The sequence below is a fragment of the Gossypium hirsutum genome, chromosome A10 (assembly GCF_007990345.1).
Source record: "Gossypium hirsutum isolate 1008001.06 chromosome A10, Gossypium_hirsutum_v2.1, whole genome shotgun sequence".
NCBI classification, from domain to species: Eukaryota; Viridiplantae; Streptophyta; class Magnoliopsida; order Malvales; family Malvaceae; genus Gossypium; species Gossypium hirsutum.
The window spans coordinates 43777513-43921691 of record NC_053433.1 but is presented as its reverse complement, the minus strand read 5'-3'; positions in this window follow the sequence as shown (position 1 = coordinate 43921691).

The following is a 144179-nucleotide window of genomic DNA, read 5'->3' as shown; positions in this document are numbered from 1 at the left end:
TCTGAGGTTTACTTCGCGATTTTGGAAGAAATTGCAAGAATATTTGGGTACGCGGTTGCACTTTAGTTTGCTTTTCATCCCTAAACATATGGTCAATCCTAGAGAATTATACAAATTCTCAAGGATATGCTTTGTTGCTGTATTGTAGAGTTTCAAGGCAACTGGAAAAATATTTACCATTGGTTGAATTCGCGTATAACAACAATTTCCAATCGAGCATAAAGATGCCACCGTATGAAGCATTGTATGGTCGCAAATGCTGAACTCCCCTGTACTGGACTGACCTTAGCAAGAAAAAGATTCACGGGGTTGAATTCATTAGAGGGTGTAACACTTCTCACCTGAATTCATTGTTGGAATAGGGTTACAGAGCATTATCAGACTTGTTACACAAAAAACATACATTTCTCATACAATTTTTATTTCCAAACAAACATCATTCAATAATCAATCACATTGTCCCTAATACGAGCCTACGAGGCACAAAACATGATTTCAAAGTGGCTCGGGACTAAACCGATAACTCAGGAAATTTTTGAAACACTTAGAAAATTTTACAAAATACAGGGGACACACGCCCGTGTGGCCCGGCCGTGTGTCTCACACTACCAAAGACACACCCGGGCCACAAGCCGTGTGGACATTCGAAATGGGATCACATGGCCGTGTCCCAGCATGTGTCCGACCCCATATAACTCTCTGACTTGGGTCACACGACCAACCACATGCCTGTGTGACCAGCCCATGTGACCAGCCCTGTGCCCTTCGAAATGGCCTCACAAGCCCGTGTGCCAGGCTGTGTGCTAGGCCATGCCAAACCTGTAGGGTATACTAACTTGTGCCACATAGCCAAGTTACATGCCCGTGTGCAAGGCCGTGTGAAGCATACTGACTTGATTTCTAATTAAATACCAGGGGAGATACCGCTGTGTCACTTGTCCGTGTGTCACACACGACTGAGACACATGCCCGTGTGGACAAAAATAGGCTATTTTCCTAGCCTTATTTCTCACTCAAACTTGCACCCACCTAAAAACATCAATTGACATATAATAAAGCATCAATAGACAATCGAACCAATCTCATTGAATCCTAATTCATACCATTTCAATACCAACAGCTACAAGGCACACAAATACCACAATATGCCATTCAATTTCATTCCAAGATTTTCAATTATGAACTAATTTGCCTAGAATTACAAGAATATCTATCTCAAATTTTAACCATTTGTTACCCATAATGCCAATTCACAAACAACCATTCACCACAAGCATTTACTGTAACATCTCGAAACAGGGCCTATATGGAATAGTGGTTGCGAAACCACAAATCTGAGATAGAAAAGTTTATTTCGATTAATTTTTATGATTTACCTAGTGATTAGATGCATGTGTTAGAGTATTGATAAGAAATTTTATAAATTTCATGTTTAATTTGCCTATTAGGGCTTATTTGCAGAAGTTGCTGTAACATCCCGATTTAGGGCCTAAACGGAACGATGGTTTAGAACCACGAATTCAAAGTCAAAAAATTTATTCCGATTAAGTTTTAAGGTTTATTTATTGATTAAAATATTGTGTAAAAATATCGTTAAGTAATTTTACTGATAAAGTGCTTAATTGGACTTTTAGGACTAAATTGTAAAAGTTGCAAAATATGTGTTCTAATTCATAAGTACTTGAATGAAATGGGGCTTTAAAGAGGAGGTCCTTAAATGGTAATTAGACCATTATATTTCGTTTGGACAAAAATGGGCATGAATAGGACAAAATTTTAAAGAAAGGCCTTAAGGGTATTTTAGTCATTTGGTAATTAAAAGAAATAAAAAAGAGAAAATAAAGCCAAAATTGACTCATCTTTTTCATGGAGGCCAAAATTAGCATGGGGGAAGCCATGGCTAGGGTTTTCAAGCTTTCCAAGCTCAATAATCCCAGAAAACGAGATTTGAATCTAGAATGGGAGAAAAATCAAAAATCGAGAAAGTTGGTAAAATGGCCGTTTTAGTATCGAGGTAAGTTCATATGTATAATAAGCATTAATTTATGCATGTTTCAATGTAAAATTGATATATTTACTATGATAGCTGAGGTGTTAAAAGTAAGTATAATTATGATGATTTAAATGTTCAACATTAATTCGACATGGAAATGAGAAAGTATGTAAGTTTGTATGTAAATAATACATTATCTTTATTATGTTTTTGTATTTCTGCATATTTTATGTATTGTAGCTGATTTTTGAATCATAATTTACTATTGGAAGTATGGAATCAAGTATTAGAAAGAGAGAGAAATCCCGATTGAACCTTCGGAAAGATTGGATGATACAGATGGTATGTAGCTAGGTCACATATATGGTGTTGAGTGCACATCATGTGTACAAGAGAGCTACGGGATATATGTAGCTAGATCGCATGCGTGGTTCTAGGTGAAGGACACCATGTAGACAAGAGAGCTACGAGATAAACTGGCTAGGTCACATGGGTGGTACTAAGTGTTCACCATGTGTACAAGAGAGGCAAAATTATGTGTACAATCGACCTAGGTCACATGAGTGGTGCTAAGTGAAGGCCACTATGTGTACAAGAGAGCTTCGATTTTAAAGGTGGGCTGTGTGCGATACCATCACGTATTTGTTATTATTCCGAAGCGTTCAACTGGGAAATTGATTAAATGAAATTATGTATGACTTTGTGATGATAAGTGTAAGTATATACGTGTGTAACTTATGAGCAATATGCTCGATATGTGATTGAAAATTTGAAAGATTGTTATGGGAAAGTGATGAATACAATTGAAGTGTGAAAAATCAAAATTGACAATAAAACTGTTCTAGATAGTTGCAGTGATGTGAATCTAAAAATTTACCAAAAATAGTAGAAATTGAATCAAAGACTGAATGAGATATCAAATTAGAGCTTAATGAGTCGATTTTCATATAAAAAAACAAAGCAAGCAAAGGAATTCTATATTACGAGATATTTAAGTTTTTAAGAGACTGGTTCAGAATGACTACGTGATCCCCTATTCCAAATTGGAAAAATCATTAAAAATTGTAAAGAAATAATTAGGTGATATAATTTATATTCTTGAAATCCTTAATGAGTCTAATTTCAAATTAAATAAATGATAACATCCTTTGAATTCTGTACGAGGAGAAAATTAATTCATAGTGAAGAGTGGTCAGAATAGTTAAGTAGTGAAACAGGGGTAAGTTCAATGAATAAACTGTATTAATTGGCTAGACCAAAAAATCTGAAACTTTTATGGTAAGAATATATGTGAATTTAGTTTCAAGAAAAATTAACGGTTTGTAAGTTTGAGTTCTGTAGCTCCAGAAATAAATAATTTAGTTGCTAGTACTCTGTTAGATAGCTTATTTTGAACCTGTTTATGATTGTAATAGTGAAAGTATGTGTGTTTGTGATAGTAATATTCCGGAAACATTTTAAAGAAAATATCACTTAAAGAAAATATCAATACCACTCCTTTAGTATCGATACATTTGGAAATTTTGGTGAGAAACAGATTGGAAGTTTGGTATCGATTTTTCATGTGGTATTGATACCACTTAAAGAAAATATCGATACCACTCATTTGGTATCGATACTTACATAACAATTTTGAGATGATTTGCTAAGTGGTTGCAATGCTCAATATATGTCCAATTTATGTTTGTTTGTTGTATGTTAGCATGGTTAAACGTTAATTAGATTTTGCATGTCTTAATATTCGCATGATTGCTATAATAACAAAAGAGAGTAAAGATTCTTGTTGTAACGCCTGTTTTTGAGTCAATTCAGAATAATGGTTTTGGGACCACAAATCTAAAGTCAAAATATTTATTTTAATATTTTAATAATGTAAGGGCCTAGTCAAAATAGTGGTTTCGGGACCACAAATCTGATATCAAAATATTTATTTTATGGTTATTATGAGGCCTAGAATATGAGTATATGCATGTGTAAAAGTTTCATGAAGAAATTCTTTGAGTAAGATGTTCAATTTGAAATTAGGGACTAAATTGAATAAATTGCAAAACTTGAATTCTAGAAGCAATTTGTATGAAATTGCTTTAGGTTATGAATTAGAAGGTCTTGGAGAGTAATTTTCCTAATTTCTAAATTTTTGGACAAAAATGGGCTTGCGTGGATGAAATTTTAAAGAAAGGGCATGAGGGCATTTTGGTCATTTGGCTTTTTAATGAAATAAAATGGGAAAAATCAAGCCAAAATTAGCCATTCTTCTTCTCCATGCTGCCGAAATTCTCTTGTCACCATAGCTAGGTTTTTCAAGCTTTCCAAACTCAATAGTAAGTGCTCCCAAGCCTCGTTCTTAATGTTCTTTGTATTTTTGAAATCCCGGTAGCTTGCTCTCTCCATTTCTACCCATATTTCATGCTAAGGTTCATGTTTAAAAATTTACCCATGCATGAGTCACTTGTATTTTGATGGATTATGGAGTAACATGAAAGATGAATATCTGTTAAACATATTTTCCTAGGTGATTTTCATAAAAAACCCTTGTAGGGACCATTTTGCAAAAGTTGTAAAATGTGTGGTACAAGTGTGAAAATAATGAACAATGAGGGCTACCATAAGAAGGAAAACTGTTCGGCTAGGCTTAGGTAAGGTAGAAATTGCATGTGTTTCATTATACGAGCTTAATGACTAAATCGTAAAAATATCAAAGGTTAGGGGCAAAACGGTCATTTGGACCGAGGGTGAGAATTAGACTTGTGATGTATAATGTGGGGTATTAATGATACATTTTTGTTGTTATAGACCCTGAGGAACAAATTCTAGAGGTCGATCGAGGTAAACGCAAGGTTTCGAAATAATTGAAACACACTCCGAAACAAATACTAGGTAAGTTCGGATAACTTAAAGTAAACTTATAGTATGCTTAATTGCATGATTTATGCATGTATGATAATTGTATTTAATGATGGCATGAAAATTCATGAAATGCATCTTTAATAACGACATGTAGAAAGATGTCTCGGTTGAGGTTGGAAAGGAAATCAATGGATGAACCATGTTTACATGTGAATTTGAGATCCTGCATGTGTTGTAGAAAGGATTTAGCCCGGATGGGTAATCCATAGATCTCAAATATACAAAGGATCTATCTCGGACGGGTGTTCCTTGAATGATCGAGCCTCCCGAAGAATATGTGTGCATTATGGATTTAGCGCAGACGGGTAATTCGATTAAAGTCTGAATTTAGCCTGGACTGGTAATTCATATCCGAGCTTAGTAAGGTTGTATGTCTATAAGGGATTTAGCCTGGACTGGTAATCCCGACATCACATTATGAGTTCATGATATGGGGAATTTAGCTTGGACTGGCAATCATGCCATAAGATGTGAGGTTCACGGGAGTGCATATATGTGAAATGATCATCCGTAAGAATTGACGGATAATGGGTATTCCATCGAGATTTCCTAGAAACTCAATGGGATTAATATGATGTATCTCAATAAGATGATGAATGATGAGCTCATCTACATAAATTACATGATGCTTTGTTATGTGACTAACTCATTGATTGAGTGCATGTGATAGGGAAACATTTCATTATTGATGATATCATGATTTAAATATGGACGTATGATAATTACTCGGTAAGTTTACTTTTTGGTTAATCGAGCTTACTAAGCTTATAAATGCTTACCCCTCTCTCTTTCCCTATCTCACAGAGCTCGAGGACTCATAAGGACTGGAAGACAATTGGAAAGTCGACACAATATAAATTAGTCGAGCTTTGGTATAAAGACATTTTTATTTTATTCAATGGCATGTATAGGATTTTTGAGTATTTTGTTACATGTGTCATTTGATTTTCCGAATGAAGGCATGTAAAAATATGTTTATCTTTTTGTATATGGCCATGAAAATTGGCTTAATTGGAGTAGGCTATGACCTACGAATTGTTATATAGTTTTATTTACAAGTGATGGGTTGTTACCAATTGGCAATGAGTTACATGAACGAGCCAATTTTGGAAGAATTAAAGTGACATGGAAACCCATAAACACTAAATGGGAAATAATCTTTCATGTATGAAACCAATGATATGAGGTTTCCATACAACTAGTTTTATCAAGATTATTTACAAGTGTATAATCTTGTTTTCCTTCGAACTTGGTAACCACTAGGTATAAGGAATAGAAAGGGGTGACTTAAGGCTTGGAAAATAGCCTATTAGAGTCCACATGGTCGGACACACGGGCGTGTGTCTAGGTCGTGTGTGACACACGGTTCCTTCCCATGGCTGTGGGCTATGGCCGTGTGTCCCCTGCACTTAAAATTTTGAATCAAAAACGCACACGAGTAGGCCACACGGGTGTGTGTCCTTGTCGTGTCTAAAAGATAGCGTTGTCCACGGGCAGGCAGCATAGGCGTGTGCCACAGACATGTTGATAAGTTAGTGTTGCACACGACCAAAGGGCATGGGCGTGTCCTATGTCATACGGGCATGTGAGTCCACACGGCCCATCTACACGGGCGTGTAACACTTTAAGATAAGGAAAATTTTCCTGAGGAGCCCAAGGTCTATCGAACGTGCCCGAATTTGTCCCGCACTGCCTCTAGGTACGTTATAGGCCTCGAATGCCTATATAAGGGATGAGATATTCATGGTTGAAAGGTTTTAAATTTGAGCAAAAATTTGCGACCCAAATAGTGTGTTATAGGTGTAAAGCCACGATAATGCCTCGAACCCTATCCCGGCATCGAATACGGGTGAGGGGTGTTACAAATAAGGTCTATAGCATGATAGAATTATTATATGAAAGTTTCATAAAGAAATTTTACCGTTTAAACGTTTAATTCGGTAAAAAGGATTAAATCGCGTAAAGTGTAAAACTTGTGTTCTATTAGCTAAAAGTGTCAAATAGTTATAGAACATTAAAGTAAAGGTCCTTATGTGATAAATAATTCATTTTTGGTTAGTGGATGATGATAGCATGGCAAATGGTGTAATTTTGAATTATTGTTAAGGTTAAATTGGTAAATGGTTAATAAATGTTATAATAATTAAAACAAAAACATATTTTTTCATTATCATCTTCACTTACCCATTTCTAAAGGAAGAAAAAGAATAAAATTTTGCTTCCTAGGGTTTGGTTAGTTGAACATCAAATTGGTATGTCATTTTGACTCAGTTTTTAATGATTTTTATGTTTTTTAGCTCGTTACAGCTTAATCTAGCTAGCCCGTACCTTCGTTTTTGAAATTGTTATAGATTTTGAATGATGCCATTGTTGAATACTTGAGTTCTTTGATGTTTAATTATAGATTATGGAACCTTGATGATAGTTTTACAAGTTTTATAAAGTGATTTTTGACAAAAATGTCAAATAGGGATTAAATTGTTAAAGTGTAAAATATGGTAGTTAAAACTGTGAAATAATGAAAGATATGGGCTGCTAGTAGTATATAGGAAATTCGACTATTATGGGTTATGGCCTAATTGTGTAAATTTGCATTTTTATGTAATAAGGAATAAATTGTAAAGTAGTCAAAAGTCTAGGGTAAATTTGTAATTTAGCCAAAATGAATGTTTTAGGATAAATCGAATTGAATGAAAGTTTGAATGAGTTAATTTGATATCATATAGATCAAGATAAGCAAATATCGAAACTATATCGGGGAAAACAAAAAGTGGACGAATAGCCGATAGTTTTATCCGAGGTTACAAGGTAAGTTTGTATAATTACAATCGAACTTTTCTATACTTGTAATTATTGAAATGAATATGTATAATTGAAATACTTAGAAGTATGAATGCTTTATGGATATAATGTGTATGTTACCGAGCCCTGTTTGAACCGTATGAATTCATTGGATACGAGTGACATGTTACTAGGATTATCGTTTTGGTCGAGCTCCTGTATTTTTTGCAGACTCACCATAGCTCGTATGAGCTTACCAATATATCTACTCGTAAGAGCTTACTATTTTCAGCTCATTAGAGTTTACTATTCATCTCGATAGAGCTTACCGTTTTAGCTCATTAAAGCTTACTATTCATCAGCTCAGGAGGAGCTTACCGACCATAACTCGAATGAATTGACAGATTACTGACGTTGTTTACTCGAGTATCCTTTGAAATTATAATAGATTCAATGGGCCTAAATACTGTTTATATGGATAAATTTCGGATTATAAATGTTACTAATGCTATATAAATGTTATGTAACTTAATATCATGGTTTTGGCATATTTTGATATGTGTTAAGCCATGTGATTTGGCTTATTTTGGTACCATGTTTTGGTTGAATTAAGTGTTCAATTATGGTATGTTTTGGTAAGGTAATGCTTGAATGAAAATATGCAAGTTAGGTATTGATATTTATTAGTTAGATGTATGGATTATGCATGATATTAAATAGGTAATTGAATAACAAGTTCAATTAGTAATAATATATATGGAATTTTTTATCTTGACTGCCTATTGAGTTGTAAAAATGTGGTTATCTATGCTTATGAATGCTTGTGTTTTTAGGGTGGAAAAATGACTTTACAAATAGCCTATTTTTGTTCACATGGATAGGGACACGAGCGTGTGTCTTAGCCGTGTGTGACACAATGTCATGCTGCATGGCCGTGTGTCCACTGGGGTACCCTTTCGGATTAAGTCAGTATACCGTACAGGTTTGGCATGGCCTAGACACATGGGCGTGTCTACTAGCCGTGTGTAACACACAGGCTGGCTCATGGGCATGTGGCCGGCTGTGTGACCCAAGTCAATAACCTCTCTAGTTTTCCCATGGCCATGGCACACAGGCGTGTCCTCGGCCATGTGACACAAGTCAGTATGTATGCCCTGTTTCCACACGATCTAAGACATGGGCGTGTCTATCAGTCGTGTGAAGCACACGACTTGTTCACACGAGCGTGTGACATTTGAAATGTTAAAATTTTTATATGTTATCAATTTAGTCCCCAATGCATGATTAAAGCTTTGTATACTTGATTTAAGTACATATTGAATGTGATTGAATGATAGTTACTGAAATGAGATGATAATTGATAAATGATTGTTCTGAATTGAGTTACAAGTTCAGTAATTCCTCTTAACCCATTCCGGTGATGGTTAAGGGTTAGGGGAGTTACATTTATTGGTATCAGAGCTACAATTTAGTCGATTGTATGACTAACGTAGCGTATGTGAGTCTAGCTATGCATGCCATATATATAAAAACTGTGATAGTGTGATGACTCTTGACATTTTTAAATGTGTTTTTATATAGCAATGGATCCCAAATGAGCTGTAGCGGATGATGTAGAAAGTAACGCACTAGCTCCCGCTCAAGGGACAGTGCCTACAAAATCTAGAACCGTGACAAGTACTCACAGGGGTGAGGCTAAAGAAGCCTTCTTTTAGATATGAAATGAGTCATACACATAGTACATTCGTACGAACCCAACTGTTCAGCAACCTCCACCCCTACCTGTTCCCCAACTGATCCTTGTAGTTCCTCAACGAATTGATCCTTTGCGATTGAATAAACCACCTGTTGACAAGATACGGAAACATGGAGCTGAGGAATTTAGAGCCACTGTTAATGATGACCCTGAGAGAGTCGAGTTTTGGATTGAGAATACAATTCAAGTATTCGACGAATTATCTTGAACCACTGAAGAATACTTAAAGTGTGTAGTATCACTATTGAGAGACACGCATATTAGTGGTGGAATACCTTGATATCCGTAGTTCCGTAAGAAAGAGTCACTTGGGATTTCTTTCAAGTTGAATTTAGAAAGAAATACATCAAACAAAGGTTCATTGATTAGAAAAGAAAAGAATTCCTTAAATTAAAGCAGGATCGTATGTCGGTCACAGAATATGAGAGACAGTTTGCACGACTCAGCAAATATGCCTGTGAATGTGTTTCTTTTGAAGCTATAATGTGTTAAATATTCGAGGACGGATTGAATGAAGAAATCAGAGTATTAGTCAGAATTCTTGAGCTGAAAGAGTTTGTTGTTTTGTTTGATCGAGCTTGTAAAGCCGAAGAACTTTACAAAGAGAAAAAAAAGCTGATTCTGTGGCTAAAGATTCTAGAAAGAGATTTGCGAGAAAATCGCATCAGTCAGCATCAAAGAAATTTAGAGACTATCATCCTCGTTCTACGACCTCTGCAGGAATTTCAATTAGAGATAAAGATGCAAGACAATTCAGTTCTAAACTCAGGCGACATTCGTTGCCAGTGTGGGAAGTGTTAGAAATGTTGGACCTCAATGTAAACACTATAATAAGAAGCATTATGGTGAATGTAGATTAGTGAGCGGAGCTTGCTTTAAATGTGGATCGTTTGATCATTATCTCTGGGATTGTCCAGAAAAGTTTACATTTGATAGAAATCAACTAGTGAAAGCGAGTAACAAAGTTTCTAGAGGGAGACCACCCAGAAATATTGAAAATATGAGTGGTAATCGAGGTGTTACGAGAGATTCGACGATGAGATCTAAGGCACGAGCACCTATCAGAGCTTATGCTATGCGTGCACGGGAAGAGGCATTATCACCAGACATTATTACTGGTACTTTTTCTATTTTTGATACTGATATAGTAATGTTGATAGATCCTGGATCAACCTAATTTTATATCTATATGAATTTAGTGTTTAAAAAAGAATTTATATGTCACTCTACAGAATTTGTAATTAAAGTATCGAACCCATTAGGCAAGTCTATTTTAGTTGTTAAAATTTGTAAGAATTATCCTCTGATAATCCGAGGTTACTATTTTCGGGCTGACTTGATGCTTCTACCGTTCGATGAGTTTGATGTGATTCTAGGTATGGACTAGCTGACTATGCATGATGTGGTTGTGAATTGTAGACAATAGACTGCTGAATTGAAATGTCAAAATGGTGAAATTCTTCGAATTAAGTCTGATGATTCAAATGAATTACCTATTGTGATATCATCTGTGTTAGCTTAGAAATTTTTGTAAAAGGGCTATGATGCATACCTTGCTTATGTGCTGGATACGAAAGTGTCAAAATCAAAGATTGAATCTGTACCTGTTGTTTGTAAGTTTTTGGATGTATTTCCAAAAGAATTACTAGGTTTACCGCCGATCAGAGAGGTTGAATTTGGTATTGAATTAGTACCGGGAACAACGCCGATATCAATAGCTCTGTATAAAATGGCTCCAACTGAATTAAAAGAATTGAAAGCTCAGTTTGAAGAATTGATAGACAGAGGTTTTGTTCAACCGAGTTATTTTCCCTGAGGTGTATGGTATTGTTCTTGAAAAAGAAAGATGGTACAATAAGAATGTGTATCGACTATAGAAAGTTGAATAAAGTGACTATAAAGAATAAATATCCTCTACCGCATATTTATGATTTATTTGACCAGTTGAAAGGGGCTCAGTACTTTCAAAGATTGATCTGAGATTGGGTTATTACCAGTTACGAGTCAAAGACTCAGATATGCCAAAAACCGCATTCAGAATAAGGCATGGACAGTATGAATTCCTTGTCATACCTTTCGGTTTAACTAATGCACCTACCATTTTTATGGACTTGATGAATCAAATATTCAGACTGTATTTAGATAGATTTGTTGTTGTATTCATTGAAGACATTATGATCTATTCGTGAGATAAATCTGAACATACTGAACATTTGAGAATTGTGTTACAAACTCTACGTGATAAGCAGTTATTTGCAAAATTCAGTAAATGTGAGTTTTGGCACAAAGAGGTTGGATTTCTAGGGCACATTGTTTCAGCTGACGGTATTAGAGTTGATCTGAGCAAGATTTCTGCTATTGTTGATTGGAAATCTCCAAGATATGTATCTGAAATTTGTAGTTTTCTGGGCTTAGCGGGCTATTAATGAAGATTCGTGAAAGGATTCTCAATGATTACGACACCGATGACACGACTGTTACAAAAAAATGTGAAGTTTGAATGGTCAAAAAAGTGTCAACAGAGTTTCGAATAGTTGAAAGCACTGTTAACAGAGGCACCAATTTTGGTTCAACCTAAATCAAGTAAAGAGTTTGTGATCTATAGTGATGCAACGTTAAATGGATTGGGTTGTGTTTTGATGCAAGATGGTAAAGTTATAGCTTCTTCCCGACAGTTGAAATCGCATGAAAAGAATTATTCGACACATGACTTAAAGTTGGCTACAATTGTGTTTGAGTTGAAGATTTGGCGACACTACTTATACGATGAAAAATGCCACATTTATACGGATCACAAGAGCTTGAAATACCTGATGACATAAAAAGATTTGAATTTATGACAACGAAGACGGCACGAGTTATTGAAAGATTATGACTTTGTGATTGATTATCACCCAGGAAAAGCTAATGTTGTTGCTGATTCCCTGAGTAAAAAATCTTTGTTTTCATTACGAGCAGTGAACACCCAGTTGATGATTTGTGATGATGGGTCTATATTAGCCGAATTAAAAGCTAAGCCGATATTTTTTCAACAAATTTGTGAAGCTCAGAAAGATGACCATGAATTACAAGCTAAACAAATTTAATATGAGTCTAATTCTGATTCAAAATTTCATATTGGAACTGATGATTGTTTAATGTTACGAAATAGAATTTGTGTACTGAAAAATACAGAGCCTATTCAAAAAATTCTGCATGAAGCACGCAGTAGTCACTTTTCTGTTCATCTGGGTAGTACCAAGATGTATAATGATTTGAAAAAGTTATACTGGTGGTCGGGTATGAAACGGGATATATTAGAGTTTGTATCGAAATGTCTGAGTTGTTAGCAAGTAAAAGTTGAACATCAACTACCATTTGGTTTACTATAGCCTGTAATGATTCCTGAGTGGAAATGGGATAGAGTTTCAAGGGATTTTGTGTCGGGATTTCCTCAAACTCTGAAAAAGAAAGATGCTAAATAGGTTTTCGTTGATCGACTAACAAAGTCTACTCATTTCATATTGGTTCATATAGATTACTCACTTGATAGATTAGCAGAATTATACATTTCTAAAATTGTTCGGTTAGACGAGGTTCTATTATCTATTATTTCTGATAGAGATCTGAGATTTACGTCGCGATTCTGGAAGAAACTACAAGAGGCTCTGGGGACAAAGTTGAATTTCAGTACTGCTTTTCATCCTCAGATTAACGGTCAGACCAAGAGAGTTATTTAGATTCTCGAAGACATGTTAAGATGTTGTATTTTAGAGTTTGAGGGCAGTTGGGAAAAATATTTACCGTTGATTGAATTTGCATATAATAACAGTTTCCAAACTAGTATAAAGATGGCACTGAACGAAGCTTTATATGGCCACAAATGTCGAACTCTGCTATACTGGGCTGAATTGAGTGAGAAAAAGATTCACGGGGTTGATTTGATTAGAGAAACTGAGGAAAAAGTGAAAATGACTTACGATAGTTTAAAAGCAGCTTCAAATTGACAGAAATCCTACACAGATTTGAAACGTAGAGAGATTTTCATGAGTTTATTCATTCAAAACTCGTATGATTTGAATACTTCTTATCAATTCATTCACATCTTCATATGCATAAGCAATCATATATATAACTTTATACAATTCAATTTCCATCACCTTTTCTTTAGTCAAGTGAATTATGTGAAATATCATCAAATAACGATATTTCGCACACTATATGCCATATGTATATTTAGTTAAAACAACTATAACTCATATCTCACATGTCATTCAATTCATACCTTATTATAGCCAAATAAACACATTTTGCCATGAAACATACTTATAAATAAATCTTTCTCATTTCATATACATGATACACTAAGAACTAGCCAAATTACCTTCATTTGATTCTCATATAGGTTCTGTACGTACATGTATCACATAATTATATTGTTACTTTCATTCCTGTATTGACTTTTCTTGTTGAACCGTTTGAAATCGTTAAGGATACTCAACAATCATATATAGCTCGTACAATGTCATATCCCAGATATGATCTTACATGTTATCACATATCGATGCCACTGTCCCAAACAGGGTCGTACATGAAATCGATGAACGATGCCAATGTCCCAGACATGGTCTTACACATAATCACAATACAATGCCAATGTCCCAGACATGGTCTTACATGTAATCTCATCTCGGTGATCCTAATGTCATGACATTAGTATCCTATACTATTCCTAAGGTTTGTACGAGACTTTTGGATGTCGTAACTCTGTCGATATCGACTCATAATCATGGCCATTCAGCATCCAATTCAATTCAATAATAAATAAACATTTATAACACAATTTAAATATGTTTGTTAGCATACGAACTTACCTCGTTCGCTGTAACGACAAATTGGATCGACTAGTCTGAAACATTTTATTCCCCATTCTAAATCCAAATCTTGATTTTCTCAATCTATATAATAACAAAATTTCCTTATTTAATCATTAATTCATTCAAATTAACACAATTTACACTTTTTGGCAAAATTACACTTTTGTACCTATTATTTCACATTTTTGCAATTTAGTCCTTACCACATAAAATTGCAAATTCATGCAACTAAGGACAAGCCCATGCTAGCTTACCCATACTACTAGCAGCCCATATTTTTAGTTTATTCACACATCTAACCATGAATTTTACATTTTTCTCAATTTAATCCTTAATTCGCATTTTTGTCAAAAATCACTTTATCAAACTTGTATATCTAGCTTCAAACGTTAATAAACTATCATAAAACATATAAATAACTAAGAATTCAACAATGGCATCATTCAAAATCTATAACCGTTTTGAAAACGGAGATACAGGCTAGCTAGATTACGAAGCAACAATCTCAAAAATATAGAAATTATTAAAAACCAAGCAAAAACCACTCACCAATTAATCTTCAAAGCTTGGTCGAATGCATATTCATTCATGGCTGTTTTATTTATGCATTTTTAGTGGAAAAATGGTGAAAAGATGATGACTTTATGTTTTATTTTATTAACTTATCATTTATTTACTTAATTACCTAACTAACCATTAAAAACATTAGTAATTACACCATAAACCACTCCACTATCATCCACTAACTCAAAAATGGGCTATTTGCCACATAATGACCTTTAATTTAATGTTCTATAGCTATTAGACACCTTTAGCTTATAGAACGCAACTTTTACGCTTTACACGATTTAGTCCTTTTTACCGAATTTACCACTCAAATGGTAAACTTTCTTCATGAAATTTTTCACACAACTCTAATATCATACTCTAAATACTAAAATAATAATAAAATAAATTTTTTGACGTCAGATTTGTGGTCTCGAAACCACTATTCTGATTAACCCTAAAAACGGGCTGTTACAAAATCGATGTGAGATGGTGGTGTGGCATCTTGATATCTGGGCTTGGTGACCAAGCTAGGTATAGGGAGTTATAATTTATGGTATTAGAGCTCTAGGTTTATTATGTGACATCCGAAACCCGACCAAAACGGACCGACCTAAATTCAAAGCGTTATATTAGCCACCGAAGTTACTCTCCATCTAACGACTACCCGAAAGACACCCTAACCTTATAACACCTTATTTGTGACTAATTTACTACCATTTATTAATGCAAAAGCAATTTGTAAACCATTTTAAAATATTTTCTAAGTATTTAAACTTAAGGGTATTTTGGTCATTTTACCACCTAAGGTTAAACTATCTCGATTTTATTCCTAAATAGTTACCAACCTTTTTTTAGTCAAATTATGCAAGCCCAAAAAGAAATTGTGCTTAAATCGAGTTCATTTACTATGTCTAATTAAAGTTTTATTATTAGGGATTAAAGCGTAACTTTTACAAACTTTTAGTACATTTTCGAAATTAAAAATTAAGAGTGTTTCTACCAAATATTAACAATTACAAGTCTAATCCTAAAATATTACCGAGTTTCCTTATCATTAAAGGCTTCTATTAATCTAATCAAGTTTTAGGACTAAATTATAAATTTAGCAAATTAGAATACTAGATTACAAAAACCAAAAATCAAACCCCCAAAAACCCACACGCCTATGCGCAAAGCATTGCACCTAATTTGTCAAAAGTTCATTTTAATTTCTAGATTTTACATATTTACTTACCCATTAAACTTTAAATAGCTACAATTAATTGTCATAAGCATCCACACATCTCCAATTTAATTTATTTACAACAAATATGCAACACAAATTAATTTACACAAACTACATGCCTTAGTCGCAAGCAATCCACTCCATGGTAAGCTTTAATTAAACATTTTTAGTATAAAATACATTCTTCATACACCGTGTTATCAACCACCGGACAAACACTCATCAACATACCATAAATCAAACATCAATTAGACATAAAATCATGTATTAAAGCAATTATAAAATCACCAAAATTAATGTCCAAAATTTAATGTCCAATGACCATTACAAGTAAAATAAAACTAGTCTTGAAAGCATCAAAATGCTCCCTATATAGTCTCTAAAGTAAATTTCTTAAGCCATTACAGAGCCTTACTCTTTGATCGCCCTTGTACTGGCTTCTTAACTCCTTACCCCCAGAAATTCTTTACACGAAATGTGAGGGTGTGAGCTTAAAAAGCTTAGTGATTGATAGTAAAACATCTAGTAATTTGCACTCAATCATGCATAAATCAAAGCAATTAAGCATTAAAATTTTAGTCACAACATGTTAACATTTTCCCATAACATGCTATTTCAAGAATTAAAAACCAATTTTTCCATGGCCATATGCTCACAATATCACAAATAATGGCGAGTACTCACAAATCCTATGGCATACCAACTATATCCAATGGATCCACCATGCAATGTTGTCAATATAATCATACATACAAGGCATAAAATCTATTGTTTAATCACTGCATTTAGGATGTTAAAATACAAGAAAAAGCATGTCGCTAAGCAATTTTAACATCAATAAAATTAAGCATAACAAATATCATTTTCCCAATATTCATAAACCAATTAGAACACCTTTATCAAATGCTCAATAAACTAGCAATTCATGCTCCAAATATCAATTTATTGCATACAATTTAATCATGCTAAAAGCATAATACACAACTTACCAAACCAATTGCCATTTTGCTCTTTTATAAAATAATACTTATTTTTGCAAATCCAACCATCAATATGCAATTAAGTTATTAATAACACCAATTAAATCTTTAATTTAACACACAATCAGGCCAATTTACCAAATTTCATGTAACACCCTCAACCCGAATCTGTAGTCAAAACAGGGTTACAGAGCATTACCAGAGTGAACAAATCAATCAGACAGAAATTTTAGACATTTTAGAACATATCAATATTCATACCAAAAACCAATCAATATCATTCATATTTTCCCATAGAAGAGCCCTCGAGGCCCAAAATACATATTAGAAACAAATCGGGCCTAAATTGGAAACTTAGAGAAAATTTCAGAAAACATTAAAATTTTTCAATACTGTAGGGGTCACACAGCCGTTTGGCAAGGCTGTATGACTCACATGGTCAAGAGACACGCTTGTGTCACTGGTCACGTGGGCATTCGAAGTAGGGACATATGACCGTGTCCCACCCCGTGTCCATGTCCATGCCTGTGTAACTCACTAACTTGGGTCACACGACCAAACCACGCGCCCGTGTGCCAGGCCATGTACCGTTCAAAATAAACCACACGTGCCTGTGTACCAGGCCATGTGATAGGCCTTGTAACAGCCTAACTTGCAACCCTTTTAAAGCTACAGCGGACACACATCTGTGTCTCTACTCGTGTGGACAAAAATTGACCATTTACAAGCCATTTTTCTCACCCAATTTGACATGTACCTACAACCACAAATGCACATATACACAAGCCATAATAAGGCACCAAGACCATGCATATTCCAGCCTTATATAAATTGTATAATCACATACAACTAATATGCCCTTAGCACCTCAATTAACAATATATAAATATGTATAACTATGTACTCATTTTGGCCAATTAATCAACTAAGTTATAGGCGTGTTGCATCAATACATACCATGCAAATTACTTACCAAAATACAACCATTTGGTATTAAAATTGTCATTCTATAATTAGCATCATTTGACCAAATAGTTCATACCTACTTAAGTATCAATCTACAACAAATTCATTCCAACACAAGACACATAAACCAAGTGCACATTTGGCTATCATATTACCTTTCATCATTCAATGACAAATCAAGCCACACATCAACAATATTATGACAACTTATACGCATACAAAACATGCCAAAACACAAGCCAAATCATATGTCCATTATCCTAACAAAACATATAGGCCAACACTAGCAAAAATAACCTATACATGCCATTATAACTGGAATTAAACATTTGAATGTACCAAAAGAGCCGATGGATAGTGTGATATAGCTCCGACAAGCTTCCAACCCGAACGAGCTTCCGATTAACTATAAAACACGAAAAATAACATTGAGTAAGCATTTAAGCCTTGTAAGTTCATATAACTTAGAATTTAACTTACCATTTAATCAAGTAATAAGTAAGTAACAAAGTATATCCCGACACATTTTCGTCGAATGCCTAAGCCATATACACCAAGAAATATTAGCCATGTAAATACATATATGATCCAATACTCATGTATGAACAATTAATCAAATTCCATATACATGTCATCCATTTCATATATATATCATGTAACATCATTTCCATGTATTTCATGTGTATACCTGTAATAGTTCGTATCAAACTGATACCATTTCGTATCGAAACATTGCCTGTTGAACCATTTCGAATACCGTTGGCTACCCAGGATATCTCACACATAGTTTGCTAGCTCTTATAACTGTAAGCTGTCAATTCTTGAACATGTATACTCATACGAGCTCTAAATCGATATGCTCATTTGAGCTAAAGATCTGTATGCTCTCACGAGCTATTAATTGGTATGTTCTCACGAGCTATAAATCGGTAACCCTAATGACATGTCATTTGTATCCTATGGATTCCTAAGGTTCAAATAGGACTTGGTATTTTGTCGAACTTCATTGGATATGAAATCATGTAAATTTATAAAAATTCACAGTTCATAAATAATTCAATATAAATCATATAAACACAATTTACTCACACGAACTTACCTCGACAAGTATATATAAATACGGAGACAATTAATCTAAGACTTTCTCTTTGCCCCAATCTAACTTCATATGAGGTCTAATTGGATCTATACAGATAAATTTAATTCAATCTAACATATAATTCATTCAAGTTAATATATAAATTGCCATTTTACCCATGTACTTTTAAATTCTTTGTAATTTAGTCCCTAGCTTATAAAATGAAAATTCATGCAATTCATACTTAACCCATTATAGCCAAATTTTGTATAGGTCCCTAGAAAACCCTATATTTCATTTATTTCACAAGTTTACCATGTATAATTTCTATTTTTCAATTTAATGCCTATTTGAAAATTTTATCAAAAATCACTTAACAAAAGTTGTTTATCTATTAACAACTAACCATTTTTTCCATAAATCATCAAAAATCATACACATTTGTTCATGGAAAAACTTTAATAGTTTAACATTATCACAAATCAGTCTCGGGCCTAGCAAGATTAAGCTACAACGATCCTGGAAAAGTAAAAATTATCAAAAACGGGACAAAAACACATACCTAATCAAGAATGCAAGATTGTCGAATGCCAAAACTCAAAAATGGCTTCCCAAGCTTTATCTTTCAGTTGAAAATGATGAATGGAAGATGATAACCTAATTTGTTTTATTTTAATTTAACTTTAATTACTTAATTACTAATTTACCTTTAAAAAAAATTAAAATTTACACAATTGCCAAGCCATGTACATCCACTAACACCATTACTGGTCTATTTACCATATAAAGACTTTTACTTTAAAGTTCTATAGCTATTAAAACTCAACTTTTGCACTTTACTCGATTTAGTCTTTTCATCAAATTGAACATGTAAACGGTAAAATTTTTTAACAAATTTTTTATACGGTATTACTATCATGCTGTAGACAATAAAATAATGATAAAATAAATTTTTTGACTTCAAATTTGTAGTCCCAAAACCACTGTTTTAATTTCACTAAAAATGGGTTGTTACAACTCTCCTTCCTAAAGGGATTTTCGTCCCCAAAAATCTTATAGAAAAGAGGTTCAGATATTGCTTTCTCATAGCTACCTCGATTTCCTAGGTGGCTTCTTCTATTATGTTTCATTGTCAGAGAACTTTTACTAAAGCTATGTTCTTGTTTCTCAATTCTTTCACCTCACGTCCCAGAATTCTAATCGGTTTGTCACTGTATAACATATCAGGCTAAATCTCGACATCCGTCAGAGAGAAAACATGTGAAGGGTCAGATTGGTACTACCGTAACATAGACACGTGAAAGAAATTACGAATCTTTTCTAGTTCTAATGGTAAAGCTAATCGATACGCAATAGGTCCGATTCTTTCAGTAATCTCATATGACCCGATAAATTATGGACTTAGCTTTCCTTTGTTATCGAACCGAAGGACTTTCTTCCAGGGCGATACTTTCAAGAATACTCTATTGGCAACTTGAGATTAAATGTCTTTATGCTTAAGATCTACGTATGATTTCTGATGATATAAGCTGCTTTCAAACTATCTTGAATCACTTTTACTTTTTCTTTGGTCTTGCAAATCAATTCAACCCCATGTATCTTTTTCTCACTGAGCTCAATCTAGTATAACGGAGTTAGACATTTACAGCCATATAGATCCTCATACGGTGCCATCTTTGTACTTGATTGAAAACTATTGTTGTACGTAATTTCAACCAATAGTAAATATTTCTCCCAGTTGCCTTCGAATTCTAGTATGCAATAATGAAGCATATCTTCAAGAATCTGAATCTCACGCTCAAATTGACCATCTGTAACACTCCTAACCCATATCCGTCGCCGAAATGGGGTTATGAGGTATTACCTGACAAAACACAACTTGAAATTTACATGCATTTCATTTCATATTTAATATATTATTCCAATCAAATCATTCAAGCCAATCAATTTTAAAACCTTATAGCTAACATAATCTCTTTACAATTCATTTCATATCATATAACGAACATATATGTAATCACATAATTCATAAGCAAAAATATATCAATTATCTCATTCTACCACATAAGCATGTGCCCATATCCAAGCTAATATAGTTATTTCATTCCATTATTTCATACATGAATCATACAAATCAAACAATCAAAACACATATCATTTTGACCATATCATAATCGGCACAATATCCATTTTCATTTCTATGATTGAGTTGGTTATCTTCCAATGCTTTAGCCAAATATAAACTTGTTAAATACATATGCTTATTCGATGTCCACTTATGAATGAACATTAATTTCTTAATTAATCTATTGTCGAATTACTAAGTTGTTTACATCTATGACCTATTCGTACACTACATAATCAATTACATGGCAAAACTAAATAAAACTTGTTTCACATATTTGTACATAGCATGGCCGAATCATCAATCAAATATATCCATTACCTAAATTCAACATTTAGCCGAATACACTCGTCAACCAAATTAAACCATTACTATCAAATCAAACATAACCGAATCAACCAAACACACATCCAAAATCACCAACCATTTTCAATGCATTCAACACATATAAACTTAACTAAAATTTCATATACTCACATAACATATTAGCCATTTTTGCATGGCTTAACATATACACAACTTCAAACTTAACCAAATATATTCTAGCCTATACATGCCATAGGTTCAAGTTCAAACTTATAAAGTACCGAAAATAGTCGGTAGTGTGATAAACTTCGTTAATGATCCCCGAGCTCGTAACTTGACTCCAAAATCTATAAAACAGAGGCAAACATACTCACACAATAAGCTATCCTAGCTTAGTAAGTCATAAGCAAATTAACAACTCAATAACATTTATAATTCAATACAACAAAATCTAATCATGCTATCATATTCATATACATTTTCAAACTTGCAAAAGTGCATTTATCAAACATATAACTATACATCAAATTTAAATAGATCGAATACACATGTAGTTAATAGCGTAATTATTTTTCACTTCTAAGATCACATATATAACCTTGGTAGAATATATTCATTCATATATGAATGCACATAAATTATAATTACAAGGTCACATATACTTAACATTTGGCCAATTATAGATTTTCATATACACATATACTTTCATTTGCATCATGAATACATCATTAGACCGAATGTATACTTTCACATATGCATACATATAGTTCACATTAACATGTAACATTTATATCATCAATTCAAACATCCAACTTACCATAATTTCATAACTTTGTATGAATACATACCTGAGCCTTTTAACTCAATTTTTCATTCAGTCTTAACTTATTATTGCCCATTGAACCATTCAAAATTGAATAGGATACTCGGATAATCACACATATCTTACAATGCCAACGTACCAAATGTGGTCTTACATGTAATAACATATCGATCCCACTGTCCTAGACAGGGTCTTACACGAGAACACATATTGATGCCAACGTCCCAGACGTGGTCTTACATGTGAACACATATCGAAAATCCTATGTCATGACATATATATCCTAGCTATTCCTACGTTTCATACGGGGCTTTCAGACATCGTAACTCAGTTGAATCGAATTCTTAAACATAGCTCTCAAGCATATACACATTCGGCTACCATATATATACTTTCACATAATTCATTTCAACATATATAACTCATATTTATTTAAAATTGACAACATCTATTTGCTTATAAACTTACCTCGGACAACGATAATCGGAACGAGACAACTATTCAGCAACTTTGGTTTTCCCCTGATCCAAATCTGATTTCTTGAATTCTTGATCTAAACATATTCAAATTAAACTCATTAAAACATAATTCCATTCAATTTAGTCCAAAAACACATAAATGGGAAAATTACCATTTTGCCCTTGACATTTTACACTTTTTACAATTTAGTCCAAATTGCACAAAACACAAAACATGCAAAATTTGCACACACCATGCTTAGGTTAGATCTTTCTTATGCTCATACAAGTCCATACATTTCATTTATTTCACATTTTAGTCCCTCAATTTATTATTTTTTCAATTTAGCCCTAATTACTCAAATTCATAAAAAATTCCAATGCAAAACATATTAATCCAAAACATGTCTTTCATAATTCATCAACTAACATCACAAAGCTCAATTATTCATCAATGGCATAACTCAAAATATTCATCAAAATTAGAAATTCAAGCATGGGCTTTGTACATTACACTGCAACGATCTCAAAAACGTAAAAATTATCAAAAACTGAGCTAGTTACATACCTTAATCAAGCTTTGACAATGGCCGAATTCGCTAAAGTTTTCTTTCTTTTGATATTTTAGTTATATGAAAAAGATGAATGAATGATATATTTTATTATATGTTTTATTATAATAACATATTTATCATTTTACAAATTTAACCTTTAAACTAAAATATAAAACCATTATAATTCGTGCCTTAAACCGTCCATCACTTTAACAATGGTAATATTGCATTATAAATACCTCAAATTAAAAAGATAACAACAATTCGGCCCATTCACATTTAACCATAAAATTTTCATTTTACGCGATTAAGCCCTTTTTATTAAATCGGCACTCAAACGACAAAATTAAAACACGAAAAATTCACCAATACAAATTCACACATAATAAACACAGAAAATAATTTTTAAATATTTTTTGACTTGGATTCATGGTCCCGAAACCACTGTTCTGAATAGGGTCTAAATCAGGTTGTTACACCATCGGTCTGAGGGTGAAATGAGTGCTAAAATGCAACCGTGTTCCAAGAGCTTCATGTAACTTTCTCTAAAATTATGATGTAAACCGCGGATCTCTATTCGAAATAACAGAGACTAGCACTCCGTGTAATCTGACAATCTCTAAAATGTATAACTCAGCTAATCTGTCTAGGGATGAATCTGTACGTACCAGAATAAAATGTACAAACTTTGAAAAACGATCAATGATAACCCAGATGACATCCTTCTTTCTCGGTGATGGGGGTAAACCTGATACAAAATCAATAGTAACTCTATCCCATTCCATTCCGGTATTATCACTGGCTGTAACAGTCCTAAAGGTACCTGATGTTCAGCTTTAGCCTGTTGACATATCAAATATCTCGATACAAAATTAGAAATCTCACGTTTCATTCCTGGCCACCAGTACATCTGTCTCAAATCACTATACATTTTATTACTTCCCGGATGAATAGACAGGCTACCATTATGAGCTTCGTGTAAGATTTTCTGAATGAGTTTCGAACTCTTCAGTATACAAATTCTACCTCTGAACAATAAGCAACCATCAAATCCTATCTAAAATTCTGAATCAGAAGTCGACTCACACTATGCCCGTTTAGCAAACAAATCCCCAACACATTTCTAAGCTTCACAGATCTGCCGTAAAAACATCGGTCTAGCTTTCAACTCAGCTAAAATCGAACCATCATCAGACAATGTCAGTCATGTATTCATCGCTCACAAAGCAAATAAAGATTTTCTACTTGGAGTATTAGCAACTACATTAGATTTTCCAGTGTGATAATTAATGATCAACTCATAATCTTTTAATAGTTCGAGCCACCTATGGTATATTAAATTCAAATCTTTATACGACGTCAGATATTTCAAACTTTTATGATCAGTAAATATATAACATTTTTCATCAAACAAATGGTGTCGCCAAATTTTTAACGCAAACACAATGGCTGGCAAGTCTAGGTCATGAGTCGGATAATTCTTTTCGTGCTGCTTTAACTATCTGGAAGCATAAGCTATTACTTTACCTTCTTGATCAAAACACAACCTAAACCATTTAAAGATACGTCACTAAAAATTATAAAATCTTTACTCGATTCAAGCTAAACTAGAACTGGTGCTTTGGTGAACAGTGCTTTCAACTGATTGCAACTTTGCTGACATTTCTTGGACCATTCAAATTTCACATCTTTCTGTAAAACTCATGTCATCGGTGTAGCTATAACGAACCTTCAGTAATAACCAGCTAATCTCTAAAAACTTTTGACTTCAGATACATTTCTTGGTGGTTTCCAATCAACAACTGCTGAAATTTTACTCGGGTCAAATCTCATGCCTTCAACTGATACTATATGTCCCAAAAAACAGACCTCTCAGAGCCAAAACTTAGATTTTCTAAATTTAGCAAACAATTGTTTATCTTGTAGAGTTTGCAACACAATCATCAAGTGTTCAACATGCTTAGACTCGTCTCGAGAATAGATCAGAATGTCGTTAATAAATACAACAACAAATTTGTCTGAGTATGTTTGCTATAATGTAGGTGCATTAGTTAAACCAAACGGCATCACAAGAAATTCGTAGTGTCCGTACCTGGTTCTAAATGCAGTTTTCGGAAAATCTGAATCTTTCACTCGTAACATGATTTTGTATGCTTAGACTTAATAAACGAAATTTGTAAGTTTAGTTTCCGTTATACGAACTTACTAAGCATGTAATGCTTACTCCGTTTTATTTTTCCCTATTTTATAGTGCTCGGAAGCTCACGAAGGTTGGAGATCATTGGAGCATCATCACACTATCAACTAACTTATTTTGGGTATACCTAGTAAAATCATTTTGGTATAATGGCATGTATAGGATAACTTAGCCAATAGTGGCTTGAAAATGATGTTTTGTAACCTGGCTATTGAAATGGCTAGTAATGACTTATTTTGGTATGATTAAGTAGGTTATTATGATATATTCATATGTGACATGTTAAGTATATGTGATCAAATGATGTTAATGCCTAACTTAAACCAAGGTAAGTTTATAAACACATATGCATGTAATGGTACGCCATGATGAATGATGGAATTGTTTAATATGAATGCTTGGAATGGTTGGTATTGGATGTGTGTTTCAAGTGCAGGTCTTGGGTGAAATTTTAGGTGAAAAGTGAAGCTAGAAATGGCTTCATTTTGTCCACACGGGCAAACATACGAGCGTGTGTCTAGACTAGGTGTGACACACGGCCTGGTAACATGGGCATGTGGTTAGATCGTGTGTCCCCTGCACCTTCACTTTAAGAAACAGAATACTCAAAATTGAGCACACGGACAGAGACATGGGCGTGTGTCTCGGCCGTGTGTGCTACATGGCCTAGGACATGGGCTTGAGTCTTGGCTGGGTGAAACCTGCACCTATTTTCAAATTGAATTAATTCACCACACGACCTAGCACACGGGCGTGTGGCATGCTCGTGTGCACAAGTTAGAGAGTTACACAGGGTCAAACACAGCCTTTAGCATGGGCGTGTCCCAGGGTCACATGGACGTGTCCCTTGCACCTCACGGGTGTGTGAGCCCTACACCTTGGAAAATTTTTGTAATTTAATGAAAAATTCTTAAAACTTTCGATTAAGTCCCAACTTGATTCCAATACTCGTATTGGGCCTCAAGGGCCTAATTAAGGGATGTTTTGTATGATCTCAGTTAATGAATAGTAATTTACATAAATTATTAGTAAAATGTTCTGAAAGTTCTGGTAATGCTCCAAAACCCTATTCTGAAAACAGATACGGGTTAGGGGTGTTACGCGTGTGCTGAGCCATGTGGAGCATACTGACTTTGTTTCTAATAAACATCAGGGGACACACGGCCGTGTCACCTGACCATGTGTCACACACAGCTGAGACACACGCCCTTGTCTCTGCCCGTATGGACAAAAATAAGCTATTTTCCAAGCCATCTTTCTCACCCAAAATTGCATCCACCTAAACATGTCAAATGGCATATAACATAGCATCAATAGGCATTCAAACCAATTTCAACCAAGCCTAAGCCATGCTATTCCAAATACCAACAACTATAATTCTCATAGCATCATAATTTTCCAATCTAAAACATACTAATATCACCTTCAAGAATTCACCTAATTGATCACTTTCAAACATGCATTATTTGCCTATTACTAGCATATTAATTCAATCTCAATTTCAACCATTTTCTACCTTCAATACCAATTCTCAAAAAGGCATTCAGTTAGCAATTAGAAACCAGTTAACAAAGGACCATTTACACACACACATACATATATATATACATCACCAAGTATACCAAAATAAGTCAATTCATATGGCTAAAGACATAACCAAAACATATATCATTTACAAGCCAAGTCTATTGACTATATACTATACAAACATATAGAACATATTAACCACAACTCCTATACATGCTATATAACCAAATACATAAGTTTAAAAGTACCAAAATGACAGTTGGATATTGTGATGAGATCTTCAACAACTCCCAATGCGAGCAAGCTTTGAAATCGCTATAAAACACAGAAAAGTAAACAAAGTAAGCTATAAATCTTAGTAAGCTCGTATGATTAATATATATACACTACAATTCAATTTAACCATAAGGATAACATATGTTCATCCACATAGTAAATAATGTAACTCACAAATTTCATAGATTCGATGCTTATACAATTTACGTACATAACTGAGCTGATACATATCAATCTCTTACCCTTTCTTATCTTCAATATACCCATTGAACCATTTGGAATAATATCGGATACTCAGGAGTTTCGCACCCTAAGTGCCAATACATGGCCATAGCCATCTCAATCTCATATCTCATATAATGCTCACTCTCGAGCTATTAATGGGTCTACTCACACAACCTAACAGTCAAGAAGTAGCTACACGATGCTGCTCACACAAGTTGACAAGAATCCGTAATACATGCCAGAAAACTCAGCCACTGGTAGAACATATGGACCAACACCCAAAACAAAATGACCCCTAATGACATGTCATTTTTATCCTATCTATTCCCAAGTTCAACTGGGATTTATACATTGTCGAGTCTTTGTCGAACATTTCCATAAGATTGTATTCATTAACAATACAATCATAAAACATTTAAAACACAATTACATTAATGCTTATTAAGATACGAACTTACTCGGATTTATACAGAGAGAAACGAGCTATCAATCCACTATTTTGTTTTTCCCCCGATCTAATTCTAAACTTCGTTGTTCTTGATCTATATATAATAAAGCTTAACTTATTTAATTATCAATCAATTCAATTTAATCCAAATTTCATATCATGGCAATTTTACACTTTTTCCCCTAAACTTTAGTCTTTTTTTTACAATTTAGTCCCTAGCTCATAAAAATGCAAATTCATGCAATTGAGTCCACACCCATGCTAGCTGAATTTTACCAATTCTCATAGCATTCCATATTTTTCATTATTTTACACATTTACCACAATTTATCATATTTCTAAATTTAATCCCTAATTGACAATTTTATCAAAAATCACTTAACAAATGTTGTTTATCTAACGACAAGCATTCATTTTCTATCATCAAACATCAAAATAAACACATATTCATCAATGGTAAAACCCTAGACCTTTAACAGTTTTGCAAATTAGTCCCTAGGCTAGCTAGATTAAGCTACAACGATCTCAAAAACATAAAAATCATTAAAAACCGAGCAAAATTGCACTTACATGCACAAAGAATGTTGGTCGAACCTTCATGCTTATCAATGGCTTCTTTCTACCCTAGTTTTCGGTGGTGAAATCTCCATTAAGAATATGATAACATCTTTTACATTATTTTATATGTTTATTTTATTAAATTACATTTTTAACCTTTGTTATAACTTAGAAATTCACCTATTTAATGTCCATCTTTGTCCACTCACTATAAAAATGGTCTAATTACCGTATAAGGACCTCTACTTTAAGGTTCCATAGCTATTAGACATCTTTAGCTAATGGAACTCAACATTTACACATTACGTAATTTAGTCCTTTTTATCAAATTAAACATTTAAACAATAAAATTTCTAAACGAAATTTTTACACAATCATACTATCTTGTTGTAGTCCTTAATTTAATAATTAACTAAATATTTTGACCTCAACTTTTGTGGTCTCGAAACCACTGTTTCGATTTGACTAAAAATAGAATATTGTATAACTTATATAATATGAAGAACACATAATATAAGTATTAAAGGATGCAAAAGTATTACTGCAAAACATTAAACATAGATGCATTTAATAAACAAGACACATAATGCAAGTTTAAAAGATGCAAATGTATTAATGCAAAACAGTAAAGAAAGATGCATTAAACCAATAGAACACATAATGTTGCAAAACATTAAATAAAGATGTATTTAACAAACACAAAACATAATTAAAAAAATGAAACATTAGTTCAAATTAAACAAACTGCCACATGTAAAACATTACATGGACTTGGAACGTTATCTTGAATCTAATAGGGATTGGACTTCTCTTGTTCGGACTAAACTTTTTGAATCTGACCCATCACCGCCTCTTTAAGCTTATTAGATCTAGCCCGAGTCATAGGCCCATGGGAACTTCAATTGGGTTTTCTCATGAATTCTCCACATCTTTTGACCCAAATGGTATAGCCATAGACAACTTGGAATTTAACCCATTCGATATCTCATCAGACACTCCCATGCATGTATCAATTCGTGTCCAAATGAAAGACTTCTAAATATTTTTACTTGGAAAAAGATCTACCTAAGACCAGTGTTGCCCCTACTTACGAAGATCACAACAACAAAGCTGACGAAGGAGGCATAAGAAAAAACGAAGCCTCAAACAATTCCAAAAAGGCTAGTAATATGCCATAATTTGTGTACTACTGTATTTACTTTTTCAAATATCAAATGAGAAGTTTATGTTTTGAAAAAAATTTAAGTTTATTTATTAATGTTATGTCATTATACCCTTTTACGAACGCAAGATATCTTGATGCACAGCGATATTGTTAATAATGAGAGATTGGACTTAGCCAAATTTTTGAACATGCTCTCATAAGATTTCAATTGACTTAGTGTAGGCCAATGACTCTATTGTATGTGATTCTTAACCAATTATGAGTCAAATAGTCTTAAATAATTTGGGTTGTACGCTTAACTAACCTTCAAATATTAGCTGGGAACGTAGGTTCACGACCTGTGTCAGAGTTGTGAGTTTAACTCAGCTAACTCGAATAAATGGAGGTTGTGAGCATGCAACTAACTTTTAAACACCAACTAGGAATGTAGGTCTGCAGCTGTGTCATAGTTCATCAGCTAGGAACGTAGGTCCACGAGCTGTCTCAGAGTTGCTAGCTTAACTCAGCTAACTCGAATAAATGGAGGTTGTAAGCATAACTCAGCTAACCTTTAAACATTAGCTGGGAAAGTAAGTTTACGACCTGTGTTGTAGTTCATCAGCTAGGAATGTAGGTCTGTGAGCTATGTCATAGTTCATCAGTTGGGAACGTATGTCGTCGCGTTCTATCGAACTAGCGAGCTTAACTCAGCTAACTCGAATAAATGGAGGTTGTGAGCATAACTCATCTAACCTTTAAACATCAGTTATGAACGTTGGTCCCCGAGCTATGTCGAAGTTCATTACCTGGGAACGTAGGTTTGCAAGCTGTGTTGGCAAACAAATAACTTAAGTACGGGTATTTGTAGATAATTTTTTTCATTAAAGAGTAAGAGAAAATACATAGTACTTTTTCAAGTGACAGACATTCCAGGTTCGTGGCAGGGTAGTGGCTTCCATTTTTGCCAACTTGAATGCTCCATATCCTATTTTCTATACGACCCTATAGGATCCCTCCCAATTGTGGTCCACCTTGCCTTTTTATGATATAAGGAAACTTGCTTTAGTATTCCTCAATACTAGGTCACCTACTTGAAACTATTTATTCCTGACCTTGGAATTATAATAGCAAGCTACCTCCTGAGCACGTGCTGAGTTTCTAACTTCTACTGCTTCTCTGGCTTCATCTATAAGGTTTAAATTAGCTCTCATCACCTATTGATTTGGATCTTCATCGAGGTGAGCTGTCCTATGTGACCAGGCCTATTTCGGCGGGAATAACTGCCTCCAAGCTATAGACAAGTGAGAATATAGTTTGCCTAGTTGCAGTGTGGGGTGAAGTTCATATAACCTATAGAATCCTTGTGTAACACTCTTTACCAAATCCGACGCCAGAATAGGGTACGAGCATTACTGGAGTTAAACGTAAGCAAACATACAAAACCGAGACATAAATTTCTATTCAAATTTAAAAACTTTTCACATACATTAGAACTGTCCCTATAATGAGCCTACAAGGCCCAAAACATGCTTTGGAAATGGTACGGGACTAAACCAAGAACTTTAGAAAATTTCACAACAATTAGAAAATTTTTCATCAAACAGGGGTCACACGCCCGTGTGGCTTGGGACAAGCCCGTGTGAGCATGTCGTGTGGTCGATTTAATTTTCCTAATTTTTCATAAAATAGGTGCAGACTTCACATGGCCAAGGCACACGCCTGTGTTCTATGCCCAGTCGTCCACACGGTTGAGACACACTCCTGTGTCTCCACCCGTGTGCTCGATACTGAGCATTCTGTTTTGCAACAATTAAGGTGCAGGGGACAAACGGCCAGATCACATGCCTATGGGGCAAGCTGTGTGTCACACACGGCCTAGACACATGACCGTGTGTCACACATGGCCTAGACATACAACCGCGTGTCTACCCATGTGGACAAAAATAAGGCTATTTACCAAGCCTTTTTGCCACCCTTCCATGCACAACCTACATAACAACATATAGTACCAATCCAAGCATATACATTTAACCTAATCAGCCACAAACAAGCCATCCACATATCATTCACATACTATCATCTATCACATACAACCATCACATGCTATTCAACTTAAACCATACAAATTTTCACATCCATGAAAGGCATCATCATATGCATATACTTAAACCAATATTAGCCAATTTCAATGGCCATTTATAAAATGAATGATCAACCAACATAAGCCAACACATTTGGCCAAATCAATTACGACACATAACAAAAAAACCAAGTCCCTATACATGAAATAACTTAAACATTATAATCATTGGTACCCAAAATAATAAGTTGATAATGTGAATGGATCTCTGACAGTATTCAATCCCGGAGTTAGTTTGGTGACACTATAAAACAAGGGAAAAGAAAAGAAGAAAGCTTTAAAGCTTAGTAAGTTCCTATTTAAATAATAAGCATCATAAACACACATTTATCATGCAATTAACATGAAGTGAATTAACATATAGGTCATTATAAATCTCATAGTCCAACTTGGCACGGATATTAGTAAATCCTTAATATCATAACTTGCACAATCATAACCTTACCGAGGGATTCATCACATATCGAGCTCATTAAGCATAAGTTTTACGTACGTACCTGTACCATCTTGCAACATACCATGGTCTTTCACAACATTAACATTTCCGTTATGATTCCTGTTGAACCACTTGGAATACTAAAAGATACTCGAGAAATCTCACACTCATAGTACCATACCAATGCCATATCCCAGATATGGTCTTACTTGGGATCTCATATCGATACCAATAGCCTAGCTATGGTCTTACATGAAGTCTCATATCGATGCCATATCCCATATATGGTCTTACACATAATCTTAAATGACCCTAATGTCATGACATTTGTATCCTATCTATTCCTAAGGTTCAACATGTATTTCTCTCTTGTCAAACTTTGTCGATTACATTCAAGAAGTCAATCATAATTCATACAATATTAACGCAATTAAAGCATAAATAATAATGCATTATATACATACGAACTTACCTTAGTACAAAAATAGTGGAAATGGACATAATCGTTAAAGACTTTGTTTTTCCCCCGATCTAGGTCCGAACCTCATTCCTCTTGATATATAATAGCAAATTTAACTCATTTATTAACCACATTACTCAACTCAGTCCAAAAATCACACTATGGAAAAAATTACATTTTTGCCTCTAAACTTTAACATATTTAAATTTTGGTCCCTAGGCTCATAAAATGAAATCTATTCAATTTCATCAAGATGCATGCTTATAACAGCCCAATTTTTCATTAACACTTTTACATGCATTTTGAAATCTTTTTTACAAAATAGGTCCTTTTGACATTTTAATCAAAAATTACCTAGTAAAAGTTGTTTATATAACATTAAACTTGCATAATCTACCATTAAACATCAAAATGCACAAATATCTAATATGGGTCAAACCCTAGACCTCAATCATAGCTTAAATTAATGGTTGAAATAGCTAGATCGGATGATAACGACTTCAAAAATGTAAAGAGCATTAAAAACGAGGCTAGGATGTACTTACAATCAAGCTTGGAAGTGGAACAAACCCTAGCTATGGTGACCTTCTAATTTTCGGCACATGGAGAAAAAGATGGACAAAACTTTTAGCTTTATTTTCCCTTTTTTATTCATTTATTTAGCAAATGACTAAAATGCCCTTAATGCATAACTTTGAAATTTCATCGGTTCATGTCCATTTTTGTCCAATAACTTATCCAATGGTCTAATTACCTCTAATTTAAAATCTCATAACAATTGGACACCTTTAACAAGTAGAACTCAACTTTTACGCTTTTTACAATTTAATCCTTTCTACGAATTGAGTGTCCAAACGTCAAAATTTTCAAACAAAATTTTCACAAAATCATTCCATAAAATGTAGACCAATAAAATATAATAAAAAGAAGTCCTACAACATATTTGTGGTCCCGAAACCACTGTTCTAACTAGCCCCAAAATCGAGCTGTTACAATTCTCCCCCCTTTAGGGATTTTCATCCCTGAAAGTCTTACTAGAAAATAGGTTCGGGTACTATTTTCTCATAGCCTCTTCAGGTTCCCACGTAGCCTCTTCAACACCGTGTCTTTGCCAGAAAACTTTCACTAGAGCTATACTTTTAGTTCTCAACTATTTATCCTCTTGAGCTAATATCTTAATTGGTTCTTCATGTACGTCATATCAGGTCGAATCTCGATCTCTGTTAGAGAAATCATATGTGAAAGATCAGAAAGATATCGTCGCAACTTTGACACATGAAACACATTATGAATCCTTTCCAACTCTGTTGGTAAAGGTAACCGATATGCCATTGGCCCTATTCTTTCAATAACTTCATACGACCCAATGAAACTTGGACTCAACTTGTCTTTACAGCCGAATTTGAGAACTTTCTTCCACGGAGATACTTTCAAAAACACTTTGTCACCGACCTAAAATTTTATCTCTTTTTTTTCAAATCTTTGTACAACTTTTGTCGATCTAAAGCTGCTTTCAAGCAATCACAGATTACCTTTACTTTTTCTTTTGTTTCTCTTACCTAATCAACCTTGTGAATCTATTTCTCACTAAGCTCAGTCCAATACAAAGGTCTTAGGCACTTACGGCCATACAATGCCTCATAAGGTGCCATTTTTATACTTGACTGAAAACTGTTGTTATAGGAAATCCAACCAATGGTAGATATTTTTTCCAACTACCCTCGAATTCTAGAACATAACATCAGAGAATATCTTCAAGCACTTGAATAGTTCTTTCAGACTGACCGTCAGTTTACGGATGAAATGCGGTATTAAAGTTCAACTTTGTACCAAAGCCTCTTGTAACTTCCTCCAAAATCTCAAAGTGAACCTCGGATCTCTATTCGAAATAATAGACATATGTACTCCATGCAGTCTTACAATCTCCGAAATGTACAATTCGGCTAGCTTATCAAGTGAATAATCAGTACATATTGGTATAAAATGAGCAAATTTTGTCAATCTGTCTACCACAATCCATACAACATCTTTCTTTTTCCGAGTCAAAGGCAACCCAATTACAAAATCCATCGTAATCCTATCCCATTTCCATTCGGGTGCCATCACAGGCTGAAAACCCGAAGGCACTTGGTGTTTGGCCTTCACTTGTTGACAAATCAAACATCTCGAAACAAACTCAGAAATATTTTGTTTCATACCTGACCAACAGTACAATTTCTTCAAATCGTTATACATTTTTGTGCTGTTGGGATGCACAGATAAACAACCATTATACGCTTCATGATTTCTGAATAAGTTCATCATTTTTTGGTACACAAACTCTACCATGGAACATCAAACAATCATTAGATCCGACATGAAAATCTAAATCACTAACCGATTCACAATGAACTCTCTGGGCTTGCAAATCACTGTCACATTTTTAAGCTTCACAAATTTGTTGAAGAAATAATGGTCTAACTCTCAACTCGGCTAGGATCGAACCATTATCAGACAAGGTCAACCATGTATTCATCACTCTCAAAGCAAACAAAGACTTTCTACTCAACACATCTGCGAATACATTGGCCTTACCCAGGTAATAGTCAATCACTAGATCATAATCCTTCAGTAAATCGAGCAATCTTCGTTGCCGGAAGTTTAAATCCTTCTAAGTCATCAAGTATTTCAAACTCTTATGATCGGAAAAGACATGACATTTCTCACCGTACAAAAGGTGTCTCCAAATTTTCAGAGCAAACACAATAGCAGCTAATTCCAAATCATGCATATAATAGTTTTTCTCGTATAGTTTCAACTGTCTCCAGGCATAGGCTATCACTTTTCCCTCTTGCATCAACACACATCCTAATCCATTCAGTGATGCGTTGCTATAAATCACAGACTCTTTTCCTGGTTCAGGTTGCACTAAAACCGGTGCCTCATTAATAGTGCCTTCAACTTCTTAAAACTTTGCTGACATTTTTCAGACCATTCAAACTTAACATCTTTTTGCAACAACTTGGTCATAGGAGTAGCAATCATAAAAAATCCTTTAACAAACTGTCGGTAATAACCAGCTAAGCCCAAAAAGCTTCTGACTTCAGATGCATTTCTTGGCGGCTTCCAATCAATAATTGCCAAAATTTTACTTGGATCAAACCGAATTCCATCACTTGAGATGATATGTCCTCAAAATTTGACCTTTCAGAGCCAAAACTCACATTTACTGAATTTAGCAAACAATTTCTTATCTCTTAAAGTTTGCAAAATAGTTTTCAAGTGCTCGGCATGGTCGAACTCATCTCAAGAATAAATCAAAATATCATCAATAAACACAACCACAAACTTGTCCAAATATGGTTGGGAGATTCTATTCATCAAATCCATAAAATCAGCAGGTGCATTAGTTAACCCGAAAGGCATAACAAGGAATCTTAGTGTCTGTACTTTTTTCTGAAAGCGGTTTTCAGGATATCCAACTCTTTAACTCTCAACTGATAGTAGCTAGATCTTAAATTAATCTTCGAGAATACTGTTGCTCTTTTCAACTGATCAAACAGGTCATCTATCCTCGGTAAAGGATACTTGTTCTTTATAGTCACCTTGTTGAGCTACCGATAATCGATACAAAGTCTCATAGATCCGTCTTTCTTCTTTACAAATAACACTGGAGCACCCTAGGGAGAATAACTCGATCTCGTAAAACCTTTATTCGTTAGCTCTTGCAACTGAGCTTTCAATTCTTTTAATTCAGTCGGAGCTATTCTATACGGAGCAATAGATATCGGGGAAGTACTAAGGACTAAATCAATACCAAACTCAACTTCTCTAATTGGGGGTAACCTAAGCAACTCTTCCGAGAACACATCAGAATATTCACAAACAATCGGTACTGACTCAATTTTCAATTCAAATTCTTTTGTATTCAACAAATAAGCAAGGTAAGCTTTACAACCTTTTCTTACATATCTTTGGGTACTCATCGAAGAGATTACAACAGGTAGCTCACCTGACTCATCTGAATCAATCTAAATAATTTCACCATTTTCACATTCAGTTCAATAATCTTTCTTTTACAGTTCACTATGGCATTATGTAGTGTCAACCAGTCCATACCCAAAATGACATCAAATTTATCAAATGGCAACAACATTAAATCAGCCGAAAAGTAGTGACCTTGAATCATCAAGGGATAATTCTTGCAAACTCTATCAACTAATACATGTTTGCCTAAAGGGTTTGACACTCTAATCACAAACTCGATAAACTCAACTGGCAAGCTCTTACTAGCTACAAATATCACACAAACATAAGAATGAGTTGATCCAGGATCGATCAATGCAACTATATTAGTATTATAAAGAGAAAAAAGTACCAGTGATAACATCGAGAGATGTTACTTCTTCACGAGCACGGATGGCATAAGCTTTAGCATGTGCTCGAGCTTCAGATCTCACAGCTATATCTTTCGTCACACCTTTACTGCAAGCTCCATTTCCGGTATTCCTTGGTGGCCCACCCCTATTAGTAGTATTACTCGATCTTGTGCTCTAAAATTTTTCTTTTTCAGCCATTTCGGGGCAATCTCAGATAAAATGCTCTTGAGAGCCACACTTGAAGCAAGCCCGATCATTTATCCTACACTCACCGGGATGTCTCCTCCAACAATGTTGACATTCGGGTCTGTTCGACTTTACATTACCCACACTTGCCATGGATGTGGCTTGAGATTTAAAACTCAAATGTTGCTTCTCATGATCTCTGCGTGAATACCCTACTGAAGCATTCGAACGGGAATACATTTCTTTAGATTTCTTAGACTAAGATGGAAATGACTTACTCATCGGTTTTTTCCTCGAATCTCTAGCTTTAATACTATCTTTCCTATTCTCTTTATTCAACTCTTCAACCTTACAAGCCCGTTCAACCAATACCACAAATTCTTTTAGCTCTAAGATCCCTACTAAGACACAAATATCCTCATTCCATCCATCCTCAAATCTCTTGCACATAATAGCTTCGGTGGAAACATACTCTTGAGTGTATTTACTAAGTCTGACGAATTCTCGGTCATACTCGGTCACTGTCATACGATCCTGTTTCAGCTCAAGGAATTCCTTACATTTCTAATCGATGAATCGTAGGCTAATATACTTCTTTCGAAACTCCTCTTGAAACAATTCCCATGTAACCCTTTCTCTTAGTACTACTGATACCAGTGTATTCCACCAGTGATATGCAGAATCTCTCAGAAGTGAGATGGCACACTTTAAACACTCATACGGTGTGCAAGATAACTCATCAAATATCTTGATACAGTTTTTGAGCCAAAACTCAGCTTTTTCGCAATCATCATCCATATTAGCTTTGTAATCTTCAGCCCCATGCTTTCGGATTTTATTAACCGGAGGCTTGTTCATTCTTACAAATTCCATACCTTGTGGGGCTACGGGAACCAATCAAGGAATAGGTAGGGGAGAAGGAGGTTGGGCATTCAGATTTGCTCGAACAAATTTCGTATACCACAAAATTATCATGTTGAGAAACGCTTCCCTGCCTCCTTCTCCCTGACTAACTATAGGAGGTCGGCTATCTGACAACACTGCCCCTTGAATGGGAGTCAGCGCATTACTTTGGACTTCATCAGCCTCAGCTCGATTGGGATCCATTACTATAGGAAAACACAATATGAAATTGTCAGGATTCATCACACTATCACAGTTCATTTATGGTATGTATAGCTAGACTCTTACTCACGCTATGTTAGTTATAGAATCGACTAAACCATAGCTCTGATACCACTAAATGTAACACTCCTTACCGTATCCGATGTCGAAATAGGGTATGAGGCATTACCAAAATTAAACGTAAGCAAACATACAAAATCGAGACTTAAATTTCTGTTCAAATTTAAGAACTTTTCACATACATTCAAATCATCACTATAACGAGCCTAAGAGGCCCAAAACATGTTTTGGAAGTTGTTCGAGACTAAACCGAAAATTATAGAAAATTTCACATGTAACACCCCTAACCCGAATCCAATCGCTGAATTAAAGCTAAGAGGTATTACCGAACTAAACATTTAATTATCTCATTCACATTGTCAATAAACATAAACAGAGATCGAACTGAAATACATACTGATATTTAAGTTATACGTCATTTTCGTATGGCCCAAAATATTTACACTTTCAAAACATCGTTATCATCAGCCTAACCTATACATGCCATATCGAGTCCAAAATATAACTGTACCAAAAAGATCGATAGTGTGATGAACTGCTGACAATCCCCGAGTCAGTGGCCAAAATCAGCAATCTATAAAACAGAGAAATAAAGAACAGAGTAAGCTTTCAAAGCTTAGTAAGTTTTAAGCATCACAAAAAATTAAAAACTTATCGAAAATCGAAACATTCATTTAAACATACTTATTCTCAATTCAAATTACTTCATGGTCGAATACACATAAACATATACATAGATTTCTCAGCACATATTTTTCTTCTACTTAAAGTTCATACGATGCATTTAAATCAAATAATCTCATATATTAACAACATTTGACCGAATAGGTCATTGTTTTACTCGTAGATATAACAATCATTCACACTTAAGTATCATTCTTTAATACTAATAATTCACAAAATCATTGACTGAATTTACATGAGTACATAAAGAAATTTTAACATATAATTCATATACAAATATACCATGACTGATTAAATCATTCTTATATTCGCAAATATAACCATCAATCATATTTATATATATATTCTTCTTTGATGCTAATGATTCACTTCGAAATCAATTCACCGATGAGTAAGTAATACGTACCTGAACATCTTAAATGTATAGTACTTATTCGATAATGGTTTACTGTGAACATTCAATATCGTAATCTTATTTAACTTACTGGCATTAAGCCTGTCAGGTATTAGGCTTGAAACTAATTACCAGCACAAGCCTGTGGGAATTTAAACTCGGTATAATACCAGCTCGAAGCCTGTAGGACCTTAACCCGGACATATTTCCAACACGTAACCTGCGGACCTTAAGTCCGGTTATAATTCCAGCACATAGCTTGCAGACCTTAAGTCCGGATATAATTCCAGCACATAGCCTGTGGACCCTAAGTCCGGATATAATTCCAGCACGTACCCTGCAGACCCTAAATCCAGATATACATCACTGAATGTCATGCATACTTATTCGCAAGAAAATTCAATTCACATAACATCTCACAATCATAGTTCATTTATTTCCTTCAAATAATAGCATAACATGGGCACCATTCATATAACTTTTGGCTCAATAACATACATAAGAATATATGTGCATTTTACTTTCCAAGTTTAACTTCTAACGTCTACTCGGCTTTAAGCCTTAAACATAAATTATTTGTCACTCAACTATATTCAAATAGATTCAATAGATCGCAGTACAATTATCATACACATATCAAGACATTATCAATTACGTACTAAATGTGACTATTCAAAACTTACCTCGGATATCCTTGAACGGTTGTGGAAAGGCTGCTCAATTACTTTCTCTTTTCCCCTATCCAACTTCGACCCACTTTGCTATTGAGCTTAAATTAAAAAATTTTAAACTAGTCATTATTCGACTATTCAAACATTACTTTAGAAATATAATATATATATTCGACTTTCACACATATAGATCATAGTAAGTTTATAAGAAAACATTAAGCAACTCATTAACAAATTTTTATCAATATTTACCACATAATCACAAATTCACAATAAGCTGTCTTCCTGAGCAAGAGTCACCAAATTATTTATAACTAGAGCTACGAAACTCCAAATCAATTGCCGTAAAATTTCCCTGAAAATAAACTCATATATATTTTATCCATAAAATTTTCAGAATTTTTAGTTTGGCCAATCAATACCAGATTTTTCTTAAACTTTCCACTGTTTCATTGTTTGACTAATCTGACCACCCTTTACTACGAATCAAATTTCTAACTGTACAGAAGTCAAAATATGTTCTCGTTGATTTCATTTGAAACTAGACTCATTAAGCTTTAATTACATAGTTTATTCAGCTTCTAACTCCACTCTCACAATTTATGGTGATTTTCCAAAATCACATTACAGCTGCTGTCCCAAGCAGATTTACTACAATTTACTATTTCACAACTGTTTGCATTCATATTATTTAAACATGCATATCACCAATCAATTTCATCACATATCTATAATTTCACTTAAGCACAATCTCAATCCAAATATATCCACTGTCCATATATCAAGCTTACTTAAAGCTATTTATAAATTATTCATATCATTAACCAAATATAGTTATGCAACCAAAACACAAATCATACATACCTTATAATATGCATATCAAAATAACTCCAACCATGATCTGATATAACCGAATTTAAACATGAAGATTAAGCCATTTTCGAACTCCTATACTCAATCAATACATACCAAAAGCTAATTTTGCATATCCGTCAACTTGAACCTAAAACCATAACCGAATACTCAAGTACATATTATCTATTCTATTATTACAATTTATGCACATGTGGCTAAAACAAATTGAACCATTTTGAACAAAAATATCAACTAAAAATACAACTATTTTGCATGTTTATTATTATGCTTATAATTAGATATTTTCAATATAAGCTAAATCAAGACCGAATTATCACTATACTTGACATCATTAACAAACCATTTCCAAAACATATAACACCTTCAAAGATACCGATACAACCTATAGCCGAATGCATCATTTCAAATCAATAACAAAAATTAAGTCATGGGCTATGAAAGGAGCTTAGCAATTAACTCAATTTCACATAAATTATCAAGAAATAAAATCAACATACCTCCAAATTAGAAACACCAAGGCCGAATATCCAAGAACCCTTTTGTTTTACTTCTTCTTTAAATTTTGGCAAAAAAAAATGAAAGAAGAATGGATGAAAACTTTGTTTTTCTCACCTATTTTCTTTTTTTAATTAATATATTTCCTCTTATAAAATCATTAAATATTATAATACTAATATGGAATGCATATAATATTCATTAGGTTATTATTTTACAATACAAAATACATATTTTTCTTGTCAACTTTCATCATTGCCGTCCACTAATTTATTAGTGGTCCATTTGACATGCAAGTCCTCCTTGTAATATACCATGCATTATTCAGCCCTCTAAATTCTTCCTATCACATTTTTAAGTTTTAACACACAAGTCCTTTTTAGCTATTTCCACATTCAAATGACAAAGTTACTTTCACATATAATAAGCATAGAACATAACATTTAATTATTATCGTGACTCAGTTTTGTAGTCCCGAAACCACTTCCCGACTAGGGTCAAATTAAGGCTGTCACATCACAACACTTAGAAAATTTTTCATCAAACAAGGGTCACACGCCCATGTGGCTTGGGACATGCCCTTGTGAGCAAGCCATGTGGTCACACACGCCCTTGTCCAGACCGCGTGTAACTCTGTGTTTGTCATCCATGAACAAAATGAATTCACACGGCCAAGGCACATGCCCGTGTGCTTAGGCTCTGTGGTCGATTTAATTTTCCTACTTTTTCATAAAATAGGTGCAGACTTTACACGGCTAGGGCACACGCTAGTGTTCGAGGTTGTGTCGTCCACACGGTTGAGACACACACCCATGTCACTGCATGTGTGCTCGATATTAAGCATTCTATTTTGTAACAATTAAGGTACAATGGACACACGACTGGATCACATGCCCGTAGGGCAAGCCGTGTGTCACACATGGCCAAGACACACGCCCGTATGTCTGCCCGTGTGGAAAAAAATAAGGCTATTTACCAAGCCTTTTTGCCACCCTTTCATGCACAACCTACACAACAACATATAATACCAATCCAAGCATATACATTCAACCCAATCAGCCACAAACAAGGCATCCACATATCATTCACATACTATCTTCAATCACATACAACCATCACATGTTATTCAACTTAACCCATACAAATTCCCATATCCATGAAAGGCATCATCATATACATATACTTAAACCAATATTAGCCAATTTCAATGGCCATTTACAAAATGAGTGATCAACCAACATAAGCCAACACATTTCGCCAAATCAATTATGACACATAACAAAAAGACCCTATACATGCCATAACTCAAACATTAAAATCATTGGTGCTCAAAATGTTAAGTTGATAGTGTGAATGGATCTCCGACAATCTTCGATCCCCGAGCTGGCTTGGTGACACTATAAAACAAGGGAAAAGAAAAGGAGTAAGCTTTAAAACTTAGTAAGTTCCTATGCAAATAATAAGCATCATTAACACACATTTATCATGAAATTAACATGAAGTGAATTAACATATAGGTCATTATAAATCTCATAGTCCAACATGGCATGGATATTATTAAAACCTTAATATCATAACTTGCACAATCATAACCTTACCGAGGGATTCATCACATATCAAGCTCATTCAGCATAAGTTTTACGTACATACTTGTACCATCTTATAACATAACATGGTCTTTCGCAACATTAACTGTAACACCCCTAACCCGTACCCGTCGCTGGAATAGGGTTACGAGGCATTATTGATCATAAAACAATTCAGAAAAGACTTTCATTTCAAAGTTAATTCTCTAGTAATAATTTTTTTTAAAAGCAACTAACATGCTTCCATTCTATAATTCATATAATTACCAAGATTTTATTTAATCAATACAACAAAGAATCATGAAAATCAGATGTTAAATTCATAACCAAGTATATGTCGTTCACATACCAATCATACATTTATACTATAACAATTATGGCACTCAGATAATTTAAATATAAAATATATATTATCTTTCTATTTTTTTTATACACATACTAATTAGTAAGCAAACATACACCATTCCATTTTATAAAAATGATATATTCCATTATAGCATTTGTTTACCTAAATACAACACTTGTATATCATAAATACATGTAAGTAATAATCCACTTAGCATACGCCAAAATATATCATCAACTTAACCAATTGAACCAGTCAAATAAAATTTTCAAAATATTCCATTAATGTGTCATTGAAAATGATACATAATCATATTTAGCTCATGTCTATTCGGCAACCAAAACTACTTATTCATATTAATCGATCTTCAGATAATTATCAAATCCATGTAATCAAATATATCATTATTTTATAACATAAGCATATCCCAATGTACTACAAATAAATGACATTCACTTTACTAATTAATGCATTACATATTATAACTCAAACACAAACATCATTTACTCCAAAACCAAAACACCTCCTTTTATCAGTATACATATATATCTTGAGTTAACAAATTATATATAATATATATATATATATGCAGGTGCCGAATCACCAAGTTGTCCATAACCCTTTCACTTGTTTTCACCATATAACCAAGAACGCAAGTACATTATACTAACTTCCAAATCAATTCATGTTACAATTTATACTTCACAACAATAAATCAATAACCAAATCTAAACATATATTTAAAGCATGAATTTTACATACCATGTAATAAACATGTCAAACAAACTTATATCATGTTCGGATATAATCAAACAACCTTTAATACCAAATCACATTTAACACATTCATTAAATAAAACAATGAAATTCACATATACCTTTACCTATGCATACCATAGCCGAATCAGCCAAATTTTCATCCATAATCATTAACCATTTCAAAGCATATAATACCTACCGCAAATACTATACATTCATAGCATGTAACATTATAACCATGATATACATAATCCATAAGAAACATAACCAAATTCAAACATACAAGTTAAGCCATTTTCGCATGGCTCAGATTACACATAACCATAATTCAACATTTCAAAACATAATCCAGCCTATACATGCCATAGATTCAGAAATTCACTTATAAAGATACCGAAGACAGTCGATAGTGTGATAAGCTTCTCTGACGATTCTCGAGCTCATAACTTGAATCCATAATCTATGAAAAAAAGGTAAACATGAACACACATAGAGTAAGCTTTCATAGCTTAGAAAGTCATAAGCAAGTAAACATCCAAATGACATAATCAAATTTTTTAAACTAAACCAAATTTTACTATCATAATTAGTTTAAATCTAAAGCTTACAATTTCATGTATTTTATATATACTTTCACATATAAACTATTCATGGTCGAATGTACATATACATATTTTGATAAACCATCATTCAATTTCCAAGCCAAAATATCTTTATCATAGCTAGTACATATACACTTATGTGTATATATTCATAAATCAAAGGATAACATTCACATACATATTTATGTTATATGGCCGAATACACACACATATATATAAGCAAAATATCTTTCAATTTCAAAGCTAAATATCATTATGTGAACACATATACATATATTCATGCATCAAAATATAACATCATATGCATATACGTAGCAAAGGCGAATATACTTCACAAGGCACACATGTTCACCTTAGTAACTTACTTACCTGATTTCAAGTAGGTAATAAACCAATTCATACCTGATCATTTTAGCTTATTTTGCACATTCAATCACAACCTATTGTTACCCGATGAGCCATTCGAAAGTGAATAGGACACTCGGATAATCACACATATTGTACACTTCTATCATCCCAGACGTGGTCTTACATGTAATTACATATCGATGCCACTGTCCCAGTAGGGTCTTACTCGCACACATATATCGGAATCACATATCGATGCCAACATATAAGACATGGTCTTACTCGCACACATATATCGATGCCATGGTCTTACTCGCACATCACATATTGGAATCTTATGTCATGACATATGTATCCTAGTTATTCATAAGATTCATATAGGGCTTTCGAACGTCGTAAGTTGGTCGAAACGAATTCATAATCATGGTTGCTAAACTTGAACACATTCAGCTATTAGGTATATATATTCACATATTTAATTTCAGCATGTATAATTTGCTTTTAATTAAAATTAACAATATCTACTCGCTTATAAACTTACCTCGGACGATGTAAAACAGAACGGGACGACTAGTCGACGACTTCAGTTTTCTCTCTATCCAAATCTGATTTCTTTGGCTCTTAATCTAAACATATTCAAATTAAACTTGTTCAAACATATTTTTATTCAATCTAGTCCAAAGACACATAAATGGGAAAATTACCATTTTAACCCTTACATATTACACTTTTTACAATTTAGTCCCTATTGCACAAAACACAAAATATGCAAAATTTCAATATACCCATGTTTGGCCAAATGTTTCTAGAGTCCATATAAGTCCATATATTTCATTTATTTTAGATTTTAGTCCCTCAATATATATATATTTTTTGCAATTTAGTCCTAATTACTCAAAATCATCAAAAACTCCAATACAAAATATGTTAACCCAAAATATATCTTTCATATTTCATCATCAAACAACAAAATCACAAGATTTAAAAAATGGCATAACTCAAAATAGTCACCAAAATAAAAAAATTCAAGCATGGGTCTTGTAGATAACTTAGCAACGATCTCAAAGACGTAAAAATTATCAAAAACCTGGCTAATTACATACCTTAATCAAGATCAACCATGGCCGAAACCTAAGCTTCCTTTTATTTTCTTTATGTTTTCATATTCGGGCACTAAGAAAGATAATGAACATGGTCTTTTAATTATGATATAATATATCATATATAAGTTATTAATTATTTTACAAATTTAACCTTTTAAAATTAATTAGAAAACTTATTTAACATGTCCAAAACCGTCCACTTATAAAACCAATGCTATAATTGCATTATAAATACCCCACCTTAAAAGAACAAAGCAATTAGACACTTCAACAATTAGCATTCAAATTTTTCATTTTACGCGATTAAGTCCTTTTATTTAATCGAACACTCAAACGACAAAATTAAATCATGAAAATTTCACACATGCTAATCCGCACATAATAAACAGAGAAAATAATTTTTAAATATTTTTTTGACTCAAATTTGTGGTCTCGAAACCACCGTTCTGACTAGGGTCTATATTGGGTTGTTATATTAACCTTTCCGTTACGATTCCTGTTGAACCACTTGGTGTGACATCCCGAATTAGGGCCTAGTCAGAACAGTGGTTTCAAGACCAAAAATCTAAGATAGAGATAATTATTTTGTGACTATTATGAAAACCATGATATGTATGTATGCTATTGTGAAAATTTCATGAAGAAATTCTATGCATAAAATACCCAATTGAACTTTAGGGACCAAATTGAAAAAGATGAAAAAATTGTGTTCTAGAAGCTTATAGCATGAATTTGCTTTAGATTATAAAATATAAGGTCCTAATTAGCAATTTGACCAATTTCTATAATTTTGGACAAAAATAAGCATGCATAAGAAAAATTTGAAAGAAAGGAAAAAAGGGTATTTTGGTCAATTGGTTAATACAAGAATAAAAAGGGAAAAATAAGTCAAAAATGTGCTCATCTTCTCCAAGTGCTAGCTGAAATTTCCAATAGCTATAGCTAAGGTTTTGTTCAACATTTCAAGCTTGATTGTAAGTTAATCCTAGCCCCGTTTTTAATGTTCTTTGCATTTTTTGAAGTCTTTGAATATTAATCTATCCATTTCTAGCTATATTTTGAGCTAGGGTTCATGTATGAAATTTGACCCATGTATAACTTGCATGTATTTTGATGGTTAATAAAGGAATATGAATGTTTGATTGTAATGCCCCGAATTCTAGGCCTAGAAGTATTAGGTCTTGAGCATGGGAACATTTAGGAGGCTGCACATAAATGTTTAGTTGTGCAAGAAAGTGACACAATTGTGTATCTATTTCAGTGGCTAACTGTTCTGGGAAGTGTCTGAGAAGTCTTTGGTTCAATCCTGGGTAGGTGCAAAAAGTTTTGTTTCTAAAGGAGTAAGCATATCTCTAGGCAGTAGGCTTTTAAATAAAGATGGGTAAAACATGACAGAAAAGGCCTGTTTGTCTAGGGGGCAAATGGCATGTTATCTATGCCATAGGATTCAGGTTCGAATCCTTGTGAGCGCAGTGAAGTGTTTTATTTCGTTGCTGCGCCATGGGAGTGTTGTGGTTTGACTGAAATACTAAAGTGGTTGAGGGGAATTTGAATTAAGTTATTAAGGGATCGATTTGATTGATTTGAGGAGAGATTTGAGGAGGAAAATAAGGGAGGTTGAAGGAGTGGTGGTGTTGTGCCGAAATGGGACTTTAGGTACTCAAAGAATTCAGCTTTGGAGGCCGACTACTGCATTTAGGGCTGATTTTTGTTTAGAGACCATTCGGTTTTTCTTATTTTGGTCTATTCCGAATTTACTTTTCCCTAAGTTCTTTGGGTGGCTGATTACTCCCTATTCCATTTTCTCTCTCAATTCTTCCCGTTTCTTTCACCTTGTTGATTGACCGATTGCTTCTTGTACTCTTTCCCCCTCTTCATCTTAGTTTGTTGTAGCCGAATAACCCTTTCTCTTCTCTCTCTATTCCTTCGGCTTTTATCTAGAGTCCTTTCTTGCATTCTTAAAACAGAATATCTTCTTCTTTTCCGCTCTCCTACTTTTGGTTTCTCTCTTAAAGGGGGGATTGGCTTTGGTTTTTCTCTATTTCCCTTGGCTGAATACTTGGTCTTTCCATGCTCCCTCTTCTTTCAACTTTTCTTCTCTTAACAGTTGGTTATGTCCAACGCGCGTTGCTTTTGGTTGGTAAGTAGTGCGGTAAGGGAAGAATTTATGTCTCAAGTGTTATAAGTACTGTTGTTACTTATTAAATGGATTAGGTTATTAAGTCTCGAATATATTGCAGGATATATCTAAAGGGGTTTGTGGTCTGTCGCTTGTATCGGATTAAGTGTACGATCTTCCGTCGATCGACCAAGGCAAGTGATTAGAATCTCTTTGATAAGTGTTATAACAAAAAGGATTATTGATCATGTTATTAAAAAGAGACTGATGGCGGGTTGTGTTTGAATCTAGGGTTGGAGCGCCTGTGGTTTATTTGCGTGTTTTCGCAATCATGTGTATAACAACACTGCTATAATCGTAAATCGGCAATAGCCGAAATAGGTGACCGTTGACGCTACATGAGCGTGCGCTCGCTCATGTGGTAGTCCGTATGCCTAAACTTGGGCATTAGATCGTAAAGGCCACCATGAATGATTTCATGCGCTTAGGTCATTTTGGGCCACGTCGGGCTAAAATGGACCATGTGGGCCCCATAGGTATGTGGGCCCCACACGAGTAAACTATTTTGACATGTGGAGAATATTGGGTCAGGCTGTGTATCCACACAGCTAAGGCCATTTCTAGGCTATGTGGGCCACACTGGTGTGTGGTCCACATGGGCCCACATTATGAGCCTTGGGCCCATTTGTACTATTTGACTGCTAAGGTTGTACGGGTCACCCGAGACGACTGTGGACCTACTATTGGGTCGAGAAGTATACCTAGACCCTAGATTGATAAATGACTTTTTTGTCCTCATGAGGTAAAATGACAATTTTGCCCTTATATGGTAAAATGACTATTTTGCCCTTATGAGGTAAAATGGTTATTTTCCCCTAATGAGGTAAAATGACTATCTTGCCCTCATGAGGCAAAATTGTTGTTTTTCCCTCTTGAGGTAAAATGTCTATTTTTCCCTCATGAGGAAAAATGACTATTTTGCCCTTATAAGGTAAAATGACTGTTTTGCCTTTATGTGGTAAAATGATTGTTTTGCCCTCATGAGGTAAAATGATTGTTTTGCCCTTATATGGTAAGATGATTGTTTTTCCCTATGTGATTTATATATATATGTGCATGTATGACCGTATTTTTTCATGTTATTTAAGCTGTAATGGATACATGTAAGATTCTATGATATGACATGACATGATCGTATGATGCATTGCATGTGGATGGGTTTATATTCATCGGAGGAAGTGTGCTGAAAGGCTTCGAGCCTAAATTACTAGCAGCCCAGCTGCATATTATGTTTAGTGCCGTAGCCAGTGCTAATTCTGGAGTATAGAGATGGGTGGGTTGATTATATCCCTACATGGAGTGTAGGGTTGGACAGAGATGGAGTGTAGAGGCAGGATGGGTAGGACTTGTATTCTGTTACTATACTGATGATTGTTACTGCACTATTTATTGTTACTGTATTGGGCCAAGGCCCAAACACGTGACTATTTCTGTATTGAGATGGGCTAAAGCCCAGACTGATATTGTCACTATTACTAAAAAGGGCTTAGGCCCAGACTGTGTTTGTCTTCTGACTGTTTGCTTATATGGGATTACACAGTGAGTTTTCGTAAACTCACCCATCTGTTTATTTTTATAGGTAATCCTCATGCTTAGGCGGATCAGTGCTGCGAGAGACTCAAAGACGGCCACACAATCATATTTACTATCATATTTGCTTTATCTTTATAAGTAATTTTAATTTGAGTATTTTTATTGTAATAAGGCCTCTGTGGATTTTAACTTTAATTTGGGTTTTTATTTGCTTGGGTTTAAATTGCCAGTAGTAGGAAAAGACGCGTGTTTTCAAAAAGATAAATGTTTTTCAAAACACCATGTTTACACAACATATTTTAAAAGCTTCCGGAACAAACAATGTTTTAAAAAGTAATAGCAATTTTAATGTGATTAACATTTTTCCAAACGACTTGTGTTTTAAATTAAACGAACATCTTTAAAGATCACACAAAGAGGATAAATTGAGAATGGGTTTTTACAATATCATACTTTACGAAAAATACTTCAATATGACATCGCTAGATTCGACCATAACATCTAGCCTGTGTTGGGGTGTTACATTTAGTGGTATCAGAGCCAAGTTGCAAAACTTGGCTGTTGATTTAGGTTTCTTCCAAAACTTGGGAATTTCTAAAAAAACTATTTTAAACGATTTGAGATGTTTGTATTGAATGTGTGGTGCACCGAGTCTTTGGAACGGATTCTGTAAGTTCTTTCTGAAAATTATATTTTGATTTTGACTGAAACTGCTATAGGTAGGATTACTAATACTGCTATAGGTAGTACACCGTACTGCAAACTCTTTAGTAGTGTATACTAAAACTATAGAGAAACCGATAGACACCAATAGACACTGTGTTGTGCGAAAATAAAACTCTATACTTTTGATACTGTCTCCATAAAATATATGTTAATAAACAACTGGAACTGTAAACTGATCTTCATAAAACTGTTAATTCAAGATAAAACGCAATTCGATAATGAGCACTAGAGGTACTGGGTCCCTTGATCGTGCAGCTAGGGACGACGCGCTGTTCCAAGCTATGTTGCAAATTTTAGGGAGGGTCGTTGGACCTAATACTGGATCTAAGGTTTGAGGGTCGGTTACGGAATGACTCCAGCCCAATGGAGTTGAGCTCTTCAGGGAAAGTGTCACTGGTGTCGCCACTAACATGGCCAAGTATTGGATTGACGTATTGTCCCAGTCTATCTATAGACTGTAATAAAGACACTCAAGTTAAAAGTGGTAGTGATTTGGTGTTAGAGTGTGCAGTGGGAGCGTAGTGGTGTAGTTTGTGTTATGTAACTATTCTGATGTTGGAAATTTCAAGGACGAAATTTCTTTAAGAATGGGTGAATTGTAACGCCCTGAATTTTGGGCCTAGAAGTATTAGGTATTGAGCATGGGAACAGTTAGGAGGCTATACATAAATGTTTAGTTATGTAAAAAATTGACACAACTATGTATCAATTTAAGTGGCTAAGTGTTCTAGGAAGTGTCTGAGAAGTCTTGGGTTCAAGCCTGGGAAGGTGCAAAAAGTTTTTTTTTTAAAGGAATAAGCACTGTCTCTAGGCAGTAGGCTTTTAAATAAAGATGGGTAAAACATGACAGAAAAGGCCTGCTAGTCTAGGGGGCAAGTGGTGTGTTATCTATGCTATAGGATTGAGGTTCGAATCCTGGTGAGTGCAGTGGAGTGTTTTATTTTGTTGTTGTGCCATGGGAGTGTTGTGGTTTGACCAAAATACTAAATGTAACACCCCTAATTCATATCCGTCACCGGACTAGGGTTATAAGGCATTACCGATTAAAAGCACAAATCCAAACATTAATAAATTTTCACCCAAGTCAAACTCATTTATAAATAAATGTAGGTAACTTACATTTCAGAACATATACCATTTTGCACATTGTAAACACAGGTTATATCAAATTTCAACTTAATACTTACTGCGTATAATGCAAAAAAAAAAGTATATATATAGCATTAATCATTAACAACATGGTTAAACATATTATTAGGTCACTTATGAAATTATACATAAATCACCAAATATCACATGCATATTCTTATAATTTAATAAGCCATAATACACATAAATAAAAATTTTCTTACATATATAACTAGGGTCAAGGTAATTTTGAATTTACATGCTTTGCATTTAAATATAAATTTTAAACATCCATACGGCACTAACCATATATTACCATATACTTCTTTTAAAAAAATATTAATCATAAAAGACTATACATATTTATTCTAGGTCATTAAATCATGCACATTTGACCGTAGTAAATTTAATCATTTTATGAGCACACTACACACCACCAAAAGTACACTAATTACCTATCTCAGTCAATATGTCTAATATTACATACTCAATAACCAATTAACTGTTAAGATTCGGTCAACTTAAGCTTTGGTTTACTATTTGACATTTAAAGCTCAACTTTAATAGCATATCCATGATAACCAAGTTTAAGCATGCAACCATGATCTAATAAGTTTGACCGAAAATACTTATCAACTAAAGGGGATTGTTTCTATCATTGCAAAATGCAACCCACACATAATCATACTCAAAACTTAAATCTTTCATATCATGTACAAAACAAATCAAGTCACATTATCATATGCACAAATATTTATAATGCATTATCATAAAATTTCTAAAACAACTCATATTACAATTTATACTTCTCAAGATTAAGCCTTTAACTACAAAAAGACATATAATCAAAACATGAATCTTACCTACCATGTAATAACCATATTAAAACAATTTAAGTTATGTTCGATCTTAGCAAGTCTATGATGTCGAATCACATATATTACATTGACCAAATACACCCACCACAATCACATATATTTTACTCTATATATACCTTAGCCGAATCAACCTTATATTCAACCAAAATCATTAACCAATATTAAAACATAAAACACCTATCATGAACATCATTCATTCATAGCACTTAACAATATTACTAAAACGAATTCAAGCCACAACCAAGCAAAAATTAAACATGGGAATTAAGCCATTTTCGCATGGCCTTTATACATGCACTTTCCAAAATAATTAACTCCAAAGATAGCCTATACATGCCATAATTTGAGTTTAGCTTATAAGGTACCAAAATAGTAGATAGTTTGATGATCTTGTTGGCGATCCCCAACTCGTAACTTGATCCAAAAATCTATAAAATAAAAACACACATAAACACAGAGTAAGCTTTATATAGCTTAGTAAGTCATAAGCAAATGTACAACCCAATGATGATATCAACTTAACTAAGCCAAGACAAATTATATTATCATAACACAATTAGATCCAAACATATAAAGTTCATATTATATATATACATTCATTCATAAATGCCAACTTGGCTGAATGCTATTATAATCTAAATAATTAATTATCATTCAACCTTCAAGCCAAAATGTCAACATATATATACCTACCGAATATACATACACTTATATACTTGAGCTCAAATCATAATATAACATCATGTATATATACATATCTATATGGCTGAATATACATGGTCCTGTATACACCTATTCAAAAACCAATTCCATAATATTCATATCATTCATTCATAAGACCAAACACATATATCATGATCACATAAATCCTTTATTTGCATCACACATGATTTACACAAATAACCAAATTACTTACTTACCTATTTTAGTTAGCTAGTCAACTATTGTCGTATCCATTCATTTTATACTTTTGATCACAACTTATCGATGCCCAATGAACCATTTAGAATTGGATAGGACACTCGAATAATCACACATATCGTACAATGCCAATGTCCCAGACGTTGTCTTACATGTAATCACATATCGATGGCACTGTCCTAGATAGGGTCTTACTCGCACACATATATCGGAAACACATATCGATGCCATGGTCTTACTCACACACATATATCGAAATCCTATGTCATGACATATGTATTCTAACTATTCCTAAGGTTCATACGGGGCTTTCAGACGTCGTAACTCGGTCGAAACGAATTCGAAAACATAGTAACCAAGCTTATTCACATTCAGCTATAGCATGTATAAAACCATATATTTCATTTCAGCATATATAGGTTACATTTAAATAAAATTAAGTACGTCTATTTGCTTATAAACTTACCTCGGACAAAGTAAAACTGAACGGGACAACTAGTCAACAACTTTCATTTCCCCCGATCCAAATCTGATTTCTTTGGTTCTTGATCTAAACATATTCAAATTAAACTCATTAAAACATATTTTAATTCAATTTAGTCCAAAAACACATAAATGGGAAAATTACCATTTTACCCCTGACATTTACATTTTTTACAATTTAGTCTGTATTACACAAAACACAAAATATGCAAAATTGCAATATACCCATGTTTGACTGAATATTCCTAGTATTCATACAAGTCCATATATTTCATTTATTTCATATTTTAGTCCCTCAAATTATTATTTTTGCAATTTAGTCCTAATTACTCAAAATCCTCAAAAACTCCAATACAAAACATATTAATCTAAAACCTATCTTTCATATTTCATCATCAAACAACAAAAATCACAAGCTCTCAAAAATGGAATAACTTAAAATATTCACCAAAATAAAAAATTCAAGCATGGGTCTTGAAGATAACATAGTAACGATCTCAAAAATGTAAAAATTATCAAAAACCGAGCTAAACACATACCTTGATTGAGCTTGAAAGTAATCGAAACCTAGTTTCTTTCCCTTTTATTTTGTTTCGGCAAGAACACAAATATAAACACTTATATTAGCTTTATTTTTATGTTTTATGATATATATTATTATAACTTAAAGTTTAATTTACATATATAACCTTAAAGAAATAATATAAAAACTATATAATATATGCCTAATACCGTCCAACTAATATGTCAATAGGCTATTTACAACTTAAAGGCTTCCATTAATAAAGCCAATAGCAATTCAGCTCCTTATACATTAAACTACCAAATTTTCAATTTACGTGATTAAGTCCTTTTATTTAATCGAGCACCTAAATGACAAAATTAAATCATGAAAATTTCACAGATATAAATTCACACAAAATAAACACAGAAAATAATTTTTAAATATTTTTCTGACTAAAATTTGTGGTCCCGAAACCACTGTTCCAATTAGGGTCTAAATCAAGCTGTTACACTAAAGTGGTTGAGGGGAATTTGAATTGAGTTGCTGAGGGATCGGTTTGAGTGATTTGAGGAGAGATTTCACAAAGGAAATAAGGGATGTTGAAGGAGTGGGAGTGTTGAGCTGAATTGGGACTTTAGGTACTCAAAGAATTCGACTTTAGGGAGGAAGAATTGAGTTGTGCAAATCACTATCATTTTCTGTCACTCTTTTGGCTCTTTTTCCTTTGGAGACCGACTATTGCATTGGGGACCGATTTTTGTTTAGATACCATTCAATTTTTCTTATTTTGGTGTATTCTGAATTTACTTTTCCCTAAGTTGTTTGGGTGGTTAATTACTCCCTATTCTATTTTCTCTCTCAATTCTTCTCGTTTCTTTCACCTTGCTGATTGACCGATTGCTTCTTGTGCTCTTTCCCACTCTTCATCTTAGTTTGTTGTAGCTAAATACCCCTTTCTCTTCTCTCTCTATTCCTTCAGCTTTTATCAAGAGTCTTTTCTTGCATTGTTAAAATCGAATACCTTATTCTTTTCCCCTCTCCTGCTTTTGGTTTCTCTCTTAAAGGGGGGATTGGCTTTGGTGTTTTTCTATTTCCCTTGGTCGAATACTTGGTCTTTCCATCCTCCCTCTTCTATCGACTTTTCTTCTCCTAGCAGTTGGTTTTGTCCAACACGAGTTACTTTTGGTTGGTAAGTAGTGTGGTAAGGGCAAAAGTTATGTCTCAACCGTTGTAAGTAGTGTTGTTACTTATTAAATGGATTAGGTTATTAAGACACGAATGTATTGCAGGATATCTCTGAAGGGGTGTGACAGCCCTAATGTGACCCTAGTCGAAAAGTGGTTTCGGGACCACAAGACCGAGTCGTAAAAAAATAATTAATTGCTATATTCTATGCTTATTATGTGTGAACATGAGTATGTGGAAGTTTCATTCCCTAATTTTACCAATTGCATGAGAAAATTGTTAATAGGGATCAATTTGAGACATGGAGAAAATATGATAGTCCAATTTAAAATGGTCTATTAGTGCATGTACCAAAAAGAGTGGACTTGCATGTCAAATAGACCATTTTTGAATGTGAATGGCCGGCCAACACAAGCATGCATTATGGTGTTCCCTTGTCTCCATTTTTTTATATTTGGTGGGAATTATGTATAATAAATTTATATTAGTAAGTGGTGATAAAAACAAAGTTCCTTCATCTTTTCTATCATCTTGCCGAAACCATAAGGAAAAGAAGAGAAAAAAAATGGAAGCTAGGACATTCGGCCAAGTGAGTTTATAGATTAAGGTATGATATCATGTGGTTCTTTTGGCATTTTTTTTGTGAAGTTGAGTTGTTTTGATGCTCATAACATGACCCATGTGTTGATTTTTGAGTTGTGTTGCAAGAAACCTTTGGTTATGTTCTTATATGCCAAAGTGATGATGTTTTGTAGTATGTGATTTGAAATGGTTATAGATGAATATGAACTAAGAAACATGTATTATTGAGTAAGTAGAAGATAGAAAGGGGTTTAAATGGGAGGTTCAATTGATTTATTTTGTCCTTGTATGAAAAATGGTTCTTGGTTATGGCCGAATGAGTCATCCTAGATTAGTTGAAAAGAATGTTCATGTTATGAGGTAATTTGAATAATTGACCGAAACATGAAAGGAATAATGAAAGTTGTATTAAGTTTAATGTGCATACTTTAGTCTAAGTATTGAGGAGTATTCGGCTAAGATAGTTGAATGTGGGTGTTGCCGATTTTTAAATGTAGATTATGGGAGTGGCTATAATGGGCATTAAGATGTGGAACTTAAGAAATGTAGTTATATGTGGACTTACATGATGTTACAAATAGATGTGAAATATGCTAGATTAGGAAAACTCGATTAAGTGTTCATGAGATGAAATTAGGTGTTTAAATGATGTTATAGTTGACATTGTACATGTATACATGCATTTCGGCCATGGTTTTTGTTTGAATTTGAGATTTGCAATGTGATTTTCCTAAATTGTCTATGAATTTTTAGTTGTTGATTTCATGGTAATGGTATATTGAATCCATGAAAATTTAGTAAGGTTGCATTCGGCAACTTGCTTGAAATTAAAAAATTGATGTCTAAGCTTAGGTGATTTCGATGATGATATATGTGTATATACATAAGTATATTTAGTTGATTCGGCTTTGGTAGTTGCATGAGGTTATTAGCCGAATATACTAACATACATATACATGTGAAATTGGATTGTAAATATTTAGTAAGGTGGTTAAACTAGTTAAATTATTGATTTAGCTCAAGGAGCTAAAGGAGGTGAATCGAGCAAAGGCAAAGAAAAGGTTATCGAGTAGCCGAGTTGGAACCGTCTTACCCAACACGAGGTAAGTCATTAAGCATGTAGTTGGTATTATTTCAAATGGTCATAATGTGTATGTATTGATGCTGAATGGAATGAATAAATATACATATATATATATATGCATGTACGTATGTGATGATGAAATTGTTGAATGAAAGAAAAGAGGTAAGATGTACTGAGTTGTTGATCTCGGCACTAAACGTGCGGGATAACCATTTATGACCATGAGATTGGCGCTAAGTGCGCGGGATTAAATTGTACAGCACTAAGTGTGTGATTCGACTATGTTGCACTAAGTGTGCGAAATGAATATGATGCACTAAGTGTGCGAATTGACCATGCGGCACTAAGTGTGCGAGTCTGACTATGTAGCACTAAGTGTGCGATTTTATTACGTGGCACTAAGTGTGCGAGTTTATTATATAGCACTGAGTGTGCGGGCTCAATATACATTCGTGAATCACTATGGACACTATGTGTGCGACACTATTGAGTCGATCGCGGACAGCGGATCGGGTAAGTGTCTTGAGTACATGGCTAATATGTGCTATGCTTATACTTGGTGTTGAGCTCGGTAAGTTGAACCTATGTGACAACTATACTTGAAGTCACGTACATAAAAATTTATCGTAGGATGGGTGAAAGGCCGTTTTGTTGTTTGATTGTAACGAAAATAAATTGATTTATGAAAATGCTTCAATGTCCTATTGATGAGTATATGGATTGTGAATGCATGAATTGATATGAAATTGAATCGATAGGTTGGAGGAACTATGGCATGGTTCGGTATGGATGGAGGAAATTATCTCATTCCATTTTGTTCCTCTTGTGATAATGTTATTGATGTATAGTAGAGCATTGCTTATGACTTACTGAGTTATAAACTCACCCGGTGTTTCCTTGTCACCCATTATAGGTTGCTTGGACTCATCTATTTTTGCGGGGTCGGGCCGTCATCGAAGTCATCACACCGGATAGCAAGTTTTGGTACTTTCTTCTTAGTGTGCTTAGAAGATCATTTTGGCATGTATAAGCTAGTACGTTGTGTTTGAATTATGGCATGTAAACTTTAAGCCATGCGAAAATGGCACGAATGTTCGATTGAGTTGGATCAAGGGTAGGCATGAAATGGACCTAGTTACTTTCGTAACAGATGCTGGCAGCAGCAGTGTCATGAGATTGAAAAATCACTAAAAATAGTAGGAGTGGAATTAATTGATGAATAAATTATGTAATCGAAGCTCGATGAGTCTGCTTTCATGAGGAAGTAACGAAAAGATCATATGGGCAGTATATTAAGAGATAATCAGATTTTTGTGGGACAGGGCCAGAACGGTTTCTGGATTCCCTGCTCCGATTTTGGAAATTCATTATAAATTAACCAGAGATAATTAGGGGTCGTACCATATATGTACAGATTCCTCTCTTAGTCTAGTTTTCATAGAAACAAACGGCATCAGTATTGAAGCCCCGTGCAGGGAGATATTCAAGTCGTAATGGGCAAAGGTCAGTGTAGTCGACCCCTGCAACTTGGGGGACTTTGACTAATAAACTGTACTAATTGGCCCAACCAAAAATTCTAGAAAAAAATACATAGATGGGCACATGAGTCTAGTTTCTGGGAAAATTTACGAAACTGATTTTCGAGTTACGAAACTCAAGATATGATTTTTAAAACGACTAGTGCACAGATTGGGCAGTGTCTGGAAAATAAATTTTGTAAGGGGTTAAAGCCAGTTAACACCTCGTGTTCGACTCCGGTGTCGGTTTCGGGTTCGGGGTGTTACAAGGGGTTTTTGGTCTATCGCTTATAATGGATTAAGTGTGCGATCTTTTGTCGATTGACCATGGAAAGTGATTAGAATCTCTTTGATAAGTGTTATAACAAAAAGGATTATTGATCTTGTTATTAAAAAGGGAATGATGGCGGGTTGTGTTTGAATTTAGGGTTGGAGTGCCTGTAGTTTATTTGCGCGTTTTCGCAATCAGGTGTTTAACAACACTGCCATAATTGCAAATCGGCAAAAGCTGAAATAAGTGACCGTTGACGCTACATGAGCATGCGCTTGCTCATGTGGTAGTTCGTATGCCTAAGAGTGGGCATTAGATCGTAGAGGCCACCATGAGCGATTTCATGGGCTTAGGCCTTTTGGGTCACATCGAGCTGAAATGGACCACATGGGCCCCACGGGCATGTGGGCTCCACACGGGTAAACCGCATGGACATGTGGAGAATATTGGGCCAGGCTGTGTATCCACATGGCTAAGGCCATTTCTAGGCTATGTGGGCCACACGAGTGTGTGGGTGCAATGGGCCCGCATTATGGGCATTGGCCCCATTTGTACTATTTGACTATTAAGGTTTCACGAGTCACCTGAGACGACTGTAGACCTACTGTTGGGTCAGTAAGTATACCTAGACCGCTAGTTGCTAAATGATTGTTTTGCCCTCATGAGGTAAAATGATTGTTTTGCCCTTCTATGGTAAAATAATTGTTTTGCCCTCATGAAGTAAAATGACTATTTTTCCCTCATGAGGTAAAATGGTTTTTTTGCCCTCTTGAGGTTAAATGACTATTTTTCCCTCATGAGGTAAAATGACAGTTTTGCCCTTATGTGGTAAAATGACTTCCCTCATGAGGTAAAATGATTGCCCTCATGAGGTAAAATGACTGTTTTTCCTTTATATGGTAAGATGACTATTTTGCCCTATTTGATGTATATATATGTACATGTATGACAGTACTTTTGCATGTTATTTAAACTGTAATGGATACATGTATGATTCTATGATATGACATGGCATGACCGTATGATGCATTACATGGCGATGGGTTTATACTGATCGAAGGAAGTGTTCTGAAAGGCTTTGAGCCTAAGGTATTGGCAGCCCAGCTGCATATTACTGTTTAATGATGCAAACTGTGACAGCCCAAAATTGACCCTAGTTGGGAAGTGGTTTCGGGACCGCTAAACCGAGTCACCGAAATGTTTGAATGTGATATTTATTGTCTAGAATATGTAATTATGAATGTGTGAAAATTTCAAGCTTCGATTTAGTCGATTGCATGTGAATTTAGTCAATAGGACTTATGTGCGACATTTTTGAAATGTGATAGGTCGAAGCATAAGGACCTATTAGAGCATGAAATAAAAAGGGGGGACTTGCATGTCAAATTCCCCCCTAACTAGTAGTGGCCGGCCATGACAAGCATGGTAGACCAAGTGTGATGGGCAAGACATGTCATAGACATGTTGAGTTGGTGCATCATGGGTGGAAAAAAATAAAATAAGGAGCATGGGCATAAAATAATGAAAGGGAATATGATGAAAACAAAAAAAAAGTGTGTAGTTGTTCCCCCCCCCATTGCCGTGAGTTAAAGAAAAGAAAAGAGAAAATTTTGTTCATCCTTTTTCATCTTCATTTGGCCGAAAATTCAAAGGAAGGAGGAAGGAGTTCTTGCTTCATGTTTGGTTTGGAAGAGGATTAGGAGGAGGTTTGGCCATACTTGTATCTAGATCAAGGTATGTTTGAGGTTGTGCCATGAGATTCATGCATGTTTTAGTTGCTAGCTTGAGTTCTAATTAGCCCATGGTTCAAATCTTTGCTATGTCATGGGGATGATATTCGGCCTAGGTAGATTTTGTGTTAATGCCATTGCATGCTAAATATGAAGCTTGTTAATGATGCATGTGATGGTGGATTGATGATTCTTGAATCTTCTTTTTAGCATTTTTGAGTGAGCACATATGTGCATTGGTTGCTAGATGGAGAAGAATCTGCTAGCAAGTTGTGTGCTAAGGCCGAATATAATTTTTGTATATTAATGAGTAATGCATGTGTTAAATTGATGGAAAGGGAGAGGATGCTTTACTAGTGTATATATGTGTGTATTAGCCAAGTTTTGAACTTGAAACAAAAGGGTGTTTAGTCAATACAAGTGACCATACTTGTAGAATGTATTAAGTGTTGAAATCGGCCCCAACATAGACATGCATATTCGGCCATAGGAAGGAGATTGGTGTTGCATGTATTCGGTTAGAGGCAAGCATATTGATGCTTTTGTCTTGGCTTAGAAAATTCGGCCAAGGGGGAAAAATTAGCTAAAATGTTGAGTTTGATTCATGATTCCGTACATATGTGACTTTAATGTCTAATGTATAAAAATGGGCTAAGTGCCTTGTGTTCCTCTTTCCGATGCTCAAATGATTAAATCAATTTATTTGTTTAATTAAGCTCAAGAGCAAAGGGGAACTAAATCCGATAAAGGGAAGGAAAAAGTGGTCGAATAGCTATCGGAATCGTTCGACAACACCCGAGGTAAGTTCTTGAGTAAAAGAGCTTAAATTATGATTTGATTAGATCATGTTTTAAGCAAATTAAAATCATGCTCTTTGTGTGTGGCTATTGAGCCGAAATTGCAAGAATGATAAGTGTCTTGTGTTTGAGTTTTGCTAACGAAAATGAAATACGAATGTGCCATGATTTACTGTTAAATGTGCATGGTTATTTGAATGATGTCCGGGCTAAGTCCCGAAGGCTTTGTGCTAAGTGACCATATCCGGACTAAGATCCGAAGGCATTTGTGCGAGATACTAATTCCGGGCTAAGCCCGAAGGCATTTGTGCGAGATACTAATTCCGGGCTAAGCCCGAAGGCATTTGTGCGAGATACTAATTCCGGGCTAAGCCCGAAGGCATTTGTGCGAGTTACTAAATCCGGGTTGTCCCGAAGGCAATTGTGCGAGTTACTATAACCGGGCTATGTCCCGAAGGCGTTTGAACGAGTAGCTATATCCGGTTAAATTCCGAAGGTACGTGATTTGGGAATGAATGATCTTGCTGTAAAAATTTCAGTAAATACTCTAGAAACATCCCAACATTGAGGTATGTTTCGTATGTGCTTGAATTTAGTTGAGCCCTTACAAATAAGTATTCGCTCAGTTGATAAACGAGCTACCGGCCTTTGGCTAAGTTGATCTTTTGTGTATGTACATAAGGGTTGGTAATGTGAAGCAAGTATGATATCGAAAATTTGTGCATATGAAATTATTCGTTTAGCTATATGAATGCTATACTTTTGCTGTGCTGGAATTCCTTGCTCAAAACTTACTAAGCATAAATTGCTTACTCCGTTTCTTTGATCCTCTATTTTATAGATTTTGGTTCTCCAGCTATCAGACTCGGGATTTTGAAGTCGAAGTCGCCCACACTATCAAAGCCCCCCTTTTGGTACAATTTTGGTTGAACTTCGAAATGGCATGTATAGGACTACCCGTTTGTTGTGGGTCATGGACCCTTTGGACTTGTATAATTTTGGATAGCCATGCGAAAATGGCTTATATATGTTTGAGTGTAATGTTATAATCATTTGGTATGGATATGGTTATTGAGAGGTGTGGATAGGCTTGACAAGGATTGGCCATGGGAATGGTTAATCACTATCATAAATTGTGCTACTTATGCAAAAAGGGCTAGTTGAATCATGGAAACTATGAAATAGGTAAAGTCTACCTTAAAGGCAGATGCTGACAGCAGCAGTGATGTAGATTTGGAAATTCACTAAAAATATTAGGAATGGAATTAAATAGTGAATAAATTATGTAAACGAACCTTGATGAATCTATTTTCATAGGAAAGTAACGAAACAATCATACGGACAGTATGTTAAGAGATATTCAGGTTCTCTTGAGACAGGGCCAGAACGGTTTCTGGATTTCCGGTTCCGACTTTGGAAATTCATTATAAATTAACCAGAGACAATTACGAGTCAAGCCATATATGTATAGATTCCTATCTGAGTCTATTTTCTATAGAGACAAACGGCATCAGTATTGAAGCCCTGTACAGGGAGATATCCAAGTCGTAATGCGCAAAGGTCAGGGTAGTCGATCCCTGTAACATGGGAGACTTTGACTAATAAACTGTACTAATTGGCCCGACCAAAAATTCTAGAAAAAAATATGTAGATGGGCATATGAGTCTAGTTTCAGGGAAAATTTACAGAACTGGATTCCGAGTTTCTGAACTCAAGATATTATTTTTAAAGCGACTATTACGCAGATTGGCAGTGTCTGGAAAATTTTTAAAGTTGTTAACACCTCGTGTTCGACTACAGTGACGGTCTCGGGTTCGGGGTGTTACATTTGATTGGTATCAGAGCTACGGTTTAGTCGATTCTAGGACTACCGTAATGCGTTGGGTCTAGCTATACATGCCATTTTATGTGATTATTTGATAGTGTGGTGATTTCTGACATTTGCAAATGTGTTTATTTATAGTAATGGATCCCGATCCCGACCGAGCGGTAGCTGATGATCTTGAGAGTGTAGCGCCTGCTCCCGCACAAGGGACAGCGCCGGTGGACTCTCAACCTAATGCTAGTAACCTGAATGATGAAGCTAGACAAGCTTTCTATAGCGTGATGAATGATTGGTTCAACCAATACATTCGAACTAATACGGCTGTTCCACAACCTCCCTTCTCGACTAATACAACCCCCGCACCTACAATACCTCCGGTAACTGACCAAATAAGGTCAAATAAGCCCCCAGTTGACAGAATCCGAAGACATGGGGCTACTGAATTTAAAGCTACGGATAGCGACGATGCCGAGCAAGCTGAATTTTGGTTGGACAACACTATCCGGGTACTCGATGAGCTATCTTGTACACCGGATGAATGCTTAAAGTGTACTATCTCCTTGCTACGTGATTCTGCCTACTATTGGTGGAGTACTCTAACTTCTGTTGTGCCCCGAGAGCAAGTAACTTGGGAGTTTTTCCAAACTGAGTTTCGAAAAAAGTATATCAGTCAGAGATTTGTTGATAAAAAATGGAAGGAATTTCTTGAGCTTAAGCAAGGTTCCATGTCGGTTACTGATTACGAGCGAAAATTTGTTAGACTTAGCAAATACGCTCGGGAATGTGTTTCGTCCGAGGCTATCATGTGTAAACGCTTCGAGGATGGGCTGAATGAAGATATAAAAATGTTCGTTGGCGTTCTTGAAAACGAGAGTTCGTAGTACTTGTCGAGCGAGCTTGTAAAGCCGAAGAGCTTAGAAAAGAAAAACAAAAAGTTGATGTGGGAACTGGAGAGTTTCGTAAAAGATCTTCGGGAAAATCTCTTCAACAGGCATCGAAGAAATTTCGAGATGATGTGGGCTGGTCGAGAGGCACTTCGGGCCTTTTTAGACGAGATCGTGATCGACCCCCTGTGGGTACACGAGGCACTTCGGTCGTCAGTGTTGGGAATGAACGTCGAGACAGAACGAAATGTCGATATTGCGGTAAGTGGCATTCGGGGAGTTGTAGATTCCCTGACCGCTCCTGTTACAAGTGCGGATCAGTTGACCACTTCATTAAAGATTGCCCGAGGTTGTCTGAACAGAATGTAAATTAGAGTGGGAAACCGGGTGCTACCACTGCTTGAGGTAGACCATCTGGAAATACGGGCAATGCTAGTGGTGGTCAGAGAGGATCTAGAGATGCTACGACCAGATCCGAGGCTCGTGCACCTGCTAGAGCTTATGCTATACGTGCCTGCGAGGATGCTTTTTCGCCTGATGTTATTACCGGTACTTTTACTCTCTTTGATACTAATGTAATTGCTTTGATTGACCCCGGTTCTACTCATTCTTACATATGTGAAACCTTAGCATCCAGTAAGACTTTACCTATTGAGTCTACTGAGTTCGTAATTCGGGTGTCAAATCCCTTGGGTCGTTACGTGCTTGTCGACAAAGTGTGTAAGAAATGTCCCCTAGTAATTCGAGGTTCCTGTTTTCCGGCGGACTTGATGCTTTTGCCGTTTAATGACTTTGATGTTATTCTCGGGTTGGATTGGTTGACCGTGCATGATGCGGTTGTAAATTGCAAAAGCAAGACGATTGAATTGAGGTGTGCAAATAACGAAGTAATCCGAGTTGAGTCTACGGACTTGGATGGGTTGCCAGCTGTAATATCCTCAATGTTGGCCCAGAAATATGTAAGAAAAGGGTGCGAAGCATACCTTGTGTATGTACTGGATGACAAAGAATTAGAAAAGAAACCCGAATCTCTGCCGGTGGTTTGTGAATACCCGGATGTTTTTCCTGAAGAATTACCGGGTTTACCACCTGTTCAGGAGATAGAGTTTGGTATTGAGCTTGTACCTGGGACTACGCCAATTTTGATGGCCCCGTATCGTATGGCACCAACCGAGTTAAAAGAGTTGAAAGCTCAGTTGCAAGAATTGACGGATAGAGGTTTTGCTCGACCAAGTTTCTCACCATGGGGTGCACCAGTATTGTTCGTGAAAAAGAAGGACGGAACCATGAGGTTGTGCATTGACTATCGTCAACTGAATAAAGTGACGATAAAGAACAAATATCCGTTACCGTGTATCGATGATTTGTTTGACCAACTGAAGGGAGCCTCAGTGTTCTCAAAAATAGATTTGAGATCGGGCTATTATCAGTTGCGAATTCGAGATTCGGACATACCCAAAACTGCCTTCAGAACGAGATATGGTCACTACGAGTTCTTAGTGATGCCGTTTGGGCTCGCTAATGCCCCTGCGGTATTTATGGATTTGATGAATCGGATCTTCAGACCATATTTGGATCGGTTCGTAGTTGTGTTCATTGATGACATCTTGGTCTATTCAAGAGATGAGACCGAACATGCTGAGCACCTGAGACTAGTGTTGCAAATTTTGCGGGATAAGCAGTTATATGCTAAGTTCAGTAAGTGTGAGTTCTGGTTAAGAGAGGTTAGCTTCTTGGGTCATGTGGTATCCGCATCGGGTATTCGAGTTGACCCGAGCAAAATTTCATCCATACTTAACTGGAAGCCTCCAAGAAATATTACCGAAGTTCAGAGCTTCCTGGGGCTCACCGGTTATTACTGACGATTTGTCAAAGGTTTCTCGATGATAGCCACACCAATGACGAAGCTACTTCAAAAGGATGTTAAGTTCGAATGGACGGAGAAATGTCAGAAAAGTTTTGATCAACTAAAAACTTATTTGACTGAAGCTCCAATTTTAGTGCAACCCGAATCAGGCAAAGAGTTTGTCATTTATAGTGACGCATCCCTACTTGGGTTGGGTTGCGTATTGATGCAAGAAGGTCGAGTGGTGGCCTATGCGTCGAGACAATTAAAGCCACATGAGAAAAATTATCCGACCCATGATCTTGAACTAGCTGCCATCGTATTTGCTTTAAAAATATGGCGACATTACTTATTTGGTGAAAAGTTCCATGTATTTTCGGATCACAAAAGTCTCAAATATTTGATGACTCAAAGAGACTTAAATCTGCGACAAAGACGTTGGCTTGAGTTGTTGAAAGATTACGAGCTTGTCATTGATTACCACCCGGGAAAGGCTAATGTGGTTGCGGACTCCTTAAGCCGGAAATCATTGTTTGCTTTACGAGCGATGAATGTGCACTTGTCTGTTCTACCCGACAATGTGTTAGTAGCTGAATTAAAAGCCAAACCATTATTGATTCATCAAATTCGTGAAGCCCAGAAGGTTGATGATGAATTGGTTGCAAAATGGGCTGAGTGTGTTCCGAACAAGGAATCGGAGTTTCAAATTGATGATGATCATTGTTTGAGGTTCAGAAGTCGTTTGTGCGTTCCAAGGAATTCGGGACTCATTTCGATGATTCTGAACGAAGCCCATTGTAGCCGAATGTCAATTCACCCGGGGAGTAAGAAAATGTACAACGATTTGAAACGTTGGTTTTGGTCGCATGGTATGAAACGAGACATCTCCGACTTTGTTTCGAGATGTTTAATATGTCAACAAGTGAAAGCGGAACATCAAGTGCCTTCAGGATTACTTCAGCCGATCATGATACCCGAGTGGAAATGGGATCGAGTCACAATGGACTTTGTGTCCGGACTGCCATTGTCAGCAAGTAAGAAGGATGCGATTTGGGTTGTTGTTGATAGACTGACTAAGTCGGCTCACTTTATCCCCGTGCGTACGGATTTTTCATTGGATAAACTAGCCGAATTGTATGTTTCTCAGATTGTGAGATTACACGGGGTACCTATTTCTATCGTGTCGGATAGAGATTCGAGATTCACCTCGCAATTTTGGAGGAAATTGCAAGAAGCTTTGGGTACCAAGCTGCATTTTAGCACTACTTTTCACCCCCAAACCGATGGTCAATCTGAGTGGATAATTCAGATACTTGAGGATATGTTGAGATGTTGCATCCTCGAGTTCAGTAGTTCATGGGAACGGTATTTACCTTTGATTGAATTCGCTTACAACAATAGTTTTCAATCAAGTATTAAGATGGCACCTTACGAGGCTTTGTACGGTCGTAAATGCCGTACACCATTGTTTTGGACCGAGCTCGGTGAAAGTAAAATTTTCGGGGTTGATTTGATTAAGGATGCCGAACAGAAAGTAAAGGTAATCCGTGAAAGTCTGAAAGCAGCCTCAGATCGTCAAAAATCGTATGCGGATTTGAAACGAAAAGACATTGAATATCAGGTGGGAGATAAAGTGTTTCTTAAAGTTTCGCCTTGGAAAAAGGTACTCAGATTTGGCCGTAAGGGCAAGTTGAGCCCGAGATTCATTGGGCCGTACGAAATCTTCGAACGAGTTGGTCCGGTTGCGTATAGATTGATTTTGCCCCTGAACTTGAAAAGATTCACGATGTCTTTCATGTTTCGATGCTTCAACGCTATAGATCTGATCCGTCACATGTGATTAATCCATCAGAGGTTGAAATTCAAGCCGATATGAGTTATGAAGAAGAACCGATGCGTATCCTAGCTCGTGAAGTGAAGGAGTTGCGAAACAAAAGGGTTCCGCTAGTAAAGGTGTTATGGCTCAAACACGGGATCGAGGAAGCTACTTGGGAAACCGAGAGCTCGATGAAAGAACGATACCCAAAACTATTTACCGGTAAGATTTTCGGGGACGAAAATTTCTTAAGTGGGGGAGAGTTGTGACAGCCCAAAATTGACCCTAGTCGGGAAGTGGTTTCGGGACCGCTAAACCGAGTCACCGAAATGTTTGAATGTGATATTTATTGTCTAGAATATGTAATTATGAATGTGTGAAAATTTCAAGCTTCGATTTAGTCGATTGCATGTGAATTTAGTCAATAGGACTTATGTGCGACATTTTTGAAATGTGATAGGTCGAAGTATAAGGACCTATTAGAGCATGAAATAAAAAGGGGGGACTTGCATGTCAAATTCCCCCCCTAACTAGTAGTGGCCGGCCATGACAAGCATGGTAGACCAAGTGTGATGGGCAAGACATGTCATAGACATGTTGTGTTGGTGCATCATGGGTGGAAAAAAATAAAATAAGGAGCATGGGCATAAAATAATGAAAGGGAATATGATGAAAACAAAAAAAAGTGTGTAGTTGTTTCCCCCCCCCCATTGCCGTGAGTTAAAGAAAAGAAAAGAGAAAATTTTGTTCATCCTTTTTCATCTTCATTTGGCCGAAAATTCAAAGGAAGGAGGAAGGAGTTCTTGCTTCATGTTTGGTTTGGAAGAGGATTAGGAGGAGGTTTGGCCATACTTGTATCTAGATCAAGGTATGTTTGAGGTTGTGCCATGAGATTCATGCATGTTTTTAGTTGCTAGCTTGAGTTCTAATTAGCCCATGGTTCAAATCTTTGCTATGTCATGGGGATGATATTCGGCCTAGGTATATTTTGTGTTAATGCCATTGCATGCTAAATATGAAGCTTGTTAATGATTCATGTGATGGTGGATTGATGATTCTTGAATCTTCTTTTTAGCATTTTTGAGTGAGCACATATGTGCATCGGTTGCTAGATGGAGAAGAATCGGCTAGCAAGTTGTGTGCTAAGGCCGAATATAATTTTTGTATATTAATGAGCAATGCATGTGTTAAATTGATGGAAAGGGAGAGGATGCTTTACTAGTGTATATATGTGTGTATTAGCCAAGTTTTGAACTTGAAACAAAAGGGTGTTTAGTCAATACAAGTGACCATACTTGTAGAATGTATTAAGTGTTGAAATCGGCCCCAACATAGACATGCATATTCGGCCATAGGAAGGAGATTGGTGTTGCATGTATTCGGTTAGAGGCAAGCATATTGATGCTTTTGTCTTGGCTTAGAAAATTCGGCCAAGGGGGAAAAATTAGCTAAAATGTTGAGTTTGATTCATGATTCCGTACATATGTGACTTTAATGTCTAATGTATAAAAATGGGCTAAGTGCCTTGTGTTCCTCTTTCCGATGCTCAAATGATTAAATCAATTTATTTGTTTAATTAAGCTCAAGAGCAAAGGGGAACTAAATCCGATAAAGGGAAGGAAAAAGTGGTCGAATAGCTATCGGAATCGTTCGACAACACCCGAGGTAAGTTCTTGAGTAAAAGAGCTTAAATTATGATTTGATTAGATCATGTTTTAAGCAAATTAAAATCATGCTCTTTGTGTGTGGCTATTGAACCGAAATTGCAAGAATGATAAGTGTCTTGTGTTTGATTTTTGCTAACGAAAATGAAATACGAATGTGCCATGATTTACTGTTAAATGTGCATGGTTATTTGAATGATGTCCGGGCTAAGTCCCGAAGGCTTTGTGCTAAGTGACCATATCCGGACTAAGATCCGAAGGCATTTGTGTGAGATACTAATTCCGGGCTAAGCCCGAAGGCATTTGTGCGAGATACTAATTCCGGGCTAAGCCCGAAGGCATTTGTGCGAGATACTAATTCCGGGCTAAGCCCGAAGGCATTTGTGCGAGTTACTAAATCCGGGTTAAGTCCCGAAGGCAATTGTGCGAGTTACTATAACCGGGCTATGTCCCGAAGGCGTTTGAACGAGTAGCTATATCCGGTTAAATTCCGAAGGTACGTAATTTGGGAATGAATGATCTTGCTGTAAAAATTTCAGTAAATACTCTAGAAACATCCCAACATTGAGGTATGTTTCGTATGTGCTTGAATTTAGTTGAGCCCTTACAAATAAGTATTCGCTCAGTTGATAAACGAGCTACCGGCCTTTGGCTAAGTTGATCTTTTGTGTATGTACATAAGGGTTGGTAATGTGAAGCAAGTATGATATCGAAAATTTGTGCATATGAAATTATTCATTTAGCTATATGAATGCTATACTTTTGCTGTGCTGGAATTCCTTGCTCAAAACTTACTAAGCATAAATTGCTTACTCCGTTTCTTTGATCCTCTATTTTATAGATTTTGGTTCTCCAGCTATCGGACTCGGGATTTTGAAGTCGAAGTCGCCCACACTATCAAAGCCCCCCTTTTGGTACAATTTTGGTTGACTTCGAAATGGCATGTATAGGACTACCCGTTTGTTGTGGGTCATGGACCCTTTGGACTTGTATAATTTTGGATAGCCATGCGAAAATGGCTTATATATGTTTGAGTGTAATGTTATAATCATTTGGTATGGATATGGTTATTGAGAGGTGTGGATAGGCTTGACAAGGATTGGCCATGGGAATGGTTAATCACTATCATAAATTGTGCTACTTATGCAAAAAGGGCTAGTTGAATCATGGAAACTATGAAATAGGTAAAGTCTACCTTAAAGGCAGATGCTGACAGCAGCAGTGATGTAGATTTGGAAATTCACTAAAAATAGTAGGAATGGAATTAAATAGTGAATAAATTATGTAAACGAACCTTGATGAATCTATTTTCATAGGAAAGTAACGAAACAATCATACGGACAGTATGTTAAGAGATATTCAGGTTCTCGTGAGACAGGGCCAGAACGGTTTCTGGATTTCCTGTTCCGACTTTGGAAATTCATTATAAATTAACCAGAGACAATTAGGAGTCAAGCCATATATGTATAGATTCCTATCTGAGTCTATTTTCTATAGAAACAAACGGCATCAGTATTGAAGCCCTGTACAGGGAGATAACCAAGTTGTAATGCGCAAAGGTCAGGGTAGTCGATTCCTGTAACATGGGAGACTTTGACTAATAAACTGTACTAATTAACCTGACCAAAAATTCTAGAAAAAAATATGTAGATGGGCATATGAGTCTAGTTTCAGGGAAAATTTACAGAACTGGATTCCGAGTTTCTGAACTCAAGATATGATTTTTAAAGCGACTATTACGCAGATTGGCAGTGTCTGGAAAATTTTTAAAGTTTGTTAACACCTCGTGTTCGACTCCGGTGACGGTCTCGGGTTCGGGGTGTTACACAACCGACGCTAATTCTGGAGTGTAGGGATGGGTGGGTTGATTATATCGCCACATGGAGTGTAGGGTTGGATGGAGAAGGAGTGTAGAGGCTGGATGGGTAAGACCTGTATTCGGTTGTTGCACTGATTACTGTTACTGCACTGTTTATTATTCCTGTATTAGACCAAGGCCCAAACACATGGCTGTTTCTGTATTGAAATGGGCTAAAACCCGGACTAATATTGTCACTGTTACTAAAAAGGGCTTAGACCCAAACTGTGTTTGTCTTTTGACTGTTTGCTTATATGGGCTTACACACTGAGTTTTTGTAAACTCACCCATCTGTTTATTTGTATAGGTAATCCCCAGGCTTAGGCGGATCGGTGCTGCGAGGGACTCAAAAATGACCACACAACTGTGTTTACTATCATATTTGCTTTATCTGTATAAGTAATTTTAATTTAAGTATTTTTACTGTAATAAGGCTTTTATGGATTTTAACTTTAATGTTTGTTTTTATTTTCTTGGGTTTATAATTGCTAGTAGTAAAAAAAAACGCGTGTTTTCAAAAATATAAATGTTTTTCAAAACACCACATTTATGCAACATATTTTAAAAGCTTTTGCAACAAACAATATTTTAAAAAGTAATAAAAATTTTACTGTGATTAACATTTTGCCAAATGACTTGTGTTTTAAATTAAACGAACATCTTTAAAGATCACACAAAGGGGATAAATTGAGAATGGGTTTTTACAATATCGTACTTTACAAAAAACACTTCAATGTGACATCGCCAGATCGACCATAACATCCAAGCTGGGTTTGGGGTGTTACATTGATGCATGATAAACATCTTTTACTAGGTGATTTTTAGTGAAAACACCTAAAAGAACTTGCTTGTAAAAGTGTAAAAGTGGGTAGTAAAAATATGAAATAAAAGAAAATGTGGTCTAATATGAGCATGGTATAGGTTTGAGGCTTGGGTAACCAAGAAAATACATACATTTCATTTTACGAGACTAGGGACTAAATTGTAAATAACTAAAAAGTTAGGGTAAAAAGGTAATTTTACCAAACCGTGAATTATGGATTGATTTAAAAAATGTGATTAATAAACAAGTTAAATTTGGTATTATAGATAAAGAAAAATGTGATCCGAGTCTTGATCGTGGAAAGAATAAAGTATACGACGATTAGGCTTGGTTATCATCATTTTGTACCTGGGTAAGTACATGTGCAAATAATGTGACAATGTAATATATTTTGATGTGTTGGCATTATGTGATAAATGTTTCATCATTCTTACGTATGTTATGCCTAATGGTAACTTTGTAAGTATGAATAATATTGGTCATTATCCATGACGTTACGAGCAAGTACGATGGAAATGTTATGTAAATTTTAGAAAAATCCCGTTTGAACCTTAGGAATAGTTTAGGATACAAGTGACATGTCACTAGGAATGAAGAAATTTGAACTCATTGAGTTGATCTGGGTTCGTGATATATATGTGGCATCCGAGCTCATTGAGTTGGTCTAAGTTCATAATGGATGTGATACATGTAATTGGGTTCCGGGCATGGGTCTTGTGTGTCCTACCAGTGGCTAGGTAATCCTTGAGTGGGTCGGATACCTAACAACTTGTGTGAGCAACTCGTGTAGTTACACCTTGACGGATAGCTTATATGAGCAGGACCATGAGTAGCTCCATTACAAGCGTTACATGTTATGAGGTAGCTTAGGCTACGTATGTATATCTAGAACTTATGTGCTAGTTTTCTGCATATCCAATAGTATTCTGAGTGTTCAATGGGTAATGCAATGGATAATGTGATGAAAGACCCAATGAGGGCATGTTAAATAAGGTATGGTTATGTGATATACTACGATGGAGTATAGGTATGTACGCTAAACTCATGAGCAATGCCTTGATGAAGAATGTCTTATATTGAGAAAGTTTATCTATATGTATATATATGAACATATGATAAGTATGCAAAATGGCTTGAATGATGAATAACCTTTATGGTTATGTTTTAATGTCTTTGTGTGATAATTGCTTACTATCATTGCATATTATTTGCATGTCAACTTACTAAGCTTTAATGCTTACCCCATTTCCTTTCCCTCCTTTGTAGTTTCGCTAAGCTAGCTCGGGGACCGAACGCAGTCGGAGTATTCGATCGCACTATCAAAGAACAATTGGGTATAGTGAATTTGATATTTTGAGTATAGCATGTATAGGAGACTTGGTTATTTTGTGATATGTGTCATAGAAATTTGGTCAAGTTGTAACGGCCTTTAATATTGATGATTCATTTTGTAATGGCGATGTGACATGGTTTATGCTTGATTGTTGGGTTGTAAGACTAACTGTCCATGCATGCATGAGTAATTTTCTTGATGTTGTGGAATATGATTGCTTGGTGAATGTGTAATGAAGTATGATTTAGATTCTAGAAGATAAGGAACGACTTAATGACTTAAGATGACTAGAGTCACAAATGTGTAACTTGAAGTCATGGTAACAAATTTGGTCATCCCGATAAAATTGGTGTGGAATGCTTCCAAATGGTGTTGCTAATTGAGTATGCAATAGGATGACATTATAGAGATGCAAATATGCCATGATATTGAATATTTGATTGTCTAAATATGCTAAGTTGTATTTCATGATACAAGGATGAGTGTATGAATGATTGAGGGTGACAATTGGCTTGGAAAATAGCCTCTAAATTGTCTACACGGTTAGACACATGGGCATGTGTCTTGGCCGTGTGTGACACATGGTTTGCCCCATGGGCGTGTTGTCCGGTCGTGTGTCCCCTTCACCTAAATTTTGCAAGTCAATATGCCCAGTAGTAAACACACGGGCGTGTGTCTTGGCTGTGTGAGAGACATGGCCTACCACATGGGCATGTGCTCTTGCCGTGAGAAGTCTACACCATTTTATGAAAAATTCATTTATTTTTAATTGACCATACAGTCAAGCCATACGGGCGTGCGATACAGCCATGTGACCCTAAATTGGTGCTGACGTCATAGTCAGAGAGTTACACGGCTGGATGATACGAGTGTGTTGAGAGCACACGGACGTGTCCCCCATCTTACAAGGGCACGTGGCTCTGTATTAAAGAAATTTTCCAAAACTTTTCTAAAGTTCTCGATTTAGTACCTGACCACCCCCAATGAATATTTTGGGCCTCGTAGGCTCGTATGAGGGACAATATGCTTGTGTTTGAATGTTTTTGAAATGGTTAAAATTTTATGGCTTGGTTTTATATGTATGTGTATGTTTAAGTCCGATAATGCCTCGTACCCTGTCCTGGCGTCAGACACGGGTAAGGGGTGTTAAATTTAGTGGTATAAGAGCTATGGTTTAGTCAATTCTCAGACTACGTAGCATGTATTTGAGTCTAGCTATACATGTCGTACATATATTATGATAGTGTGACAACTCCTGACGATTTTAAAATGTGTTTTCATTTAGCAGATAGATCCCGACAGAGTAGCGGCAGATGATGTAGAAAACAATGCGCCTGTTCTCGCTGAAGGGGCATGCCATCCGAGAGTAGACCCAAAATTTTTAGTAGAGGAGAAGGAGGCAGAGAAGCCTTTCTCCACATGATGAATGCCTGGTATACAGAGTTCGTTCGAACGAACCCGAACGCTCGACCTCCCCCACCTCCTCCAAATCCCCAACCTCCACCCATGATGCCTCAAGGTATAGATCTTGTGAGATTCCCTATAACACCTGTTGATAAAATTCAGAAGCATGGTGCTGAGGGATTTAGGGAAAATGCCAAAGACGATCCTAAAAAAGCAGTGTTCTAATTAGAGAATTCGATACGGGTATTTGATAAATTATCTTGCACACACGAGAAATGCTTAAAATGTGCCATATCTTTATTGAGAGATGCTACATACCACTGGTGGAGAACGCTGATATCCTTAGTACCTCCAGAGAGGGTTACTTGGGAATTCTTTCAAGAGGAATTCTGGAAGAAGTACATTAGTGAACGGTTCATCGACCAGAAGTGTAAGGAATTTTTGGATTTGAAACAGAGTCGTATGACAGTTAATGAGTATGAGAGAGAATTTTTCAGACTTAGTAAATACGCTCGGGAGAGTGTATCCTCAGAGGATAAAATGTGTAGAAGATTTTAAGATGGACTTAATGAGGATGTTAAGACGTTAGTAGGTATTCTTGAGTTGAAAGAATTTGTAGTGCTCGACGAACGAGCTTGTAAAGCTGAAGAACTGATTAAGGAAAAGAAGAAAGCCGAGTCTAAGGCTAGAGACACAAGAAAGAGACATAGGAGTAAGTCATTTCCATCTCAGTCTAAGAAATCTAGAGAGATTTACTCTCGTTCACTTGTGTCAACTGGACATTCATATGGGAACTGTAGAAAGAAAAATTTGGGTTTTAGATCTCAGGCTACATCCGTGGCAAGTATGGGTAACGCTAAATCTTCTAAACCCGAGTGCCAACAATGTGGTAGATGTCATTTTCGCACCTGTAGAGTGAGTGATGGATCTTGTTTCAGATGTGGTTCTCAAGACCACTATATTAAAGATTGTCTTGAGATGGTAGAGAAAGAAAGATTTCAGAACCCAAGACCGAAAGAAAGATTTCAGAACCCAAGACCGAGTGGCACAGCTTCTAGGGGAAGACCTTAGAGAAATGTTGGAATTGGGTTGGGTAGTAAGAATGTAACACGAGATACAGCAGTGAAGTCTGAAGCTAGAGTTCCAACTAGAGCCTACGCCATACGTGCGAGTGAAGATGCGACTTCTCCTGATGTGATCACTGGTAATTTTTCTCTCTGTGATACTACTGTTATTGCTTTGATAGACCCTAGCTCCACTCATTCATATGTGTGTATGAAATTGGTATCTAGCATGAATATACGTGTTGAGTCTACAAAGTTTAAGATTAAGGTGTCCAACCCATTAGGAAAGCATGTGATAGTTAATAAAGCAAGTAAGAAATGCCCTTTGATGATTAGAGGTCATTGTTTTTCAGCCGACTTGATGTTGTAGTTGTTTGATGAATTTGATGTCATATTGGGCATGGATTGGTTGACATTTCATGATGCTATAGTGAATTGTAGACAGAAAGTTATTGAATTGTAGTGTGACAATGGTGAGATTCTCTATGTAACGCCCCGCACCCGAGACCGTTGCCGGAGTCGAACACGAGGTGTTAACGAACTTAATTCATTTATTTACACAGTTCATTTTAAAATTTCCAGACAAGCTGGCTAACAGCATCACTGTCACCTTAAAAATCATATATCAAGTTCCAAAACTCGAAAACTGATTCCGTAAAATTTTCCCTGAAACTAGACTCATATATCCATCTACAGATTTTTTTTTAGAATTTTTGGTCAGGCCAATTAGTACAGTTTATTAGTTAAATTCTCCCCTGTTTCAGGGTTCGACTACTCTGACTTTCATGCATTACGACTTAGATATCTCCCTGTACAGGGCTTCAATACATATAATGTTTGTCTCTAATGCAACTAGACTCAAAAAGGAATCTGTACATATAAATCATGACTTCTAATTATTTCTGGTTAATTTATGGTAAATTTCCAAAGTCAGAACAGGGGATCCAGTAACCGTTCTGGCCCTGTTTCACGAAAACTTAAACATCTCATAAAATATTGCTCATATGGTCATTTCGCTTCTTCCATATGAAAATAGACTCATCACGGTTCGATTACATAATTTATTCATTATTTAATTACATTCCTACTATTTTCAGTGAATTTTCAAACTCACATCACTGCTGCTGTCAGCATCTATTTTAAGGTAAATTTCACCTATTTCATACTTTCCATGATTCAACTAGCCATTTGACATACATAGCACCAAATATGATCGTGATTAACCATTCCAATGGATAATCATTGCCAAGCATTTCCACACCTCCCAATAACCATATATATACAAAATGATTTTAATACTATGCTCAAAATATTTAAGCCATTTTCGCATGGCTATCCGAATATATACACATTACCAAAGGTACTTGATTAACAACAAAGGTCAGTCCTATACATGCCATTATCAACGTTTAACTAAAAGAGTACCAAAAGGGCTTAGATAGTGTGGACGACTTCGACTTCGACAATCCCGAGTCCGATAGCTGACGAACAAAAATCATAAAACAGAGAATTAAAGAAACGGAATAAGCATTTAATGCTTAGTAAGTTTTGAGTAACGAAATTATTTACGACTAAAGTATAGCGTTCATATGACTAAATGAATAATTTCATATATGCACATTCTCAAAATCATAATTTCTTCACGCTTCAACCAATATATTCATACACAGGGTATCAAACCTAACTAGAGGCCGGAAGCTCGTTAATCAATTGAGCGAGTACTATTTGAAAGGAATCAACCTTTCCGATGCATATACGAAACATACCTTATCGTTTGTACTTTCTGAGCGTATTAATTGAAATTATTACAACAAGATCACTCGCTTCCAAACCCAAGTATCTTCGAGATTTAGCCGGATATAGCAACTCGCACAAATGCCTTCGGGTCTTAGCCCGGATATAGTCACTAGCATGAATGCCTTCGGGACTTAGCCCGGATATAGTCACTAGCACAAATGCCTTCGCACTTAGCTCGGGTATAGCAACTACTCACACAAATGCCTTCGGGACTTAGCCCGGATATAGTAACTTGCACAAATGCCCTCAGGACTTAGCCCGGATATCATCCGAATAATCAAGCACATATACCAATAAATCATGACACATCCATATTTCATTATCATAACTAGAATTCAAACACAAGACGCTTATCAACCATTACCATTTTCGGCTCAATAGCCACATACAAAGAGCATGATTTTGATTTGCTTTATAACATGATCTCTATACACATTCGGCTACCCGTCATAGGTATAATCTAATCACCTCAATATACAATTCAAGTAGAATCATTATATCACCGTTTATTTGTTATGCTTATATGTCATGACTTAATCAAATCATAAACTAAGTTTCATTACTCGAAAACTTACCTCGGATGTTGTCAAACAATTTCAACGGCTATTCGATCACTTTTTCCTTTCCCTTATCCAACTTTGATCCTCTAAGCTATTGAGCTAAATAAAAAAATTTACTTCCCAATCAAACACAATCACACGGCATCCATATACATTTTAGAACCATTCTTAACATATTTACTACTCATTTACAAACAAAGTACTCATATCACATTTATAAAACTACAAGCTGAATATACCTATGTGTGACCATCCCAATGTAATCGATTTCTTGTTTTATGCACTACACATATTCACACATATATATATTATGCCATTTACTCATAAACCCCATTATGCCGAATATTCATTAACCAATAGTCACACACACTACTTTTGTACAAAAATTTATCCACCCTAGCCTATAGTTCATTCGGCCATTCATCACTCAACCAAACAAAATTTCATAGCAAACTCCTATGACCAAGCACACACATATACTTACATCCCAATACTCATAACATTCAAAATCACATTTTAAGTAAATTATCTTAAACAATACCGAATCCTTAAGTGATTAAACATTAAATTTTTACTCAATTCCCAAACCTATAAACAACATTTATTCATGACATCAAGCATCTTCATTTCGACTTTTACACATATATACACTAGCAATCAAATACTAACATTTGCACTTCACCTTAATAGCTAGCTTAGCAAACCTTAATTTAACATATAATTGTTCATAACACAATTAAAGCATTCTCTCCATTCCATCAATTCAAAACACATACAATTCCCAATAATATCCAAAATCATATTCGGCCTTAGTACTCAACTTGCTAGCCGATTTTTCTCCATCTAACAACTAATGCACATATGTGCTCATTTGTTAGACTCTACTTCACCTAACTACCAATTTTTTTCTTTTCATCCAAATAACATGAACAACAACCATTTCTTGAACATTTTCTCTTAACCGATTACTCATGTTACCAACAAGATTCAAAATTTGGACATGGGCTAAGCAAGGAGCTTAATGACTAACTCAAAAAAAATGCTAGAAATCCAAGAGTCATCCTTGAACTTACCTTGATTTAGCTAACCACCATAGCTGAATTTTTCCAAGCTTGTTCTCTCCTAGTCACGGCAATGAGGAGCAAAGATGAAAACTTTGGCTTCTCCTCCGATTTACCACATGTTTTATTATTCTTAATTCCTTATTTTATTTGTAAACTAATAATGCTAATAGAAAATACATATTATCATCAATGACCCATACCATGGCCGGCCACTACTTATTATAAATGGAAATTTGGCATGCAAACCCATCATTTTATAACATGCATTAATAGGTCCTTATAGATTAACCTATCACCTTTTAAAAGTGTCACACATAAGTCCTATTAATTAAATTCACATGCAATCGGCTAAATCGAAGCTTAAAACTTTCACACATTCATATTCACATATTTTAGACAATAAATATCATATTCAAATACTTCGGTGACTCGGTTTAGCGGTCCCAAAATCACTTTCCGACTAGGGTCAATTTATGGCTGTCACAACTCTCCCCCACTTAAGAAATTTTCGTCCCCAAAAATCTTACCGGTAAATAGGTTTGGGTATCGTTCTTTCATAGAGTTCTCGGTTTCCCAAGTAGCTTCTTCGATCCCGTGTTTGAGCCATAACACCTTTACTAACGGAACCCTCTTGTTTCGCAACTCTTTTACTTCACGAGCTAGGATGCGAATCGGTTGTTCTTCATAACTCATATCGGCTTGAATTTCAACCTCGGAGGGATTTATTATGTGCGAAGGATCAGATCTGTAACGTCGAAGCATTGAGACATGAAAAACGTTGTGAATCTTCTCGAGGTCAGGGGGTAAAATCAATCTATATGCCACTGGGCCAATTCGTTCGGATATTTCATATGGCCCTATGAACCTCAGACTCAGTTTGCCCTTACGGCCAAATATGAGTATCTTTTTCCAAGGTGAAACTTTAAGAAACACTTTGTCTCCCACCTGATACTCAATATCTCTTCGTTTTAAATCCGCGTACGACTTCTGACGATCTGATGCTGCCTTCAGACTTTCATGAATTATTTTTACTTTTTGCTCAGCATCTTTAATCAAATCAACTCCAAAATTTTACTTTCACCGAGCTCGGTCCAAAACAATGGTGTACGGCATTTACGACCGTACAAAGCCTCGTAAGGCACCATCTTAGTACTTGATTGAAAACTATTGTTGTAAGCGAATTCAATCAAAGGTAAATACCGCTCCCATGAACCACTAAACTCAAGGATGCAACATCTCAACATATCCTCAAGTATCTGAATTATCCGCTCGGATTGACCATCAGTTTGTGGATGAAAAGCGGTGCTAAAATGCAACTTGGTACCCAAAGATTCTTGCAATTTCTTCCAAAATCGCGAGGTGAACCTCGAATCTCTATCCGACACAATAGAAATAGGTACCCCGTGTAATCTTACAATCTGAGAAACATACAATTCAGCTAGTTTATCCAATGAAAAATCCGTATGTACGGGGATAAAGTGAGCCGACTTAGTCAGTCTATCAACAACAACCCAAATTGCATCTTTCTTACTTGCCGACAATGGCAACCCAGATACAAAATCCATTGTGACTCGATCCCATTTCCATTCAGGTATCATGATCGGCTGAAGTAAACCTACAGGTACTTGATGTTCCGCTTTCACTTGTTGACATATTAAACACCTCGAAACAAAATCGGAAATGTCTCGTTTCATACCATGCCACCAAAACTGACGTCTCAGATCGTTGTACATTTTCGTACTCCCCGGGTGAATTGACATTCGGCTACAATGAGCTTCGATCAGAATCATCGAAATAAGTTCTGAATTTCTTGGAACACACAAACGACTTCTGAACCTCAAACAATCGTCATCATCAATTTGGAACTTTGATTTCATATTCGAAACGCATTCAGCCCATTTTGTAACCAATTCATCATCGACTTTCTGAGCTTCACGAATTTGGTGAATCAACAATGGTTTGGCCTTTAATTCTGCTACTAACACATTGTCGGATAGAACAGACAGGTGTACATTCATCGCTCGTAAAGCAAACAGTGATTTACGACTTAAAGCATCCGCAACCACATTAGCCTTTCCGGGGTGATAGTCAATGACAAGCTCATAATCTTTTAACAACTCGAGCCAATGTCTTTGTCGCAGATTCAAGTCTCTTTGAGTCATCAAATATTTGAGACTTTTGTGATCCGAATATACATGACACTTCTCACCAAATAAGTAATGTCGCCATATTTTCAAAGCGAATACGATGGCAGCTAGTTCGAGATCATGGGTTGGATAATTTTTCTCATGTGGCTTCAATTGTCTCGACGCATAAGCTACAACTCGACCTTCTTGCATCAATACACAACCCAACCCAAGTAAGGATGCGTCACTGTAAATGACAAACTCTTTGCCTGGTTCAGGCTGCACTAGCACTAGAGCTTCAGTCAAGTAAGTTTTTAGTTGATCGAAACTTTTCTGACATTTTTCTGACCATTCGAACTTAACATCTTTCTGAAGTAGCTTCGTCATTGGTGTGACTATCATCGAGAAACCCTTTACAAACCGTCTGTAGTAACCGGCAAGTCCCAAAAACCTCCGAACCTCAGTAATATTTCTCGGGGGCTTCCAGTTAAGTATGGCTGAAATTTTGCTCGGATCAACTCGAATACCTGATGCAGATACCACATGTCCCAAAAAGCTAACTTCCCTCAACCAGAACTCACGTTTACTGAACTTAGCATATAACTGCTTATCCCGTAAAACCTGCAACACTAACCCCAGGTGTTCAGCATGATCGGTTTCATTTCTCGAATAGACCAAAATATCATCAATAAACACAACTACAAACCGATCCAAAAACGGTCTAAAGATCCGATTCATCAAATCCATAAATACCGCTGGGGCATTGTGAGCCCAAACGGCATCACTAAGAACTGGTAGTGACCGTATCTCGTTCTGAAAGCAGTTTTGGGTATATCCGAATCCCGAATTCGCAACTGATAATAACCCAATCTCAAATCTATCTTTGAAAACACTGAGGCTCCCTTTAGTTGATCAAACGAGTCATCAATATACGGTAACGGATATTTATTCTTTATTGTCACTTTATTCAGCTGACGATAGTCGATGCACAACCTCATGGTTCCGTCCTTCTTTTTCACAAACAATACTGGTGCACCCCAAGGTGAAAAACTCGGTCGAGCAAAACCTCTATCCGTCAACTCTTGCAACTGAGTTTTCAGTTCTTTTAATTCCGTTGGTGCCATACGATACGGAGCTATCGAAATCGGTGTAGTCCCAGGTACAAGTTCGATGCCAAACTCTACCTCCGGAACAGGTGGTAACCCCGGTAATTCTTCGGGAAAAACATCCAGATATTCACAAACCACTGGTACCGATTCAAGTTTCTTTCCTGATTTTTCATTATCAAGCACGTATGCAAGATATGCTTTACACCCCTTTCTCACATATTTTTGAGCTAACGTCGAGGATATTATTGTTGGCAATTCATTCAAGACAGTAGACTCAACTCGGATTATCTCATTATTTGCACACCTCAAATCAATAGTCTTGCTTTTGCAATTCACAACCGCATCATGCACAGTCAACCAATCCAAACCGAGAATAACATCAAATTCATCAAACGGTAAAAGCATCAAGTCCGCTGGAAAACGGGAACCTCGAATTACTAGGGGACATTTCTTACACACCTTATCAACAAGCACACAATGACCCAAGGGATTCGACACTCTAATAACGAACTCAGTAGACTCAACAGGTAAAGTCTTACTGGATGCTAAAGTCTCACATATATAAGAATGAGTAGAACCAGGGTCAATCAATGCAATAACATTAGTATCAAAGAGAGTGAATGTACCGGTAATAACATCAGGCGAAGAAGCATCCTCGCGTGCACGTATAGCATAAGCTCTGGCAGGAGCACGAGCCTCAGATCTGGTGGTAACATCTCTAGATCCTCTCTGACCGCCACTAGCATTCCCCGCATTTTTAGATGGTCTACCTCGAGCAGTAGTAGCACCCGGTTTCCCACTCTGATTTACATTCTGTTCAGACAATATCGGGCAATCTTTAATAAAGTGGTCAACTGATACGCACTTGTAACAGGAGCGATCATGGAATCTACAACTCCCCGAATGCCATTTACCACAATACTGGCACTCTGTTCTACCTCGACGATCATTTCCAACACTGGCGACCGAAGTAACTCGTGTACTCACAGGGGGTCGATCACGGTCTCATCTAGAAAAGCCCGACGTGTCTCTAGATCGGCCTAAATCATCTCTAAATTTCTTCGATGACTGTTGAAAGGGCTTTCTCGAAGAACTCTTACGAAACTCCTTTGCTCCCATATCATCTTTTCTTTTCTCCTTACTGAGCTCTTCGGCTTTGCAAGCTCGCTCGACAAGTACCACAAATTCTCTGATTTCTAAAATGCCAACATACAGCTTTATATCATCGTTCAGTCCATCTTCGAAACATTTACACATCAGAGCTTCTGAAGAAATGCATCCTCGCGCGTACCGACTAAGCCTTACAAACTTTCGTTCATAATCAGTAACCGACATGGAACCTTGTTTAAGTTCAAGAAATCCTTTTCGTTTTTGATCAATGAATCTCTGGCTGATATACTTTTTTCGAAACTCGGTTTGGAAAAACTCCCAAGTTACTTGCTCTCTGGGCACAACAGAAATCAACGTATTCCACCAATAGTAGGCAGAATCACGTAGCAAGGAGATCGTACACTTTAGGCATTCATCGGGTGTGCAAGATAGTTCATCAAGTACCCGAATAGTGTTGTCCAACCAAAATTCAGCTTGCTCGGCATCGTCGCTGTCTGTAGCTTTAAATTCAGTAGCCCCGTGTTTTTGGATTCTATCAAATGGGGGCTTATTTAACCTTATCTGGTCAGTTACCGGAGGTATCGTAGGTGCAGGGGTTTTATTAGTTGGAAATGGGGGTTGTGGAACAGCCGATTAGTTCGAATGTATTGGTTGAACCAATCATTCATTACGCTATGAAAAGCCTGTCTAGCTTCATCATTCTGATTACTAGCAATAGGTTGAGAGTCCACCGACGCTGTCCCTTGTGCGGGAGCAAGCGCTACACTCTCAAGATCATCAGCTACCGCTTGGTTGGGATCGGGATCCATTACTATAAACAAACACATTTTTAACTATCAGAAATCACCACACTATCAAATAGACACATAATGGCATGTATAGCTAGACCCGAACGTATTACGGTAGTCCTAGAATCGACTAAAACGTAGCTCTGATACCAATAAAATTGTAACGCCCCGCACCCGAGACCGTTGCCGGAGTCGAACACGAGGTGTTAACGAACTTAATTCATTTATTTACACAGTTCATTTTAAAATTTCCAGACAAGCTGCCTAGCTGCGTCACTGTCACCTTAAAAATCATATCTCGACTTAAAAAACTCGAAAACTGATTCCGTAAATTTTCCATGAAACTAGACTCAAATATCCATCTACATATTTTTTTCTAGAATTTTTGGTCAGGCCAATTAGTACAGTTTATTAGTTAAATTCTCCCCTGTTTCAGGGTTCGACTACTCTGACCTTCATGCATTACGACTTAGATATCTCCTTGTACAGGGCTTCAATACATATGAAGTTTGTTTCTAACGAAACTAGACTCAAAAATGAATCTTTACATATAAAGCATGACTTCTAATTATTTCTGGTTAATTTATGGTAAATTTCCAAAGTCAGAACAGGGGATCCAGTAACCGTTCTGGCCCTGTTTCACGAAAACTTAAACATCTCACAAAATACGGCTCATATGGTCATTTCTCTTCTTCCATATGAAAATAGACTCATCAAGGTTCGATTACATAATTTATTCATTATTTAATTACATTCCTACTATTTTTAGTGAATTTTCAAACTCACATCACTGCTGCTGTCAGCATCTATTTTAAGGTAAATTTCACCTATTTCATAGTTTCCATGATTCAACTAGCCATTTGACATACATAGCACCAAATATGATCGTGATTAACCATTCCAATGGCTAATCATTAGCAAGAATTTCCACACCTCTCAATAACCATATATATACAAAATGATTTTAATACTATGCTCAAAATATTTAAGCCATTTTCGCATGGCTCTCCGAATATATACACATTACCAAAGGTACTTGATTAACAACAAAGGTTAGTCCTATACATGCCATTATCAACGTTTAACTAAAAGAGTACCAAAAGGGCTTAGATAGCGTGGACGACTTCGACTTCGACAATCCCGAGTCCGATAGCTGATGAACAAAAATCTATAAAACAGAGAATTAAAGAAACAGAATAAGCATTTAATGCTTAGTAAGTTTTGAGTAACGAAATTATTTACGACTAAAGTATAGCGTTCATATGACTAAATGAATAATTCCATATATGCACATTCTTAAAATCATAATTTCTTCACGCTTCAACCAATATATTCATACACAGGGTATCAAACCTAACTAGAGGCCGGAAGCTCGTTAATCAATTGAGCGAGTACTATTTTAAAGGAATCAACCTTTCCGATGCATATACGAAACATACCTTATCGTTTGTATTTTATGAGCGTATTAATTGAAATTATTACAGCAAGATCGCTCGCTTCCAAACCCAAGTATCTTCGGGATTTAGCCGGATATAGCAACTCGCACAAATGCCTTCGGGTCTTAGCCCGGATATAGTCACTAGCATGAATGCCTTCGGACTTAGACCGGATATAGTCACTAGCACAAATGCCTTCGGGACTTAGCCCGGGTATAGCAATTACTCGCACAAATGCCTTCGAGACTTAGCCCGGATATAGTAACTTGCACAAATGCCCTCGATACTTAGCCCGGATATCATCCGAATAATCAAGCACATATACCAATAAATCATGACACATCCATATTTCATTATCATAACTAGAATTCAAACACAAGATGCTTATCAACCATTACCATTTTCGGCTCAATAGCCACATACAAAGAGCATGATTTTGATTTGCTTTATAACATGATCTCTATACACATTCGGCTACCCGTCATAGGTATAATCTAATCACCTCAACATACAATTCAAGTAGAATCATTATATCACCGTTTATTTGTTATGCTTATATGTCATGACTTAATCAAATCATAAACTAAGTTTCATTACTCGAAAACTTTTTCGATCACTTTTTCCTTTCCCTTATCCAACTTTGATCCTCTAAGCTCTTGAGCTAAATCAAACAATTTACTTCCCAATCAAACACAATCACACGGCATCCATATACATTTTAGAACCATTCTTAACATATTTACTACTCATTTACAAACAAAATACTCATATCACATTTATAAAACTACAAGCCGAATATACCTATGTGTGACCATCCCAATTTAATCGATTTCTTGTTTTATGCACTACCACATATTCACACATATATATATATTTTGCCATTTACTCATAAACCCCATTATGCCGAATATTCATTAACCAATAGTCACACACACTACTTATGTACAAAAATTTATCCACCCTAGCCTATAGTTCATTCGGCCATTCATCACTCAACCAAACAAATTTCATAGCAAACTCCTATGACCAAGCACACACATATACTTACATCCCAATACTCATAACATTCAAAATCACATTTTAAGTAAATTATCTTAAACAATGCCGAATCCTTAAGTGATTAAACATCAAATTTTTACTCAATTCCCAAACCTATAAACAACATTTATTCATGACATCAAGCATCTTCATTTCGGCTATTACACATATATACACTAGCAATCAAATACTAACATTTGCACTTCACCTTAATAGCTAGCTTAGCAAACCTTAATTTAACATATAATTGTTCATAACACAATTAAAGCATCCTCTCCATTCCATCAATTCAAAACACATACATTGCCCAATAATATCCAAAATCATATTCGGCCTTAGTACTCAACTTGCTAGCCAATTTTTCTCCATCTAGCAACTAATGCACATATGTGCTCATTTGTTAGACTCTACTTCACCTAACTACCAATTTTTTTCTTTTCATCCAAATAACATGAACAACAACCATTTCTTGAACATTTCTCTTAACCGATTACTCATGTTACCAACAAGATTCAAAATTTGGACATGGGCTAAGCAAGGAGCTTAATGACTAACTCAAAAAAAAATGCTAGAAATCCAAGAATCATCCTTGAACTTACCTTGATTTAGCTAACCACCATAGCTGAATTTTTCCAAGCTTGTTCTCTCCTAGTCACAGCAATGAGGAGCAAAGATGAAAACTTTGGTTTCTCCTCCCATTTACCACATGTTTTATTATTCTTAATTCCTTATTTTATTTTGTAAACTAATAATGCTAATAGAAAATACATATTATCATCAATGACCCATACCATGGCCGGCCACTACTTATTATAAATGGAAATTTGACATGCAAACCCATCATTTTTATAACATGCATTAATAGGTCCTTATAGATTAACCTATCACCTTTTAAAAGTGTCACACATAAGTCCTATTAATTAAATTCACATGCAATCAACTAAATCGAAGCTTAAAACTTTCACACATTCATATTCACATATTTTAGACAATAAATATCATATTCAAATACTTCAGTGACTCAGTTTAGCGGTCCTGAAACCTCTTTTCGACTAGGGTCAATTTAGGGCTGTCACACTCCAGGTTGAAACAGACGAGTCAGATAGGTCACCAATTGTAATTTCTTCGATGTCTGCTCAAAAATGCATGAGAAAAGGGTACGAAGCTTATTTGGCATACATATTGAATACAAAGGAATCCGAATTGAAAATTGAATCAGTACCAGTTGTATTTGAGTATGCGGATGTATTTTCGAAAGAATTTCCAGGTTTTCCTCCAATTAGAGAAGTTGAATTTGGTATCGAGTTAATGCCAAGGACTACACCTATTTCTCTTGCTCCGTATAGGATGGCTCCGATTGAGATGAAAGAATTGAGGTCACAGTTGCAAGAGTTGACCGATAAAGGTTTTGCAAGACCAAGCTTTTCAACGTGGGGTGCTCCCGTACTATTTGTGAAAAAGAAGGATGGTTCCATGAGATTATGCATCGACTACCGACAACTCAATAAGGTGACAATTAAAAATAATTATCCTCTCCCAAGGATTGATGATATGTTTGATCAATTGAAAGGAGCAGCATGGTTCTCCAAGATAGATTTGAGATCCGGCTACTGTCAATCAAGAGTTCAAGAGTTGGATGTGCCTAAGACTGCCTTCAGAATGACGTATGGCCACTATGAGTTTCTTGTTATGCCATTTGGATTAACAAATTCCCCCACCGTGTTTATGGATTTGATGAATCAAATATTTCGACCATATTTGGATAAGTTTGTTGTAGTATTCATTGATGATGTCATGATTTATTCGAGAGATGAGGTAGAGCATGCCGAGCACTTGAGAACTATTTTGTAGACTTTGAGGGATAAACAGTTGTATGCCAAGTTCAGTAAAAGCGAGTTTTGGCTTCGAGAAGTCAGATTCTTAGGCCACATTATTTTAGGTGATGATATTTGAGTTGATTCCAGTAAGATTTCTGCTATTTTCGAATAGAAACTGCCAAGAAATGTGGCTGAAGTTAGGAGCTTTTTGGATTTGGTCAGTTATTACAGATGGTTTGTGAAAGGATTCTCTATGATAGCCACTCCTATCAGGATATTACTTCAAAAAGATGTCAAGTTTGAATGGTCAAAAAAATGTCAGCAGAGCTTTGAGAAGTTGAAAATGTTGTTGACCGAGGCACCAGTGTTAGTTCAGCCGAAATCCGGGAAAAAATTTGTGAGTTACAGTAATGCATCTTTGAGTGGATTAGGTTGTGCACTTATGCAAGAAGGCAAGGTAGTAGCTTATGCTTCGAGGCAACTGAAGCCCCATGAGAAAATCTATCTGACGCATGACCTAGAATTGGCCACCATTGTATTTGCTTTGAAGATTTGGTGACATTACCTATTTGGGGAGAAATGCCATGTCTATACCGACCATAAAAGTCTTAAGTATCTGATGAACCAAAAGGACTTGATTCTGAGGCAATAAAGATGGCTTGAATAGTTAAAAAACTGTGAGCTTGTGATTGATTATCACCCTGGTAAGGCAAATATGGTCACTGACGCTCTGATTAGGAAGTCTTTATTTGCCTTCAGAGCTATGAACGCACGACTGACCTTATCAAATGATAGTGTAATTCTAGTAGAGTTGAAAGCTAGACTGACTTTTCTTCAACAAATTTGTGATGCTCAAGAAGTTGATAAGGAGCTACAAGCAAAGAAAGCTCAATGTGAGTCGAGCAGTGAATCAGATTTTCAGACAGACTCTGATGGTTATTTGAGGTTCTGTGGTAGAATTTGTATTCTTAAGAATACAGAGTTGATTTGGAAAATTTTGCATGAGGCTCATAACAAATTTATGTCAGTTCACCCGGGTAGCACAAAAATGCACAATGATTTAAAGAAAATGTGTTGGTGGAATGACATGAAAAGAGATGTGACTGAATTTGTAATGAGGTGCTTGATTTGTCAGCAAGTAAAGGCCGAACACCAGGTATCTTCAGTTTACTTCAACCTATTTTGATTCCCGAATGGAAATGGGACCGAATTACGATGGATTTTGTGATAGGCTTCCATTGACACCAAGAATGAAAGATGCTGTACGGGTTGTGGTTGACAGATTAACTAAATCAGCCCACTTTATATCGGTGCGCACTGATTATTCACTTGATAAATTAGTCGAATTGTATGTTTCTGAGATTGTGAGACTTCCAGAGTACCTCTATCAATTATTTTGGATAAAGATCCGAGGTTCACTTCGCGGTTTTGAAAGAAGTTACAAGAAGCTTTAGGTACAAAGCTAAATTTTAGTACCGCTTTTCATCCACAGACTGATGGACAATCCAAGAGAGTAATTTAGACACTTGAAGATATGCTCAGATGTTGTGTTCTTGAATTCTAAGGTAGTTGGGAAAAGTACTTAACTTTGGTTGAATTTGCTTACAACAATAGTTATCAATCGAGCTTGAAGATGGCACCTTATGAGGCATTGTATGGATGTAAATGTCGTACACCGTTGTATTGGACCAAGCTCAAGGAGAATAAGAGTCATGGAATTGATTTGGTTAAGGAAACCGAAGAAAAGGTTAAAGTAATTCGCGATTGTTTGAAAACGGCATCAGATAGGAAAAAGTCGTATGTGGATTTGAAAAGAAAAGAAATTGAGTATCAAGTCGGTGATAAAGTATTCTTAAAGTATCTCCATGGAAGAAGGTTTTGAGATTTGGCAAAAAAGGCAAGTTGAGTCCTCATTTCATAGGACCTTGTGAGATTATTGAGAAAGTAGGGTCTGTTGCTTATCATTTGGCTTTGCTATCTGAGTTGGAAAAGATTCACGATGTATTTCATGTGTCTATGTTGCACGGTATAGATCTGATCCTTCACATGTTATTGCACCGACAAAGGTTGAAATCTGACCGAATATGACTTATGGTGAAGAATCGGTTAAGATCTTGGCTCGAGAAGTCAAACAACTAAGAAACATAAGCATTGCCCTTGTGAAAGTTCTATGGAAAAGACATGGTGTTGAAGAAGCTACATGGGAGCCCGAGGAAGCTATGAGGAAAAAATATCTAAACCTTTTTACCGGTAAGATTTTCGGGGATGAAAATCCCTAAAGGGGAGAGAGTTGTGTAACAGCCCGATTTAGACCCTAGTCGAAACAGTGGTTTCGTGACCACAAAACCGAGTTATAAAAATATTTTAATATTATATTTCATACTTAAAATATGTGAATTGATATGTATGAAATTTTCGTGTGAAAATTTTATCGTTTGTGTGCTCGATTTAATTAAAAGGACTTAATCGCGTAAAATAAAAATTTGATTGTTTTTTGTAAAACGGGCTAAATTGTTGTTGTTCTTTTATTAGGGAGGTTTTAAAATGAAATTAGACCAAATGGTTATAGCATGGATGATTTTGGACATGTATTATATAGTTTTATTATTATTTTATAAAGGTTAATTTAGTAAAACAAATAATATTATATGTTATAATAAACATAAAATAAAACCAAGTGCATATATTTTCTTTTCATGACCGAAACTTGAGAAAGAAGATGGGTTTTGAAGCTTTCAAATATTCAACCACCTTCCAAGCTTGATTCAAATTTCCCTTTTACTCAGTTTTTGATAATTTTTACATTTTTGAGATCGTTGCTTTGAGTACTAGCTAGCCCATGCTTGAATTTTTGAATTGGTTGTGTATTTTGTGATTTGCCATTGATGAGAGCTTGTTGTTTTTGTTGTTTTATGATGAAAAACAAATATTTAATGTTAGATTATCATGTTTTATTAAGTGATTTTTGATAAAAAATGCGTATTAAAGACTAAGTTGAGAAATTTATAAATTGAGGGGGTCAAAATGTTAAACAAACAAAATTAATGGGCTGCTAGGGACCTAAGGTAAATTTGGCCTACCATGGGCATAGTGAAATTTTGAGTATTTTGTGTTGTTTTGAAATAGGGACTAAAATGCAAAAAATCTGAAATGTCAGGGGAAAAATTGTAATTAGCCCATTTATGTGTTTTTGGATGAATTTGATTGAATATATGATTAAATTCTTAGATCAAGAAATGTAGAAATCAAATTTGGATCGGGAAAAAACCAAAGTTGTCGACTAGTCGTCCCGTCCTGATTACCGTTGTCCGAGGTAAGTTTATAAACAAATAGACGTACTTAATTTTAATTAAATGCAAATTATATATGCTGAAATGAAAAATGTGAATATATATATGCAATTGCCGAATGTATATAAGCTTGGAAACTATGTTCATGAATTCGTTTTGACCGAGTTACTACGTTCGAAAGCCCCGTATGAACCTTAGGAATAGTTAGGATACATCTATCATGACATAGGATTCTGATATGTGATGTGCGAGTAAGACCATGGCAACGATATATGTGCATGAGTAAGAACACGTTTTTATACGTTGGCATCGATATGTGATTCCGATATATGTATGCGAGTAAGACCTGTCTGGGACAGTGGCATCGATTTGTGATTACATGTAAGACCACGTCTGGGATGTTGGCATTGTACGATATATGTGATTATCTGAGTGTCCTATCCAATTTCGAATGGTTCAACGGGCAAAGATAAATTATGTATGAATGTATAAATCGGGCTAAGTGACCAGGTATGTGATAGTTGATTTCCTATTTGAAAATAAGGTAAGTTGATTATTTGATATGTGACACAAACATATGTATGATGTTAGTTTGAATTTGTGAGTAATTGTGATGTATATTCGGCCATAAGTTAAGTGTAATTATGAAGTATTAAGGTTTGATACATGAGTATATGTAATCAAGTGTTTAAAGATTCGGCTTTATGCATTGATAATATGATTTTAATAGTGTATGATACTGTGACAACCCGAATTAGGGCCTAATCGGAATAGTGGTTTCATGACCAAAAACTCGAGATAGAAATAATTTTTTTATAATTATTTTGAGGTTTATGATATGATTTCATGATTGAGTGAAAATTTCGTGATGAAACTCTATGCATTAAGCGCTTAAGTTTAGATTAGGGACTAAATCGAATAATTTGCAAAACTTGTGTTCTAGAAGTTTTTAGTATGAAATTGCTTTGGAATATTAATTAGGAGGTCTTAAATAGCAGTTTGACCAATTTCCAAGTTTATGGACAAAAATTGGACATGGATGGAATTTTTGGAAAGTTTAGTAGTAAGGGCATTTTGGTCATTTGCATATTAAATGAAATAAAATGGGAAAAATAACACAAAAATGGTCCTCTTCTCAATTAGTTGCTGCCGAATTTTGCTCTCCTCCATAGCTAGGGTTTCTTCAATTTTCAGGCTTCATAGTAAGTGATTTCAAGCCCCGTTTTTAATGATTTTTATGTTTTTGAAATCCCAATAGCTCGATTTAGCTTATGTTAGCAATAATTCAACCTAGAGTTCATATTTGGAAAAATACCCATAGGTGAAATTTGTGTATTTTGGTGTTTTATGATAGAATATGAGGTTTTAAATTATGTTAGACAACTTGTGCTACTCAGTTTTGAGTGAAAACGAGTAAAATGGCTTAATCGGTAAAAATACCTAATGTTCTTAAGTACATGTTAGAGTGAGAATTTGATGTTTCCATAGAAGATTAAAATGTTTAGCATGTCATAAAACATAAGAATAAGGGCTTAAATTAAATTTCTGAGCCTAGGGGCAAAATCATAATTTTTTAAAAATTAGGGGGTAAAAACATAAATTTTCATAATGTGATTTTTGGATTGAAATAAATAGTATGAGTGTTAAATGAGCTAAATGTGTTGTAATAGATCAAGAAAGACGTGGAATCGATCGTGATCGGGGAAAAGAAAATCTTTCGGACTAAATTATAACATTTCTAAAGTTTGCACCAAGGTAAGTTTGCACATGAATAATTTATCGATTTTTTTATGTTATTTTATGTTGTTATCATGTGAATTGGTGATTGTCCATAGAATGATTAAATGATGGAAACTTGCAAATTTAATTAGATTATGAATAAGTGTTAACGGTGAAAAATGAAAGATTTTCCGGTTGAACCCTCGGAACAGGAACAATATGAATGACTCATTGTGAATACACGTGTGCAGTACTAAATGCAGGCTACTATGCGTACTCAATGACTTCGATCACGTGTGTAGTAGTAAGTGCAGGCTACTACGTGTATCAGATGGTGAGGTCACGTGTGTAGTACTAAGTGCAGGCTACTACGTGTACCAGATTGTTGGTCGCATGTGTAGTACTAAGTGCAGGCTACTATGCGTATCAGATAGCTTCGGCTATAAGTGTGGAAAGGGGAAATATGTGAAAACAATGGTATATTTGTTATTTTTCTGTTGAGTTCAACGGGGAAAATCGATAAAGTGATAATATGTGAAAGTTATTATAAGGTGGATATGTGCAAATTTATGTTTATGAAAAGTTAGGAGCTATGCGCTCGATAATTGAGTGAATTCTGATATAACAAAAAGGACTAGGTGAAATTATGCAAGAGTGGATGTTAGAAATAGAACAGTGTTGGACAGCAGCAGTTACATGATTTTAAAAATTTACCAAAAATCGTGGAAGTTGAATAAAAATGCAAATGATATATGAAAATAAATCTTAATGAGTCTATTTTCACATAAAAGAAACAAGGGAAGCAAAAGAATTCTATATTGTGTGATATTTGAATTCTTGTGAAACAGGGTCTGAATAAATTTGAAATCCCCTGTTCTAAATTTAGAAATTCACCATAAATTGTACAAAAATTATTAAGAGCCATACTTTACATGCATGGTATTAAGTATATTTTAAGGGAAATAAATGGCATGGTCGTTGGAATTCTGTACAGGGAGAAATTTGGTTCATAGTGCACGAGGGTCAGAGTAGTCGAACCCTAAAATAGGGGAGACTTTAACTAATAAACTGTACTAATTGACTCAACCAAAAATTCTAGAAAAAAATTAGTAAGTAGAAATATGAGTCTAGTTTCAGGGAAAATTTACAGAATTGGATTTTGAGTTTTTTATCTTGAGATATGATTTTTTAAAACCGAAACTCCAGAAAATAGCCTGTCCTGAATATGTGATTATATACTAGTATGATTGTTTTACTTTGATAAATTGAAAATCAATTCCGTACTTACTTACTAAGCTATATGCTTACCTTCTTTTCTTTTTCTTGCCTTATATAATTACTAAGCCAGCTCGAGATTTAGAGATCGTCGGAGACCCATCCACACTATCAATACTTTTTGGTATTTTGTAAACACTATTTTGGAATTATGGCATGTATAGAGGGATGAATCATTTTGTTGTGTGTCATAATTAATTTGTTTTAAAATATTACTTTTCAAAATTTGATAATTTACTTGTACTTATGTATATCTGTTATTGTTATCTATTTTTGTTCAAGCTAGAGGAATTAATTACGTAAGATCAGGTAAATGTGTGATTTCATGTTTTCGTGATCTGTAATATTCCATACCTTGTTTCGGTTTAGAACATGGGTAAGGGGTGTTACATTTATTGGTATCAGAGTTGAGGTTTAGGCGGTTCTCGGATTTACATACTGTGTGTAGAAGTCTATCTATACATGCCATAATTATTATGATAGTGTGATGACTCCTGACAATTTAAATCGTGTTTTTATATAGTAAATGGATCCCGACCGAGCTGTAGCTGACGATGTTGAAAGTAATACGCCGGCTCCCGCATAAGGGACTGCGCCAGTTGAGAGCAGGCATGAGACACATGATCAAGGAGATAGGGCCCGGGAAGCCTTTACCCATATGATGAGTAATTGGTACACAGAATTTGTTTGGGCAAATCCGAACGCTCAGCCTCTTCCACCCCCTCCTATTTCTCGACCAGTTCCCGTAGTTCCTTAAGGTGCCGAAATGGTAAGATTGAGCAAACCCCCAATTGATAAAATTCGAAAGTAAGGGGCTGAAGAATTTAGGGCTAATATAGATGATGATCCCGAGAAAGCAGAGTTTTGGCTTGAAAATTCTATCAGGGTATTTGATGAGCTTTCTTGCACTCCCGAAGAATGTTTGAAATGTGCTATATCTTTACTAAGGGATTCAGCATATCATTGGTGGAAGACATTGGTATCTGTGGTTCCGAAAGAAAGGGTCACATGGGATTTCTTCCAAGAGGAGTTTAGAAAGAAGTATATAAGCCAGCAGTTTATTGATCAAAAACGGAAAGAGTTCCCTGAGCTGAAACAAGGTAGAATGTCTGTGGCAGAATATGAACGTGAATTTGTTAGACTCAGCAAGTATGCCCAGGAGTGTGTGTCCACCGAAGCTATTATGTGTAAGAGGCTCGAGGATGGGCTAAATGAAGACATCAAGCTACTAGTTAGGATTTTAGAGTTGAAAAAGTTTGTGGTATTGGTCGATCGAGCTTGTAAAGCTGAAGAACTGAGCAACGAGAAGAGAAAAGCTGTGTATGAAGCTAGAGACGCAAGAAAGAGTCCAATGAGTAAGTCATTCCAATCTCAGTCAAAGAAGTCTAAAGAAATGAATCCTCGGTTGACATTTCAACTGGATATTTGTATCGGGATCATGGGAGATCATATTCGGGTTCTAAAGCTCAAGCTACTTCAATGGCGAGTGTAGGTAATGTGAGATCTAATAGACCCAAGTGTCAGCACTATGGTAAGCAACATTTCGGGGAGTGTTGGATGATTAGCCGGGCTTGTTTGAAATGTGGTTCCCGAGAACATTATATTAAGGATTGCCCAAAAAGGGTTGAAGAAGAAAAATTTCAGAGTGCCAGACAGACTAGTGCTGCTAATAGAGGTAGACCTCCAAGAAATACTAGAAGTGGAGCTAGTAGTTGAAGTGTGACAAAGGAATCAACTGGGAGACCGGAAGCTAGAGTACCTGCTAGAGCTTATGCCATACGTACTCGGGAAGAGGCGTCATCTCCTGATGTGATCACTGGTACATTTTCTCTTTATGATACTATTGTCATTGCATTGATTGATCCCGGATCTACTCATTCTTATGTTTGTGTGAATTTGGTATTTAGTAAGAGCTTGCCTGTAGAATCTACTGAATTTGTGATTAAAGTGTCAAACCCTTTAGGCAAATATGTGTTAGTAGATAAGGTTTGCAAAAATTGCCCTTTGATGATTCAAAGTCACTATTTTCCAGCTAATCTAATGTTGCTACCATTTGACGAGTTTGATGTCATTTTGGGTATGGATTGGTTGATACTACATGATGCCAGAGTAAATTGCAGACAGAAAACTCTTGAGTTGAAATTTGAAAATGGTGAAATTCTTCAGGTGGAAACAAATGATTCAAATAAATTGCCTATGGTGATTTTGTATATGTCTGCTCAGCGATATATGCGAAACTTATCTTGCTTATGTATTAAATACTAAAATGTCTGAGTCGAAGCTTGAATCAGTACCGGTAGTCTGCGAGTTCCCGGATGTATTTCCAGAAGAATTTTCGGGGTTGCCTCTGATCAAAGAGGTAGAGTTTGCTATTGATTTATTACCTAGAAATGCACCAATTTTGATCTCCATATAGAATGGCTGCGACTAAATTGATAGAATTAAAAGCTCAGTTGCAAGAGTTAACAAATAAGGGGTTTGTGAGACCGAGTTTCTCTCCCTGGGGTGCCACCGTGTTGTTAGTAAAGAAAAAGGATGGATCCATGAGACTTTGTATTGGCTATCGATAGCTCAACAAGGTGACCATAAAGAACAAGTATCTGTTGCCAGAATAGATGATTTGTTTTACCAGTTAAAAAGGGTGACAATGTTTTCAAAGATTGATTTGAGATCCGGTTACTATCAGTTGAGAGTTAAAGAGTTGGATGTGCCAAAAACCGCTTTCAGAACGAGGTATGGACACTATTAATTCCTTGTGATGCCTTTTGGTTCAACCAATGCTCCGGCTATCTTTATGGATTTGATGAATCGAATCTTTCAGCCATACTTGGATAGGTTTGTGGTTGTGTTCATAGATGATATCCTGATTTATTCTCGAAACGAGTCTGAGCATGCTAAACATTTAAGAATGGTGTTACAGATTTTAAGAGAAAAGAAATTGTTTGCTAAATTCAGTAAAAGTGAATTTTGGCTTCATGAAGCCGGATTTTTGGGACATGTAGTTTCAGGTGATGGTATTCGGGTCGATCAGAGCAAAGTTTCAGTAATTGTTAATTGGAAACCACCGAAGGATGATCGAGGTTAGAAGCTTTTTGGGCTTAGCTAGATATTATCGATGCTTTGTCGAGGGATTTTCGATGATCGCCTCTCCTATGACTAAGCTGTTGCAAAAGAATGTTAAGTTTGATTGGACTGAAGAGTGTCAACAAAGTTTTGATAAGATGAAAGAGCGGTTGACCACAGCACCAGTGTCAGTGCAACCCGAGTTGGGGAAAGAATTTGTGATCTATAGTGACGCGTCATCAATTGGTCTTGGTTGTGTTTTAATGCAAGAAGGTAAAGTAGTAGCTTATGCCTCAAGACAGTTGAAACCGCACGAGAAGAATTACCCGACACATGATTTAGAGTTGGTTAAATTATATATTTTTAAAATTGTGAAATTACACGAAGTACCTATGTCTATTATTTCGGATAGAGATCCGAGATTTACTTCGAGGTTTTGGAAAAAGTTGCAAGAAGCTTTGGGTACGAAATTGAATTTCAGTACTGCATTTCATCCACAAAGTGACGGTCAATCCAAAAGAGTAATTCAGGTACTCGAGGATATGCTCCGATGTTGTGTTTTAGAATTTCAGGGCAGTTGGGAGAAATATTTACCCTTGGTCGAATTTGCCTACAACATCAGTTTTCAATCGAGCATACAGATGGCACTGTACGAAGCATTGTATGGTCCCAAGTGTGGGACTCCTTTGTATTGGACCGAGCTTAGTAAGAAACAGATTCGTGGAGTTGACTTGATTAGAGAAACTGAAGAGAAAGTGAAAGTGATTTGTGATTGTCTGAAAGCTGCTTCAGATTGACAAAAGTCATATACGGATTTGAAGAGAAAAGAGATCGAGTTCCAAGTGGGTGATAAAGTTTTTCTAAAGGTATCTCCGTGGAAGAAAATTTTAAGGTTGGCCGAAAAGGCAAGCTGAGTCCACGTTTCATTGGGCCTTATAAGGTTATTGAAAGAGTTGGACCAGTGGCTTATCGGCTAGCCTTGCCAACTGTGTTGGAAAAGATTCATAATGTGTTTCATGTGTTGATACTGCGACGTTACCTTTCTGATCTTTCACATGTGATTTCTCTAACAGAAATTGAAATGCGACTGGATATGACCTATGAGGAGGAAACAATAAAGATTTTGGCTCGAGAAATTAAATAACAGAGAAATAAAAGTATAGCCTTAGTGAAAGTATTGTGGCACAGACATGGAATAGAAGAGGCTATGTGGGAACCTGAGGAAGCTATGAGGAAACAGTGCCCGAACCTCTTTACCGGTAAGATTTTCGGGGACGAAAATCCCTAAGGGGGAGAATTGTGACAACCCGAATTAGGGCCTAATCGGAATAGTGGCTTTGTGACCAAAAATTCGAGATAAAAATAATTTTTTTATAATTATTTTGAGGTTTATGATATGATTTCATGATTGAGTGAAAATTTCATTGTGAAATTTTATGCATTGGAATTGCTTTGGAATATTAATTAGGAAGTCTAGAAGTTTTTAGTATGAAATTGCTTTGGAATATTAATTAGGAGGTCTTAAATAGCAATTTGACCAATTTCTAAGTTTATGGACAAAAATTGGACATGGATGGAATTTTTGGAAAGTTTAGTAGTAAGGGCATCTTGGTCATTTGTATATTAAATGAAATAAAATGGAAAAATAACACAAAAATGATCATCTTCTCAATTAGTTGCTACCAAATTTTGCTCTCCTCCATAGCTAGGGTTTCTTCAATTTTCAAGCTTCATAGTAAGTGATTTCAAGCCCCGTTTTTAATGATTTTTATGTTTTTGAAATCCCGGTAGCTCGATTTAGCTTATGTTAGCAATAATTCAACCTAGGGTTCATATTTGGAAAAATACCTATAGGTGAAATTTGTGTATTTTGGTGTTTTATGATAGAATATGAGGTTTTAAATTATGTTAGACAACTTGTGCTACTCGATTTTGAGTGAAAACGAGTAAAAGGGCTTAATCGGTAAAAATACTTAATGTTCATAAGTACATGTTAGAGTGAGAATTTGATGTTTCCATAGAAGATAAAAATGTTTAGCATGTCATAAAACATAAGAATAAGGGCTGAAATTAAATTTCCGAGCCTAGGGGCAAAATCATAATTTTGTAAAAATTAGGGGGCAAAAACGTAATTTTTCCATAATGTGTTTTTTGGATTGAAATAAATAGTAGAGTGTTAAATGAGCTAAATGTGTTGTTATAGATTAAGAAAGACGTAGAATCGATCGTGATTGGGGAAAAGAAAATCTTTCAGACTAAATTATAACATTTTTAAAGTTTGCACCGAGGTAAGTTTGTAATGAATAATTTATCGATTTTTTTATGTTATTTTATTTTGTTATCATATGAATTGGTGAATGTCCATAGAATGATTAAATGATGGAAACTTGAAAATTTAATTAGATTATGAATAAGTGTCAACGGTGAAAAAGGAAAGATTTTCCGGTTGAACCCTCAGAACAGGAACAATACGAATGACCCATTGTGAATACACGTGTGTAGTACTAAGTGCAGGCTACTACGTGTACCATACTGTTAAGTTGCATGTGTAGTACTAAGTGCAGGCTACTATGCATACTCAATGACCTCGATCACGTGTGTAGTACTAAGTGCAGGCTACTTCGTGTATCAGATGGTCAGGTCACGTGTGTAGTTCTAAGTTCAGGCTACTACGTGTACCGGATTGTTGGTCGCATGTGTAGTACTAAGTGTAGGCTACTATGCGTATCAGATAGCTTCGGCTATAAGTGTGGAAAGGGGAAATATGTGTAAAGAATGGTATATTTGTTATTTTTCTGTTGAGTTCAACGGGGAAAATCGATAAAGTGATAATATCTGAAAGTTATTATATGGTGGATATGTGCAAATTTATGTTTATGAAAAGTTAGGAGCTATGTGCTCGATAATTGAGTGAATTCTGGTATAACAAAAAGGACTAGGTGAAATTATGGAAGAGTAAATGTTAGAAATAAAACAGTGTTGGACAGAAGCAGTTATATGATTTTAAAAATTTACCAAAAATTGTGGAAGTTGAATAAAAATGCAAATGTTATATGAAAATAAATCTTAATGAGTCTATTTTCACATAAAAAAAACAGGGAAAGCAAAACAATTCTATATTGTGTGATATTGGAATTCTTGTGAAACAGGGTCTAAATAAATTTGAGATCCCCTGTTCTGACTTTAGAAATTCACCATAAATTATAAAACAATTATTAAGAGTCATACTTTACATGCATGGATTCCTTATTGAGTATATTTTAAGGGAAACAAACGGTATGGTCGTTGGGATTCTTTACAGGGAGAAATTTGGTTCGTAGTTCACAAGGGTCAGAGTAGTTAAACCCTGAAATAGGGGAGACTTTAACTAATAAATTGTACCAATTGACTCAACCAAAAATTCTAGAAAACAATTAGTAAGTAGAAATATGAGTCTAGTTTCAGGGAAAACTTACAAAATTGGATTTCGAGTTTTTTTTCTTGAGATATGATTTTTCTTAAACCGGGACTCCAGAAAACAGCCTGTCCTGAATATGTGATTATATACTAGTATGATTGTTTTACTTTGATAAATTGAATATCAATTCCATACTTACTTACCAAGCTATATGCTTACCTTCTTTTCTTTTTCTTGTTTTATAGAATTACTAAGCCAGCTCGAGATTTGGAGATCCTCGGAGACCCATCCACACTATCAATACTTTTTGGTATTTTGTAAACACTATTTTGGAATTATGGCATGTATAGAGGGCTGAATCATTTTGTTGTGTGTCATAATTAATTTGTTTTAAAATATTACTTTTCAAAATTTGATAATTTACTTGTACTTATGTATATCTGTTATTGTTATCTATTTTTGTTCAAGAACATATGTATAATTACGTAAGATCAGGTAAATGTGTGTCTTAGAACATGGGTAAGGGGTGTTACAGATACTTTGGTATAGACATATGTATATTCTGCTACATGATAAGTATAAGTATGAGATATTACAGTTGATTCAAGAACATATGTTTATGGGTGTGTATATATTCGATTATATAATGGTACCATGGTTTTGAAATTGAATGTTACCTTGATAATAGATACAATACATTCGTCCAAAGGTTAAGTATAGTGATATCATATTGTGACCTACATGCAAACTTATATAAATGATTATGTACGGCTTTAATGATATAAAGTAAGAATAATTATGAAATTATCCATGAATATATGTATAAGAGTTTATGTATATTCGGTTAATTATTGTTATTGTGGATTTGGGAATTTGAACGATATATTAATATTAGTTGTATGGATATTTGGCAAAATGAAAGTCTATGTATTATATGAAATTATATGTTTGAAGTTAAACGTGATTATAATAATATAAATTGGTTTGATAATTTAATTGTTATTGTCATTGAGTTATTTATTTGCCTATAGCTTACTGAGCTCTCAAAGCTTATTCTGTGTGTTTTTCCTATGTTTATAGATTTTCAGAGATCTGCTCGGGTTGGAAGTCGATGGAGATGTCATCACACTATCCGGTTATCATTTCCGTAAATAATGTTTTGAGACTCGGTTTGTGGCATGTATAGGCTAGTCTTGTAGTTAATTATTTTGAATAAGTATGTAATTAAAGCCGTGCAAAAATGGCTTGCTTATTATGATTAAGTTTGGTTTTAAATGTTCTTAATTAAAATGTTTGATGAGTTTGGTTTTGGTAACCAGTTTAATAGTTATCTCATTTTGGAAATATGAAGTGTGGTATAATAAGAGTGAGGAATGATGGTATATTAACTTAACAGGTTCGGTTGCTAAGTGGTAAGTAATGAATATGTTTCATGATTGTTTTGGTTGATTGTTTTGGTATGGATTCAAATGGTAAATGATGGAAATGATTAAATATGTTTTGGGTTAGTTTTAATGGATAGTTAAAAAGGTCAAGTTGTTGCTAATATCAATATAGGTATACATTCATGTGTGGTTGTAAATCAGAATATGATATTTAATTCAATTTGATATGCTTATGATATTGATAATGGTGAGATCAAAATAAAGATTAGTTAATAGGATAAAATATGAAGTTTAAGTATATTAATATAGATATGAATTAGATGCACATTTGAGTGTTATTTGTGTTCAAGTGCTAAGTATGGCTTTTATTTTTAGGATGAATTGCGCACTTATATATATGCATCATTAGTATGTTCGGCCATGTTATAATGTATTTAAGTTTCATATGTGATTGCATAATAATTTATGGAATATGATTCAATTGGTTTTATTATGAGCTTGTACAGAAGTTATCAAAATGATATGTTTGATATAAAATTAATGAGATAGAAATTGGCATATATTCTAAGTATGAAGCGTAATGATATATGATGGAATATGATTTAATTATGAAAATGGCATTAATGTGATGGATATAGGGAATTGAATATTGGAAGTATTAAAATCTGAACATGTCCTTGATATATACAAGTTTGGTTTGAATTTAGTAATTATAGAACATGATCAATTAGGTTTTGATATATGTTCAAACTGAATTAGTTGAGATTTTTGAAATGTGCTTATTTGCGATATATGTTCAGTAAGGTATGATTATTTCTGAATTGGAATTATGACTCATGTATTCGAATTTATAATAAGTGAATTGTGTATATTTGAATTTGATAAATTTTAAATGTTTAGTAATTCTTTGGTGTATGAAAGGTGAGGAATGATTGTGCTGAACTATGTTTTATATAGAAATGCCCCATAACCCTAATTCAGTAATGAATACAGGTTAGGGGTGTTACATTTGATTGGTATTAGAGCTATGATTTAGTCGATTCTAAGACTACCATAGCGTATGTGAGTCTAGCTATACATGTCACATTTAACCTGTGATAGTGTGATATCTCCCGACTCTGACGAAAATTGTTTTGATGAGACAAATAAGTTTTCCAACCAAGCTAATTCTGATAGTACGGAATGTGTACTCAAAAGTTTGAATAGAAATGGGTTGATTATGAGTTGAAACTCATAAAGGTATGGATCAAAGAGTATGACGTTTTGATATAGATAAATGTTATAATTATATGAGTATATGAGTTATGATATTTGGAATATGATTATTATATGAAATGCTTTGATCGTGAATCAGTGATTTGAGATGGCATATGAACTATGTGTTAAGAACAAAAGTGATTAAAAGAAAATGTTTATTAAATGATTTGAGAATGTGAAATTAGTAATGAACTAGTTAGTTGTGAGAGTATGTGTTATGTGCATTTATGTGTAATTTAAACTTGAGGCTTTATTACCCTCACCCCCATTATCTATAAAATGTTACAATGAAATCTGTAAAAATTGGGTTGAATAAGCCTACGAGTTTGGAATTAAAGAAGTTTATGTTCAGAAGATTAATAATGTGGTCAGAAAAGTGAATGAACACAGTATTAAAAAAATTAGATAGTTTTGAAGATTATTCAGGTTATATGACGTCACTATTAAAGAAGAAGTTATCTCCGATCAAATGAACTATTCAGGTATGTTATCTAAGGAAAATATTAGCTAAAAGCTTTTCTGAATTGACTTCTTTTAGTGAAGGGATAATGTGGAAATTTCTGATAGCAGAATTAAACAGTTAAAATAATGATTGAATTGTATTGATGGCTGAGAGCAATGGTTATAGTCGGCCAGTTACTATGATCTTCTGGGCATTCTGTGTGTACATTTATTCTCAAAAGTATATGTGACTATTTAATTTCAGAAGGAATTGTTATCGTATGAGAACATTAGCTAAATATATCAATAGATGAAAGCGTCATTGATCTGTTTGAGGTTATGTTCAACATTGCCCTGTTTTTCTCTGGTATTTATTTTCTTAGTGGATATGAAAATTGACAGTAAAACTCTGTATGATGCTAATATTTTGTTTCTATTGGCTATTGTTATGTTGAATATATGTGAAAATTATATTGCTTCTTTTATCGTGGACTTCAATATTTATGAGTAACGTCGTTCTTTCTGGAAAATTTCTGGGATATCATCAGAATTGTTATCATTATATATGGGTTATAATTTTTAGAAATCTTGTGTGGCTTCATACGTTGAAATTTTGCTATTCTTGTAACACCCCTTACCCATTCCCGAAACCGGGATCAGGCATGAGGCATTACCAGACACATACTCGAACATTTTCAGGAAATACGGGTTATAAAATTTCGTTCCAATTTGAAACAAATCAAGAACATCTTAGTGTCCATATTATGGGCCTACGAGGCCCAAAACATACATTGAAGATTGTCCAGGACTAAGCCAAGGACCTAAGAAAATTTTAAAGGAATTTCTAGGTTAATGTCTCACACACCTGTGTGGAGACCATGCACAAGCCCATGTGCTTTGGGACACGCCCATGTCCCATACCCGTGTGGAATTAATTGAATTTATTTCCTATTTCGAACTTACAAGGGTTTTCACATGGCCGAGCACTCGCCCGTGTCCCTAAATCATGTCCCTCACACGCCCTAGACACGTCCGTGTCTAAGAACTTGGACATTTTGTTTATGACGACTGTAACATCCCGATTTCAGGACCACAAATTCGATGAGGAAAATTTCATTTTTATTATATTTTTATGGTTTATGATTTCAAGGAATGATTTCATGAAAATTTCGTTCGAAAATTTCAACGTTTGGGCACTCAATTTAGTAAAAGGACTAAATTGTCAAAAGTGCAAAAGTTGAGTTTTACATGTTAGTGGTGTCTAATTGTCATGAAATTTTAAATGGGCGGTCCTTAAATGATAATTAAACCATTTTATAACTTGTTGGATAAAAATTGCCTTGGTTGGGTAAAATTTGAAAGAATAGTAAAAATGGCATTTTGGTCATTTAAGGGTAAAATGAATTAAAAGACAAATTTTAAACCCCAAATGTGTCCCTTTATTCTTGCTACAGCAGAATGTACCAAGAGCAGCCATGGTTAGGGTTTGGCCAAGCTTCCAAGCTTAATAATAAGTGATTCCAAGCTCAGTTTTTAATGTTCTATGTATTTTTGAAATCTCGATAACATTATCTGCTCATTTCTACCATTATTTTGAGCTAGGATTTATGTTTAAAAATTTACCCATGAATGATATGCATGTATTTTGATGTTTAATGGTAGAATATGAAGCTTGAAATTGTGTTAAACAACTTTTTCTAAGCGATTTTACGTGAAAACGAGTAAAACGACATAATCGGTAAAAATACCTAATGTTCATAAGTACATGTTAGAGTGAGAATTTGATGTTTTTATAGAAGTGAAAAATGATCAGCATGTCATAAAACATAAGAAAATAGGAAAAAGTTTAATTTCTGAACCTTGGGGAAAAAGTGCAAATATGCAAAAGTTTAGGGGTCAAAATGTAAAATTGTAAAAATATGATTTTTAGACCCATATGAATAGTGTGACTAATTAGTAGGCTAAATGTGATATTATAGATCAAGGAAATTAAGATTTACGCTTAAATCGAGAAAATACAAGGTTATGGACTAGAATGGTAAATTGCCATTTTTGGATCCGAGGTAAGTTCGCGTGATTTAGTAAGCCTATTATTCTTGTTATTATTGATATACATGAAATATCAGTTTTTATAATTGTGTTGAATTTGATGTTAATAGAAATTTGATGGAATATGATATTTAAAAGAAATGGGTGATTACCGAGAATATGAGATCTTGCATATGATTGTCCTGTTTGCATGAGTGGCTGTGCTAAGAGATAGCACAGGTACGTACTCAAAACTCATGAGTACATGTTTGACATGTGAAATGAAATGGACTTGTGAAGAGAGTGCAAATGAAATAAGTTTTAGTATTGTTCAATTAATGGACACAAACAGTGATTTGTGATTGACGAATTGAGATTAAATGAGGAAATCTCAGTTGAACCTTCGGAATGAAAAAACGTGGTGCTAAGTGGATACACCACGGTTATACGTGTAACGTGGTGCTAAGTGGATATACCATGATTACACATATTGATACGTGTAACGTGGTGCTAAGTGAATATACCATGGTTAAACATGTAACATGGTGCTAAGTTGATATGCCACGGTTACATATATTGATTCATTAACGCGGTGCTAAGTGGATATACCATGGTTAAACATGTAACGTGGTGCTAAGTGGACATGTCACGGTTATACATGTTAATTTGAAAAGTGGCGCTAAGTGCGTATGCCACAATTACATGTTAGCCTAATAGTATGGAGCTATGTGCTAAAACCACCGGATATTGTTACTTTCCGAAGTGTTCACCGGGAGAAACAAGTTTGCTAAATGAAATTTAACATGAAAAAAAAATGTGGGATAATACCAGAATATGAATATATGAGTTTTGAATTATGAGTTAGATATGTGATTGAATTTTTGATAAGATGAATATGGATAAGTATTATCTTGAAAGTTGATAATAAGAAATTTTCGTGAAGGAAAGAAATTTGACATAAACAGTCTAAAACAACAGCAGGGGAGTGACTTTGAAAAATCACCAAATATAGTAGAAGTTGAACTAGAAGTGGAATGAGATATGGAATTAAATTTTATTGAATCTATTTTCATATAAAAGGAACAGAGAAAACAAAGGAATTCTTTATTCTGAGATATTTATATTTTTGTACGACTGGTTCAGACTGAATTCGTGATCCCCTATTATGAATTGTAAAAATCATTAAATATTGTAAAACAATAGTTAGGGAACATAATTTATATGGTTGGATTTCTTATTGAATTGAATTTCAGAATAAAGAAATGAAAACCTCATTTGAATTTGGTAGAAAAAGATAATTAAATTTTAGTGAAGAGTGGTCGAAGCTGTCAAATAGCAAAACAGGGTAGAATTTAAATAATAAAATGTACTTATTGGATGGACCAAAAATTATAATAATTTTATGGTGGAAATATATATGAGTCTGGTTTCTGGAAAAATTTACGGATCTTAATTTTTAGTTCCGTATCTCTAGATGACTCAAGAAAACAGCTTAACCAGGACATGTGTAAATGTACAATTGGGATAGTTTTACTATGGAAAGCATGTTAGTAAATTGCTTATTATTTTCATGCAAGCTTCATAAGCATAAAGCTTACCCCCTCCTTTTCATTTCTTTTAGTGTTGTCAAGTTAACTCGGGGTAGGAGATCGTCAGAGGCAGCATCACACTATCAAGCCAACACCTTGACAGTATAAACACATATGCTAGAATTATCAAGTGAGTGGCTTGTATAGGGACCTAGTTTTATAACATGTGTTATTATAATTTGGCCAAATATATTGGTCTTTAGTGAGCTAATGATTCTAACTTATAAATCTAGCTATTCATGTTATGTTTGATATTGGTGATGTGCATATGCTTGTTTGTCATGCATGGTTGGTAATATGTTATGTGTTGTTGTAAGAATGTCATGCTTGTGTCTTGATTGTGAATATATAATTACTCAAATATGTCATGTCAATTGCTATGAAAATGTATAAGTGTATGTAGGTAATTAAGGGTGATAATTGGCTTGGAAAATTGCCTTGAAATTGTCCACATGGCACAATCCACACAGGCATGTAACTCTCTGAAGCAAGAAAATTAGTTAAGGTGCCCAAAGATTTTCAAAGTTCTTGGTTTAGTCCCAAACCACCCCAATGTATTTTATAGGTTTCGAAGACCTATATAAGGGACAATATGCATGTGCTCGAGATGTTTTAATTTTTGGTGAAATTTTGTGGCCTAGTTTTGCATGTTGTGAATGCTTAAGTCTAGTAACGCCTCTAACCCTGTCCTGACATTGGACATGGGTGAGGGGTGTTACATTTAGTGGTATCAGAGCTATGGTTTAGTCGATTCTCGGACTAACCTAGCATGTGTAAAAGTTCAACTATCCATGCCACTGATTCGTGATAGTGTGATGTCTCCCGACGCGTATGAGAGCCACTTTGTTTAGACAAAGGTACTCTCCAACTGAGCTATACCGACCATGTTGAATGTGATGCTAAAATATTTGAGTAAAGTATAGTTATTACGAACTGAAACTAGGAAAGGTACGAATGAGGATTCATGAAATGTTTTTATGGTGAAATGAGCTTATCTATGATTAATATATAATTCCATGATGTATATGATCGATTTATTTGAACAAATGCATGTGTTTGAGTAACTTATCAAAAATATTGATAAGATCAATATTCATGTATATTGGTTGGGATGATTATGATTTGTAAGCTCATATAACTTGAGTAAATGTAATAAATTGCTTGGACTGATATATATGATTGTAATGATATGTATATGATGATGTGTAAGATGAAAGTTTAGACTGTGATATACTTATCCATGTTTGTTTGGCCCTTATATGATATCATGTGCTTAACTTGTCTGATTTAATGAATGGATAAGTAAGATTATCTAGGAAACATGGAAATACATGTATAAGTACACTTGTTTAAATGAGATAACTAGAAAGTGAGTGTAAAATTAATATGAATGTTAGCTACTCGAAATGAATGTCATGATTGAAATATGATTGCTATGATGAAAACTATGTTATATGTATATGAGAGTTGAGTCAGAGGCCCTACGACCCCCTCCCCCTTACCAAAGTGGTGTTTTATAATGGAAATTCTTGAGATTTATGTTGAATGAGTTTCTAGGTGAGAAACCAAAGAGTTTTATGATGGAATGGTTATAAGCATGATTAGAGATTGAGAATGAGTTGATAAGTACAGACATGAGCTAGAAAGATATCGGATTGACCGAAAGATTGTTTAATTTTTGAAATATCGCAGTTAGCAAAAAAGGTTAATTTTGGTAAAACGATCTATCCTGGTATGATGTCGAGAAATGTATTGATTGAAATTCCTTCATGAATTGGTTTTCTTAGTAAAGGAAATATTATGGAATTTGGGACAGCAGAAATAGTTAAAGGAATAATGTTCGAAATATGAAATGTCCAAGCATGGTAATTACAGTGAACAGTTTGTGATTGTCTCTATTGAGATATGGTATGAAACTATTTGACACCGGAAATATTATTGGGGCTACTAATCCCTGATGAATTCTTATGTTATGAAAATGTTCCCTGATCTTAACGTTAGACGAATGTGTTGTCAGTCTGATTGGATTATAATCTGCATGGTTCTATTTTTCTCTAGTATTTTGTTATATTTTGCCTATTGGGAATCAATGAGAAATTGTATATGGTGCCATGATTCTATTTCTACCGATCATCACTTTGACTGATTTTATATATTTGAGAAGTATATAGTTCCAGTCGTATTTGTTGTCAGTGGTTTGGAATGATGTTATTCTGGATTTCTTTTCTTTGAAAAAAAAACATTGGGGTCTTTCATATTTTTATGAGTCTGGTTCTTGGTCTTCTGATGCAGTGCTGTAAATGGGATTTCCTTATCATGGATTTCTTTATCTTGGATATCCTTTTTCTGGGCTTCTCTGTTTCAGATTTCTCTATCTTGGGTTTTCTGGATATTTTATCTTGTAACTTGTTGATCATGACTTGCACTTAGAGCATGACCTCCAACTTGTGATTGATGTATATAAAGAACAAGTATGACTATACCTCTGAATTAATCCTGATAATGTGGTGAAATTTCAAGTCCCAATGTGTATGGTGGATTTCCTTTCTCAAGTAAGTTAATCAGAGTTAATGTATTCAGTTTAGGTATCAGTGTTACTTATGTTAATGCATTTGTTATGGTCTTCGATTGGCATGATGAATAAATTTGGAATGATGCATGTTGAATCGTTCTATTGGCTAGAAGAGAGAATTTCTTGAAATATCAATTCCGAATGAATAAGGTCGACTTGATTGTTCAATCTGTATAGAACATATGTTTAGAATTTAATGAGATGTGCATGCTTGAGAATAAGATTTTATTTCTTCACGGATAAAAAGATGAATAGTCTAATTAAGAAGTCTATGTTTCCTAGAAGAATCGTATGCAATAAGAAGATGTAATATTGATAATGTGAAGATAATTTGGTTATTAAAAAAACTGTTGAAATGATCATTGTTTATCTTTGAGTACAAATTCTTGAAATGTTGAAAGTTTAAAGATGTATAGCAAGAATCATCAGAATTATTTTTGCCGTTTGGGAATTAGAATGGAAATAGAAAAGGTTAATATGGATTTTCTTGTCTAGATCATTCCTGTCCTTGAAAGAAGAAAGTGATATGTAACGTTGTTAAACGTTATGAGATGTGTAAATTATGCTGGTATACTTGAATGTCTGCTCACCAGATTCATAGAATTTCGTGTCATTATGAATTTTGGATATCATGGAATTTTAATATTCACTAATCAGATTGAGATCCGAGTTTCATATCATGATTTCTTTGGAAAGCTAGAAGAGGCTTGAAATAAAAAGTAGCTGAGGGTTGAATTGACAAATAACTGGACTATGTGAAATTATAAAGAGTATGAGGTTGAGATGAACTGACTAGTTTTACTATTCGAATACAAAAATATTTGGGTGCGAATGTATATGTAACATGATGGTATGGATCGGATTTTTGAGTACATGAGCTTTCTGGTAGAGATTAAGTTTCAGTAAAAGTATTGTAAAGTGAATACCACTGATGATTTTTGTATGTAAAATTTAAAGAGATAGGTAATAAAGTTTAGCCTCAGTGAAAGTTCTTTGACATCAATTATAAGATTGAGGAATCTAAGTGAAAAACCAAAACCACTTTTCTGGTGAGATTTCGGGGACGAAAATCCCTAAAGGAGGGAGAAATGTAACATCCCGATTTTGGGCTTAGTCGAAACAGTGGTTTCGGGACCACAAATTCAATAAGGAAATTTTCATTTTCATTATATTTTTATGTCTACGATTTCACGGAATGATTTCATGAAAATTTCGTTCGAAAATTTAGACGTTTGGGCACTCAATTTAGTAAAAAGGACTAAATTTGTCAAAAATGCAAAAGTTGAGTTTTACATGTTAGAGGTGTCTAATAGTCATGAAATTTTAAATGGGAGGTCCTTAAATGATAATTAAACCATTTTATAACTTGTTAGACAAAAATGGCCTTGGCTGGGTAAAATTTGAAATAATAGTAAAAAGGGCATTTTGGTCATTTAAGGGTAAAATGAATTAAAAGACAAATTTTAAACCCCAAATGTGTCCCTTTCTTCTTGCTACAGCAGAATGTACCAAGAGAAACCATGGTTAGGGTTTTGCCAAGCTTTCAAGTTTAATAGTAAGTGATTCTGAGCTCAGTTTTTAATGTTCTATGTATTTTTGAAATCCCAGTAACATGATCTGCTCATTTCTACCATTATTTTGAGCTAGGATTTATGCTTAAAAATTTACCCATGAATGATATGCATGTATTTTTATGTTTAATGGTAGAATATAAAGCTTGAAATTGTGTTAAAAAACTTTTGCTAAGCGATTTTACGTGAAAACGAGTAAAACGACATAATCGGTAAAAATACCTAATGTTCATAAGTACATGTTAGAGTGAGAATTTGATGTTGTTATAGAAGCGAAAAATGATCATCATGTCATGAAACATAAGAAAATAGGAAGAAGTTTAATTTCCGAACCTTGGAGAAAAAGTGCAAATATGCAAAAGTTTAGGGGTCAAAATGCAAAATTGTAAAAATATGATTTTTAGACCCATATGAATAGTGTGACTAATTAGTAGGCTAAATGTGATATTATAGATCAAGGAAACCAAGATTTCGGCTTAAATCGGGAAAATATAAGGTTATGGACTAGAATGGTAAATTGCCATTTCTGAATTCGGGGTAAGCTCGCATGATTTAATAAGCTTGTTATTCACGGTATTATTGATATACATGAAATATAATTTATTATAATTGTATTGAATTTGATGTTAATAGAAATTTGATGGAATATGATATTTAAAAGAAATGGGTGATTACCGAGAATATGAGATCTTGCATATGATTGTCCTGTTTGCATGAGTGGTTGTGCTAAGAGATAGCACAGCTACGTACTCGAAACTCATGAGTACATGATTGACATGTGAAATGAAATGGACATGTGAAGAGAGTGCAAATGAAATAAGTTTTAGTATTGTTCAATTAATGGACACAAACGGTGATTTGTGGTTGATGAATTGAGATTAAATAAGAAAATCTCGATTGAACCTTCAGAATGAAAAAACGTTGTGCTAAGTGGATATACCACGGTTATACGTGTAACGTGGTGCTAACTGGATATACCATGGTTAAACATGTAACGTGGTGCTAAGTGGATATGCCACGGTTACATATATTGATTCATTAACGTTGTGCTAAGTGGATATCCCACGGTTAAACATGTAACGTGGTGCTAAGTGGATATGCCACAGTTATACATGTTAATTTGAAAAGTGGCGCTAAGTGTGTATGCCACAATTACATGTCTGCCCAATAGTGTGGAGCTATGTGCTAAAACCACCGGATATTGTTACTTTCCGAAGTGTTCACCAGGAAAAACAAGTTTGCTAAATGAAATTTAACGTGAAAAAAAAAATGTGAGATAATACCGGAATATGAATATATGAGTTTTGAATTATGAGTTAGGTATGTGATTGAATTTTTGATAAGATGAATATAGATAAGTAGAAATTTGGGATAAACAGTCTAAAACAGCAGCAGGGGAGTGACTTTGAAAAATCACCAAAAATAGTAGAAATTGAACTAGAAGTCGAATGAGATATGAAATTAAATCTTATTGAATCTATTTTCATATAAAAGAAACAGAGAAAACAAAGGAATTTTTTATTTTTATATATTTATATTTTTGTAAGACTGGTTTAGATTGAATTCGGGATCCACTATTTTGAATTGTAAAAATCATTAAAAATTGTAAAAAAATAGTTAAGAAACATAATTTATATGGTTGGATTAATTATTTAATATATTTTCAGAAGAATGAAACTAGAACCTCATTTTAATTTGGTAGCAAAAGATAATTAAATTTTGTGAAGAGTAGTCGAAGCTGTCAAATAGCAAAATAGGGGAGAATTTAAATAATTAAAGTACTTATTGGTTGGACCAAAAATACTGATAATTTTATGGCAGAAAGATATATGAGTCTAGCTTCTGGGAAAATTTATGGATATTAATTTTGAATTTCTTAGCTCTAGATATAACTGATTTAGTGATTGTGACTCAAGAAAACAGCTTAACCAGAACATGTGTAAATGTACAATTGGGATAGTTTTACTATGGAAAGCATGTTAGTAAATTGCTTATTATTTTCATGCGATCTTACTAAGCTAAAGCTTACCCCCTCCTTTGCATTTCTTTTAGTGTTTTCGGGTTAACTCGGGGTTGGAGATCGTCAGAGGCAGCATCACACTATCAAGCCAACACCTTGACAATATAAACACATATGCTAGAATTATCAAGTGAGTGGCATGTATAGGGACCTAGTTTTATAACATGTGTTATTATAATTTGGCCAAATATATTGGTCTTTAGTGAGCTAATGATTCTGACTTATAAATCTAACTATTCATGTTATTTCTGATATTGGTGATGTGCATAGGCTTGTTTCCCATGCATAGGCTTGTTTCCCATGCATGGTTGATAATATGTTATGTGTTGTTGTAAGAATGTCATGCTTGTGTCTTGATTGTGAATATATAATTACTCAAATATGCCATGTCAATTGCTATGAAAATGTATAAGTTTATGTAGGTAATTAAGGGTGACAACTGGCTTTGGAAAATAGCCTTGAAATTGACCATACGACCCAATCCACACAGGCATATGACTCTCCGAAGCAAGAAAATTAGTTAAGTTGCCCAAAGATTTTCAAAGTTCTTGGTTTAGTCCCGAACGACCCCAATGTATGTTATAGGTTTCGAAGACCTATATAAGGGACGATATATATGTGTTCTAGATGTTTTAATTTTTGGTTAAATTTTGTGGCCCGGTTTTACATGTTGTGAATGTTTAAGTCGGGTAACGCCTCGAACCCTATACCGACATTGGATACGGGTGAAGGGTGTTACAACGACAACATGCATTTAGGGGCACACGGCCAAGACACACGCTCGTATGCTAGGCTATGCCCTCCACACGGTTGAGACACACGGTGGTACCTCTACCCGTGTGTTTACTACCATGCATTCTGACTTAAAAATTTTAGGTGCAGGGGACACACGGACATATCACACGCCCATGGGGAGATCTGTGTGTCACACACGGCCTAGACTCACTCTCGTGTGTCTACCCGTGTGGACCTTGTTAGACTATTTTCCAAGCCTTTGGTCACCCTCTAATGTTCATACCCACTTATAGTTTTCAATAACACTTAGCATGGTCTAATTATACTCTTAAATGACCTTAATATACCTCATTGCATGTAAACATCATCTCATCGGTTTTGTACATGCTCGGTTATCCCCTTTTATATTAAGGATTTCTATGACTGGTAACTCAATTAAGCTTGGCTCATTGTCTTAACTCATTGCCAAATTGTGGCCTAACCACCCCATGTGAATTGGTAATATTACATATGACTAATTGTGATATGTCATATTTAACCATCACAAGAACATTGGAACATAATCATGCACATTTTGGTCGGTCATAACCTATACCAAAATGAGCTGATTTCCATGGCCATATACAAGTGAACACGTATACTTTTATAAGCCTTCATGTTGGCTAATCAAATGACACATATAACAAAATAACAAAAGCCCTATACATGCCATTAAACAAAATAAAAGTATTTATATACCAAAGCTAGACAAGATGATAGTCTGTTGATTCTCCAACCGTCTTCCAATCTCTACAAGTCCTTGAGCTCTGTAAGACAGGGAAAAGAGAGGGGTAAGCATTTACATGCTTAGTAATCCCGAATAACTGGAAAGTAAACTTACCGATTAGTTAGCATACATCCATATTAGGCAATGAAACAAACAAGCAGGAATTAGTTTTCCCTATCACATGCACCCAATTAACAAGATAGCCTCATAACAATAAACCATGTAAATTTGTCCTAGATGAGCTCATCATTCAACATTTTCATTTTTGTATCTCATGTTAATCTCGTTGAGTTTCTCAGAAGTCTCGATGGATTATGCATTTACAGTCAAGTCATAAGAGCGATCGTCTCAAGTACGCACTCCCACGAACCTCACATCTTACAGTGAGATTACCAATCCATGCTAAATCCCCCGTAATATCAACTAATAGGGTGATGTCAGGATTACCAGCCCAGGCTAAATCCCTTGCAGCAAACACCCATAATGAGCTCAGATCTGAATTACCAGTCCAAGGTAAATTCAAACAATAGTCGGATTACCTGTCCGGACTAAATCCATAATGCACACATATTCTTCGGGAGGCTCGATCACTCAAGGAACACCCGTCTGAGCTAGATCCTTTCTATATTTGAGATCAAAGGATTATCCATCTAGGCTAAATCTTTTTTCTGCAACACATGCAGGATCTCAAGTCATGTAAGTCATGGTTTATCCATCGAATTTCCCTTTTTACTTCAATCGGGACATTTATTATCATATCATTATTATTAACATATTTCATATATTTTCATGCCATCGTTATAACCAATTATCATACATTCATAACACATGCAATTAGGCATATTAATAGTTTACTTAAAGTTGTTCGAACTTACTTGGTATTCGTGTCGGTTCCACATTTCGGTTGTTCTGAAACCTATCGTTTTCCTCGATCGACCTCCAGAATTTTTTCCTCGGGATCTATAACAATAAAAATGAATTATTAATACATCATATTATGCTTTTCGAGTATAAATTTCACCCTGAACAAAATGACCGTTTTGCCCCTAACCTTTCACATTATTTACGATTTAGTCCCTAGGCTCATATGATGAAATGCATGAATTTTCTACATTACCCAAGCCTAGGCGAACGTTCTTTTCTCTTATGGTAGCCCACATTTTTCCATTATTTCACATTTCTACCACATATTTTACACCTTTGGCATAAAGGTCCTTTTAGGGGTTTTTCATGAAAATCACCTAGAAAAAAATGTTTAACACACATCCAACTTTCATATTCCTCCAAAAAACATCAAAGAATAAACATGTCACACATGGGTCACTTTGAAAACATGAACCCTAACTCAAAAATGGGTAGAAATGGAGAGAGTAAGCTACCGGGATTTAAAAAATACGAATAACATTAAGAACGGGGCTAGGGAGCACTTACTATTGAGCTTGAAAAGCTTGAAAAACCTAGCTATGGAGAACCCCAAATTTTCGGTAGCAACATGGAGAGAATGGGTGTAACACCCCAAACCCGGCCTAGACGTTATGGCCAGATCCGATGTGCCACATCGAAGCGCTCAAAACATTTTATATTGTTGATCTAGAAAAACTTACTTAGTGTTTTAAAAGATAATTTCATTGCAGGTTAAAGTGAATGGAAGCTGTGCACCAGGTAGAAAACTGGGAAAGAGGAGGTGAGTTCGTCAGACTACTTAAGTACCAAGCTCCCTTCGGATCCAATCCTAGACATGCACACTGCCATTGCCACACCTTAACGTCATGTATATTTCCAGGAAACCAATTTGATTAAGTCCTTTTTAGGAAAGTGATTAATCTTGGAAAATATTTTCATTGCAGAAACTTTGCTTGTAGTCGTGTTATTTTGAAATCAATTACTGTTCCAGACAGTAAGTCGATTCCAAACTCAACTTCTTAGTTCGGAGGCAATCACGGAAGCTCCTCCGGAAAAACATCTTGGAACTCCTTTACGGTCTTAACCTTATCCACTGCCAGACCCTCCTCTTCCAACTGACTTACAAATGCCAAATAGGCCTCACAAACTTTTCGAATCCACTTTTCGGTTTTTAATGCCGACACCACATTGGACAAATAATCCCTTCGCTCACCTATCACCATAACCTCCTTATCCTTTGTGGTCCTTAACACCATTCGTTTAGCAGCACAATCCAAAGTCGCCTTATGCTTAACAAGGCAGTCCATTCCCAGAATGAGATCAAACTCTCCGAACGGTAACTCCATCAGATATCCAGGGAAAATCCTACCTTGAGTTTCTAAGGGTACATCCCTATACAGTTTGTCTACCCTAATCGAGTGACCCAAAGGACTTAGCACAGATACCCCACTCACAATCTTCTCAGAATGCACACCCAAGACCCAGATATGGCACATGCAACATAGGAATGAGTAGATCCAATATCCACCAAAGCAATATACGGCATGCTAGAAACCAAAAACGTACCAGTTATGACGTCAGGTGCATCGCCCTCCTCTTGACGACAACCTGCATACACCAACGCTTGTTGTCGAGCTTCAGCATTTTCGGCACCCCTTCCAGGTGCCCCTCGACCTCGACCATTTCCAGTTCTGCCCCTACCTTGTCCACGTCCTCTCGGTGGTTGTGGTCCACCTTTCATGGGTTGAGCAACCCTCTATACCGCAACTTGAGCCTGATCAGCTCTCTGAGGACAGTCCTTAACTCTATGCTCCATAGATCCACATCGAAAACAAGCACCGGAATGTTTCCTACACTCACCCAAATGTACCTTACCACAATCTCCACAGATTAGTGGTCTAACAACATTCATCGGCACTGCTCGAACTAGTTCCTTCACTATTGCTCTCTTAACATTTCTATTTGCTCCACCCGAGGGTCCTGAATCCCTCCGAAAACGGTTCTGATCCTTCTCCCGATTCTGCTTTTCAGCACGCTTAACCTCCTCAGTTATCTTTGCCTTCTCCACCAAGGCCACAAAGTCCCGCTCTCTCTGCGGAGCAATCAACACCCTAAGGTCATCTCTAAGATTATCCTTGAAGCTCACACTTCGCTCATATTCCGTAGCGACTATGCCCATGGCATACCGGCTTAGCCTCAGAAACTGAGCCTCGTACTCAGCGACTGTTTTACCTCCTTGCACCAAATTCAAGAATTCATTTCTGCAGGCGTCCACATAACTCGCCCCAACATACTTCCCTTTAAAGGCCGTCTTAAACAGTTCCCAAGTTACCCTATCAGCCGGGGTCCCTTCTCTCACAGTGAGCCACCACTGATAGGCCTCGTCCCTCAGCAATGACACGGCTCCCTTCAGCTTCTGCTCCACAGAGCAGTCCAAGTCGTCCATAATCTGCTCTGTGGCCTCCAACCAATATTTTGCCACATTCGGAGCTACACCAGACACGCCCTTAAAGATCTCTGCTCCGTTAGCCCGAAGTCGTTCAGAAATAAATCCCTGAATTTCGTTGCCCGTACTTGCCCCGGCAACCCTTTCCAGAACACGAAGCATTGCCTGTGACAGGGCATCATCCCCGACACCGTGGTCATGAGACTCCACCTCTGTTACCGGTGGTACCGGTGCATCCGCCGCCGGCATATGTCCCGAAGACGAAGATCTACCTCGAGCACTTCCTCGGCCCCGTCCACGGCCTCTTCCACGAGCGGCTCTTGTACTCATATCGTATTATCTGATTACGAATTTTTATGCATTAATTTAATATTCCAGTGTTTATTACAGATGTTTTATGAATCAGACAGTAATTCAAAGTTTGTTTTCGCAGAATCGAAGTCTAGCTACAGTTTCAGTCTCTTATCAAATTTTCTTATGGCTTTAGTATCATCCTATCCTAGTAGGGTTTCAATACAGACAGATAATTTAGGAAAGTTTTCAGAAAAGTTCATAGTAATACTTACAGGCTTCGGCCGGAGATTCAGAATGGCACCTTCTAAAGATCTAAATTTTGAAAACCGAGTTTTTTTTCAATTTTTATAAAATTTTTGTTTTTGAAAATCTTTGTTTTTGTAAACCCATTCCAGAGCCGAGTTGTTGCAACTTGGCTCTGATACCACTAAATGTAACACCTCAAACTCGGCCTAGACGTTATGGCCAGATTCGACGTGCCACATCGAAGCATTCAAAACATTTTATATTATTGATCTAGAAAAACTTACTTAGTGTTTTAAAAGATAATTCATTGCAGGTTAAAGTGAATGGAAGCTGTGCACCAGGTAGGAAACCGGGAAAGAGGAGGTGAGTCCATCGGATTGCTTAAGTACCAAGCTCCCTTCGGATCCAATCCTAGACATGCACACCGCCATTAGCACACCTTAACGTCATGTATATTTCCAGGAAACCAATTTGATTAAGTCCTTTTTAGGAAAGTGATTAATTTTGGAAAATATTTTCATTGCGGAAACTATGCTTGTAGTCGTGTTATTTTGAAATCAATTACTGTTTTTGAAAACACACCCTAAAGCTATCCAATTCCAACAGTTAAATATAAGTAATACCTACCTTAATAAAACATATTAAAACCATCAAAAAAAATTAAGCGGCCTTATTACATTTAAAAAAAAACCCAAAACCTTAAACGTAAATAAAAGGATGTCCAGTTCACCAGAAGAAAATCAACTTGCAGAACGTGTGGCCACTCCGAATCCCTCACAGCTCCAAGCCCACTATGGTTGGGGATTACCTGCGTGGATGAAAATTAAAGGGTGAGTTTGGGGAAACTCAGTGTGCAAATTAACCCATCCATAGCCTATATCGGTTCAAACCATAGAAAATAGAATAAGTTGGCCTTAGCCCAGAACAAAATTCAGAATAAAGCCCATAGGCCCATAACAGAATAGAACAAATATTACATGTTTATGCAAAACCCAACCCATATCCAACCATATGCACCCCCATACCAACCTTTCACCATGTGGGGAGACTACTCGACCCACCCAACCACTACACGCCACAGAAATATGAAGCATGGCTGCCAGAACAGATGATGTGACAGAGTCACCAGATACAGATCGTGGCAGACCGACCAAAATAGATATATGTGGCAGAGCCACCAGATCAGATAATTGTGGCATAGCCACCAGGACGCTTCCTCCATAATATAACCCATGTCCCCATGCAACAGATATACAATCATGGCATACATCAAACAAAATCAGATCATCATGCTTTTGAGTAAAAAGTACCCCTAGGGGTATAATGGTAATTTTGCACCTAGGGGTATAACAGTAATTTTCCATACATAGGGGTATTCAAGTAATTTAACTATTCTTAAGGTTTTCATGCATAACATAACCATTTACGTACGACCAGAAACACTTACTGCGTTTTCTTACTGAATTAGGCCCGTTGGCCCATTATCCCAATTTTGGCCCATTAAGCCCAAAAACATCGAAATGCACAAAATCGTGCTGTAATATCCTGATTTTAGGCCTAGTCAGAATAGCAGTTTTGTGACCACAAAATCTGAGATAGAAACAATTATTTTGTGATTATTTGAGGTCTATGATATGATTGCATGATTGTGTGAAAATTTCGTGAAGAAATTTTATGCATAAAGTGCTTAAATTGAAATTAGGGACTAAATCGAATAATTTGTAAAACTTGCATTCTAGAAGTTTCTAGTATGAAATTGTTTTGAAATATTGATTAGGAGGTCTTAAATAGCAATTTTACCAATTTCTAAGTCTATGGACAAAAATTGGACATGGATGGAATTTTTGGAAAGTTTAGTAGTAAGGGCATTTTGGTAATTTATGGGTAAAATGAATTAAAATACAAAATTAAAAGCCAATTTTGCTCATCTTCAACCCCATGGCAAGGAGAAACCATGGCTAGGGTTTTTCAAGCCTCCAAGCTTAATTGTAAGTCCGTTCTAGCCTCGTTTTTAATGATTTTACGTTTTTGGAATCCCGGTAGCTTGATTAAGCTTATGCTAGCAATAATTCAACCTAGGGTTCATATTTGGAAAAATACCCATAGGTTAAATTTGTGTATTTTGGTGTTTTATGATAGAATATGAGGTTTTAAATTATGTTAGACAACTTGTACTACTCCGTTTTAAGTGAAAACGAGCAAAAGGGCTTAATCGGTAAAAATACCTAATAGTCATAAGTACATGTTAGAGTGAGAATTTGATGTTACCATAGAAGGGAAAAATGATCAGCATGTCATAAAACATAAGAAAATAGGCTGAAATTTAATTTACGAGCTTTGGGGCAAAAGTGTAAATATGCGAAAGTTTAGGGGCAAAACTGTAATTTTGCCAAAATATGATTTTGGGTCAATTTGTATAATGTGAGTCCTAATTAGACTATATTTTAAATGATAGGGCAAGGAAAACTAAAATTCAGGCTAAAATGGGGAAATACCAAGTTGTGGACGAAATGGTAAAAGTAGCCATTTTCGCATACGAGGTAAGTTCATCTGTAAATAATGTAGTATAATTGTTATTTTTAAGTTATTGATGTTAATTATATTATATGCTGATTTTTAATCGTGAAATATTATGCTTTGTGGTTAATGTTGAGTAATATGCAAATTATGTTTACTACTTGATAAATATGAATTGCTACCGAGTATCGGTTCCGATATTCCATGGAAGACGAAAAATGTGAGATTGAGGGAAAAAAATCCCGTTTGAACCTTAGGAATAGATTAGGATACAAGTGACATGTCACTAGGATGGTTGAGCATCCGAACTCGTTGAGTTGAGTCCTAGTTCACTTATGGATGCGAATGTCCGAACTCGTTGAGTTGAGTCCGAGTTCGAGAGATGTAACTAGGCATCCGAGCTCGTTGAGTTGAGTTCGATTTCACTTATGGGCAGGTTACATGGTAGCTTGGCTACATACGTGGCACTTATGTGCAAAGTTTCCATGTATCCGAATTATATTCTGATGTGTTCAACGGGTAAAATTCTACTCAAATGGAGGAATACTCGAGATGAAAGGGATGTATTGGTAAGTGTTGTGAAATAAATACTTTGAACAGGTATGTACTTAACCCTCGGGTTGAAAACTCGATATAATAACAATATGGTAAGATGATAAATGAAAATGTGATATGAATGTCTCGGTGATGATTATGCAAATGATGTTTTATGTTTGCGTATATAGTTGTGTTACTTGCTATTTGCATGTGAGCTTACTAAGCATTTATGCTTACTCCCTCCTTTTCATTCCTTGTAGTGTTGACAAGCCAGCTCGGAAATCGGGAATGGTCGGAGGCACACTCACACTATCCGTATACCATCTTGGCATAATGGCTTGTATATTTTGAGTATGGCATGTATAGCATTATAATCATTTTTATATATGGTCTTATGATATGGTTATTGAGTGGTATGGAAATCTTGGTAATGATTAGCCATTGGAATGGCTAATCATGATCATATTTGGTGTTATGTATGCTAAATTGCTAGCTAATCCATGGAAACCATGAAATAGGTAAAATTTACCATAAAATAGATTCAGACAGCAACAGTGATGTGAGTTTGAAAAATAATTAAAAATAGTAGAGATACAATTAGATGATGAATAAAATATGGAATTGAATAATTATGAGTCTATTTTCATATGGATGGAACAAAACAGGTATATGAGTTATATTTTATGAGATGTTTAAATTTTTGTGAAATAGGTCCAGAGCGATTTCTGGATCCCCTGTTCTGACTTTGGAAATTCACCATAAATTGTTCAAAGATAATTATAAGTCATGATTTATATGTACAGATTCCTTATTAAGTCTAGTTTTATTAGAAACAAATGTCATAGTCATTGAAACTCTGTACAAGGAGATGTCTGATTCGTAATACACAGAGGTCAGAGCAATCGAACCCTAAAACAGGGGAGACTTTAACTAATAAACTGTACTAATTTGCTAGACCAAAAATTCTAGAAAAAAAATTAGTAAATAGATATATGAGTCTAGTTTTAGGGAAAATTTACAGAATTGGATTTTGAGTTTTGGAACTTGAGATATGAATTTTTAAGAGACTATGACGCAGATTGCTAGCTTGACTAAAAATTTTAAAAATAAATTGTTTGAGCTGTTTAAGTAATGAATTAAGTCTGTTAACACCTCGTGTTCGACCCCGGCGACTGTCTCGGGTACGAGGCATTACACGTGCACTCTACAATCTTATCACTTTAATTTACCATATACCTCACCCTATTAATCTCACGAGCATTCACACACTCGCAAGTTCTCAAAATATCGGCTTTTTGGCATTTCGGCTTTTGTCGATCTAGTCTATAAGAGGGTGTTAGTTGCACACCTGTTTGTAACGATATGCTGGCGAGATCCACATACGAACTGCCTACAATTGGATTACTAACACGTTAATCTGACTATCGAAAATGAACTACGTATTAACCCCTTACCAAACTCAGCCGAAAACACCTTAGGCACTAGCGATCCTACCTTTGCCAAAATTAGCGATTATGTCTAGATCCAGTCGTTCCACTTGTCCAAGCCTTCGATCAGCAGCCTTTAGAACCCACTATTATCAAAATAAAATAGTTATAACAACCCTTAGAGCTACAAGCCCAAATCGACAGCCTCCTAACCTTTAGGGGTTTCGGCTTTTTCTAAAACCTGAAATAAAGATTAAGTTCAAAAACTTACCACTGGTTCCTTTAGTCAATGATTCCAATTAACTCCTACTCGATTCTGATGCAGACCTAACCCCTCAAATGATAACAAAAGTCGAGCCTTTAGTGATCTTAGAATTCGGCTATGTCCCTATGGCTATGCGTTTTCGGCTTTTTGTAACAGTGAAGAAAAGATGAGGGTTTTGTAGTGGCTTTGTCGACAGAAACTTGGGGTTTGAGGACTAGAGAATCAGTCAAGAAGATGAAGATAGCACAAAAGAAATCAGGCTTTCGGGATTTCGGCTTTTTGAGGCAATCGACTATAGGCTTAAAACAACTGATAAAAAAAATGAAGATGAGCAGAATAGTAGAGAGATTCGGCAGACAAGAAGAAGAAAGAAAGTTGATGAAGAGAGAAAAAAGAAGAAAAAAGAAAAAGGAAAATTGGTCAACAAATGGCACAACTTACCCTTAATGCTGAACTTATACTTGGCATTTGACCTAGCAGAAACTTGCCCCCTAAAGAAAAACCCTTGGCCGGCCAACTCTTGCTCCTCAAGAGTCCACCATTCGGCCAACACTACTCTCCCTAATCAGCTCCTAAATCCTCTCCCTTATCCCCTCCTTACTCAATCACCTGAGCAACTCAAACTCCTCTTGACAGTCCTTTACTTGAGTTCCAAAACTTCCCCTTTCTAATCATAAAAATAATTCCCTTAATATGCTATCATTGTGACTTGAACCTCAGTTCTCCCTAGCATCCACATGCCACTTTTATAGCCTTCCCAGTGGCATCACATGCCACTCTGCCACCTGCTTCTTTGTGTTTTATTTTACCCAATTAATACTTAAAAGCCCAGTTAACCAGAACCCCTTTTTCTTACGGAACTAAAATTAACTAAAATTACAGAGTTTTAACTTAAGCTTGGGACTTCTAGAGTCCCACTAACATAATTAAACCTACACCAAACAGACAGAACACAGAAATTTTAAATTTTGCCAACATACACAGAATTCCCAAAATTTGGGGCATTACAATGGGCTGATTTTTGGTTTATATTCCCATTTTATTTCATTATTTAGAAAAATGACCAAAATGCCCTTTTCTTTAAAATTTTATCCATACATGCCCATTTTTGTCCAAAAACTTAGAAGTTGGGCAAGTTACTTCTTAAGGACTTCTAATTAATAATCTAAAGCAATTTCATGCAAATTGCTTCTAGAATCCAGGTTTTACACTTTATTCAATTTGGTCCTTATTTTCCAATTGGACACTTTACTCATAGAATTTCCTCATGAAACTTTAACACATGCATATTTTCATATTCTTGACCTCATAATAATCATAAAACAAATATTTCAATGTCAAATTTGTGGTCCCGAAGCCACTATTCTGGCTAGGCCCTATTTTGGGATGTTACAATTTTGGTTTTCTTATGAGTCTATATGATTATCTATATGGGATAACTATTCCACGAAAATGGCTATATCTGTTATAATCATAATTTCTATTCTAAAAATTTGGGAAGTACTGCAGTACTGTTATTACAGTTATAAAAGTTGTGCTTCTACATTGATTATTGTTCAAATCATATTTGATTTTCTTCTGGGTTCAGATACTTTATTAACAGTTGGGATATTATCTATTGTTATGGGTAAGACGTCAGTCTTATTATGACATTATGATTTCTATTTAATGATTTAGCTTCTGAATCATGATATGTCTTGGTTATCCTTTTTATTGAGAAGAAAAGATCTTTTTGAAAAGACTGATTCAGTGGTTTGGTCTGATTTGAATTATTTGATTGAAAAGTTAATTGGGTTATATGTGTTTGAATCTACCCATTAGACTAGAAATAAACTTTGAATACACAGATGTGAACTGATAAATAATCTGCAAAAAGAATTCATATTCTTGAAGACTTGATGCAGAGTTATATCTATTGGAACTATTCTATCTGAGAAATTACAGTAAATCAAAGTTAGTTCAATTGTTGAAGTTTCTTTTGCATGAAGAAATTGTTAACTGAATCATTAGCTCTGATTCAGTGTAGTTGAAGAAAAAGTTTATGAATTTTAGTCATGGGTCAATGAATAGTTTGAATGTGTTCTAGTAATGGAGTACTTAGGGATATCTTCTGATTCTATACAGTTAAAGCTGCATGAAAAGAGTTATGTGACATATGTGATAATTACAAGAGTTTAAAATGTTCGACATTGCAGAGTGAGATCTAAACTTGGCACAGCAAAGCTAGCTCAAATCATCAAATAACTTTTGAGTCTATAAGTAAATATTCTTATCCGAGGGAAATGATTATAGTTTCGAATGATTTGAATGAGAAACTTTTGTGTGCTTTATGAACAATGAATACATGAATGATTTTATCAGAAGATGATTAAAGTTTAGCTAGATTAGAAGTTAAGTTGATACTTACTAAGTGAATTCATGAAACTTAGAGATGTGTTATCAATTTATAAGTTAAAAAGGGTTTCGGCATAAACTGATTTCTGAATCAAAACTTCAGATGTAGAGTTGATGATTGTTTGTTGCATCGGGATAGAGTGTGTATATCAAAAAGTTCTAAGATTGTATACCTATTGTTGTAAGAGACTCACGGTGTCAGTTGGACTGTTAATATAGTAGTAACAAGGTACTTGATAATATGAGAAAGTAGTATTGATAAATAAGTATAAAACATAATATTTCTAGCCTTGTGTTTAAATGTTTGAGCTATCAACAGGTTAAAGTTAAGTATTGAGTGTCCTCAGGACTACTTCAGCATGCCTTGATATCTGAGTAATGGTGAAATAGAGTGTTGATCAATTCTATATCGGGATTATCTTTATCTTTGAAAAAGATAGATGTTATCTGAATTATCGATGACTGTCTAAATAAGTCTTTCTGTACTCATGGATTTCTTTTCTAACTAATTAGCTAAATTATCTGTACATAGACTGTCAGTTTACATATATTAATTCTGGGAGAAACTTTGGTAAGCTGTGAGTACTAGTTGTTCTGAAAATTTTCAAAATATTTATTTTTCACTGTGATTTAGAGTTTGAAAGTAATTAAGAAAGATTATTGTTGTTTGATAAGCTACCATGAGAAAAAAAAAGATGGAAAATGAAATGACATGTATACAGTATCGTAAGGTTGCAGTTATTGAACTCTGTTGTTTCGAGATTGAATTTTATGAGCTAATGATCCGTGGGATTAATGTTATTAGAGAAATAAAGCAGAAATTAAGGTATTTCAATACAATTCAGTTTGATATAACATAAAGCGAAAAACAGATCAAAATCTTAATGGTGTGATTAAAGAGATATGAAGTCCGAAGCTATATGTGAATTTGAAATGTACTATGAGGAAGCAAATCCTTAATCTACTTTCTGGTAAGATTTTCGGGGACGAAAATCCCTAAGAGGGGAGAGTTGTAACAGCCCGATTTAGACCCTAGTCGGAACAGTGGTTTTGGGACAATGAATCCGAGTTAGAAAAACATTTTAATATTTTATTTAATGCTTAAAATATGTTAATTGATATGTGTGAAATTTTCGTGTGAAAATTTTATCATTTGTGTGCTCGATTTAATTAAAAGGACTTAATCGCATAAAATGAAAATTTGATGGTTATTTGTAAAAAGGACTAAATTGTTGTTGTTCTTTTAATAGGGAAGTTTTAAAATGAAATTAGACCAAATCGTTATAGCATGGACAATTTTGGACATGTATTATATAGTTTTATTATTATTTTATAAAGGTTAATTTAGTAAAACAATAATATTATATGTTACAATAAACATAAAATAAAACCAAGTGCATATATTTTCTTTTTATGACCAAAATTTGAGAAAAAAGATGGGTTTTGAAGCTTTCAAATATTCGGCCACCTTCCAAGCTTGATTCAAGGTTCGTTTTTACTCGATTTTTGATAATTTTTACATTTTTGAGATCGTTGCTTCGAGTACTAGCTAGCCCATGCTTGAATTTTTCAATTGGTTATGTATTTTGTGATTTTCCATTGATGAGAGATTGTTGTTTTTGTTGTTTGACGATGAAAAATAAATATTTAATGTTAGATTATCATGTTTTATTAAGTGATTTTTGATACAAATGTGTATTAAGGACTAAATTGAGAAATCTATAAATTGAGGGGGTCAAAATGTGAAATAAATGAAATTAATGGGCTGCTAGGGACCTAAGGTAAATTTGGCATAACATGGGCATAGTGAAATTTTGAGTATTTTGTGTTGTTTTGAAATAGGGACTAAATTACGAAAAATGTGAAATGTCAGGGGAAAAATTGTAATTAGCCCATTTATGTGTTTTTGGATGAATTTGATTGAATATATGATTAAATAAGTTGAATTTGTAATGAATTAGCTCAAGAAATGTAGAAATCAAATTTGGATCAGGGAAAAACCAAAGTTGTTGACTAGTCGTCCCGTCTCGAATACCGTTGTCTGAGGTAAGTTTATAAGCAAATAGACGTACTTAATTTTAATTAAATGCAAATTATATATGCTTAAATGAAAAATGTGAATATATATATGCAATTGCTGAATGTATACAAGCTTGGCAACTATGTTCATGAATTCGTTTCGACCGAGTTACGGCGTCCGAAAGCCCCATATGAACCTTAGGAATAGTTATGATACATATGTCATGACATAGGATTCCGATATTTGATGTGCGAGTAAGACCATGGCATTGATATATGTGTGCGAGTAAGACCACATTTTTATACGTTGGCATCAATATGTGATTTCGATATATGTGTGCGAGTAAGACCCTGTCTGGGACAGTGGCAACGATTTGTGATTACATGTAAGACCACATCTGGGATGTTGGCATTGTACGACATATGTGATTATCCGAGTGTCCTATCCAAGTCCAAATGGTTCAGCGGGCAAAGATAAGTTGTGTACGAATGTATAAATCAGGCTTAGTGACCAGGTATGTGATAGCTGATTTCCTATTTGAAAATAAGGTAAGTTGATTATTTGATATGTGATACAAATATATGTATGATGTTAGTTTGAATTTGTGAGTAATTGTAAAGTATATTCGGCCATAAGTTAAGTGTAATTATGTAGTATTAAAGTTTAATACATGAGTATATGTAATCAAGTGTTTAAAGATTCGGCTTTATGCATTGATAATATGATTTTAATAGTGTATGATACTTTGGTATAGACATATGTATATTCGGCTACATGATAAGTATAAGTATGAGATATTAAAGTTCATTCAAGAACATATGTTTATGGGTGTGTATATATTCGATTATATAATGGTACCATGGTTTTGAAATTGAATCTTACCTTGATAATAGATATAGTACATTCGTCTAAAGGTTAAGTATAGTGATATCATATTGTGACCTATATGCAAACTTATATAAATGATCATGTACGACCTTAATGATATAAAGTAAGAATAATTATGAAATGATCCATGAATATATGTATATGAGTTTATGTAATTCGGTTAATTATTGTTATTGTGGTTTTGGAAATTTGAACAATAAATTAATATTAGTTGTATGGATATTTGGCAAAATGAAAGTATATGTATTATATGAATTATAAGTTTGAAGTTAGACGTGATTATGATAGCATAAATTGGTTTGGTAACTGAATTGTTATTGTCATTGAGTTATTTATTTGCTTATAGCTTACTAAGCTCTCAAAGCTTATTCTGTGTGTTTTTCCTATGTTTATAGATTTTCAGAGATCTGCTCAGGTTGGAAGTCGATGGAGACAACATCACACTATCCGGTTATCATTTCAGTAAATAATGTTTTGAGACTCGGTTATGTGGCATGTATAGGCTAGTCCTGGAGTTAATTATTTTGAATGAGTATGTAATTAAAGCCATGCGAAAATGGCTTGCTTATTATGCTTAAGTTTGGTTTTACATGTTCTTAATTAAAATGTTTAATGAGTTTGGTTTTGGTAATTGGTTTAATAGTTAGCTCATTTTGGATGTAACATCCCGATTTTGGGCCTAGCCGGAACAGTGGTTTCGAGACCACAAATCCGTCGAAGAAAATTTTATTATTATTATATTTTTATGGTTTACGATTTTACGGAATAATTTCGTGAAAATTTCATTCGAAAATTTTGATGTTTGGGCACTCAATTTAGTCAAAAGAACTAAATTGTAAAAAGTTGCAAAAATGTGTGTTCTAGCTCACAAAGGTACTAAGTACTTGTGAGTAATGGGTTTTTAAATTGGAGGTCCTTAATTGGTAAATAGCCCATTTTGTAATTAGTGGAGAAAAATGGGCATGGCATGGTATGTTTTTATTAATTTTTCATTAAGGGTATTTTAGTAATTAGGCAAATAAAGCCAAAATAACTAAGAAAAAGATGTTATCTTCTTCATTTATCTCATGCCATAATCGTATATGGAGATGAAAGACATGGCTAGGGTTTGTAGAACTTCCAAGCTTGATTGTAAGTCCATATTTGCCCCGTTTTGAATGTTCTTTGCATTTTTGAAATCCTTGTAGCTCGATTTACTCATTTCTACCATTAATTTGAGCTAGTGTTCATGTTTAAAATTGACCCATATGTGACATACATGCATTTTGATGTCTAATGGTAGAAAATGAGTGTTGGGTGTTAGATAAACAACTTTTGCTAAGCGATTTTACGTGAAAACGAGTAAAGCGACATAATTGGTAAAAATACCTAATGTTCATAAGTACGTGTTAGAGTGAGAATTTGATATTGTCATAGAAGGGGAAAATGATCAGCATGTCATAAAACATAAGAAAATAGGATGAAGTTTAATTTCTGAACCGTGGGGCAAAAGTGCAAATATGCAAAAGTTTAGGGGTCAAATGAAAATTTGTAAAAATATGATTTATGGACTCATTTGAATAATTTGAGTAATAAATAAGCTATATTTGTAATTTTAGATCAAGAAAATCGAGATTCAGGCTAAAATTGAGAAAATACCAAGTACTGGACTTAAATGGTAAAAATGGTCATTTTCATATACGAGGTAAGTTCATATGATTTTCAATAATGCAATGTGTATTTTAATATTATTGCTTTAATATTACATGAGATGTATGCACTAAAAAATACCTTAATTGATGTTTTAAATGTTTAAATAACATTTAGATAAATAATATGTTATTTGGTTACTTTGTTGCTATAATATGTTTTGATGTTTTATGCTTATGCTATAAGTGCTGCCAAGTTAGTATTTGTATATGATAATGTCATATGATATGAGGCCAACATTCTAAGAATGTTCGACAAAGAGATGAAAGTCTGAAAATCCCGTTTGAATTTAGGAATAGGTGAGGATACAAGTGACATGTCACTAGGATAGCTATGTATATATGAGCTATTTGATGACATGATACATGCTAGGTCCGGGAGCTTGTGTAGCCCTATTGAGAGCCATGTAATTATGTGGTACACGCTAGGTCCAGGAGCTTATGTAGCCATGTTAAGAGGCGTGGTTATGTGATGCATGCTAGGTCCGGGTGCTCTTATGTAGCCCTGTTGAGAGGCGTGCTATGTTAGGATTATGGCACTTCGGTGCATTTGTATTTGAGTATCCTGTTCATTATTCCAAATGTTCAACGGGTAATGTATATGAAATTTTAACGTAAGCTAAGTAAGGTATGTATATGTGCAAGAAAGCAAAGGTATGTATTTGCCATTATGTGCTTGTATGACTATGATGATTTATGGCGATATATGTCCTTGTGTATTATGTATGAATGGATGTGAATGGTAATGTTATATGATTTGGTGAAAGTATGATGGTTTGTGGAAAGATACATGTATGATATTAAATCATGCCTATGAGTATAAAGTAACAATGAATTTATGATAGCTATTGTGATTTTGCACAGAAATAGTGTTGAACCGCAGCAGTAGTCCGACTTTGAAAAATCACCATAAATAGTGAAAGTCGAATTAGGGGCTGAATAATATATAAAATTAAAGCTTAATGAGTCTAGTTTCTCATAAAGGAAATGTGTAAGCAAAAGAATTTTGTATTATGAGATATATGAGTTCTTGTGAGACAGAGTCGGAGTGATTCCATACTCACCTATCTTAGCTTTAGAAAATCACTAGAAATTGTAAAAAAATAATTGTGAGTTATAAATTGTATAGTTAAAATTCAGTATTGAGTCTATTTTCTATAAAGATAGATGGGAGCATTATCCAAGTTCTGTATTATGAGATAAATAATTTTTAGTGAAGAGAGGTCAGAACTGTTGGATAGCAAAATAGGGGAAACTTTAATGAATAAATTTTACTAATTTACTTAATTAAAAATTCTTAAAATTTTATGGGAAGAATATATGTGAGTCTAGTTTTTGGGAAATTAACGAATCTTAATTTGGAGTCCTGTATCTCAAGTTATAAATAATTTAACAACTATGACTCGAGTAGATAGCTTGACTAGAATATGACTAAAAGTGTAATTATAGTTGTTTTACCTAAGGAAACATATTTGTAAATTGCTTATTAATTTCATATAGACTTTCTAAGCATAAAGCTTACCCCTCCCTCCATTTCTTTTAGTATTGGCAGGTCGACTTAGGGTTGGAGATCGTCGGAGGTAGCATTACACTATCAGAATGTTGATGTGAAGCGTCGATAAACTTGAAGTGTTTTCAAGTGAGTGGCATGTATAGAGACTTAGTCTTTATGATAGTTGTTAGTATGATTTGGCCAAACGTATTGGCTTATGATGGTTAAATCTATGTAGCCATGTGATATGGTTTATATTCGATCATTGGGTTGTAAACCTAATTGATTATGCATGCTTAATCCATTGTTATATGATATGTCATGCTTTTGTGGTGAACAAATTATGATCATTAGATGTGACCATATTTTTAATGTAAAGGTGTAAGGTAAGAATAAGTAATACTGTTGTTAAACATGAAATTGGTGCGGAATGTCTTAGTCAAGCATGTTGTTCTATGTCTGTGAATTGTCGGTATTCTATAAAGACGTGGCTTAGTTATATATATATATATAAGGACATGGCTGTGTGTCTCAACCGTGTGAAGGACACGGCCTGGAGACACGGGCATGTAGCTTGGCCATGTGGTTCAATTTGTGTGCTGACATCATAAATAGAGAGTTACACAGCCTGAGCGTGTCAAAGGCACACGGGTGTGTGACTCTGTTTTATGGTAAAATTTTCTATGTTTTCCCAAAACTTTCGAAAGTTATCGATTTAGTCTTGAAACCTTTCTAAAGTATGTTTTGGGCTTCGTAGACCCAAATAAAGGACTAGGTGCATGTGAATGAATGTTTCAAAATAATAGTGAAACTTTATAGCCCATATTTTAGTTGGATGTTTGTATGTTTGTCCAGTAATGTCTCGTACCCTATCCCGGTCTCGAGTACGGGTAAGGGGTGTTACTTTGGAAATATGAAGTGTGGTATAATTAGAGTGATGAATGATGGAATATTAACTTAACAGGTTCAGTTGCTAAGTGGTAAATAATGAATATGTTTCATGATTGTTTTGGTTGATTGTTTTAGTATGGATTCAAATGGTAAATGGTGGAAATGATTAAATATGTTTTGGGTTAGTTTTAATGGATAATTAAAAATGTCAAACTGTTGCTAATATCAATATAGGTATACATTCATGTGTGGTTGTAAATCCAAATATGATATTTAATTCAATTTGATATGCTTATGATATTGATAATGGTGAGATCGAAATAAAGATTAGTTAATAGAATAAAATATGAAGTTTAGGTATATTAATATAAATATGAATTAGATGCACATTGGAGTGTTATTTGTGTTCAAGTGTTAAGTATGGCTTTTATTTTTAGGATGAATTACGCACTTGTATATATGCATCATTAGTATGTTCAGCCATGTTATAATGTATTTAAGTTTCATATGTGATTGCATAATAATTTATTAATATGATTCAGTTGGTTTTATTATGAGCTTGTGTAGAAGTTATCAAAATGATATGTTTGATATACAATCAATGAGATAGAAATTGGCAAATATTCGAAGTATGAAGTGTAATGATATATGATGGAATATGATTTAATTATGAAAATAGCATTAATGTGATGGATATAGGGAATTGAATATTGGAAGTATTAAATAGGTGAACATGTCCTTAATATATACAAGTTTGGTTCTTAATTTAGTAATTATGGAACATGATCAGTTGGGTTTTGATATATGTTCAAACTGAATTAGTTGGAATTTTTGAAATGTCCTTATTTGCGATATATGTTCAGTAAGGTATGATTATTCCTGAATTGGAATTATGACTCATGTATTCGAATTTATAATAAGTGAATTGTGTATATTTGAATTTGATAAATTTTAAATGTTTAGTAACTCTTTGGTGTATGACAGGTGAGGAATGATTGTGTTGAACTGTGTTTTATACAGTAATGCCCCATAACCCTAATCCAGTAACGGATACAGGTTAGGGGTGTTACAAGTTGTGACATCTAGAATTAGGGCCTAGTCGAAACAATGGTTTCGAGATCACAAATTTGAGATAGGAATAATTATTTTGTGACTATTATGAATTCCATGATATGTACGCATGCTTTTGTGAAAATTTCATGAAGAAATCCTATGCATAAGACACCAAATTGAACTTTAGGGACCAAATTGAATAAGATGAAAAACTTGTGTTCTAGAAGTATTTAGCATGAAGTTGCTTTAGATTATAAATTAGAAGGTCCTAATTAGCAATTTGACAAATTTCTATAATTTTGGACAAAAATGGGCATGCGTAGGAACAATTTGAAAGAAAGGCAAAATGGTTATTTTGGTTAATTGGTTAATACAAGAATAAAAAGGAAAAAATAAGTCAAAAATGTGTTCATCTCCTCCAAGTGCTAGTTGAAATTTCCAGTAGCCATAGCTAGGGTTTTGTTCAACATTTCAAGCTTGATTGTAAGTTAATCCTAGCCCAGTTTTAATATTCTTTGCATTTTTGAAGTCTTTGAAGCATGATCTATCCATTTCTAGCTATATTTTGAGCTAGGGTTCATGTATGAAATTTGACCCATGTATAACATGCATGTATTTTAATGGTTATGGAGGAATATGGATATTTGATGCATGATAAACATCTTTTACTAGGTGATTTTTAGTGAAAACACCTAAAAAGGACTTGTTCGTAAAAGTGTAAAACTGGATAGCAAAAATGTGAAATAAAGGAAAATGTGGGCTAATATGAGCATGGTATAGGTTCGGCTAGGCTTGGGTAAAAATGCATACATTTCATTTTACGAGCCTAGGGACTACATTGTAAATAAGTGAAAAGTTAGGGGTAAAAAGGTAATTTTACCAAAGCATGAATTATGGATTGATTTGAAAAATGTGATTAATAAACAAGTTAAATTTGGCATTATAGATCAAGAAAAACGTGATCCAGGTCTTGATCAGGGAAAGGATAAAGTATACGATGATTAAGCTCGAGTGTCATCATTTTGTACCAAGGTAAGTACATGTGTAAATAATGTGACAAGGTTATATATTTTATGTGTTGACATTATGTGATAAATGTTTCATCATTATTATGTATGCTATGCTTAATGGTAACTTTGTAAGTATGAATGATATTGGTCGTTATCCACGATGTTACGAGTAAGTGCAATGGAGATGTTATGTACATGTGAGAAAAATCTCATTTGAACCTTAGGAATAGTTTAGGATACAAATTACATGTCACTAGGAATTAAGAAATCCGAACTCATTGAGTTAGTCTGGGTTCGTGATACATATGTGGCATCTGAGCTTATTGAGTTGGCCTGAGTTCATAATGGATGCGATACATGTAATTGGGTTTCGGGTGTGGGTCTTGTGTGTCCTACTAATGGCTAGTAATCCTTGAGTGGGTCAGATACCTGACAGCTTGTGTGAGCAGCCCGTGTAGTTACACCTTGACCGATAGCTTATATGAGCAGGCCCATGAGTAGCTCCATTGTGAGCGCTACATGTTATGAGGTAGCTTAGGCTACGTATCTATATGTGGCACTTATGTGCTAGTTTCTCCATGTATCCAATAGTATTCTGAGTTTCCAACGGGTAATGCAATGGATAATGTGATGAAAGACCCAATGAGGGCATGTTAAAGAAGGTATGGTTATGTGATATACTATGAGGCAGTACAGGTATGTACGCTAAACTCATGAGCAATGCCTTGATGAAGAATGACTTATGGTGAGAAAGTTTATATATATATATAAACATATGATAAGTATGCAAAAGGGCTTGAATGATGAATAATCTTTATGGTTATGTTATTATGTCTTTGTGTGATAATTGCTTACTATCATTGCATATTATTTGCATGTTGACTTACTAAGCTTTAATGCTTGCCCTCTTTCCTTTCCCTCCTTTGTAGTTTCGCCAAGCTAGCTCAGGGATCGGAAGCTATAACACCCCAAACCCAGCCTACAAGTTTGGCTCGAATCTGGCGTGTCACATTGAAGTGTTTTTCGAAAACTATGTTTCCATTAAAAACTCTTCTTAATAATTAAAAACTTATACCCTTTTTAAACCTTGTTAGAAAACCTCAGCTGAATAACATTCTTAACAACTTTGTAAAAATCTTGGTAGTTGCAGAAGCTTAATTTAAAAACAATTGCGGATACATGATGTTTTGAACAACAGTAGTTGCCTTGGAAAATCGTGTTCTAATACTAACAATTATAAGAACAATAAATAAAATTCCAAATTTGAAATCCAAAAAATTACAACGGCTTTACTACAACCCACATAAAAACATTTAAAAGTAATAATCAAAACTGTAACATAAACAGTGTGTGTGGCTTCCTCCGAGCCCCTCGCAACTCCGATCGGTCTAAGGCTGGAAATTACCTGAAAGGTTAATAAACGGGGTGAGTTTACGAAAACTCAGTGTGAAATCCCCTGCTATATAAAAGGAACAGTCAGTCAGATAAAAGAATTAAAAGTCTGGGCCCAGCCCTACTTACAGTTTCAGTATCAATTGTGCCTTAGCCCATTATAACAAATAGTACCAGATGGGCCTTAGCCCATTACAGAATAAGAAACATTATCAGAACTAGAATTAGGTGACAGAATTAGAATCAGTATCAGGTAACAGAATCAGAATCAGAATGTGAATACAATCCCAACCCAATCCATCCATATACACCCCCATACCAACCTTACACCATGTGGGGAGACAACTCAACCCACCCATCTGCTACACACCACAGAATTTGCAGCATAGCTGTCAGAACAGATATTGTGATAGAGTCACCAGATACAGATACTGTGGCAGAGCCACCAGAACAAATATTTGTGGCATAGCCACCAGAACAGATATTTGTGGCATCGCCACCAGAAACAGATAATGTGGCAAAGCCACTTAACAGAATACGTGGCACAAAACCATCGATAACTGCATTATGTTAGGCACATAGCCATCAACTAGAGTAACATAACCGGCACACAACCCTAGGTAAATTTGATCTACACAGAGTCGTCAATAACCATATATTGGCACATAGCCTTAGGCAAATACGTTTGGCACACAACCATAATCAGGTTGGCACAGAGCCATATGTAGGTTGGCACAAAGCCATAATCAGAATAATTGACTTTAAGCCATTGGTAGTTGTATCATGTTAGGCACACAGCCATCAGCGACGGTAATATAGTCGGCACACAGCCTCGAGTAAATATGATCGACACAGAGTCATCAATAATCATATATTAGGCTTAAAAGCCACTGGTGGATCCACAGTCGTCAAGCAACCATGTGATCCTAATAGATCAGATCTTCCTCCGTACAAAATCCCAACCCATGCAACATGTCATGTATGCAGGATGTCATGCCCATATTTGAATCAAACAATCACAGTCAAGTCATTCATATCACCAACATATAGTCACAATCAAATCCGTCAACCACACAGTCCAAGTCAGTCACATGCCCACAAAGGCAAAACAGTCATTTAACAGCCTAGGGGCAAAATGGTAATTTTGCCCCACAAGGGTATCTCGGTAATCCTACCCTACAGGGGCATTTCGATATTTCTACCCTACAAGGGTAATTCGGTAATTCTACCCTACAGGGGTATTTCGGTAATTCTACCCTACAGGGGTATTTCGATAATTTTACCCTACAGGGGTATTTTGGTAATTCTAACCTAAATGTAACACCCCAAACCCGTCCTGAAAGTTTGGCTCGAATCTGGCGTGTCACATTGAAGTGTTTTTTGAAAACCATGTTTCCATTAAAAACCCTTCTTAATAATTAAAAACGTATACCCTTTCTAAACCTTGTTAGAAAACCTCAGCTGAATAACATTCTTAACAACTTTGTAAAAATTTTGGTAGTTGCGGAAGCTTAATTTAAAAACAATTGCGGATACGTGATTTTTTGAACAACAGTAGTTGCTTTGGAAAACCGTGTTCTAATACTAGCAATTATAAGAACAATAAATAAAATTCCAAATTTGAAATCCAGAAAATTACAACGGCTTTCCTACAAGCCACATAAAAACATTTAAAAGTAATAATCAAAACTGTAACATAAACAATGTGTATGGCTTCCTCTGAGCCCCTCGCAGCTCCGATCCATCTAAGGCTAAAAATTACCTGAAAGGTTAATAAACGGGGTGAGTTTACGAAAACTCAGTGTGAAATCCCCTGCTATATAAAAGGAACAGTCAGTCATATAAAAGAATTAAAAGTTGGCCCCAGCCCTACTTACAGTTTCAGTATCAATTAGGCCTTAGCCCATTATAACAGACAGTACCAGATGGGCCTTAGCCCATTACAGAATAAGAAACATTATCAGAACTAGAATCAAAATGAGAATTAGAATCAGAATCAGAATCAGAATCAGGTGACAGAATCAAAATTAGAATCAGAATCAGAATTCGGTAATAGAATCAGAATCAGTATCAGGTAACAGAATCAGAATCAGAACCAGAATCAGAATTAGGTAACAGAATCAGAATCAATATCAGGTAACAGAATCAGAATCAGAATTTCAATGCAAACCCAACCCAATCCATCTGTATACACCCCCGTACCAACCTTACACCATGTGGGGAGACAACTCGACCCACCCATCCGCTACACACCACAGAATTTGCAGCGAAGTTGCAAGATATTGTGACGAAGTCACCAGATATAGATATTGTGGCTAGGCCACCAGAATAGATATATATATGTGGCGAAGCCACCAGATTGCAGCGAGGTTGCCAGATATTGTGACGAAGTCACCAGAACAGATATATGTGGCGAGGCCACCAGATTGCAGCGAGGCTGCCAGAACGCTTCCTCCATCAATATAACCCATATCCCATGCAACAGATATACATGTCATGGCATACAACATACAGAATCAGAATATCATGTCCATATTTGAATCAAACAATCACAGTCAAGTCATTGATATCACCAACATATATTCACAATCAAATACGTCAACCACACAGTCCAAGTCAGTCACTTGCCCACAAGGGCAAAACAGTCATTTAACACCCTAGGGGTAAAATGGTAATTTTACCCCACAAGGGTATCTCGGTAATTCTACCTTACAGGAGTATTTCAGTAATTCTACCCTACAGGGGTATTTCGGTATTTCTACCAAACAAGGGTATTTCGGTAATTATACCCTACAGGAGTATTTTAGTAATTCTACCCTATAGGGGTATTTCGGTATTTCTACCCTACAGGGGTGTTTCGGTATTTCTACCCTATAGGGGTATTTCGGTAATTTTGTAAATTGAGGGTAAAATGGTAATTCCGTAAATCAAGGGTACTTTGGTAATTTTACAAGTCGATGGTATTTCAATAATTTTACAGGTTGAGGGTATTTCAATAATTTCGCAAATCAGGGGTATTTTGGTAATTTTCAAAACTATGGGTATTTTGATAATTTTACAAACCAGGGGTATTTTGGTGATTTTATAAACCAAGGGTATTTTAGTAATTTTACAAACCAGGGGCATTTTGGTAATTTTGTAAACCAAGGGTATTTTTTTAATTTTACAAACCAGGGGTATTTTGGTGATTTTATAAACCAAGGGTATTTTAATAATTTTACAAACCAGGGGTATTTTGGTAATTTGGTAAACTAAAGTATTCTAAACAGGGATAACAATACGAATGGGCCTAAAGCCCTTTCTCAGCCCAAATGGGCCCACACGCTCATGTGGCCCTTTTAATCCAAATCTAGCCACAGATATGAGATTCACCTAGCCTAGTCCAATATTTACTACATAATCAAACAACTTATCCAATTGGGCCCGTAGGCCCATTGGGCCCACATGGCCCTTTCAGCCCATCGCGGCCCGAAGTAGCCATCCTACAACTAGAGTAGTGAGAAATACACACCTGATAGGAGACTGGAGTTAATCCGCGCTCCGAGCACTCTTAGCCGACGCCCAACCCAAACGAGCACGCCATAAAGCGAAAGGGATCAACCAAGAAAGGTACATTTACTCTCCTCATGGTTCCCTCTATTTAAAGCCAGCTTCGCATCCACTCTTATGTTAGCTTCTCGATGTGGGATCCCTCCATCATCAGAGTTTAAATTCAACACCAACTCTTGCCGCCCCCTGTTAGTAAAATAAATGCTCTTTGATTGCCATGAGTTTCGAACCCTGGACCTCTTTGCCACCTCTATGACGCAACCTTCTTGCCTCTTATGTGGCGCTACTTTGCCACTAGACCACAAGGCTTTTTGTGGCACAATTTCCCCAACAATATTCTTAAGGCCTACCTACTACACCCAGGGTTTGATTCACCTTAAACCAAAATTTTTGCTAGAGTCCAGATTTGAACCCAGGACTTCTCCAATACTTCTCAGCACACTTAACCACTAAAACAAGCCTTCATTAACGAAATTTACTCGCACAACAAAATATTATAAGCTACCTTCAATTGCTCCCATGCTCAAGGCCCAAAACTTCTAGGCCCAAATTCAGGGTGTTACACTACAAGGGTATTTCAGTAATTCTACCTTACAAGGGTATTTCGGTAATTCTACCTTATAGGGGTATTTCAGTAATTCTACCCTATAAGGGTATTTTAGTAATTTTGTAAATCGAGGGTAAAATGATAATTCTGTAAATCGGGGGTACTTTGGTAATTTTACAAGTCGACAGTATTTCGGTAATTTGGTAAACTAAAGTATTCTAAACAGAGATAACAACACAAATGGGCCTTCGGCCCAAATGGGCCCACATGCCTGTGTGGCCCTTTTAGCCCAAATCTAGCCACAAATATGAAATCCACCTAGCTTAGTCCAATATTTACAACACAATCAAACAACTTATCTAATTGGGCCCGTAGGCCCATTGGGCCCACATAGCCCCTTTCGGCCCATCGTGGCCCGAAGTAGCCATCCTACAGCTAGAGTAGTGAGAAATACACACCTGATAGGAGACTGGAGTTAATCCGCGCTCCGAGCACTCTTAGCCGACGCCTAACCCAAACGAGCACGCCATAAAGCAAAAGGGATCAGCAAAGAAAGGTACCTTTACTCTCCTCATGGTTCTCTCTATTTAAAGCCAGCTTCGCATCCACTCTTATGTGAGCTTCCCGATGTGGGATCCCTCCATCATTAGAGTTTAAATTCAACACCACTCTTGCCGCCCCTTGTTAGCAAAATAAATGCTCTTTGATTGCCATGAGTTTCGAACCCTAGACCTCCTTGCCAACTCAATGACGCCACCTTCCTGCCTCTTATGTGGCGCTACTTTGCCACTAGACCACAAGGCTTTTTTGTGGCACAATTTCTCCAACAATATTCTTAAGGCCTACCTACTACACCTAGGGTTTGATTCACCTTAAACCAAAATTTTTGCTAGAGTCCAGGTTTGAACCTAGGACTTCTCCAATACTTCTCAGCACACTTAACCACTAAAACAAGCCTTCATTAACGAAATTTACATGCACAACAAAATATTATAAGCTGCCTTCAACCACTCCCATGCTCAAGGCCCAAAACTTCTAGGCCCAAATTCAGGGTGTTACAGAAGCAGTCGGAGTATTTGGTCACACTATCAAAGAACAATTGGGTATAGTGAATTTGATATTTTAAGTATGGCATGTATAGGAGACTTGGTTATTTTGTGATATGTGTCATACAAATTTAGCCAAGTTGTAAAGGCCTTTAATATTGATGATTCATTTTGTAATGGCCATGTGACATGGCTTATGCTTGATTTTTGGGTTGTAAGACCAATTGCCCATGTATGCATGAGTTATTGTCTTGATGTTGTGGAATATGATTGCTTGGTGAATGTACAATGAAGTATGATTTAGATGCTAGAAGATAAGGAATGACTTAATGACTTAAGATGACTATAGTCATAAATGTGTAACTTGAAGTCATGGTAACAAATTTGGTCATCCGATAAAATTGGTTTGGAGTGCTTCCAAATGGTGTTGCTAATTGAGTATGTAATAGGATGACATTATGGAGATGCAAATATGCCATGATAGTGAATATTTGATTGTCTAAATATGCTAAGTTGCGTGTCATGATACAAGGTTAACTGTATGAATGATTGAGGGTGACAATTGGCTTGGAAAATAGCCTCTAAATTGTCTACACGGTTAGACACACGGGCATGTGTCTTGGCGTGTGTGACACACGGTTTGCCCTATGGGCATGTTGTCCGACCGTGTGTCCCCTGTACCTAAATTTTGCAAGTCAGTATGCCCAGTAGTAAACACACGGGCTATGACACGGGCGTGTGTCTTGGCTGTGTGAGAGACACAGCCTACCATATGGGTGTGGGCTCTGGCCGTGTGAAGTCTGCACCATTTTATGAAAAATTCATTTATTTTTAATTGACCACACGGTTTGGCCACACGGGCATGTGATACGGTCGTGTGACCCTAAATTGGTGCTAAAGTCATAGTCAGAGAGTTACACGGCTGGATGACACGAGCGTGTTGAGAGCACACGGGCGTGTGCCTCTGTATTAAAGAAATTTTCCCAAACTTTTTTAGAGTTCTCAGTTTAGTCCCTGACCACCCCCAATGTATGTTTTAGGCCTCATAATGTTTTTGAAATGGTTAAAATTTTATGGCTCGATTTTTCATGTATGTGTATGTTTAAGTCTAATAATTCCTTATACCCTGTCCCGGCATTGGACATGGGTAAGGGGTGTTACACTTGGAATACTAAAGGATACTCGGGAAATCTCACACTCATAGTACCATACCAATGCCATATCC